At 47.1% G+C, this 144,179-nt stretch overlaps 1 long non-coding RNA gene across 1 annotated transcript; it reads left to right on the top strand.

The window, feature by feature from the left end:
* The first annotated feature begins 30,138 nt into the window (after nucleotides 1-30,138).
* LOC138580737 (uncharacterized) lies at nucleotides 30,139-114,254 on the top strand. The gene is made up of 3 exons (XR_011304341.1): nucleotides 30,139-30,232; nucleotides 45,135-45,239; nucleotides 114,141-114,254. It is a non-coding gene; the product is annotated as an uncharacterized lncRNA (long non-coding RNA).
* The last annotated feature ends 29,925 nt before the right edge of the window (nucleotides 114,255-144,179 follow it).

Consider the following 144,179-nt stretch of genomic DNA (forward strand, 5'->3'; position numbering starts at 1 on the left):
GTAATGAAAGAAGGCTTTAAGACCTTGCCCATAGCACAAACAACTCAATGGCAGGGACAAGCCCCACCAGAAGAACAAGTTATGGAAGCGCAGGGGTTGCTCAATGTTCCCCAACAGATGCATTGTGGCTGCAGGACAGCACTGAAAAACCAGTTATGCCCCTTGGATTACTTAACATAGCATTAGATCAACTACATTACCCAGCACATATAACACCAGAGAGTCTTGCAGCTCTGATATTGGAAGAGTGGTTTGAGCCCAACCTGATTGAGCATGGTGCTGCCTTCATCACAAATTGTTTAATCTGCCAGAAATGTACTGCAAGGCACACACTGCGAACATTGAGAGGAGCAATACCCCGTCCTACTGGACCCTTTCAGCATTTGCATATTGATTATGAAGATATGCTTCAAGTTTGTAATGGCTACAGATATATGCTAGTAGTTGTGTGTCCTTTCTCTTGATGGATCGAAGCCGGTCCATGCACACATCCTGATGCCACATGTGCTGTTAATTTCCTCATATGTGAGGTCTTCCCGAGGTGGGGAGTGTGTGAAGTCGTTCAGTATGACAATGGACCACATTTTGTAAACAAAGTATTTGAGCACATCACAATCCTATTGGGTATTAAGCACACATTCTTTTCTGCTCATCACTCTCAGGCAAATGGGATTTGTGAACATCTCAACAGCCTCCTCAAAGAACGCAGTGCTAAGCTAAAAGTGACCCTGAAAAAAGGATGGCTCCATTGCCACCCTCAGCCCTATTTGCATTACGCTATCAGCCCGGCTTAGACCATCACCTGACTCCTCACAAGCTGGTTAAAGGACGCTGTATGTATGTACCTCTAGCTCCTCCCACTCAAGTGCAAACTGATGCTTATACTGTTTCTAATGTGCTTGGTACTGAAATGCATGACTACTAGACCGCTATGACGGCGAGTGTTGCTTTTATGTATCAACAGCTTTGAGCCCAGCAGTGAAGGTCAAAGAAGAATGATGAAGACAGAGAACAAATTGTTCCTGAAACATTGTTAAAGCCCCCAGCATTGTACCGAGGTGATTTAATTTTAATAAAAAATGTCACCAAGCGCTGACACAGGCCATGCTTTGAGCGACCATACATTGTTGAGGTCTCCCCTCTGGCAGTGAGAGTTCAAGGAAGAAAAGCCTGGCTGCACGTTGGGGGGACCCCCATTGTCCAACTCCCTGAATGTGAAGGCGAAGAAGAGGTGACACGAATGCAAACTAGATCAGCTACCAGGAGCAGACAGCACCCAGTAGACTGAGATATATAATAAACTGATCTTTCCTAATGAGCAAACAAAAACAATTGAATGAACATTTCTCCTAAGATTCTTACCTGCACAAAATCAAAGGTAGCACTTTACAGGGAGAGAACTATGTAAACTAAATGCTACCCTTACAAACGCTACTGTTTATGATTTTTTCCTTAATAGTGGACACTTATCCTGCTTTAACAACAAGGAACGTAACTCTCACTGCTCTTCTAAGAAATCCAGAGACGTGCTTCATTCTTGAAAGAGTTCTTCTTGCTATAATTGTGCAGTTTTTCTTGTGGACACTAACATTTTGGAAATAATGCTTTTAGCTAAATTGTTCACATTTTGCAGCCTTTATTTTATTATTTTATTTGTACTACGAGAGTTGGTTCTCTAGAATGTAACCAAACCAATGTATAATAATGTAACTCCTATTACTATGATGGAGGAATTGACAATGGAAGAATTTTTTACAAGTACTAAGCAGATAAAGAGACACCACAAAAGAAATGTGATGGATGACTTCCTACACATTAATGCATATATGGCTGATTCTTCCCAAGTAACTAACAATTTATGATACCAGCACATGAGCCAGGTAGGAAGAGGGACATCTGGAGAGAGCTGCTATGTGTGTCCCTCGTTCCCTACACTATGAGTGCTTCCAGAGTTTTTGTAGCCACAGAAGTACCCGTAAAAAAGGCACACTGCCTGACACATCTTGCACTCTGTCTAACCAGAGTGCAATTCCAGGGACAGACTGGTTCACTAGTGCGGGTAAATAAAGCATAATCCCAGTGAGAAGATAATTATATACAAGTGATCAAATATATGATAAAACTTGAAACACTACACAAAGTAATAAAATATGGGCAACCTGGAATAATGAAGCAGGGTTTACACTAGAAGAAAATAAAATGCTGCAGTGCAATGACATGACAGGGAAGGAAATACCCAGATGTTGGGAACGAGGACAATTACAAATAAAGGGAACATTACTTACACCCAAGGGGTGGACCGATGGACTTGTAGTATGTAGGCCACTAGCACTGCTAGAACAATGAGAAGAGGCTGTAGTAAATGCAAATGCAGAATGTCTCGACCTGTGGGCCAACATTACAACGTCGGCGGTGGGTGGGGGGTAATGCAAATTATTCCCATGAAAAATGCCACCCTATGTTTCCAAAATAACGGTACAACCAGCGTTAGGAGAAATACTGGTGTAAACGCATCTTTTTTTTTTTTTAAACTTTGGTTTTTATTGGCATTTTGTAAAAATACGTACAGAAGAAAAAGAAAATAGGTGACCCCTTCCCCTTCCGGGCTCTTCCACCGCAGAGCGAGAGCCACTCTGCCCGCCCTCTGCATGGTTTCCCACATCCTTGGGTATCGGTATAGTTCTGTTTCCTCCGCGGGGAGGCCCAGTAACATCGTTAGGGGATTTAGTGGTAGGAGTTCCTCTGTTACTTCCGCTATCCAGCCCCTCACTGACTCCCAATAGGCCTGGACTTTCGGGCAATGCCACCACATGTGGCCCCTGGGGCCTAACTGTCCGCATCCTCTCGGGCACCTTGGCGACACCCCTGTGAACATCTTTGAGAGTTTTACCGGGTCTCTGTGCCACCCCTGTAGAATCTTGAAGTTGTGTTCCATGTCTGAGGTGAATAAGTTCCCATGGAATGCTATTTTAAATATTCTAGCCCAGGCGTCTTCTGAAATCTCCTCTCCTGCCAGATCATTCCAGAATGTGTGGAAGCTCCTTCTGCCCTGTAGATTGTATGTATTTAAAATTTTATACATGCTGGATACCGCACCCTTTCTTGAGGTTGCCGAGTCGAGGAACTTCTCAAAGGGGGTCAATTGTCTCCTCAGGTTCGGGCCCCATGTCTGGTCGCAGAGGATGCCCTTAAGGCGGAGGTACTCAAAGATTGGGAGCGACTCTTGTCCGAGAGCTTCCCTCATGTCCTCGTAGGTTAAGAATTCACCCTCTCTGAACATCTGCCCAGCCCATTCCATTCCCATGTCGGACCAGGCCTGGGAGTGCCGGAATCCCTTACTACCCAGATTGAGGGGGTGGCCCCAGAGAGAGGTCATCAGGGACGGCCATGTGGTAAGGTATGCAGACCGCGGGCCCTCCCTCCAGATGTCCCAGAGAACTCCCAAGGTCGGGTGCTTTTTCAGGTGTTTCGGGATCGATTTGCGGGGAGCCCACAGGAGGTCGCGGACCTTAAGAGGGTGGGCATCCATGTCTTCCAAGTACGACCAATATGTTCCCAGCCCTTCTTTCATGTGCTCCAGGAGGACGCGCAGCTGGGCAGCGCAGAAGTAAAGATGAAAGTCGGGCAACCCAAACCCCCCCTCTTCCCTCGGCAGGGTCAGAATGGACCTCCCCGTCCTTGGTGTCTTCCCCTGCCATACAAAATCCCAAACCGCTTTCTGTAGGTCTCTAAAGGTCTGTTCTGGGACGCTAGCTGGGAGCGCTGTGAAGAGGTACAGGAGCCGTGGCAAAACGTTCATCTTCACCGCAGTCATGCCGCCATACCAAGAAAGGATCATTTTCCCCCATCTCCTCAAGTCTGATGTGATCACTGCCATTATGGGGTCATAGTTCGAGCTGCCCAGTTTCGATATGTCCCTGGTGAGAAGTACGCCCAGGTAGCGCATGGCATTTTTCTCCACTGCTATCCCATGAAATCTCTCTGCAGGGTCGAGCTCAGGGTCCAGTGATCTCATTGGGAGCAAGACAGATTTCGTAGTATTAATTTTCAGGCCCGAGAAGCGCCCGAATGCAGACACCAGGGCCAGGAAGGGGGGGAGCGAAGAGCCCGGGTCCACCAGGTAGGCTAGAATGTCATCCGCAAACAGGGAAAGCTTAAATTCAACCTCACCCCTTTTGACTCCCTTGATGTCTGGGTGGGCTCTAATTGCTATGGCCAGTGCCTCCATCGTAAGGACATATAGCAGGGGGGAGAGTGGGCAGCCCTGTCTCGTCCCTCGGGTGAGGGGGAATGATCCGGACAGTCTCCCATTCACTTGGACCCGATCCGTGGGGGCTCTGTAGAGGGCAGATACCCAACTCTGGATATGGGCCCCGAAGCCCATTCTTTGGAGGAGGAGTTCCATGTATCTCCACTCGACCCTGTCGAAGGCTTTCTCCGAGTCTAGGGAGAGGACACATGCATCGAGCTCTGATTTTTGGGCAAAGTGGAGCAGGTCTATCGTTTTGCATATGTTGTCTGACCCTTGCCTCCCCCTGATGAAGCCCACCTGGTCCCCGTGTACCAGCTTCGACATAATCCCCTCCATCCGCGTCCCCACCACCTTGGCCAGGATCTTCACGTCAATGTTTAACAGTGATATGGGGCGGTAAGAGGAGCAGTCCGCGGGGTCCTTTCCTTCCTTGGGCAAAACTGCTATTATGGCCCCCATCATGGTTTCGGGGAGGATGCCCCCCTCCAGAACAGCGTTGAAAACCCTCACTAGGTATGGGGCCAGGGAGGAGCGAAATCGCTTGTAGAAGTAAACGGAGAAGCCGTCCTCCCCGGGGGAGGTTCCAACCTTCATCCCACTAATCACCTTGTCCACCTCATCCTCGGTGACCGGGCCCTCCAACCCCTCTGCCACTTCCCTCGATAGGGATGGGATCTGGATGGAATTCAAGAAGGCCTTTATCTGGGTTTCGTCCCCGTTATACTCTGACGTGTATAGTGCCTTGTAATATTGGCGAAAAGCCTCTCCGATGTGGGGAGAGTCGCATCCGGGGGATCCCTGGGAGTATCTCACCTCCTTCACCCATCTGCTCCTCTGGACCTCCCTCAACTTCCAGGCTAGGATCCTATCCGCTTTGTCCCCTTTCTCATAGTATTTTTGCTTGACCATCTGGAGGCTCCTCTCCGTTTTGTGTAGGAGGAGGTCCTTCAGCTGGAGCCTGTAGTCCTCCAGTGCGGCCACCCGGTCATGGTCCAAGACCAGACCCGAGGGGGGTCCTGGCTGGAGACGGGCTATCTTTTCCCGCAGGGCTTTCTCCTGGGCCTCTCTCTCTCGCTTCTTCTGGGCTCCTATTTTTATAAGGGTCCCTCGTAGGCTTGCCTTAAAGGCATCCCAGAGTGTGTGTGTACCCACCTCCCCGTTGTCGTTGAGTTCGAAGAACTCTGTTATGGCATCCAGGACTTCCTGGGCATGAGCCTCGTCTTTTAAGAGGGCGTCATTGCATCTCCAGCGTCCTCTGCGTTCACTACACCAACCCACCTCTAGGGTGACTCGGACCATGTCATGGTCTGACCAGGGGACTGGGTCTATCCTGTATCCTGTGGCATATGGGCGGAGGGTCTCGTCCACAAAGATATAATCTATTCTGGAGAATGATTTTTGGATGGGAGAGAAGTAAGTAAAGGAGGGGACCTCCGTTCTGGGCGTCGAGTATCCGCCAAGCCCAAGTCTTCATTCACCCTCTGAAAGTTGCGCCATAGCTTCGTCAACAGGTCTGGGGATTTGGGGGCCTACTCGCTTTCTATCAACAGTAGGGTCAAGGACCATGTTAAAATCCCCCCCCACCACCACTGGGCCTTGTGCAAACAGCTTGAGTCTGTCCCTTACTTCTTCCCAGAATTGGGCCTGACCTTCGTTCGGGCCGTATACTACTGCCAGGGTTAGGGGGGAGCCCTGTAAGGAGCCCCGTACCAACAGGTAGCGGCCCTCGGGGTCTTTCTGGATGGCCTCTTTCTCAAAGCCAACGTTCCTTGCTACCAGTATGGCCACCCCTCTTTTTTTAACCTTATAGGAGGCGTGAAAGACTTCTTCGATTCCCCCCCCTCGCAGTTTGGGCTCTTTCCCCCACGCCCAGTGTGTCTCTTGCAGGAAAAGCAGGTCCAGCTTCGCCCTCCTGAATTCCCTAGTTATCAGGGACCTTTTTGTGGGGGTATTCAGCCCCCGCACTTTAGGGTACCCACTCCCAGGGTCGGCCGGCCGTCAGCCATAGTCTGCGCTTCCCCCTCTATTGGTCAACTGCATCGCTTCATTGCTCGATTCCCGTTCCCTTTGTCGCTTCGCTCGGACACTTCTTAAACAAGACCCCAACTGAACCCCAAACCCCTTCCCTAACAAACAACCCCCAACTGCTTCGTTGCCCCCCTCCCCCCTCCCCGGCGTCCAGCCAGTCTGTTCCGCCATATCTGGCATTTTGGCCGGACCACCAGCCTGCCCGCCTCGGCCAGGTATACCTTACTTAGCTTGTTTTTGTGAGCCCCCCCCCTAATTTCGTACCCTTTTTTGTCATCCCCCTTTTACTTGCTTTTCAAGGGGACTCTGGATTCGGCTTGACTGCCATTGCTTCCGATTCCGGACCACCTCAACCTTCGGAGTCATTTCGCTCTCCTTCCTTCGCTGGGGAGGGCGTATTCATTTTTCTAAATTTCCTGGCCCCAGTCCTCCTTCTTCTGCCTGCCGGCAGGCCCTGGTCGTTCGCTCCGCCCGGGACAGGCCCCTTTGGTCCCCTCCGGGGAGTCGTTTCCATTACATAATCCTGTATAGCACTTTTGATATCTTCCTCCGTAATCAGCATCGACCGCTGGCCCATGTATTCAAAGGCAAGTGAAAAGGGATAGCCCCATCTGTATCTTACCCCCTTCTCTTTCAACAGTTGAGTAAGGGGGCGGCACATCCTGCGTTTGGCCAGAGTATATGCGGAGAGGTCTTGAAAAATTGAGACTTGAGAGTCATTGTACCTAATCTCCTGGGCTTTCCTGGCGGCCTCCAAGACCCTCGTTTTTTCTGAATAGTAGTGAAACCGGACCAGATCGATCGGGGGCCCCCCCACCCGTCCTCCCGCTCTATGCACCCGGTCAAAAATGAGTTATGTGGTCATTTCCTCTTCGAAGAGGAGGGCAATAATGTCTCGTACCACACGGGTGACCTCTCTCTCCGTCTCCCCCTCCACCTCGGGGACCCCGAAAAATCTGAAGTTGTTTCTCCGTTCCCTATTTTTCGAAATCATCAATTTGCCTCGACCTCTCCTCTTCCCTTTTTTCGAGGGCGGCTAGTCTCATGTTAATCTCTACCTCTTGGGTTGTTGATGTTGATTGGTATGCTTCAACCTGAAGAAGCCTGTCCTCGACCTTGTCCACCCGTTGATCCATTTTTTCAAATTTCTGTGCGATATCTGAGCGCATGTCCCTTATCTCCTGTAGAATTGAGGCGAAGCCCCTCTCCATTGCCACCGCAGAGGGTGTCGAGGCCTCCGGGTGACCCATTTCTCTGTCGCGGGGCGGACCTTTATCGTTGGGTCCCTCTTCCTGGTAGCGATATTGTTGCAGACTCTTTTGCCAGCTCATCTGGCGCACCCCGGGCCTCGCTGTTGGGTATGCCTGGGCTCTGGGGGGGTGCCGTGGGGTCTCCCCACAGGCCTGGCCCGTGCTGTGTTGGGGGGGCACCCACGTGGGGAGCCAACTGGAGCCTCCCCCTTCTCACTTGGGTAGGACTCTGCTACTCCTGGGCGGTTGCCTCCGGGCGGGCACACGCCCCGCCAGTCTCTGGCGGGGGCCTCACACCCTTGTGTCTGGCGCTGACAGGGGGCCTTCCTGGCTTCGCCCACTCTCTTGTTCCCCCCCCTCAGTGGGGGACGGGATTCAGCGTCAGCTGAAGGGTGGGAGGCGCCCCCCCGTGGGCGGGTTGTTGCACGGCCTCAAGGATCACCCCGTCCTGCGCCCAGATCTCCTCCCTGGGTTGGCGGTGTGGTGGTGGGGGGGATTCACAGCCCCGGCTTTCCTGCTGTGTGCGGGGCCTGGTCCAGGGGCTAAAATGGCATGGTGGGGGATGTGCGGGGGGCCGCCGGCCCGGCTCGGATCTGTGTGCCCCGCTCGCGGGGAGGGTCGGCGCCCCCGTCATGCAGATCGCCAGCGTGGGGGCGGGATGCCCGTTGCGAGGAGGGGGCTGCTCCCTCCCTCGCAGAGTTTCACCTGCGGCGGGCGGCCGCTCCCCTCCCGGCCCCGCAGCCTTTCCAGTCATTGGTGGCGTCTCGGCCGCCGATGCTGCTGAGCCGGTTCTCTGCTCTCCGGGGGTCCCCAGGCGCCGCTGTTTCTCTCGGGGGGTCCCTGGGGGATCACTGCCCTCGCGGGCTCCTTCGGTCACCTTGGAGGGGTTGCGGGGGGGGCTCAGTCCCCGTTGCTTCCCGGCCTCAGCTGGAGCTCAGGAATCAGGCAGCCATTGCCTGTGCGCCCCCTGGTGGCCTCCCGTAAACGCATCTTTGATGTACCAGGCATGAAGACAGGAACAGCAGTATTGATGGACCACTATTGTGCTTGTGGATCCACAGCCTACATGAAGTTGCCCCCAAATTCGGGAGGGTTATATTCCATGGTGCAATTAAACATACCGAATCTGGTAGCACCCCAAAGCAACATACAAGCTACCAACTTCCCTAAAATGGATACATATTTAAGGGAGAAGCGGTCCCTTACCCTCAAACGCCTTAAAATCAACAAATGCCTATTTTGACGTACCAGATGAGCACAAGTTATTCAGCATGGTTTAGTCATCTGCAAATGCACAATGGCTGCAAATAACGAGGTAGGAGCTGATGCAAACAATCAATACAAAAGTGAAAGTCTTTAATGCCATAAAGGAGGAATTAAGAGCCATCAGGCTTATGACCATCCAGAGCAGGTATGTCCTTGACTTAATAACGGCCATGGAGGGTGGTGTATGCGCACAAATAGGACCATGTTTCTGTACATACACACCTGCTAACCATGGAGAAAATGGGACCCTCACAGAGTCCATAACTCTGTTAACAGATCTACACACCAAAATAACAGAGGGGGTGGAAGACATGATAAATGATGATTGGTTCTCGTATCCATTTTCCTGGATCCCCTCCTGGCTAGCTAATGCATTCAAAATACATATAGCCATACTAGTTTTAGTATTGCTGAGATTCTGTACCCTGAGAATAGCAATAAGCCAATGTAAGAAGACTGCGAAAAAAGGCGGTAGGATTGAAAATAGTGCTAAACCTAGACAATAGAGTACACAAATACACACAAACCGATGACCTACCTCATATCCACGTAACAGAAAGTCCTATCGTCCCAACAGGGTCAAAATTATCTTTGTGATTTTAAATAAAAGTTTGTAACCCAAACTTTCCTCAGTTGTCTGTGTCTACTTTCTGATACCTTCAGCTACTGTAAAGGTGAGAAATGCTATGCACTAAGACAACCATACTTATGGCCTTATCCTGGATCAATACAAGAAGAGATGGACCTGATATAAGCGAAGAAGGTGGGAGCAAATGACCTAAATGCCAACTGACGCATGCAATAAACATGAAGCAGATATGCACTCACCATGAACAAACACGAACACTAGGTCAAACGTGCATTTAGACACAAAGAATATTGCTTGCACCATATAAACATAACGTAACATAACCAATGCACACACTGAAATGCAACACGAGTGATATACAAATATAGCTTGTTAAATGTAGGAATGCAACAGTAATATGTGACCATCTTGTATAAAATGGATGGCGCAGCAGCATTAGAGTGAATGGAAAGCCTTGAGGCTGCAGAGAGGTTCAACTTACTGAATTAGCTTTATTACAGTCTTCTCACACGTGACCTATAAATGGAAGACACTGGGCCTCATTACAAGTGTGCCAGTGTGGAAAAAGCGGTGCCAGTGGCACCGTACAAGCACCGTTTTCCAGACCAACACATTCAGAGTCAAAAGTGTAGAAACACTGTCACCGCAAAGTGACCCCCACAGTGCAGCCGCATCCATTAGCACCATAACCTTAAACAGCGGAATGAGTCGCCGGACGTCCCTGAATTACCGGCACAGCGGTAATATGAGCACATTCAGAGTACCGCCTACACGGAAACACCACCATAAAATGGCAGTGGCACCATGAGCACCACGCCCTACATACCGGCACTGCGGACCAGGCATTAAACAGTACCAGGTGAGCAGCAACCCAGGTAAAGTAAATTAGCCCAGCTGCACACCATTTAACACTGGGAATGTACATAAGGATCACACCCAACCCACCTCCCAACACAACCATGTTGGCAGTCGCTGTAGCTGCAATTTGGCTGGGGAACCTGCAATGAGCTAGTGAGGATGAAGCAGCATAGAGTCAGAGGAGGTGGCGTAGGCGCAGGAGGCGAATGAGGAACCAGTTGGCCATGCCTAACATCAATGTCCAGCAGGTAGCACCCCGCAGGCAGCCACCAATAGCATGCATCAGGGTCTTGCCCTGGAACCCTACCCAAGCCAAATCCACACCTTGTACCGGCTTGACAGGGAGACCATAATATCAGTAGTCACCCTCATTAATGACGACACCAGCAGCAGGATAAACATACAGACTGCAATTCTTCCCTTGCTGAAGGTAGTGTCGGTACTGCACTTCCTTGCAACTGGCACATACCAGCACACCGTGGGTGAGCTGCACGGGCTGTCACAACCCTGTTTTTCCAGGATTTTGTTTCAGGTACTGGATGCACTGCTGCATCATGTGGCAGACCACATTGCCCTGCCCCGACCCTCTGCCCAGGATAAACATACAGACTGCAATTCCACCCTTGCTGAAGGTAGTGTCAGTACTGCACTTCCTTGCAACCGGCACATACCAGCACACAGTGGGTGAGCTGCACAGGCTGTCACAGCCCTGTTTTTCCAGGATTTTGTTCCAGGTACTGGATGCACTGCTGCACCATGTGGCAGACCACATTGCCCTGCCCCGAACCCCTGCCCAGGTTAATGCCACCAAAGTGGCGTTCCATGCCTTTGCAGGCATGCCCAATTGCATAGGTGCATTAGATTGCACCCATGTGGAGTTCGTTTCCAGACATGCCATTGAGGCAGTTTATAGAAATCGCAAACAATACCACTCCCTCAACGTGGAGATGGTCTGTGATGCTGAACAACTCATCACCCATTGCTGTGCACATTTTCCAGGACCCACACATGAATCAATGGTCTTGCGGAACCCCACATTGCCAGGGTACATGGCACGTCACATCGGAGAGAGCACCTGGCTGTTGGGGGAGCAGAATGACCAATGCCTGACTTCTGTGTAGTCGGGGGGTACATAAGCACTCACCAGAGTGCTCCTGCTGTTGGGGGAGTAGAATGACCAATACCTGACCTCTGTGTAGTGGGGGGGTACATAGGCACTCACCAGAGTACACCAGGTTGTTGTGGGAGTAGAATGACCAATGCCTGACCTCTATGTAGTGGGGGGGTACATAGGCACTCATCAGAGTGCACCTAGATGTTGGGGGAGGTGAATGACCAATGCCTGACCTCTGTGTAGTGGGGGTGGGTACATAGGCACTCACCAAAGTGCACCTTGCTGTTGGGGGAGTAGAATGACCAATGCCTGACCTCTGTGTAGTGGGGGGTAAATAGGCACTCGCCAGGGTGCACCTGGATGTTGGGTGGAGTAGAATGACCATGGCATGACCTCTGTGTAGTGGGGGGTACATAGGCACTCCCCAGAGTGCACTCGGCTTACCGATGCATGAGGTCCATGACAGTTTTCCATGTGACAGGAATCCATGTTCGCGCTAATTTAAAATCACCCTACCCGTGGATTGGCACACTATACAATGGTATATATAATAAAGGAGATAGAGTAATAGGTCACAGGGAGCTAGGATCAGGTGACCAAGGGTGGTGCTCTTGGTACAGAAAATAAATTTTAATCATGGAACAATGGATAAAACAGTATTAAATAGATACATAAAAGTGAGGATTAATGCTTGCTAACACAAACAATGAGTCTAAAAACTAGTAACATAGGAAAACGTCAAAATCAAATAGATGAATTGGATAACAAAAATTAATCTTCAGTGTAACAATGCATTTCATTCATTCCATACAATTATTGACTTAAATAACAATCATCAAATCTGTGTTCGCTCTGTTTACATCCAGAGCAGAAGTGTCTCGACATGTTTCTGTTTGTGATAAGTTAATAAAGAACATTCATCAGGAGAAAGATTAAGGAGCGAAATCCTATTCAAAAACTCCAGAAGGAGAGGTAGAGGTCAAAGCAACCTGTAGAGTTAAAAGAGATAGGAGAGAGCTAGTTACTAACTACAAATCCAACTTGGTTTGTTAAATTGAACGTAAAACCTAACTACAAGTGTAAAAAATACCTTGGAGGGTTCTTGTGGGGGCAGACCGCTTTGTGAATAAGCTAGGACTTCTTAATAGGTTCTCAGTTCGTAAAACTGCAAAGAGAAGCAAAAACTAAGATTGTCTAACATGCTAAAACAAGTACCAAAAACATCTGTCATAAGGGCGGATTGTCGGTCACTCACCTGAAAGGTAAGAAAAGGTAACAAGATGGCCGCTGTGATGGAAATATCATGCGCGGAGTCTGAAATGTAGGCCACGCTATCACCAAGACACTATCTTGGACAAGAGGCAAAGTAGGGGGTAGCAATACCGACTTCACCTGTAGAAGTGGAAAATCACATATCTAGTTTTAGGCGGAAGTACTCTGAGCCACCTGCTGGAAAGAGGGTAAGACCTAAATACAGAGTGAAAACAGTAATAGTAACTCAACAATACCTCAAATTGGGCTTTAGGGTGGTACACCAAAATGCGCCCAAGACGTAGTAGGGAGGACTCTCTCGAGGGTGGGGGTAGATCCTTAATGTCAGCCTACTATGGTGAGAAAATAAGGGGGGGGGAAAGAGAGAGCAGTATCACTCGATCCATCTGTGTGCTTAAAATGAAAAAGAATGTAAAACGGAACAATGGAAGTACCATGCAGGAGGAAAGCTATCTTAATTTTAAGTGGAGGTCTCTGGTCGGTGCAAGGAAGACTGGAGGAACCCTCCGGTGGCTGTAGCGACAGCAGATCTTCGGGTCGGGGGAGATGAATACTTAAATAGACATCAACCAGTCTGTTACTGTGGTGGCGCCGTGTGGCGGCAAACAGCAGGTCGTACGATTAAATGCAATAAATGCTTAAAATAAACAAACGCCCATCAATCTAATGAGAATCTGCCTCAACCTGCTGTGATACAACTAAATGAACCACTCAGAGGGGCTTACCTATGGATAGGCATGTGAAAAATGTGGAAAATGCTGCCGCGCTTCGATTTCATGCCTTGCCGAACCGGTCTCGCTAAAGATGCAAGAACTGTGTGTATATAGATCACCATGACTACGCAAGCGGGGACCAGAGTCCTACGTCGATGGTAGTCGCGTGTCTGGGTGCCATGTTGAACTAGGGCCTATAGCCTGATGAGGGGCTGGAAAATGCACATTAAGAACCCCATAGGGGTACAACTTGCTGAAACCGATTAAGAGACAGCTAGAAGTTGAAAAAATAATAATGATGACCCACATCCGGTACTGTAAGAATGTATGTGTAGTCATTGTAAAAAGTAATGATAAGCATACCAATTACGACTTATCACACAGGGATGGTGCCCAACCGCCGGCAGCCACCAAGATCCGCCCGTGGGTGCGGAGGAACAAATGCACACATACAGTGATAATTGCTGTGAAAAAAGAGAGAGAGAGAGAGAGAGAGAGAGAGAGAGAGAAAGAGAGAGAGTGATAGTGAGAGTCCCTCGGGAAATGCCCCCACAGCTGGATGCCCATCTCTACAATGGTGACATGTACATGGGAGTATTGCCACAAGTGAGAAAGTAGCAGGTGCTCCCATGTGCACAATGCCTATTGTTCCCGCTGCGCACAGCAGTGTCTTGACTCTTGTGTGCTGCGGGTGCAGAACCCAGATTGTTAGCAATATACAAAACATGAGGCTCCTAGTAGGCAGACACACACCATTGTGTACATAGAAAGGAATAAGACATGTAGTAGCATTGAAGGCCATATCATGACAGCAGACTATTGAGTAGGCCAAACAGTCATAGTAGGAATGAGTGACCAAAGTTGTCAATACAGAAAAGTTGTTACAATCAAATTTAGCTAAATTCATTGGGTCATCTGTGGCATGTGCTATGTTGTGTGCCAACAGAATCATGAGAATGTGTACATGCCATCAACACCGACAACGAATTTCGACCACAAACATGCAATCACCTTTCTGTCACTCCCATGCAGGTGATGCCGGATACCCCCTCATGCCGTAGCTGATGCCACCCATTACAATACCACAGAACAGGCATGAGGAGGCCTACAACCAGGCACACATCCGTACACAGGGCATCATAGAAGAGACTTTTAGATTGCTCAAGGCCAGGTTCCGCTGCCTCAGCAGATTCGGCGGGGCACTAATGTATAGCCCCATAAAGGTTGGCAAAATAGTCCTGGCATGTCCCATGCTGCACAATATGTGTATTTGACGGAACATTGTACTTCCCCCGGACATGGACCCAGCAGATGAGGAGGAAGGGGATGACGACGAGGATGGGTTGGGAGTGTGAACCTGGTGGGATGCCATGGATGGCCAACATGCACGGGAAGCACTGATTCACAATTTTTTTGGAGCAATCCTCACAAGAACATGGAGCACATTTTCACCCGCGTAATTTGTGACGCTTTCATTAAATAATGAATACACACACAGAAGAATGTCCACTCTGTTGTGTCCTATTTCCATGGACATGTTTTGTTTGCAGTTGTTGAGTTGCTGTTAAGTCCTTCCTCTCTGTTCATGAAGGGCTGTGGCGTAGCCACGGAAAAAAGGAAGAGGCGGGGCTACCGCCTCCGACGCCAGTTCTGGCGCCGCGAATAAAGAAAGTGCATCGCAGTGCCCCGGCTCCCGCGTATTATTGATTGCCATAATTTCATGCCTGATTTAAATGGTCATAGCTTCCAAATGCCTAAGGAAGCTAACACTGGCGACGAGGACGACTAACCCACGCCCACCAGCAGACAGCCCCAGCGTCGCGTGTGGGCCGCGTAGCATCGCCACTGCCTCCGGCGTTGCTGCACATCGTCGGCCCGCCCACGCCCTCCCGCAGGGCACTCCAGCATCGCGAGGGGGCTGAAAAACAGCGCCGCTACCGCCGGCTCTGTAGACATCAGCTGGCAGATACAGTGTCACGTGGGGACCATCAAATAAAGCTGCTGCCTAGGCACGGCAGCCTTTTCAACCGGCCTGATTCAGCAGTGGCGGTGGAAGGGACCTCCCGCCACCTCGCATTCACACCAAGAGGGGACCTCTGCAGCCCAGCACCCAAGGGCCTCCTCCTGCTCATGGCGCCTCCATGCAGCCCAAGTCACCGCTAGCCCCTACGTTCAGTGGGCGAGGCCGTGCTGGTGCAAGAAGTGGCGTAGGACCCTCAACACACGCCACCCCAGTGAGTACAGTATCACAGCAGAGCAGCCCAGTCACATCCACCAACATGTCAACTGACAATATTGACAGTGGCCTACAGAGCCCCCAAGCCAGCTCCACTCCGAGGGCAGCCAGTCATGGAGAGGACACCTCCTCTGAATCTTTGCAGCTACAAGCAGTCCCTCACTTTGACATGACGGACACCAACAGCCTGGCACCCAGATGGGCTCGCTGGTTAAAGGAACTCCACATTTATATCGACGCCTCGGGCGTGCGAGAAGAACGCCGTTTGAGAGGCATTCTGCTTCACTCGCTGGGCCCTGTGGTGAGAGACATCGTGTTCGAAATGCCCGAGGACAACACTAACTCTTTTCTAGGCATAATTGACTCTTTAAATGCATATTTTGCACCCTTACGGAACGTCGACTACGAGAGACACGTGTTCCACACAACGACGCAAGACAAAGATGAAACCATGGACAACTTCATCATGAGGCTGAGGAAAAGAGCCAAGTACTGCGACTTTGACAAATATTCTACTGAAGAGGCCCTAAAATCTCAAGCCATAGCAGGGTGCGGCTCTCCTGACTTTCGCAGAAAATTGCTACAAAAGAGCAGGACACTAGAAGAGATCCTTCAAATTGCAAGAGCTGATGCTGCACTAACCCTACAAACGGAATCTCTAGGCAACATTTCCATCACGCAAAATGCCAAATCAGCCTCTCTCTGCCCCATCCGCACGCCTGTCAGCCCGTCGGACCAAAAGAAATGCTATCGATGTGGTTTCCGTTTTCCCCATGTAGGTCCATGCCCTGCGATTGGACATCAGTGTGACAAATGCGGGGGGGACAACCATTTCCAGTCCGTCTGCAAGAACATCAAATTCCTTCAAAACGCGGGAAGCAACAGAGAAGGCGGACGCTCTAGACGGGAAAGCCCGCGCAGAAACTCACATCGAGGCTCCACGCATGGAAGGAGGCGCTCTCACAGTTCATCCAAAGAACAAGCGCCCTCGTCGAGGAAGCGAGAAGAAAGGAGAGAGAGAGAAACGTCTACACACCGAGAGAGCAGACGCCACTCTCCACACCGCAGACCAAGACATAGGATCAGATACGTGGATGACTCGCCTCAGGACAGACAGATAATAAGGTCATCGTCATCCAGTGGAGAAAGAAAACGGGCATACGTACATGCCATTGGAAATGCCACAGCGACTGAATACAGTCCGACCCTACTACTCCAACTGAATGGCCAAGATCTAGAATTCCTGATAGACACAGGCGCCAATGTGAACGTCATCAATGACATAATATACAAATCGTTGGAAATCAAGAAAGACTTGAAGAAAGCCGACACGCTAATATACCCCTACGGATCTAACAGGCCGCTAGACTGTATCAGGATGTTCAACGCACGCTGCAGTTACAAGGAGCAGAGTCAGAAAGTAAAGATATATGTAATCAAAGGTGAAGTTCCGGGAGGAAGCATCCTGAGTTTCCGCACAGCGATACAAATGGGCCTCATCAGCATCATGTATCAGATCATGTCTGCATACACGTCCGGCGCCAAAGACATGATACAAAAGATATTCCCGTCACTCTTTAAAGGACTAGGGTGCTTAAAGGACAAACAAATCAAGCTGCACATTAATCAGCAAGTAAAACCCATCGCTCAACACTATCGGGGCATTCCCCTCAACATACAACGGCAAGTTGAAGATGAGATTCACGCACTACTCCAACAAGGCATAATCGAACCTGCGTCGGGCCCGACTCCATGGGTTTCACCAATAGTACCGGTACCCAAGAAAGATGGCACCTCCAAAATACGCATCTGCGTAGACATGCGTGCCCCAAATGTAGCCATTGAAAGAGAGCGACATCTGGCTCCACGCATGACTGACATGATACACCTTCTACATGGGGCCACCGTCTTTTCGAAGCTTGATCTAAACAAGGGCTACCACCAACTTGAACTTCACCCGTCTTCTCGATTCATAACCACCTTCTCAACCCATCTAGGACTCTTCAGATACAAGAGACTAAGCTTCGGTGTATCATCTGCAGCCGAGATCTTTCAGAATGAGATACATCAGATAATCAAGCACATCCCGCACTGTTTGAATTACAGCGATGACATTCTTATCTTCGGCACCTCCCAAGAAAGCCACGATGACACGCTACGAAGGGTCTGCATGGCGCTAGAAAACGCCAACCTCACGCTCAACCCGGAAAAGTGTGAGATCAACAAGACCACTCTGAAATTCTTTGGCCACATCTTTTCAAACAAGGGCATGCGCCCAGACCCTGAAAAAGTGCAAGCCCTGGTGGATGCCCCCACTCCCACCTCATCATCCGGCATACGATCATTTCTGGGCATGGCCAGTTATTGCACGAGGTACATTCAAGACTTTGCGTCTGTGAGCACCCCGCTAAGAGTCCTCACCGGGAAGGACCAGGTATTTGAGTGGACAACAGAATGCGAAGTGGCATTCCAGGAAATCAAAAGGCGCATATCCTCAGCATCATGCATGGCCTATTACGACCCTAACTATGACACGGAACTCACTGTGGACGCCAGTCCCGTAGGTTTGGGGGCCATTCTAGCTCAATCCAGACCGGGAGCGCCACCCAATGAACCCAAGCGCATAGTAGCCTACGCCAGTCGGAGTCTATCAAAGGCAGAGTGCGCATACTCGCAACCCGAAAAGGAGAGTCTCGCCGTTGTATGGGCGTGTGAGCACTACCACCTCTTCCTATATGGCCGCCCATTCACGGTCGTGACCGATCACCAAGCGCTAACAACGATATATGGCAAACCCACGGCCAAAATGCCACCCCGAATCGCCAGATGGGGTCTACGCTTACAGGAATATTCCTTCAAGATCATACATCGCCCGGGAAAAGAGAACAACCCAGCTGACTTTCTCTCCAGATACCCACTACCAGCTCAAGTAGAACGACAATCCATGAAAGCAAACCAATACCTTAACTTTCTAGTCAATAATGCACTCCCCAAGCACGTCTCCGTTGCTCGACTTGTGGAAGCCACATCTACAGACAAGATGATGCCCATCATAAAAGAGTGTCTGCGAACGGACCGGTGGCATGTCAAAGAACTGACCGAAACAGAACAGGCTCAACTCCGTGTTTTCAAACTGATACGACACACATTATCCGTGTCCCCGGAAGGTTTGCTGCTCAAAGAGAACCGAATTGTAATACCCTCCAGCCTGCAGAAACAAATACTGGACATAGCTCACGCCGGTCACCGCGGAATAGTGTCCACCAAGAGACAATTGAGAACAAAGGTCTGGTTCCCCAAACTGGACGAACAAGTAGAACAGATCCTAGGCAAGTGCCTCACCTGCCAAGCGGTGGGTCCCCGAACATTCCCGGCACCCCTACAACCGTCAGAGATGCCTCCGCAAGTGTGGGACCGAGTGGCTGTAGACATGTTTGGACCCCTGGCAAACGGGAAATACGTGCTGGTAATTGTAGATGAAATGTCACGATTCCCGGAGGTGCATCTCATTCACTCAACAAGTGCCCAAGCGGTCATACCCGCCCTGGACAAGACGTTTGCTGACTACGGTATTCCATCGATAGTTAAGTCAGACAATGGCCCCCCATTCAGTGGGCATGACTTCGCAATGTTCGCGGAACACCTTGGTTTCCAGCATAGAACAATCACACCGCTGTGGCCGCAAGCGAACGGAATGGCTGAAAAATTCATGAGCTCTCTCAAGAGAACCCTCCAAATATGTTCCATCACAAATCGGTCATTCATGCAGGCCATTTGCACCCTCCTACGTGAATACCGGAACACTCCACATAGCACCACAGGGGTGTGTCCGTCCACGTTAATGTTCGGGCGCATCATACGAACACAACTGCCCCACAATCCTCATGCCCGTCCGTCGCCAACGGCCATTGGTGACGCCATCAAAAGAGACACGCGGAGCAAAGAACTCACAAAGACCTACACTGATCGAAAGAGACAGGCCAAGCCTTGTCACATTCAAGTGGGCGACGTAGTGTTGGTGAGGCAAGAACAAAACACCAAAGACACTCCGGCATTCAGGCCTGAACCATTAAAAGTGACGCACGTAAATGGCTCCATGATAACAGCAGCCAGCCCCACAGGGACCATTACGAGAAACTCGTCATTTTTCAAGAACTTTGAGGGACACTCTGAACCGATCACTGACCACTCGATGACTGACCAGGAATCCTCAGAAGTGGAGTCAGAGTATCAGATCGAAGTGCGAGATGCGGACGACAGCGACAGCGACACACCAGTGCGGTGGGAGAAGACACCACAGAAAAGCCCATCCAAAAGGACTATTCGCCGACCCCCTCGGTGGATAGAAGAAATGTAAGAATGTGAGCTCCTCATTCAAGTGGGGGGGAGATGTTGTGTCCTATTTCCATGGACATGTTTTGTTTGCAGTTGTTGAGTTGCTGTTAAGTCCTTCTTCTCTGTTCATGAAGGGCTGTGGCGTAGCCACGGAAAAAAGGAAGAGGCGGGGCTACCGCCTTCCGACGCCAGTTCTGGCGCCGCGAATAAAGAAAGTGCATCGCAGTGCCCCGGCTCCCGCGTATTATTGATTGCCATAATTTCATGCCTGATTTAAATGGTCATAGCTTCCAAATGCCTAAGGAAGCTAACACACTCGTCATTTGGATGCCCAAACCAGTGTATTATGAACAAGACAAAAGAAATTGGGAGCAACAACAATACCCTCCCAAATGTACACGCCCACCTCCCAGGCCCAAACTACCTGTCCCAACTATGGAACCCCTCACCCCCTCCCAAACGTAGCCTCCCACCTCCCAGACCACAACTACCTTTTCCACCTATGGACCCCCCATCCCCTCCCAAACGTAGCCTCCCACCTCCCAAGCCCCAACTACCTTTTCCAACTATGGACCCCCCATCCCCTCCCAAACGTACCCTGCCACCTCCCAGGCCCCAACTACCTATCCCAACTATGCACCCCCCACCCCCTCCCAAAAGTACCCTCCCCCTCCCAGGCCCAAAATAGCAGCATGTCGAACAAGTGTCAATGAATCGGCACTACTTCCTGCCACACTTGCCGGCATGTTTGTCCCTCTGAGCTGAGCCAGACAGGCGCATTGACCTTCTCATGGGGCTGCCTGCCTGTGAGCTAGTAGGCGTGGTGCTGGTGGAGGGCACTGGGCTGCTTTGAGGCGGTAGGCGTGACTTGATGGCATGTACGGCCAGTGCCATTGTTTCAGCAATGTTAGATTGGACACTATTGCCCTTACGGACTCTCCGTGACATGAGGACAGTGGCTTAGGCCGAAAGCCCAATGGCACGGGCAACCCGGCGCCCAATAGCCTGGTTGCTCTCCCTCTGTAGCTGTGACTCCTCTAAGTGCTGCTGCACCAGTGAGGTGAGTGTGTCCTGGCGCGCATTGAGCTCCTGGAGTGATGGGTTGGGTGAGTGTATGGGACTTCTGGGGATCATGGGATTGAATGTGCCCAGTACATCCGGGGTGTGCTCGGTGTCCTCACTGCTGTCTCAGCCTGCCTCAACAGCCACATCACCAGCACTGCTGTCTGTGCCATGAGACTCAGTCTGGTGGGGTGGTGGAGCTGATTGGCCCAGTGGGAATGCACATGTGGCTGCGTGTGTCACGGGGCCAGCAGGTTGGACAGCCAGAGGGGCTGCCTGTGTCACGGGGGCAGCAGGTTAGACAGCCAGAAGGGCTGCCTGTGTCACGGGGGCAGCAGGGGTGTCGGCTGGCTCTGCGTGCTGTACCAATGCTGTTGTAACTGCCCTGATGACTGAGGTGTTTGCAGCAGAGGTTGAGGGACGTTCCTGCTTGACCGGCATCCATGCCAGATGATGTTCATGTGATGTGGGTAAACGAAAGGAGTGCTGTTAAGGGACTGACTGGATGAGTATTTTACAATTACATGCAACATGGTCATTGAGCTATATTGCATTGTGAGTGTAGGCATTGATGCATGGTATGTCTATCTCCTGCATGGGTTGCATTGAATGAACTGCAGGCACTGTGCAGACGGCACATGTGACACAGCTGTGCAGGGTATGATCACATGTACACCCACTTTGGGGTGTGGGTAGTTCCATACGTGTCTGCCTGTGTGCAGATATTAGGGATGTGTTGCAAAGGTTTGGGGGGGCCTGCCTGGAGTCGATGTGTGACCTGGTTGCCTGGCCTTTGTGTGTCAGTGCAGGTGAGGGCGTACCATTATTGTGATGTGCTGGCAGTGGCAGCACGGCAGACACACATGCAATACTTGTGACCAGGATGCACATTGTGACCTTCATGGGTTATGTTTCCTGATATCATTGTTTTTTGGGCCTGCTAAAGAGATGGTCTTCTGTGTTCGCATGTGCGCGTTAGGGCGGGGGTGCCTGGGTGCATGGCCTACACCGTAGCCATGCTGTACATGCAGCTGTATATGGGTGTCCCTGCATGGGTGTGTGTGCTGCAGTGTGCAGGTGACACTGTTCCTCATTATGGGTCCTATATTGACCATGCCAGTGCTACTGGCACCTTGCTACTGGAGCTATTACCAATGTACATATGCTGACTTAACAGTGCAACTGGGATGATGTACCTCCCGCGACCAGGACGTCAGGCGGCAGGATATTCTTGATTACCATTTCCCATTGAGTCCCATTTGGGTGGGTAGGCATGTGCAGTGTCAACATTGTTGACAGTGGCAATGATTACATGGCAACTCAGCATGCCACGACCACAGCACCTGCCACAGACAGCCATGTTGGCCACTGCAGTCCTGACATCCACTGTAATGGTCCATCTCATGTGCTTGCTGGACCTGTCACATGTGTGGCGGTCTACTTACACAAATCATAGTGTCACTTCACACACAGTCATGTGTGGTGCATTGTCATGTGATTGTGTATGGGTCATACATGGGGGTAGGGCATGTGACTTGCTTTGCATCTCAGTGAGGGGGGCATGGGAAGACTGGGTGTGATCGGGTGATGTGGACAGTGCTATGGGCATTTATGTGCATTGATGTTAGAGGGGGGCAGGATTTGCTTGAGTGAGCTTGATATGTGTACACTTTCTATACTCACTAGCCTCTGCAGGTGTCCCAGCTCCTGCCTCTGCTGCACCGACTCCCTAGATGCCCTCCAGATGCAGCACACTGCTGCACTTATCCTCCCATGGGAGCAGCTTCAGGGGTGAGGGTGGTCCGCCGCCTGTGGATGTGCATGTTCGCTGGTGTGCAGCCAGAAGGTTCCGCACCCTTAGCCGGAGGTCATCCCACAGCTTGTGGCAGTCTTTAACGCTCCGTGCTGTCACACCCACAGCTGTCACATTTGGGCTGCTTTTGCCCATATAGTCTTGAGCCAGAGCTGCATGCTGCGCCGCTGGTCTGCGGAGAACAGCTCCTCTGCATTGGCCACTATGTGCTCCACCAGCATGGTGAGCTCTGCCTCACAGAAGCGTGGCTTCCGCTGGCGGCTTTGGGAAATCCTTGATTTCATGTCCCTGTATGTGTAGGGCCACTCACTAAGGCTGGATAGCTTATGGAACAGGGAGATTGCAGTCGATTGCAATTTTTGTAATGGCCGCCGGCCTCTTTCCGGTTCCGGCGATCACGTTATTTCCGGTTCCGGTGTTTCCGGCTCCGCGTATGCGGTGCCGTTATGTCCAGCATGCATGAGGCGGATGCCCCGCCAACATTGATGACAGTACACCCGTCTACACCAGTGTTACCATGATGTTGGTGTCACTGGTTCCGCGGATAAGGGATGCGTGCAGCTAACAAGTTGTAATCCTACCTTGTTTCCGGCACCACACGTTGGTGGACCCGGTATGATCGCCATCACGGTAACACCAGATTTTTTACACCAGACTCGTAATGAGTCCCACTGCCCAATCATTAGCTCCATACACAGATATGCACCTGCCTTGACTCTGTACAAATTCCAAGAACAGAGACACAAGACATGGCCAAGTGCAATGCTAGATGCCCTAGCTCGTGTCCTAGGAAAAAAGGGATGGGGCCTCATTACAAGTCCGGCGGTATGCGTGCCGGTAAAACCGGCAGGCTGCTGCGTACTTGCAAGATTTTCCGGCACCTGATTTGTCGGATTTACCAGGGCATTACAGCCCGGCGGTCTGGGAAGTCAGGCGCTAGAAAAGGTAAATCCCCATTCCCATTGAGTCCTATCGGTCCTATCGGACTCAATGGGAATGGGGAGCATGGAAGCACTGGCACTGTGTGCAACAGGGCCTGTGCTTCCATGTAAGTCTGAGAGCGGGTGCTGTCCCGGCGGCCAGGTCAGGCCTGGCCGGCAGGACGGCAGCCGCTCGCAGACTCGGAGTGTGCCGGTACGGTAACAACGGTGCCGGTAGCCTTACCGGCACCGTTGTTACCAGACCAGCACACTCATAATGAGGCCCCTTGTGTCTTATTTAATGAGAAGTAGTTCCTGGGTTTTGTTCATGGTGCTGATGACCTGCCACGTGCTCAAGGTTGGTAAAACGTGCTGCCAACCAATCCAAACTCTCAATGTGATGCCGCCCTGTAACTTTTGCATTAGCCAATTACCTATTGCTAAGATAATGTACTTCTTACCTTGATCAATTTAGGGGTGGTCCAAGGTGGGGCCATCAGATATTTATGTCCAATGAAAAGTATAACCCCTATACATTGAATATTTAGACTATTCCCCTAACCAATCCCCCAACCCTTAGGTGTTTGTAACTAGATTGTGATATTAAGTGAGCTATAATGCATTTTCCATTTATAATTCATTGTTCTGTATTGAAACCTTAGACTTGTGCACTTACTGCTGTCCCTGCTTAGTGGATTGTTAATAAAGTAGGCTTTGCCATTTACTTTGACTATTTCCGTTATATGGGTGCAGGATTTCCCAGCCTGTCTGTTCCGCTTGCGCTGGGTTTTTCCGGTGGCCTTTTACATCGTCACTCACATTCGTCACACTCTAAGTCTCCTTCACACCAGTCGAGAGGCTTCCTTGACCTTTGGGTCTTGGATTCAAGGTCTTTTGGGACCTCTGGGTGCATCTGTTGGTCAGATCTTACTAATTGCGCTAGTCATAATTCTAAGTCTGTCCTGTCTGTCGATGGTTTGTAAGTGTATCTATTATCCATGGTAGGATGTGATGTTTGTTCCCCTGGAGATGTTTGTAATGAGAGTGGAGTGAAGGTCTCACAGGAGGGGACTGTAGGGGAAGGTTTGAAATTGAACATTTGTGTACCCCCTTTCACATTACTGCATTATAATATTGAAGAGATACTGCAAACTGGCATGTTTAAACAACTGTTTCTTGCTTATGATATGATATGGCATTTATAACGCGCCTATAGAAAAGTGTTTCAAGGCGCGACGAGGCAAGGGAGTGGAAACTGAGGGAGGACAAGGACACCAATCTTACTAGTCCTAGTGACATCGAGATTGTGCAAGTGCAGGAGAGCGGGGAGGGGAGAAGTGCGGCGGGGAGGAATGGGATGGGCAAGTGCAGGTCATGTAATCAATACAAGTAGTGCAGCCAACAAGTGGTACGTGTGAGTGTTAAAAGTGCAGACAGCAGTTGTCTAATAAGTGCAGGAAAAGGGACAGTAGAGTTATAGATAGAGACCACAAGTGCAGGGGATGCACGGAGGCAGTGCGGGTGTGCAACTGGACAGTCAGGATCCTGGGACGAGTTCAGGGGGTAGCCAGGTGGCCAGTGCAGTATCAGAACAGTAGATCAGCAGGGGAGAGGAAGAGAGAAGGCAGAAGTAAAGAGGAAGGTCTTGGGGTGCTTCCGGAACTGGAGTTGGGTTCTGCTCAAGTTTCAGAGAGGCAGGTAGGCTGCTCTAGAGGGAGGCACCAGCCAAAGAAAGAGATCTGCCCCCAACTCGTTGCTTGGAGAAGCAACTGACCCTCAAGGAGTTGGAGGTGGAGGAGCAAAGAGCTCGAGTAGGAAGATATTTCCAAAGAGAGAGTTGAAGGTTTTGCGATCCCAGGCCCCAGAAGGTCTTCTGGACAATGAAGAGAGTTTTGAACTTGATCCTTGCCGCCGCTGGGAGCCAATGTAGAGATCTCAGGGCTGGAGAGATATGATCCCTGGGCTTGAGGCTAAAGACAAGTCTTGCAGACCTGTTCTGGATGAGTTGTAGAGGACAGAGAGTACAGGCAGGTAGTATTAGAAAGAGGCTGTTGCAGTAGTTCAGCCTAGAGAGAACCGGAGCTCTGGAGACAGTGAGCTTCTGGGAAAGGTGAGGAAAGGAAGAATACCTCTGAGGAGGTGCAGCTGATAGTTTGACTTCTTAGAGACATCAGAGATCCGAGGAGAGAAGGAGAGTGTGGAGTCGAAGATAACCCAAAGGTTCTTAGCCTCACAGTTGGGAGCAGGACGATGGCCCAGAGTGGGAGGCCAGAGAGTGATAGGAAAGGAAGGTGCAGGTGACCCGATGAGGAGCATCTCTGTTTTACTGGCAATAAGGCAGAGATCATTGGTGGCACACCATTGCTGGATTAGACAGACAATCAGGGATGAGAAAGGGTGAAGAGGCATCAGAGGGGAGCCTGAAAGCAGGCTGTCTGATCTGCATAGCACTGAAAGTTGGATCAGAGTGCAGCTATGCAGTGGTTGAGAGGTGCCAGGTATTGGTTGAACAGCCAGGGAGAAAGATTAGACCCCTGGGGTACACCACAGGTATAGAGTGCGATAGGGGAGAGTAAGGACCCAAGTTCGACCTGGGAGGGTCGGTCAGAGAGGAAAGTGGTCAGCCAGGCCAGGGCCTGAACAGTGATACCCAGTTTATCATGGAGCAGGTTGAGCAGGATGGCATGGTTGACCGTATCAAAAGCAGAAGAGAGAGCGAGTAGGATGAGGACAGAGGGGTGGTTAGCATTAAGGTTAGAGAGAAGGTCTTCACGGATGTTCAGGAGAGCAGTTTCCATGCTTCTGGCCGCTCTGAAGCCAGACTGATGGTCATGGAGACAACCAACAGATTCAGTGTGAAGATTAAGCTGGGAGATGGCCAGCTTTTCCAAGAGTTTGCCCAGGAAAGGATTAATGGAGATCGGGTGATAGTTAGCCAGACAGGAGGGGTCGGCTGAGGGTTTCTTGAGAAGAGGGTGAAAAAGCAAGTGCTTCAGTGGGGAAGAAAAGGTTCCAGTGGGGAAAGAGTGGTTGAAGAAGTCTGTCAAGGCTGGAGCGAGGGTATCAATGTGGTCCTTGATGGTTTTGGATGAACAAGGAAGAACCTGTTTTGATGAGATTTTTATAGATCAGACCTGTCTAGAAACCTTGTCAGGGTTCAACAAAGGAAAGGAAGAGAAGGGAGGAGAGGTGGCCGCAGGAACGCCAGAGGTAGAGGAGGAAACGAGGAGAGGAAGAGAGAGTGGACAGGATGTCCTGGGTTTTAGAGATAAAATATGAAGCTAAGGCTGTGCAGAGGGCCTGGGAGGGTACAGGAGAGGTATACACTGCAGCAGTATTGGGCCTCCCCTTGCAGATTTTAAAGAGTTAATCCGAGTTGTTAGATGCTTCAGAGACGTGGGCTTGGATGTGAGCTCTCTTCTTAGTATGGAAAGAGAGTCAGTACTGCCTTTGGCGCAGGTGGCAGGTCAGTTTGTCAGAGGATGCAAAAGATGCAAGCCCTTTCCTCTCAGCCACCATGCACTTGCGTTTAAGGGTGACGCGGTCTGAGTCATACCAAGATTTGCACTTGGCTTTGCGCTTCTAGCGGATCCTCATGACTGTGGCAAGTACATCAAGAGTGTCAGAGATAGAAGAATGGAGGTTGGAAAGGGCTGCGGCAGGATACAAGTCAGCCAGCGGTACCGGAGGTGGAGAGAAAGTGGCGGCGAAAGCCTTAATAGACACACGCTTCATGGCTCGGATGACCGAGAAGGTAGGTGGCAGTGTAGGGGTTGACTCAACGTGGGGGGTATAGAGAGAGAGATGGAAGGCGAGGAGAAAGTGGTATCTCCAGGAGATATAAGTAGTGAGACGGTTAGAAAGGCAGAGGTCTGAGGAGATCAGAATAGCCAGAGCGTGCTCTGCAGAGTGAGTCGGGCCACAGGGAAGAATAGAGAGAGAATGGAGGTTGCAAAGGGCATGTCAGGATGTGAGTCAGCCAGCAGTGCTAGAGGGGGAGAGAAAGCGCATGACTTTGCGATAGAGGTTCTTCACCTCGTGTGTAGCTGTGCTCACCTTCACATTTCTCACTTCTGAGGTGTTTCCCTTTTGGCATAAGTGAGCATGTTTTAGGTTCCCACTTTCTTAGGAAAAGCGGAGTTAGCAGACGGAAGTCATCATACTGCAAGTGTTCTCGCCTGCCTCAGATCGCGTGTGAATCTAATGTATCACGTTATGTTGTCCTTCTTGATAACAGTCTAACATGCATAGTGGGGATTTGTGTCCTGCTTGCAACATTGTTTTAGTACAATTCCTTGCCCTGTCTGGACCACCCCTTCCATTGAAATGAATGTGTTCCTTTGGGTATCAGAGAACGTTGCACAGAGGGAGGGGGGGTTCTCACGTGTGTGAAGTTTGGTACTGTTGTTGGTTTTTTTTGTCCTGTTGTTCGCTTTCTACTAATAGATTGTTGACCAGTCAACCGGAATAGTCTGTGGTAATTTTTCCACAACACTTAGATAATAACTGTACTACTTGTAGAAGTGAAATGCTTAGCAATGCATGGGAACTTTGTCTAGGGGAGGCTCTTCTGGGCTAAACTAGTACTAGCAATGTTGAACCCTGGTGAGTTATTTCTCTCACAGTTGCTGAATCCAGTGGTCCTGGTGTCACAGCTCCCAACCTTTTTTGTCACCAAGGCGGGTGAAAACACCCGATTTTCTTTTTGGCGGGTGAGAGGCCCATAGAAGTGAATGGGCGCATGAGGGACTTGGCGGGTGATTCATCTGCTTTCAAGGCGGGTGACAGCCGCCAAAGGCGGGTGAGTTGAGAGCTATGCCTGGTGTCACTCTTCCTGTGGCAGGATCACATTTCCAGGTCCTTATGGAGGATTGTGGTATTCCATTGTGTTTGATTATTGTGCTGTGTTTTCTGGGATATCTCCCAATGGTTAATTCTCATGGTGCTTTTTAAATCTCTCCCATTCTGGGTCACATGAAGCATGGTATGTCTCGCTACGGTACTGTATTATCAAGGTTCCTGATATTTCTGCCTTGTGTCTCTAATTGTGCCTGATTGTTATTCCCATTACAATTCTTGTAGTGCCTGGTGTGTTTCCACCAAGGCTCGTTAGCGCGATGCCTGGTGTCTATCTCCATAGCAAATTCTCATGGTTTCTCTCCAGTTGATGCTTGTTTCCGAGATTTCTCAACATGGTCCCATTCTATAGTCCAGGGGTCTGCAATCTTTGGCTCTCCAGATGTTTCCCACGATATCTGGCTATTGGATATGCTGGCTAGGGATGATGGGAGTTGTAGTCCAAAACATCTGAAGAGCGAAAGGTTGCAGACCCCTGCTATAGTCCATTACTGATGCTAGCGTAACCTAGCGTCTCTCCGCCATGGCTGGTTCTCTTATTGTCTAGTGTATTTTTTAAAGGGCTAGCTCTAGTTGTAGACAGTGTCTCTTCGTGCTAATGGTTTTCAGCTGTGTCTGCTTCCCCGACTTGTCAATGCTTCTTGGTATGCCTGCCATTCTCCTCCTGTGGCTGATTTATATGGTATCTATTATCTCTGTCGTGGCTGGTCATAATGGCGTCTCATTCCTTGAGGCAGGCTGTAGCTGAAAATAAGGCAGGAGGCATTACAGCAAAGAGAAGTGGACAACTTTCACAAATAGTGATTCACAATTTTTCCTACAGTTTGAGTAACCTTGGTGCATTTTGGGTAACACATTTGGCGAATTGTGTATTTTAAATTACATTAGGTCATGGATCGTGAAACATACCAGCTGGACAGTGCACTAAGTCATCAAACTGGCCCAGATTCGGTCCACAAAATCTCCTGGCAATGGTTGGTGCTCTTAATGCCTGGTAATATCTCTTCTGCTTTGGCTTGATTTGATGGTGTCTGCTGTCCTCCTCCACTCCCTCCTCCGCACCAGCTGGCTTCTTATGATGGTCTCTCCCATAGCTGCTTCACGTGGCGTTTAGATGTGGTAGTACTGTCAGACATTTTGTCTCACTTGTTGTAGCTGGTTCTCTTGGTGTCTTCCCTCTGGCTGACTTTAACGGTTGGGTGTCTCTCTGTTGGTTCTGCTTCTTGAGGGAGTCTGGCGTCTGCCTCGCACCAGGGGTGTTGCTAGGTCTGGAAAAGACCCGGGGCTACCCTGATGTCGGAAATGTCGGGACTGGGGGCTAGCTAGCCTTTTGGGTGTAGCTCCCAAGATTCTATCCGGGGCTACAGCCAAAAGACCAGGGGCTATAGCCCCCTTAGCCCCCCCCCCCCTAGCAACGCCTCTGCCTCGCACCCTCAACCGCCTCTACCGTGGCTTCCGCTCTGACAGTGACAGGCGCGCGCATTTCATACTAGCACTCGAAGTTCCGGCCCTGCGGCGAGTGGGCATGCCATAAATGCAAAGGCAAGCAGATACTTCCGGGTCTCCTGGTCCCACCCTCGGGCCCAAAGAAAGCTGATCGTGGGGAAACTACTTTCGTGTAATGTCATTATTCAGTTGACCGCATCCCGCGGTTTCAGCTTCCGGTGGTAAGTGATGTTTTTCCTCTTTATCCTGAAACACGCCTGTTTGTACTTGATAAAACAATTTCCAGAATATGCTCCTCAGCAGATAGGTGGTTTGCAATCAACGAACGTGCATTTCACATTTTCGAAAGTTTATTTTCGTTTACACCGGCTTAAGATGTGTGGGGCCCCTTTGGAAATAATTTGAAGCCACAGCGCCCCACCCCCGTACCCCAACCGCCCCCCCTCATCGCTTTGTGGTTGAAAAACAATGCGTAAAATTATAATATACACCAAGGAATGAAGCAGGGAGTTAATGGGAGCAGATAGTTCACGGGACAGGCAGCCAGCAGGGTGCTGAAACAGTAAATGTCCAGGGGCTAATGTTGCGGAAACCATCAATAGTCAAAGTAAAGTCAAAGAGGTTTAGGTGACAGCCTGAGGGTATTGAAAAGACTGTCAAATGCGCTGTGAAAACCGAACATTTAATGATGTTGCTCTCTCAGCAAGTGGCTAATGTTGACGAAACTGGAGTAAAAAGGCAATGAGGGTGAGGTCGAGGTGACAGCCTGGGCAATGAGGGTGAGGTCGAGGTGACAGCCTGAGGGTACCTGCAAAGGTAGACTGTCAAATGTGTGCTGCCAAACGCACATTTAATGATGTTGCTATGCAAGTTTCTCAGCTGCTCAGGGGCTCCTCTGAGGCTCAGGGCCCGTTTCAACCGAAAAGTTTGAAAAGCTCTGATGCTGTCCCAGTTGCCGCTTTCACAGTTATTACGAGGTAGTTTGGTAGCATTATATAGCTGTTCATGCCTTAAAGTAGTTTTTCATATAGCCCTAGGTGTGGACAGGGATGAAGTCAGACTTTAGAACAAAGGTCCTTGGAAGCTGCTGCCGATTGGCTGATACACTTTGTCAAAATACCACATTTTTCTGACCATGGGAAAATACCAGGTTTTTCTGGAACTGATAGTGTCTTTCCTTGAAGAAAATGATGTAGTTTGTTCCACAGTAGAGCACTATAGGCTGCTGTAGAATTGTCTCAATGGTGAACTACTTTATGGGGTGGATCAGTAGATCTTTGGTCAAATTGAGTGCACTCTTTTTTTTTAGTACATGTAAAGTTTGGTGGTGATATTTCCACTCAACCACTTCTAGACTAGGCATAAAGCTCTTTATGCATCGTTGTAGTATCCTAATTGGTTATCATACCACGCATTTGCAGACTCTTCAGCATGTTCTGGCCCTTCCGAGCCACCATATCCTGCAAAGCGATACAAGAGATTATGGGGCATGCAGGCAAGAACGAGAGGAAGCAGTCTAGTGCGCCTCGCTTTCAACCCCGTCTCCTGCTGTCCAAGAACCAGTGCCTCATTTAAAAGTGTAAACTCAAAGGTTTTTATTGTTTAACCAATAAAGCAATGTTCAGCAAACCCTCTCTGTGCAGCTCATCTTTCAAATGTTGGCTTCTCCATGCTGTGAACTGGCAGGCCTATTCAAGTCAAGGTAAAGGAAGGAGATTGCTCTCGAAGGACAAAACTTCTATACAAGACTATGAGCTTCACATGAAAGTATTCAAGACTTCATCGTGGGACTGCAGAAGTTGGCCAATACTATTGTTTGTGGCCTTATGGCTGATCAACTAATTTGTGAGCTGTTAATACTTCACTGTACAAGTCACTAAAGTGCTGAAAGCTCTTCGGCTCATCAGAGGTCCCATGTTGGATGAACCCATCACCATTTCAAAAGGTTTAGAACAGTAGTACATTCAGTGAGTGGTGAAAGTCAAAGGAACAGATTTGATAGAAGAACGTGTAGTCCAAACCTCGCGAAGAGTCGTTAGCGTCCAGTACGTTGTGTTCATAATGGAGGATTCCACCAAAGGGAAGGATAAAACGCATAGGGGGCTTCAGATGCAGCAGTAATTCATGCTTGGCAGACAGTCACAAATATCCAGCCATATGTAATGACTGTGCTGTATGCAAAAATAGGTAACTTGGCGAAAATGTGCAAATCCACACAACTAGACGTATAGGCTTATACTGCATCACAGTCTCCAAGGCGCTTTTTTTTTAAATGACAGCACTCTCATGCATAAGCCCAACATCAATCCTCGTGCCTATGAATGTCAGAAATTACACATAGTTGGATACAGAATGCAAAATTAAAGGCTGATATGCGGTGAGAATGCCCTATGTTTCAAAAATTGGTCCCTCAATACTAGGCTGGCAAGACCAAGGTTCATTTGCATATACATGTAGACCACTGAAGAGATGATGCTGTACTTATAATGCACCAATAATTGTCTGACGAACTACTCATTAAGTATGCCACATTTTTCTGCCTGGAATTCGGATCAATGACCGGATAACTACAGGAAATCAAGCTACATGAGGGAGTGTGTGCTCTGTAACACAAAGTGGGTACCGATCCACTCACAACTAGGTAAGACTAACACACCCTTCCAGACACCATGGAGACAGAAGGCGTGAACGAGGCAGAATAGGTAATCGAATGAGGCAATTCCATAGTTCTTACTAAGAAACCTGACAGAAAATTGTTACAGCTATGTGTCGGCATATGCAGCAAACATCAGATTAGTACCCATTGCCTAACATAACAGACCCGATTGTACAATTATGTTAAGCCACATACTTTTCATAAATGGATCTCAGGAACTCATATCACCAGAAACTCCTCCATCCTGTGACCAAACCACTCACAGCATTTGTAACTCCTGAGAGCACCCAGGCTCACCTAAATGCCATTTGTGCTTTCATCAGCTGCATCTATTTTCCAATGGATGATGTCACACCTACTCCACAATCTCCCCCTCACCATATGCTTCCAGGATGATCTTTTGGTGGAGTCTTCCTAGTAGAGCAGGATCAAACCTTAGGTAAAGTTCCTAAAGAATGGACACACCTGGGCATTTCTCATCAGTGATCTGTAGAGAACATCTTTTCACAGGATGGCGTCACCCCAGAGATGAGCTTAGTGAATTTGTTTGAAGATGCCCTTAAGCCCTCAAGGAACAAACAGCTCCTCCTGTTCATGTGCATGACAGAGTACTAATCCAAACCTGTGCAAACATTTTCAGAGAAACATCTCCACTGAGAGCACTTCTACAGAAAAATAAAGTTTCATGTGATGTGACCAATGAAATGATGCTTTCAACAAAGTGGTTCTGCATGCATTCAACCATTCCATCCTCAGAAACGTACCATTCTAACGGTGGATGCCCGTGCATATAGAATGAGAGCGGTGCCCCTTCAGAAATCCAAGTATTCAAAGGTTGCAGTGCCATCCACTTGAAAATTCCTCTCAGCTTCAGAATCTAATTAATCCATCATAGAGAGAGAAATGTTGGCTTGTGCGTGTGCCACTGAATACTTTTCATGCATACGTTTTGGGCAGAGGATTCAGCCTCAGCACTGACCACAAGCCTTCAGTTGGCATCTTCCCTTTCGGGGGTATGACGAAAGCTACTTCTTGCCTAACCAGGTTTCTGGCAAAACGCCAAGAGTTTTTCACTTGACATTGAACACATTCCCCATTTACAAGAACTTGGAAGCAAACTTTCTCAGCTCCTGATGCCCCAGTGATCCCATTGACTGGAGTGGGGGAATGTGTGTCGTAGCGTGCATGAAAGATGCCACTCAGTTCACACTGGGAGTTATTTCAGAGGACCGGTGATCACAAGACTTTTAGTCAGATAAGATTATATGAGCTGTCACAGCCACCATTTGGGGATGGCCATCAGATTACTACCGAAAGCCTTAGCTGCAACCTTCTTGGACAATAGCGGCAGAACTTTTCTTACTTTCGAACATTCTCATGCAACACAACATGTTTATTTCTTGAGCAGTACTGCGCTCCACCCTGATCTCCTAGCACACAAGAGTCATTGGGCATGACCGTCACCAAACCCTGACTGAGGGAAAGGTTTTAGTCGCCAAGGATGGACTTTGAAGAAGATATTTAAGTAGGAAAGTGTGCCATTTGTAAGGAAAGGGACAAGGGATTACAGACACTGACACCTCCCATAAATAGTAGACATGGGAGATGATAGGAGTCGATTTCATCAGATCTTTCTCGGACCTTCACTTGGAACAGAAATATGCATTAGTAATTATAATTTTTCCTTTATAATGTGCTTAATACTTACAAGTGGTAAATAAGCAAGGGATCGGGATTCAAACCTGTGTTGCTGCATTATTTTGCTTCCAAGACAAACGCGTTGGCCCAGAGCTATTCCTCCTCACCAACACTAACATCAAAATGGTTATTGGTATACTTTCTACAAAAAATAACAACTGCATGCTGTCTCAGCATATTCAGGGATCTCTTTCAGAGTGGAGTGAATAGTATCCCAAATAGCGCCTTTCAGACTACAGAGTCTAATTCACTTCGAGTGCCATGGCCTCTTATCACAAACGGTATGGGATAAAGCACTGCAAGTCATCCGGATACCATCCTAGAAGGAACACTCAGATCGAAAGAAATAACATATACATCCTCAAAAACTGCAAACGAAGATTGATGATGCAACAGGAAGAAGTATGTGGCAGTAGCCAATCACAAAGTGATAGCACACACCACAATGGGGACCGGCTTGTTTCAGTATATGAGTCTTGTTTCAGTATATGAGTGGATTATTTTATTTATTTTTACATTTATAAAGCGCTCACACAGCCCGTGGGCATCGAGGCGCTGTTACAGGAATTGTTTTTTTTTCTTCTTAGTTGCGTAATTGTTTTTTTTTGTTGTCTTAGTTACGTATTTATAACGTGCTCAAACACCCAGTGGTTTCTAAGCACGGACCCGGGGATCGAACCTGTGTTGCTTCCGTGTCGTTTTGCTTCCAAGACGCGCACGCTGCCGCTGAGCTATCCTCCCGGGATGCTCTCACAACACAAAACATGGACCATATTGAAATCCCAGAGCAATGCACCCATCCACGACGCAATAAAAGCCAAAGTAGGAAACGTTCGAAAGGACAGAGAAACATGTTTTAACCAAAAACATGTCACTAATGCTTAGTCCCTGAAAGAAGGGGGTTGGGTGAAAATAAAACTGGCCACTTAAACAGCTTCAAAGTTTAGTGCACCATGGAAAGAAACACAAGTTTCTCAAAACACCGTTTGGAAAATGGCACATAAACGGCAGAGACATATATAAGAAAGGCAGAGATTTAAAAAAAAACAAAGTGAACAGAATCACGAATAAGTAATAAGAGGGGGAACTCTTCCAATTACAAGTCAAGACTACCGAACCCACTTTAAACCTGGAAACCAAGAACTCACACTCCTAAAAATAAAGCTGTATTCATAACAAACTGTATAAGAACAAGACTGGTCCTATGAAGATTAAAACACAAGCATTCAAGAGCTGCAGAACATCAAAGGAGAAAGAGAGGAATGAAGACCCTAAAACGATGGCACTGAAGCACTTCGCTCCATGAGAACTAATATAACCCCACATCATGTACAAGATTACAAACTTTATTCTGATCTTTGATGGCTGCCATCTACAGGGTTCTGAAAGCCCTGGCCTTTTTAGTTTTATTACATAAAATGATGTAATTAAAAACATTTTGTTTTCGAAAGATAGTTATGCAAAAAATTGACAAAAGAACAGAGACTCTCCGAATGGTGTGCTAACCCTCAATTGATTAAGGGGAATGAGACAAATGAGGTCTGCCACACCAAGCCGCCGAAGTCCTGCGACAAAAACAACAGGAGAACACGGCGGAACCAGAGCCGTGAAAGAAGCACGTCAGCTGATTCAGTAAGAACATCAAAGTTTTCAACTCGGAAAATAAGAACTTTGTCACCACATAACTCCGTTAGAGGGAACATATGGATTTCAAACCAAAGAACAAAACAAAGAGATGGACTGAAAAAGGAGCTGTATATCCCATACAGCCAAGATAAAGAGCCAACATACTATCAAGTTGGAGAAAATAGGAATTAAACATGATGACACTATCCTTAACAGGAAAAACGTCAGATCTGAAGATTCCTTTGATTACCAACGGAGAACGAAAGAAGACAAAAATCGAGAAGGTACGCCAAGGAGAACAGAAAAAAGAGAAGAGGTAACAAAAAACGTGAGTGGAAATCGGCGAGCCCGAAAAGATCCTGACAACGAGAAGTGGTCAAGATCCGCAGATCCCCAAGAAGTTGACCCTGGGAACGGGAAAGGATGGGAGAAGACGACCTTTCAAGACCCTTTGACGACTGGTCGAGTACCAAGAGGGCCATCGCCCAGGTTTAACAGTGACGTTCGAGTCGGAAGAAACCTTACCGAAACAGAACAACCGTATTAGGGATCAGGACGAAGGATCACAAATGAGTGAACACCAACAATGGACTTGGATCTTGAAAGCTCTGGTGAGTAAAACCAGAAGATAGCCATTCAGCGAGGCTACAACTTCCCAGGACCTCAGTCCGGAGGCTGTGAAACTGCCTGCAGTCCAACAACTAATAACCATGGGCTTCTGCAACACCAGAGGTTTTGGCCATCTCCTGACACCCAGTGATGTTAATTTGGGTGCCTTTTTCATCCTGTGTCTTCAGGAGACTTGGCTAACCAGAAAGCATTATCTGGATGGCTTCGAAACGTATTTGACATCGGTGCTAAAGGGCTTAAAGGGGCGCCCATTCTCGGGACTTCTGACAGCAATACGTTCCGGAAGTGAATTCCACTATGTAAAGCCTCTAACATCAAATCTCTTTTTTCAAGTGTCACTATTAAACTGAAGACAAGATAAACGTCAAGACAAGAGCGATCAAGGGGACGACCTGATACTAATTAATACGTACTGGAATCCCCTGGCCATAACAAATGAGAAATGTATGAAAATGGCTGAGAAAATCCTCGAAGAAGTCTGCACAGTCTGCCAACCAAAATTCATCATACTATGTGGCGACTTGAATGCTTCTTGTCTGAAACCAAATGGAAATAAGAAAAATCTCAAAAATATGCCTTTAACTATGGTGAGAGGATCCTTGTGGTCATCGCTGATGACTTCTCGCAACCTACGTAATCTTCATACTTTAACAGAAAAAGACATTGAACAGATACCAACGTGGGAGAGAAACGGACAAAGTGCTAACATAGATTACATATTCGTATCCAGAGAGCTTCTCCTTCAAATTAGCGAGTTCAAAACAATCAGAACCATCAACAGTGACCACAATCTCTCGAGGATTAGGTGGATAACAAGACAGGAGACAAGATCTTAAGATGATGGCAGAAGTTGAAGACTGTAGCGGTGGTACTCGCCTTCGATTAAGTGCAAAAGCAATTATAGAGGTACCTGAAAGCTATAATCAGATCAGGACTGCAAACACAGATAAAACAACCACAGGCTCCATCAAATACAAACCACTTTTATCCACCTACCAAACTAAGAAGAAAAACTGGAGCAATCACACATTAACATCTCATCAACGTGAATATGATAAACACCTGGTCGCAGAAAGGAAAAAACGTAGAAAGGCTAAAGTCCTGGCACAGAAAACGAACTCTCGAGAACATCAAGACCAGTCCATCGCAGAAGCAAAGCGATACAAAAACTGGCTGAGGTCTCAACAAGTAATTCTTTACCAGGCTGATGCTGCTGAAGTGCTGAAATCAGTGTGTGGTAGGAAGTCCAGAGCGTTCTGGACTTTATTTTAGTCGTTTGTAGTTGTTTTTATTAATCTATTGGAAAACAACATAGGAGAAAAAGCCTGGATTGAGCATTTTACCACACTGTTCCAAAAAGCAGAGGAAACCCTGGCAACTCACATGGAGAGCAGCGTTGCCGAATGGAGCGACTCTTGCGACATGGAAGAGATTAAGAACGAAACATCAGAATTGTACACCTCACGCGCTCTGGAGCCCGACGGAATCACCAATGCAGATTTAAAAGAAAATCCACAAGAATGGGCCTCTTTTATATATAGAGAGTCATCAGAAACTGCACTGAGACTAGATCTATTCCATCATCCTGGACAACATCAATTGTGGTCCCTATTTATAAGAGTGGACCCAGGGAAACAGCAAATAATTACTGTCCCATAGCCTTTTACTGGACGTTATTGGCAAGGTTTTTGGGTCTTTGATTTTGGACAACTTTCAATCTTGGGCCAGAGCATCTGGTAATGAAGACCCCTTTCAATCAGGGTTTGTTAAGGACGCGGGAACATCATCAAACATCCACCTCTTGAACATGCTAAAGGGAAAAATTCTGGATGGCAGGCAGCCCAAGGATTTTCTTGACTTTTGTTGACCTGGTTCAAGCATTCGTCCAGGTCAATCGGGAAATCCTGTGGGAAAAAACAATCAGAAAGAAAATGCCCTGACAACATCCTAGAGCCACTTAAATCTCCATCGAAATACATCAATGAGAGTACGTCTGAACAAGGGAGGTAGCTTGTCGAAAGAAATCCAAACAGCAAGAGGGGTTAAACAGGGGTGTCCCTTCGCACCTACCCTTTTCAATTCGTACCTATGGGATTTCAAAGACCAGGAACCTGTCTGTTTTCACTTTCCGTGGCAGCCATAGTAAACAAAGAAAATGTCTACCACACCTGTAGTCCCTCCTCCCTTTCCATGGCAGCCATTGAAGTACATTGAAAAAAAGTAAACAAAAAATGCCCGCCATGGGGGCGCTAGAGAGCCCGGCCAAGATGGCTGCAGGTCTCTCCAGCACCTGAATATATCCGGCCTTCTGTCTGGTGCATTTGTGCCCAATTTCGCTATCATGCTGCAGAAACCTGCTCTTTATTGCAGTGTGACTCAGCTACAACAATCCTGGGAAGATTTGGCGCCTAATTAACCTGATTTCAGCAGCTCCAGGGACTGCTAGTGGAGGCCCGCCGTCTGCCGTGCAGTGGAGGAGGGGCTGCCTCGTTGTGTGTGGAGAAGTTGCGTGGCCCTGGTGGGGCGCCCTCATCGCAGTGGTGTAGGAGGCTGAGCTTGGGTGGAGGATCCTGGTGGACGGCGACTCGTCCGGCTGTGGAGGAACCCCGGGCCGAGAGCAGCTGGAGCGGGCCGGGAGGGCGCCGGAGGTCCGCGTTTGGGAGGAGCCCGCCCGCAGGGAAGGCGACGTCCTGTGGTCTCGGACAGCGAGTGCAAGGTGAGGCGCCGGGGAAGTGTGGGGTCCTTCCCCTTCCTCCCCCGATCTAACTCGGAGTGCGGGGCGGCGGTCATTCGGATCTGCCCGCGCGTCATCATCTGACCGGCGCTGCTCCTGGCGTGTCTCCCGCTCCTGATGTGCCTCCCGAGCCGGCGGTGCACAGTGGAGCCACGATAAATCTGAAATAGACACGCCGCTGACTGTTGCGGAGGTCGGACTGTTGCAGGCTCTGGTGTCCTGGAACCGTGGTGGCGAGGAGCATTTGGAAGCATTAGGAAGCCTCACAAAGGAGACCGTGGGAAAGGCCCCGTAAACACATCTGCTGGACACAATGGAGTAGCCTACTAATTCTCCATAGACCCAAGAAATATCCTCATTGCACGCCGCACCCTGCGAGTGGCGGACCGAGGCGCAATTTCAGTGTGGACTGGGTGGCCCCGGTCATAGTGCTAACACCCCAGGACATGGAATGCACTGCCCATGCTGATAGATACGGCACTGCGGGTGGTGGTTAAGGACTGCGCGGCTCAGTCTTCGTGATACACGGAGCCAGGTGGCACACTTGCAAGTAGAGGAGGAGGGGAATAATACAGAACCCGGGTGCCATCACTCGGGCTGCGGCCACGCACCTGGGTCGGTGCCTGATTCCCCTTGGGTCCCTGGACACGCACGAATGCCACGCCGCGGAGCGGGGTCGCCTGGGTCGGAACCAAGTGGTTTATCAAGGCATCTGTGGTGACTAGCTATGTTCACACAGTTGCAGTCTGTAATACAGTCCCTGGATGGCAAGTTAGATACATTAACCTGCAAAGTGGACCACATGCAGGTTCGTTTGGACAGATATGGCGAGCGACTGGACTTGTCGGAAGGGAGAGTGTCGAGAATGGAGGATGAGATGGCCCCGGTCTCAGAGATGCGGCAGAGATGAAGAGGTCCCTGAGAGAGCTCAAGTAAAAGCAGGAAGACTTAGAATCTAGGTCAAGAAGAAATAATATCAGGATCGTTGGCTTATCAGAATCGGCTGACCAGAAGAACATGGAGACCCTGGTGGAGGGGATACTCCAGGAGGCCTTGGGAACCAAGGGGTTCTCCCCGCTGTGCATTGTCGAGCATGCACATAGGATACCAGGTGGACAGAGACCGATCCCCGGAGCACCACCCCGACCACTAATTGCTCGCCTGTTGAATTACAGGGATAGAGACACAGCGCTTCGGAAAGCCAGAGAGAAAGGGACGGTCACGTATAAGGGTGATGCAATCAAGTTCTTTCTGGATTTTTCGTACAATGTACAGGGGACCAGGAGGACATTTATCAACGTAAAAAAAAGGTTACGAAACAAGAACATAAAATACGCCATGCTATTCCCAGCTAAACTGAGGGTTGAACACAACGGGAGGTCTCTCTTCTTCCTGACCCTGGAGGAGGCGGCCTCCTTCCTTGATACACTGCCTAGATCCCTCAGACATGGAGGTAATAATGTCTAATGAGTTGCCTGGGAATACTTAGACTGGGCATCAGCGTGAAGTCAAGTACAATTTGAGCTCGAATCAGCAGGTCAGTGGCCAATAAACCTGCGAGGGTGCGGAGGTGGGTCGGGCTTGTAGCTGCACCTCGAGCGAGAGCACAGCACTAGTATGTTTGGGGCGAATTGGGAGCTGGAAAGTTGGGGTGTTCAGTGAGGAGGGGTGGGTATATCGAGGGGAGGGGATTGGGACAGGGGTATAAAAGGGGTTGGGCAGTTCACCGACAAGTTGGGGTGTTTGTTGGAGGGGGGGACGGGCTGCACAAAGGCACAAGCGACACAGACATCTGGTACGCGGAGAGGCGATTTAAGGATATACAGAGTGAAATAAGAATGGTAGAATCACAGGAGCTCTGGACCACTAGGCAAGTCCCGCCCAACTCTTTCCTTTATGGCAGCGCTTACATTTTTTACTTGGAATGTCAGGTGGCTAAATAGCCCGTCCAAAAGCCGGAAAGTCCTGCAGTACATGATATGCCATCAGGTTGGAGTGGCCTTCCTTCAGGAGACTCACCTGATGGCAGACACAGAGTCCAAATTTGGTGGTAGTTGGGGGTGCCACAGGTACTTCTCTTCTTATTCTTCCTATGCCAGGGGGGTCTGCATTCTAATTCATAGCGCAGTGGGATTGCATCAGGCCAGAGTCCTGAAGGATGGGGGGGGCAGGGTGTTGGTGGTACAGGGGATTATCCCAGGGAGGCTGTACACACTGGTCAGCTACTGTGGTCCCAATTTAGACACGATTGAGTCCTTGGAGTGGATTGAAAGGCAATTGGGCAGCATTCCCAAAGGTGAGATCTTGTCAGGGGGAGATTTCAATACCCAGCTAGATTTGAGTCGTGACCGAATGGGGGAATCCACGCCCCCAAGCAGCAGGAGTTCCAATAAACACCAAGGTATGCTCCAAGTGTGGGACATAGAGGACATTTGGATGGTGAGGAACTCTGCGGTGAGCCAATATACACATCATTCAGCTCCACATGGCTCGGCAGCAAGACTGGATTTCTTTTTAGTGTCTCGGTCAACTCTGGGCCAAGTCTCTGGCGTCCCACACTCTCGGAACATGCCCCCGCATTATTAGCCATCACTCTAACGGGTAGGACGAGACCTCCCTGGAGATTTAAGAGTACAGAGTTAACAGAGTGAACGGACGTGGTCTTTAAAGAATGAGGGATCGGTGAGCTCATTGGGCACTTTGTGGGAGGGGTTTAAATGCGTAATACACAGGGAGTGTATAGCTAAAGAAGCAAGGATACTGAAACACCTACAGAAAGAACTATCTGAAAAGGAGGCCACTATCCGCACCCTGCAGGAGGCCGCTCCCATCCCCACTCAAGCTCAACAGGCGGAAATTCTGCAGAAACTCGAGGAGTTTCACACCCTGGCACAGAGGGAGGTAAAATACTTATGGTACAGGATAGCCCCCCGACAGTATGGCGAGGGTCAGGTACCGGGTCGTTCACTCGCCAGAGCCACTAGAATGGACAGACAGGAAGGCAGGATAGTGGCGATAACTGATGGTAATGGGTTGGACCAGTTCGAAGATGCGAAAATTGTTCAAGAGTTCCATGATTTCTACAAACACTTATACTCTACCCAGACACGTGTGGCCCAGGCAGACATGGAGGCGTATCTGGATCAGGTTGGGCTGTACTGGAGCTCGGAGGAACAATGGGAGTGGCTGAATAGACCCTTACTGTTAGAAGATGTAGTTGGGGCAATTAAATCACTACCAGGAGGGAAGACCCCATGCCCGGACGGGTTCACAGCCGAATTTTATAAATGTTATATCGTCAAGCTGGCTCCTTATCTGCTGCGAGTATATCAGCAGGCAGTGGACGAAGGGAGACTCCCTGACTCCCTTAGAGAGGCGGTAGTGGTGGTACTGCTTAAACCTGGGAAACCAGGAAATGACTGCTTGTCTTACCGCCCGATATCGCTTCTTAATCTTGATAATAAAATATTAGCTAAAATCCTGGCAACCAGATTGGCGGCACTAATGCCGACAATGGTGAGGGCGGACCAGGCTGGATTTATTCCAGGCCGGTCGACGTCATTCAGGCTATGAAGGATGTTCGGGCTTATAGCTGCGTTACCCCAGGATGAGCCCGTAGTAGCTACCCCACTCGACGCCACTAAGGCGTTCGACTACATTGAGTGGGCATTCTTGTTTTCAGTCCTACGCAGACTGGGCCTGGGGGAACTGTTAATCTGCCTGATACGGTTGCTGTACAATGACCTGGTAGCCAAGGTGAGAATAAATGGGCAGACTGCAGAACTGATAACTCTATAGCGTGGCACTCGCCAGGGGTGCCCACTTTCCCCCTTGTTGTTCGCGCTGGCCATAGAGCCGTGGGCCGAGCGGGTGAGGCACATGTACACCGTTGTATCTGACTATACAACCATCGTGTGGTGATATCTTTATATGCGGACGATATGGTTCTGTTTGTACGGCACCTTGAAGTCAACCTTGACCCTATCATGGCAGATGTTCAGCTCTTTGGTGAACTTTCTGGTCTTCAAATAAATGATAGTAAATCAATAATATTCCCGTTAACAGAATCAGCCAGCCAGTTTCAGGATATTGGGGATTCCAGTGGGACCTGCTCCAAACCTGCTATTTAGGGATCACGATAGCTAGGGATGAAGGGGTGGTATACCAAAGCAACTACGTGAGAACACTACAGACAGCCAAATAGGCAATGTCCATATGGGGCTCCCTCCCCTTGAACCTTTATGGTAGGATTTCAACTGTCAAGATGGCCATTCTCCCCAGGCTTCTCCATGTATTCCTAAATACTCCAATAAAAGTACCCATGGGCTACTTCCGGGAGCTGCGATCAATAGTGACATAATTCATATGGGCTGTTAAGCGACCTAGGATCTCGTGGGACAAGCTCACTGCACCTGTGTGGGAGGGGGGTTTGGCCCTGCCAGATTTCGAGCTATATTACACAGTGGCGCAGGCTGGCTTTCTCCTATACTGGTACGGGACGAGTACTGAGCGGAGGCATGTTGAGGTGGAAAGATCGATTGCGTCCCTGGCGCTGCTGCGGTCCATTATTTCAACTGCCCCAAACCGATCACACTTAGCCAATAATATGGTGGACCTGACATGTAGGGCATAGACCCGGCTGGAGCGTAAAAAGAAAGGGGACACGCTATACTCGCCAGAACTCCTGATTATATAAATCCCTGACATCCCCTTGTCCAGTGAAACAAGATTTGTGACTCTGATGAAAAGGCTAGCGGTGGCAAAATTTGGGGACCTCTTTTCAAATTGGAAATTCATCTTGGTTGAACAATTGAGGGAGAAAGGGTCTCTATCAGCATTAGATGTGTTCACGTATTGTAGACTGCGGGTGACGCTACAGCAAATTTTCCCATCCTTTCCTGAACAACCTCAGGTCGCGGAGCTATTGGATAGAATGATAAGGGGGTAGCCAGGGCGCCGCATAACTTCTGCTATGTATACAATGGCCATGAGAAATAGGCCAACGACTAAGACATCACCACGGGAAGCCCGGGGAAAGACGCTAGGGAGGGACATATCGGAAGCAGTATGGGGGTATTGCTGTGAAATGATAAGGAAAGGGGCAACTTGCACGAGGTTCAAACTGGTCCACTTTAAGTTTTTACATCAATACTACTACTACCCGGCACAACTGAAGGGTTTCTACCCCCAGAACACCGGGAATCATAATAGATGCAGGCAGGCTGAGGCGGGGTACCTCCATGTAGCATGGGACTGCAAAGGTATTAAACAATTTTGGGGACAGGTCTACAAAGTAATTGGAGGAATTGTGGGAAGGGAGATTCCACCAGACCCCGTACAGGCCCTGTTGGGTTACACCAAGTCGATACCCAGAGACACTAGGAAACTGGTGGGGCTTCTCTTGATCCTGGCCAAGCGAAGGGTGGCGATTGGGTGGGGTGTGAAACGCTGCCCAACAGTTACCCAATGGTCCGCAGACATTTTGTACTGCAACTACATGAAGACCAGGTGGGGCAATATGTAGGGCAACAGGTGGGGGGAGAGACGGATGTTGGACGCATATACACTTTATTTGCTTAAGCAGTCCGATGATGCAGACTCTGAATCCTATGTGTCACCTGAGGTCTTCCAACAAACCTGAGGACGGAGATCGAGATCACTCTGAATTCGCTGCCCCACCCAGGGAGGAACCCAAATGCGGGTACTGAGCCCTCAGGTAATCGAGACCCCCTGAAAAGCATGTGCCTTCACTTCTTTTTTTTTTCTTCTTTTTTTGAAGGAGGAATTCGGTCCACGTTCTGCAGATTCCACATGGACCACTGAAAACCAAAACAAAAAAAGCAGCGTGATGGTCGTGCAAATGCGTGAGCAGGCTTACCGTCGGGTAAGGCTAAAAAACGAACAAATCTGTTTGTTTGTGAGCGTAAAGAAAACCTGCGCTGGGTACTAATGCTAAATCTGGCCATCTACCAGAATTTTATTTTGTTGTTGCCCCGAATTATACCCAAAACGAATTTCCAGTTTGCATTTGTTATTGCAAATGTGTGGTTTCTAAGACAGTTCTTATACTGCGTATTGGCCTGCTTAAGAAGTAGCTTTTTCTGTTTTGGTGTATTCAGGCGGTTGCGGGTAGTAACTGAGCATTTGCTACAATGAGCCTTTTTTACATGTTGAATTTCTACATCAAATATCTTATGGTTATGTGTAATCATTGCGACTTTGTTGGGTTCAAGATGTAATTGCTTTGCGCAAAAAATGCATTAGTAGAAAAAGGTCCCAATCATTCTGCCCCAACCATTATATAAGCAACTTCTCATTTTTACACACAAAATTACTGATGTTTAAAACGTTGTTGCTGGACCAAAGTATCCGATTCCTCTGGATATTGGTAGAAATAGAAGAATCAATATAAGAAATATTGCAAGAACAAAGTTTGTAGGACCAAGATAAAACACTGTGGTCACTAAGAGAGGTAAAAGTGATGGAATACCACTACAGGATTCCCTATAGGTCGGGTCCACAAAAACAAAATCCAGGCAGGAAAAGCTCTTCCCATTCGACCATTTGGGACTGAGCTTTTTAGTATTGTCATCTTTATAATTCAGAAATGAAAGATCAAATATTTGAAAGAGATTAACCCAATCAAGGGTCCTACACGTGGGGTGAAAATTAGTGGTTGGGTGATGACAGTAGGAGTCAAGGGGCTTCCGCCATCTGTCTTTGCCCTAACATATATATCACAAAATAGACAGTAGTTATTTTGTTAAAAAACTATTTATTCCTGGTTCTAAATCCCTAATGATAACTTTCTTGCCCTGTGTGTGAATATCTCATGCCCCCATAGTGTAGCACACCCGTGCCTAGTTGGCGATGATGTGCCGCCTACAAGGGGTGTAGAGATCCTTGCCCTCAACTCTCTCACTACTTTCCTCAATCTAGGTGATACGTGCACACTTCGTAGGGGTCGGTGTTTTTGTTTTTTTTATTGTTACCGCCTCCAGTCTGTGTGTCTTATAATTAAGAACTGCATTTTGGCCTGGTGGTCAAATCAACAGCAACTTTAAAAGCAATTTTCTATCAATCAGTGGGATGACTATGTACTAGTTTGATAGAATTAAAATGATGTGTTTTAGTTACTCGAGCCCTCTCCTCTAGCGTATGTAGGGTCTCGGAGTTGCGGTCATCGGCCTCTCAACTCTTAAAGTTAGTCAACCGGTTTCAGCGGTCCACATAAATAGCCACCTTTTTCAGGACGGAGAATCTTGTGTTCTCATTAACAATATGATTGCTTCAAATGTCTCCACATCTTGGAGGGTTTTAGGAGGTTCTTCAGGTTACCCCATGGGCATTTCTTGCTTACGTCCCGGTCCCTGTTGGGTTACAAAAATAGACAAAAGGGGATTGTAAGAAGGGAAATTCTTTATCGGTATTCAATGTGGGAAATACCATGCAAGTTGAGAATTGTTACCTGTGGAGGCACTTTCTATTCTCGGGTCGTTGCTGGGTACATCTTAACTCTCGGTGGCTTTCTGCATCAAAAACCTGTAAGAAGATGTTTTGGTATATCTTATCCTGTGCCAACTATTTTACAGATCGTGGCCAGTACTGTAATATACAGGTTGTTTTTTGTTATAATGTAATAAAATACCTGTGAGATAGGAGTTTCTCGTATCAGGCTCTGTGGGTACTGGGTCTAGGTGCTGGGTGCTCAATTTCGTCCAGTCCTCTTCATCACATGTAATGGGATATCTCTGTGGGGTAAAGACCAAGGTCAAAGCATTTAGTCCCTATGGTCTTAGGTACCAAGTGTGTAGATAACAGGCAATATTGGGCACAAGTCGAAAGCCCATATGGTTAAATAATTGCATTTTATACGTTGTGTGCTCTTTACACGGTGTATTTACAAAGTTTAGCTTAATGATGTTTACAAAAGCACAGACATGGTCATGTGCTGCTCGAGTGGTTCGAGTAGTGTGAAACTAGCTATGAGTGCCCCAACTGATACAAGTATGGCCTGGGGGGCGTTCTAGTTTCTTACCTGTGAGTGGTAGGTTTACTCTCTCAAAACCGGGCTGCCTGTGAAAAGGTCGCGCTAACGTCCACCAACTTGGAGCTCATTTTGATGACCAGTGGTCTTTCGTGTTCACGTGCAACAGACGGACTACAGGTTTTTTCAGGAATGATGGGAGTTGTAGTTGCCTGTGGAGTGCCATCTTAGTGCTCGTGTATGTCGGCCTTGGCCTTTTGCGGTCACCTGTGAACGGGGGACTACACGTGTTCCTCAGCTACACTGGGAATTGTATTTCACTGGGTGAATGAGCCGCACAAAGTCCCAAATTGTATTCAAAATTGTAATAGTCCTACGATAATGCACTGAAACAGATAGAGCCTTATGTAGCTAGATCGGGCTATTAATGACTGCAAGTGTATTTATGTAATTTATTTTTCTCAGAATACACACATGGGTGCCACTGCTGGATATGGATCTACTCTGTGCATATTGGGATATGTAGTCCACGGGACTCGAATGGAAAAATGTACCTACCAGACCATCTGATGTTCACTCTAATTGAATCATAAATAGGAAATGGCGACCTGCAGTGTACTGGTAGGTGCGCCAGTCTGTGAATGGCTAATTAATAGGGGGGGTTGGTGTCCCTTGATCTAATAGAGTGGCTGCTGATTTTCTTGACTGTGGCCAGTTGCGGTCACGTGTCGACGAGAAACTACAAATATTTCTCCACTGTGCTGGGAATAGTGGTTCTCTGTGTGGTTGAACCGCACATGATCCCAAAATGTATTCAAAGTTATACTAGTGTTGCATTAATGCACTAAAAAGGCGGAGCCTCATATAACTAACTAGGGCTGGTAGTAACTGCTAATGTTTTTGTATCGTTTGTTTTCCCTCTGAATTCTGAATATGGGTATGCCCAGTGCATGTTGAAATATGTAGTCCAATGCACTAGAAAAGGAAAAAGGGGGCCTGCCAGACCATCTAGTGATCTCTCTAATTGGATCATGGAAAAGCTTATGGCTGGTAATTGATGTAAAAGGCGACCTGCAGTGTGCTGGCAGGTACGCCAGTGCATTGCTGGCTAAATATTATATGGAATGAGTGTCCCTTGAGCTATTCAGGTAGCTGCTAATTCTCTTGTGTAAAAAACATCATTGCACAGCCAAAGTTTGCTAGCAAATTTCTTCATTCAAGCCGGTCTTGTGGCTTTGGAGTCTGAAAATCCACATTTGTTCTCTTTGTAATAGCAACGCTGCTATATTGCCTCCTCTTTTTGGTACCGTCACTTTCTCTAAAATAGTCCATGCTATTTCATTTTCTGAATGTCCCTTTCTCATATAGTGCTCCACTAGTGGGGCAGTGCATCGTTTTGTTCTGATGTTAGATCTGTGTTCACAGATACGGGTTTTGATTGTTCTTGTTGTCATACCGATATATCTCATATTGCATGGACAGAGAATTTGGTACAGCACATTAGTGGTGTTACAATTTGTGAAAGTCCTCTGTTCCCACGGGTATCTCCACCCGATATCTACTGTAGTGGTGCGTTTAGTTAGTCGACACACTGAGCAGTTTCCACAGGGGGCATGTCCCAACATTCTTGGTGTGTTCCAGAGAGTATTGGTCTCTGGAGGTTTTATTTCTTGATATGTGTGTATTAGGCTGTCCCTGAGGTTTTTCCTTCTTTTAATGGCGAAAATGGCACTGGTAGATTGTTGTCATCTACATTTAGTAGATACCAGGATTTTTTAATTTCTTTTTTGAGAAAGTTAACCACAGGTGAGTGGCTAAAGATTGCTGTAATGACATCAGGTCCCCTTTCTTTTTTTCTTTGTTGTGTAAGGGTCACTTCTCTGGGTATATTCCTTGCCCTTTTGCACGCCTGTCTTATGATTTTATTGGGATAATTCCTTTCTCTCAGGTTAGATGAAAGTGTTCTTGCCTGTACGTCATATTCCCTTTGGGTGGTGCAATTCCTCCTGAAGCGGAGGAATTGGCCGAATGGCAGGTTTTCTTTGAGGGTCCTTTGATGAAAATCCCCTTTTGTCTATTTTTATAACCCAACAGTGATCGGGACGTAAGCAAAAAATGCCTGTGGATAACCCGAAGAACCTCCCAAAACCCTCCAAGATGTGGAGACATTTGAAGCAATCATATTGTTAATGAGAACACAAGATTCTCCGTCCTGAAGAAGGCGGCTATTTATGTGGACCGCTGAAACTGGTTGACTAACTTTAAGAGTTGAGAGGCCGATGACCGCAACTCCGAGACCCTACATACGCTAGAGGAGAGGGCTCGAGTAACTAAAACACATCATTTTAATTCTATCAAACTAGTACATAGTCATCCCACTGATTGATAGAAAATTGCTTTTAAAGTTGCTGTTGTTTTGACCACCAGGCAAAAATGCAGTTCTTAATTATAAGACACACAGACTGGAGGCAGTAACAATAAAAAACAAATACACCGACCCCCACGAAGTGTGCACGTATCACCTAGATTGAGGAAAGTAGTGAGAGAGAAAATTAGTGGACCAACCCTGATCGAAAGCAGAATCATCTAATGAGGGAGCAATGATTGAAGCTAATTGTGGAGAGTTAAAGTCACCAGCCACTAGAAGACTACCATTTGGAAACATCTCAAACCATTAAGGCAATAAGCCTTTTTCTGGCGAAGTGTAGTCCCTTCTCCCTTTTCATGGTGGCCTGAAAAAAAAAAAAACAGGCAGCACGAGTTTGTTTGTGAGCGTAAAGAAAACCTGCGCTGAGTACTAATTAGCTATAATAATATTAATGGCGACCTGAACTGGTTTTGTAACTATTCCAAAAGGTGGATTGTATACATCTATAATCAACAGCGGAGGTACAGGAAAACCGGGAACAGTAAGAATTGTAGGCAAAATATATGGCGAGATAGGTGACTCAGAGTAGACTTTTAGGTCATAGGTTGTTCGTGCTCTTATTACTAGGCCTCCTACAGGGCGGCCACATTGTCCATGTCTCGCTGGCCAATGCAATATGACATAGCCATCAAGTATGAGATCTTTAGTAGTCCAAGTCTCTTGTAAGATGAAAACTCCACATGAGGCTATCAAGGCATTGCCCCGAGGATGGGCTAAGAATGCCACGAGCATTCCAACAAATCCATTTAAGCTCAGTTGCTGAATGCTGTCAATACCTATCCAAATTGAGATTGTCTGGAACCCAACGAGTAATCTCTCTTGCAGTTTTTAGAGGGGCCGTATGGATATTAAAGACAGCCCTTAGAATGGATTGTTCGGTGGCGTGATTCGATGCACTACTTTTGCTACACAAAGTTGGCTTAGTTGGCAGTACATCTGCCTGCACATCCACTTTGACTGTTTGTTTACGGCATCCAGTAAATTTAAATCCCAAATTGAAAAATGAGCCTATGCAGGTGCATTGGAGAGCCACTATTGCTGGGGAGGCACATTCAATCAGTGCCCAGTTAATAGCACTGTCAGCTCTGGGGATTTCAATAAGGGATATGTAATTAATGGCAATATATGTGAGACGCAGGATTTTACTCTACAGAGTTAGTGGTTGAGTGCGATTTGAGAAAACGGCTATCAACGCTGGGAGTAAGTTCTTCTAACGAAACCCATTTACCCACACGAAGAGGAGCTGCAGGTTCCCAATAGGTGCCTGGATTAAAAATACCATACAGCACTACGGAAAGAGCATTGGTAGAGGGGAAAAACATTCTTGGAGGTGACACCTCAAAGGCTTGCTGGTCAAAAGAGGCTGGTATCTGCGATGGTACATTAGAAGAAGCATAGGTATGAAACTGTGTGAGAGGGTCCTGCAATGATGGTGGGATAATCTCCTGATGTTTCTGGATGGTGTGCAATTGTGATGTATTCTGGGTTTTCTTTATAGCTGGTAGTTTGCTCAGGGCAGATCGGGTTGCTTTTGGGCCCTCCAATACTACTTGTCTGATAGAACCATCACCTTGTATCTTAGTTACGATAGTTTGGCCTGAGGTCAAGACAGGTACCTTTTGTACTATGGGGCCCAGCTTAGGCTTGACATTCCGATCTTGTCGGGAAGTAAGTCGACCATACTGGTTCTTCTTTTGTTGTTTTTCACATTGAATAACCGGGTGTCATGGATATCTCATTACATAATGCTTCCAAGGCATCATCTTCAGTCTCATCTATAATATTAACTACAGAAGTATTTTCCAAGGGAGGAGCCTCTCGCTGTCCATTAATGTTCTTTTGTTTAGTCAAAGTCAAAGCCTGGTTCTTTGCCTAAGACAGATCAGTAATATCCACCACTGATGATGAGTCCCATGTAATGCATTCTGCTGAAAGGTCAAGTTGATGAGTGGAAAAAGACTTTTAGGTTTTGTGGGTGACCGGGTTGGATATGTGCAGATCATCCCTGTTGTCAAGTATGATGTCCACCACTTTAGCTAAAATATGTTTCAGTTCACATTGTTCTACCGCCATGTTAGTACATAGTGTGAATAGCGCCTCTAGTTTGGCAGGTATAGAGTTAAAATGTGATGTAGAACAGGACTGTGCAACCTGGTAATGTATGGTATGGTAATGTTTATTTGTATAGCGCCTATATACAAGGCAAGTGTTTCAAAGCGCTTAAAGAGGGTGGGAACATGGGGAAAAAAACAACAGTTGTTCAGAGCCCTTGACATTTTGAGTGATAAGATTCTGCACAGGCGGAGTAAGTGCAAATAATACGGTTAACAGTTGAGGCACAGCAAATAAGTCTGACAACGATTCTGCAGTTTTTCAAGTGCAATTAGGAGTGAAGACGGGAATAGGGAGAATGATCTTCAGGCAAGATGCATTCTGATCGCGAAAGTGCATATACGGTTACAGGGCAGATGGAGTTGGAGGGGGACAAGTCCTGGGAGTAGAGTGGGTCCAAGTACAACCAGTTGGTGGAGACCGGGGTAAGTGCAGAGAGAGCAACTCTCTTGGGTCTTTGCTGGGAATCAAAAGAATAATTGTAGGAAAGAATGGATTCTGCCACCTCGCCCTCGTTGATGCTGCTAGATGAGCGTTCCAGATCTGGACTGCTAGAGCGATGCGTACCTATAATATAATTGTAACTATCGGATGAGGGGCCCAGGGATTTTCTCTTAAAATTAAAACAGAGATTAGGCAGTGAGACATTTTTGTCCAAATTGGTATCAGCACACAGATAACAACCAGGAGGACTTTCCTTAAACATTTTCTTTAGCTACAGTATACTCTTTCACATCTGCAGGTGCTGTTGTCACTGTCACGCTCACCTGATTCCCACGGAGGCGCAGGTCTGGCTTTGAGTGCTGATGCTTCTTCTATGGTGAAGCGCAGGACTCTGAAGATGGACTCACTGGCTCGCAGGAATATTCCTCTGTGCGTGAAAAGGGAGTATTACCTACTGACGGAATAATGCTCAAGCCTCCCACTCCCTTCCAGCCCTCCACGATACCCTTCCTCGATTCCCCGTGAAGTCTCACCTTAGGGTCTGGAAGGATGAGTTCTCCATCCTGCTTCTGATGCAGGGGCGCGTTGAAACCCAGTTACTTCACTGGATTGAGGTTTGATGGGAGTTCAAATAAGCTTGACTATTCAGGTAAGGCGCTGTAAGAGTTCTGTAGCAAGTTCAAAAGTTCAAGCCTTATAATAATGTTCATTGTCTTATTGCAGCAAGCGCTAATCGCTTATGTCTTTTTTCCCCTTAGGGGCCGGGGTTCGGAATGCCGGAGATATGGCGCCGACCCGAAGTGAAACGTGCAGTTCCAGTAAATGACAGGTAAGTTCTGGATGAGCTTTCGGGTAATGTCTTTGCATTCGCTCATTCAATGTCTTTGTCTTTTTTCCCCATACGGGCCGGGGTCCGGAATGCCAGAAGCGGCAGGACCCGAAATGAAATGGGAATGACCCAACAGGTAAGTCTTAGAAGGAAACTGAGCTTTTCCTATTCCCTTCCTTCTCTCACCTTGTGTTCTTGTCTTTTTCTCTCTAGGCTCTGGGAAGTGGCTGCGGATCCGGATGATCGCTGCTGAAGATGGAGGTGCCCAGGAAAGGTGAGTGAAATGCAGCGCTGCAGCGATCGAAGCGAAATGCTTTTAAAATGATGTCTTCCCTTTCAGGATCGTCGGTGTGAAGTCTCCGTGATGCAGCTTTAGCAGGTAAGGTCTTCTTTCTCTCCAATTCTCTCTTAGCAGGTGACCCAGGATGCTGACAGGCGTGGCTGAAGTCCAGATGCAGGAGCTGACACGGTGAGCGTCCAGCTGCGAGGAGCAGAACAACGCGAAGCGTGAGTTGCTGATCGGGCGTGGTTTAAATAGCTTTGGAAGAAGTTCCAGGTATGTATCCTTCCACCGATCAGGTATGTATCCTTCCCCGACCACACCCAGGGGAAAGTAGGTCCACAGGTAAAGTAGTTCCATTCAGGCCTCAAGAGGGCCTGGATGTAGCAGCATGGTCTGCATCAGGTAAGTGCACCTTAAAACACTTGAACACATGTCTAGCTTTATGAGCCTGGCGCCTAAGGCGCCAGGACAGGGGTCCAACATGAGCCTGGCGCCTAAGGCGCCAGGACTGTGTCCAAAGGGCCCCAGCTTGGGCCCGCTGGCACTTCCCTGGGGGAAATGATGCCTGCCTCTGGGGTTGCTGGGTCGGACCTGGCTCCTTGGAGGTAGGCATCATGACAGTACCCCCCCTCAAGGCCCCTCCCAAGGTTGTTCCCTCTGGGGGTTTTGGCTTGTTCTGAAATCTCCGGTGGAACCTTTGTATTAATCGAGGTGCGTGAACATGGTTACTAGGCTCCCACAATCTCTCCTGAGGTCCATATTCCTTCCAGTCAACAAGATAGAAGAGTTTGGACTTTAACACCTTGGAGTCTAAAATGTCTTTAACTTCGAATTCTAATTCCCCTTCAATTTGAACTGGGTCTGGAGGCTTGGACAGTCGGGTCCCTGGTTGTACTGGCTTCAAAAGTGATGCATGAAAAACTGGATGAATACGCATGTTAGACGGTAAATCCAGTTTAAAGGCTACGGGATTGATTATAGCCTTGATGGGATAAGGTCCTATGAATCTGGGATTGAAAGTTCGCGGGTCCTTGAGGGGTAAATGTTTCGTTGCTAGCCATACCTGATCTCCTACTTGGTAAGGAGGAGTTTTACTTCGGTGCAAATCAGCGTTTTCTTTATACTTTTTCTTGGCTTGCTGTAAATGAGTTGCAGCTTCTTTGAAGGCTTGGGTTATTGTGGAATGCAGATGATTTACTGCGGGCATTTCCAGGGTCAGAGGTGGATCTAGATCAGAGGTCCGAGGATGGTGACCATACAAAGTATAAAAAGGAGTTTGTCCGGTTCCAGAATGCACTGAATTGTTGTATGCATATTCTGCGATCCAAAGGATGTCTTTCCAATTTAACTCGGATTGGTGTAACATGCACCGAAGATATTGCTCGAGAGTCTGATTGGTTCTCTCGGTTTGTCCGTCGGTCTGGGGGTGGTGGCTGGTGGATAGCCGCACATCTATTTGTGCTAGTTGGCAACACTTCTTCCAAAAATGGGAGATAAATTGACTTCCACGATCCGAGACTAATATGGAAGGGAAACCATGTATGCGAACTATATTCTCCAGAAATTCCTTGGCCAAGGTGGAAGCTGAAGGCAAACCTTCTAAAGGGATAAAGTGGGCCATTTTGGAGAATAGATCCACAATTACAAGGATAGTGTTGTAACCAGCACAAGGAGGCAGGTCAGTTATAAAGTCCATTGACAAGGTGTGCCATGGTGCCGGTGGAATATCCAAGGGTTGAAGTAGGCCGGCTGGCCTTTTCTTTTGACCCTTGTTTTGGGCGCAAATTCCGCAAGACAAAACAAAAGACTTTATGTCTTTTCTCCAAGAAGGCCACCAGAAGTGGCGTTTGATTTTTTCCTCCATTTTAGCGATACCAGGGTGTCCTTCCATTAATGACTCATGATGATGGGCAATAACAAGTTCTTGCAATTCTTTACTAGGCAGAAACAACCGCTCCTGGAAGTAGGGCAAGTCATCCTTAACGGTGTAATGAGGACCCTTTTGACTCCATTCCAGTAAGGCTGAAGAGTCTAGAAGTTGTTTTACTTGCGTTTGGATGTCCTCAATAGTTTGCAATGAAGTTAGGCCTAAGATTCTTTGTTCTGGTATGATTGGCACAGGTTCTAAACTCGAATTGGGTTCTTCCATGCCAATCCGGGATAAGGCGTCCGCTTTACCATTCTTGCAGCCAGGGCGATAGGTAATTACAAAATCAAATTCCGCAAAGAATAGAGCCCCTCAGAGTTGTCGTGAAGATTGAGCCTTGGCCGTCTTTAAATACTGTAAATTTCTGTGGTCCGTAATTACGGTGATGGTGTGTCTTGCCCCGAGAAGGTAGTGACGCCAAGCCTTGAAAGCAGATTTAATAGCCAGTAACTCTTTGTCGGTAATTGCGTAGTTGATTTCAGGAGGAGAACATTTCCTGGACCAAAAGGCCACAGGGTGTAGTTGGTTAGTTTCTGGGTCTCTTTGTGACAGGACAGCTCCCATGGCCGAACTGGATGTGTCGGTTTCCACAATGTAAGGGAGATCTGGGTGCGGGTGCTTCGATATAAGTGCAGAGGTGAATTTGGTTTTCAGGTCCTGAAAGGCTTGTTCGGCCTCAAGAGTCCATTCAAAGCGTTTGTTTTTCTTTAGGAGAGCTGTGATGGGTTGGACTGTTCGGGAAAATTCCGGGATGAATCTTTGATAGAAATTGGCGAAGCCGAGCATGCTCTGAACTCCCTTCACCGAGCTAGGAGATGGCCATTTGAGGATGGCGTCCACCTTTCGCGAGTCCATTCGGACTCCTTGAGGTGTCAGGATAAATCTGAGAAACTCCACTTCTGTGGTATGAAAAACGCATTTTTCGAGATTTGTAAATAGTCTGTGCTGGCGCAATTTCTCAAGAACTGCCCTAACATGTTTTCTGTGATCGGATTCTGAAGAGGAGTACACCAGGATGTCGTCAATATAAACAATGACACAGACGTCGATAAGTTCCCGAAGAACATCATTCATAAAGTACTGAAAGGCGGCAGGTGCATTGCACAAACCGAAGGGCATCACCTGATATTCGAAGAGCCCAAATTTGGTGCGGAATGCAGTCTTCCACTCGTCGCCTTCTTTTATACGCACCAGGTGATAAGCTCCTCGGAGATCTAACTTGGTGTACACACAAGCGTCTTTCACCTGGTCGATAAGCTCAGGGATCAGGGGCAGAGGATAACGATTCTTAATTGTTATTTGATTTAGGGCGTGATAGTCTATACATGTTCTAAGGTCGCCCTCTTTTTTCGGCACGAAGAACAGAGCTGAGGAGACAGGAGACTTGGACGGGCGAATAAAACCATTGGCTAGGTACTGATCTAAATACTGACGCAAATGTAGGTTCTCAGGTTCCGTAAGAGCATAAATCCTACTACAAGGCAGTTGAGCATTGGGTACCAGATCGATTTGGCAATCGTAAGACCGATGGGGAGGTAACGTGTTAGCCTGTTCCTTCTGAAAAACGTCTTGGAATTCTTGGTATTCAGACGGTAGCTGTACAGGGGTGGAAGTTGCTGAGGCTAGACCCATAACTGGATTTCTAGGGTAACAAGTTGGTTCACAATCAGGAAAACCTATCTTCTTTGCTCGCCAGTCGATTCTGGGATTATGTGTTTCTAACCAAGGAATTCCAAGAATTACTTGAAATTGTGGGGCCTTGATCACATCAAACACGATTGCTTCCGGATGTCCATCCTGACCCACCAGTGTCATTTCAACAGTGGAATGCGTTACAGGCCCTGAGGCAATTTCGGTTCCATCTACTGTAGTAATGACATCTTGGCTTACTTTCGGGCGGAGAGGGAGCTTAATCCTGGAAGCCAATTCACAGTCTATGTAATTTCCAATAGCTCCACTGTCGATGTATGCTTTTATAGCATGCAACAGCTGAGGCTGTTTTGGGTCCACTAGCACCATTGGCATGACAAAATGCGAGGTCAAAGAGTTTGTTTTCAAGCTCGGCAAGCGGACCCCTACGCTTGTCGGGCTAGGTTGTTTCCCGAATCAGGTGTCAATAAATCGTTATCAGTGGCTCCAACCACCTTCTTCGGTGGTTTAACCGGACAATTTCGAAGAAAGTGACCGGAAGTCCCGCAATACAGGCAAAGTTGCATTTGCCGCCTTCTCTCTCGTTCCTTCTGTGTTAATGGTCCTTTAACACCGCCGATTTGCATAGGTTCGGATACGTCGGTACTCTTGGAGTTAGCGTGGGTTTTGATCGGTACTCGGGTTTCGTACTTGAACCGGTCTGCTTTTCTATTTTGAAGTCTGTGATCAAGTTGAACCACCAAGTCTATGTAGTCTGCGCAGACCTGGGGTGGATCTACTATCTGAGCTAGAACATCCTTAAGCTCTCCGCGCAGGCCTCGATGAAACAATGTGATCCTTTTGTTTTCTGGCCATCCAGTTTCCACAACCAGTCTATTAAAGGTGGCAAACTGATTACCTTGTCGTAAGGATAGCAGTTCGTTATCCAGGGCCTGTCCTTGAGAGTGTCGAGCAAACAATCTTTCCATGCTGGCCTGGAAACCCTGAAAATTCTGGAGAATGGGATCATCCTGATTTACCAATGGAATAGACCAATCGGCAGCACTGCCACTGAGGTAAGATAGTATAAAGGCTACCTTGGTCTGGTCGTTAGGGAAGGCCCCGGGTCTGCATAGAAAGTGTAAACGACATTGGTTCATGAAGACGGCATATTTCTTGGGATCCCCCGCAAAACGTTCAGGCAGGGCCAAAGGTATGTGTCCAGGTAGATTGATTTGTACCGGGTTATTCAAACCCATTGATGTGGAAGTATCTCCGGAATAAGGTAAAGGAGTGTGCCCTGCCTGGGCCTGCAATAACCTTTTGGCCAGGTCATCTGTTTTTTCCTTAGATAGGATCAGTTCTCTTTTGAGAGCGTTAGTCTCCTGGCGGGCTGAGTGCACTTCTGCCCGTAATTCCCCCAAAAGCTGGGCCAGCTGATCTGTCTCGGAAGTCTCCATAGCGCCCGGGTGGGAAATTATGGGTAGGCTTCGCGTTCTGTCACGCTCACCTGATTCCCACGGAGGCGCAGGCCTGGCTTCGAGTGCTGATGCTTCTTCTATGGTGAAGCGCAGGACTCTGAAAATGGACTCACTGGCTCGCAGGAATATTCCCCTGTGCGTGAAAAGGGAGTATTACCTACTGACGGAATAATGCTCAAGCCTCCCACTCCCTTCCAGCCCTCCACGATACCCTTCCTCGATTCTCTGTAAAGTCTCACCTTAGGGTCTGGAAGGATGAGTTCTCCATCCTGCTTCTGATGCAGGGGCGCGTTGAAACCCAGTTACTTCACTGGATTGAGGTTTGTCGGGAGTTCAAATAAGCTTGACTATTCAGGTAAGGCGCTGTAAGAGTTCTGTAGCAAGTTCAAAAGTTCAAGCCTTATAATAATGTTCATTGTCTTATTGCAGCAAGCGCTAATCGCTTATGTCTTTTTTCCCCTTAGGGGCCGGGGTTCGGAATGCCGGAGATATGGCGCCGACCCGAAGTGAAACGTGCAGTTCCAGTAAATGACAGGTAAGTTCTGGATGAGCGTTCGGGTAATGTCTTTGCATTCGCTCATTCAATGTCTTTGTCTTTTTTCCCCATAGGGGCCGGGGTCCGGAATGCCAGGAAGCAGCAGGACCCGAAATGAAATGGGAATGACCCAACAGGTAAGTCTTAGAAGGAAACTGAGCTTTTCCTATTCCCTTCCTTCTCTAACCTTGTGTTCTTGTCTTTTTCTCTCTAGGCTCTGGGAAGTGGCTGCGGATCCGGATGATCGCTGCTGAAGATGGAGGTGCCCAGGAAAGGTGAGTGAAATGCAGCGCTGCAGCGATCGAAGCGAAATGCTTTTAAAATGATGTCTTCCCTTTCAGGATCGTCGTTGTGAAGTCTCCGTGATGCAGCTTTAGCAGGTAAGGTCTTCTTTCTCTCCAATTCTCTCTTAGCAGGTGACCCAGGATGCTGACAGGCGTGGCTGAAGTCCAGATGCAGGAGCTGACACGGTGAGCGTCCAGCTGCGAGGAGCAGAACAACGCGAAGCGTGAGTTGCTGATCGGGCGTGGTTTAAATAGCTTTGGAAGAAGTTCCAGGTATGTATCCTTCCACCGATCAGGTATGTATCCTTCCCCGACCACACCCAGGGGAAAGTAGGTCCACAGGTAAAGTAGTTCCATTCAGGCCTCAAGAGGGCCTGGATGTAGCAGCATGGTCTGCATCAGGTAAGTGCACCTTAAAACACTTGAACACATGTCTAGCTTTATGAGCCTGGCGCCTAAGGTGCCAGGACAGGGGTCCAACATGAGCCTGGCGCCTAAGGCGCCAGGACTGTGTCCAAAGGGCCCCAGCTTGGGCCCGCTGGCACTTCCCTGGGGGAAATGATGCCTGCCTCTGGGGTTGATGGGTCGGACCTGGCTCCTTGGAGGTAGGCATCATGACAGTCACCTCATAAAAACCTATGATTTTGGGTTGAGACAGTGTGACAGTACCAATGGGTGTGCTTTTATTTTTAAGAACTGTCTTTCTTAGCACAGGGTATATCATTATCTCCATCCATATTTATTTTTTCAGGACTACGCACCCGTTTGCCCATTTTATGAGAGTTACTGCGGAGTCCGTTCCAAAGCAGGATTTTATTTTTCATATTCGTAGATGCCTGCGCCCAAAGCGGCACAGTATGCAAAGTCACAGGGGGTCATTACAAGGTTGGAGGTAATGGAAAAACAATGCCGGTAAGGGATTACCGGCACTGCATACCGCTACGGCTATTCCGACCCAACAAGCCGCTGTTAGCGCCACCGCTGATAGCGTGCTCCCCCGTACTGTCATGCGTGCAGGCACGTGGCCCTCGGGCCCGGCAATAGCGGGATGGCGCTAACAGGAGGACATCACAAGTCAGGCGGACATGCAAATACCAGCATCATGAAGGCGGTTATGAGGCGTACCGGGATGCCGGCAAAACCGGCATCGCAAACCACCCGCAAACAGCAATGTCCAGGTGCACACAATCAGCACAGGTGGTGGCAATGGAGTCTGGGCCAGCACAAAATGAGCACACCCACACACCACACCCCTCACCACACCAAAATGATTCCACTTGTAGTAGCAATACTCGGGCTGGAGGACATGCTTGCATTTCTACACCAGCAACAACAACAGTCTCACCTGTGCCACAGAGGAGACGCAGGAGGAGAAGGAGGGTGAGACAGACCCAGCAAGCCCCACCAGTGCAGCCAGTGGTACCACGCAGGCAGCCCCCAATACCTCGCATCAGAGCTAGTCCATCAACCTAACCCCTGAGCAGATCCACACCCTGTACCGTCTGGTCCGGGACACCATCACCACCATTGTGGACATGATACATGACGACATCGTCAGCCTGATTGAAATACGCACCACCATCTCACCTCTACTCAAGGTAGTGTCTGTGCTCCACTTCCTGCCCACAGGCACCTACCAGCACACAGTGGGGCACATGCATGGCATATCACAACCCTTATTTTCTCGCATGCTGAACCAAGTGCTGGATGCCCTCCTGAAGCACACAAGGGACTACATATCCCTACCACGGACTCCCCAGGAGATCTTTGACACAAAAGTTGGTTTCCATGCACTGGCAGGCATGCCAGATTGTATTGGTGCACTTGACTGCACCCATGTGGAATTCGTGGTCCCTCATGCAACAGAGGTGGTGTACCGCAATCGTAAACTATATCACTCAATCAATGTACAGATGTTATGTGACTCCAGCAAGATCATCACACATTGTTGTGCCCGATTTCCCGGATCAACTCATGACTCAATGGTTCTGCGCAACTCCACGCTACCACGCTACATGGAGCGACATGCAGGACGACGTGCCTGGCTGCGTGGTAAGGAGCATGACAGGCACATGGCAGTGAAATGGGGGGGAGAGATGCACACACCACCATGGTGTCATTGTTGTGGTGACAGCACAATGTGCACATCCCAAAACACTGTGCCCCAAAGCATCCCAAACTGAATCTGACTTCCAATTCCGATAGCAATTAAGTAAGCTGCACACCTATAACAACATGCTAAACTTAAAACCACCCCACATCCCACAACACGTGTACCACCCATCATCGGACCTCACACTCCGTAACACAATCCAGCAACATGCTGTGAGTATTCACAATGTAAATTTCTGCAGCAAATCACTACACAGGACAAGAATCCATGAGAGTGCACATAACAAAACCATCAAGGGAATCCACTGCTTGTCACAGGGCCACCACCACAGTAGTGCAGCATGTCACCATGGAAATAATCGGCGTTGAATGCCAAATAATGGAGAGACTACTGCCAACGATGCCAGTCAGAAATTCTTACAGAACACTACACATCACATATATATCACAAACACAGCAGTATTCGTCCACAATGCATGAGCAACATCAAGGCAGTGTACACTGTGTATCATCTTGAAGGTGCAATGCACACCATAAGACCATGGCACAGCACACATTGAGGGAATGAAAAATGTGTGCATACAACCAGGGACATGTGCATGTGACCAACAAATATCTGCAGGCATGTGTGATAAGTACAGCTGTCCATCATGAATCGACTAACACATACCTTATTTTGCTCCCATGCAGGTGATAGTGGATATCCCTTGAAGCCATGGCTCCTCACCCCTGTCCGAAACCCACAGAACAGGCACGAGGAGGACTACAATCGTTCCTGTATCCGTGTGGTCATGGAGCTGACCTTTGGCCTGTTGAAGGCACGTTTTCGCTGCCTTAGCCGGTCGGGTGGGGCCCTCCTCTACATGCATGAGAAGGTGGCCAAGATCATCATGGCATGTGTGATGCTGCACAACATGTGTATCCGACGGAACGTGCCCCTGCCCCCTGACATTGAACTGCAACCACCAGGTGATGATGAAGGGGATGAAGAAAATGTGGTCGCACACCATCGCGGTGCTGATGCACAGGAGGGAAATGCTGTGTGCCAGTCTGTGATTGGACAATATTTCTAAGACACATGGGTGCATAGGGTGAAATGAACGTGGGACAGAGGGCACTGGGTGTGGGGGTACATGTACACTATGCACTGTATAGCAATAAATGACACACATGCAATAAGTATTGTCCACTCAAGTATTTTGTCTGCCACATAACGTGTGTATTAAACTGTTAAAGTGCTCAAACCCTCCACCACAAACACACCCTCTCCCCCTCCTATTCCCCCCACAACTCCCCCACACACCCTCTCCCCTTCCCCATGCCCCCACAACTCCCCCACACACCCTCACCCCCCTCCCCATCCCCCACAACTCCCCCACACATGGTATCCAAGCAAATGCTGGAGGTGTCTGTGTCTATTGCCTTCATCAGGCTGCCCCATCTGCATTGGTCCACTCCCCAAACCTGGTGGCGTCATGTCCGATCGACGCAAGGTGCGCGCTGACCGGCGAAGGGGGCTGGTTTGAGTGGAGCTGCAAGATGATGCGGTACCCGCCTGTTCCAGTCTGGGGGCAGTACGCTCTGACTCCATGGAATCCGCTATGCGGGAAAGCACCTGCCTCAGAGCAGACACCTCCTTGCAGATCCGTGTGGTACTGGCCTCAATTGCCTGTCTCAGGGAGGCAGTGTTGACCCGCCCCTCCTGCCTTGCCTGGGCACTGTCGGACACAAACTGCCTGACAAGGGCAGTGAGCCCCTCCTGGCGCTGCACCGAATGTTCCATTAGCGGCACCCCACCCCAGACACCGGTGGAGGTGGATGCTGGGTGCTGCGTGTGTGAGATTTGCAGAGTCATATGGCAACTCCGTGGGGCTCATGCTCCCTTGGCCTGGCTCCCCTCCAGACAGCTCCTGTGTACTGTCATAGGTGGAGTACAAAGGTGTGACCTGGGGTTTTGGTGGGGGACTGGGTGTGACAGGTAAGTCAGAAGAGTCATCCTCCACAGGGACACACACGTGACCCTGGCTCTGTGCATCGTTGTCTGTCTGGGGTGCCGTGGCTGCCGCCTCCCCAGCAGAGCTGTTTGCAGCTGATTGGGCCCAATCGGCCACTGTCTCTTGTGCAGGGGCCACAGTTGTTGTGGGGACTGTAGCAGTGGCCCTTAGCGGCACCAGTGCCGTGGCATCCTGCGATTTCTGGGCCTTCTGTGCCTGTCGTGGCTTGGCTGGCCCTTTCGATGTCTTCCCCGCACCTGGGCCACTTCCGGGGAGTTGTTGCCTGTGCGGCCGAGTCCCGGGCCTAGCTGTCAGGATCAGAGCCTATGGGGGACCGAGAGAGGGACGGCATCAGTGATGGTTCTACATGCAACATGCATACATTGTTATTATTGCTGTTGTACACATTAGAGGGGATTAGCTATTGGAGTTTTGACTATCACGTTGCTTGCTATATGGGTGGAGCATGCAGGCATCCGTCAGGGTCACACATGTTGGAGCTGGCGTATGCTGTGTTACATGCATTTCTATTGTGGACTGCGTGCAGTGTGACTAATGCCGTTTTCATATTTGTGTGGTGTGTCTCAGATATGGCATTGCCATGCTGCATGCATGTGGATGTGTCAGTGCTGAGGACGGCAACTAGGCAGGGATGTGTCCATGTGTATGTAATGGGCCATGGATTGCTTCCTGGGACGGACAAATTGGTGGACTATCATCATACTTTGCATTACAGTGTTTTCTTAGGACACTCACCTCCATCCGCCGATGAGGTGGCTCCACGTTCCATCTCGCCAACACCTTCTATTGCCTCGATGCCAATAGTGCTGGCACAGATTTCCTCCCATCGTCTTAGCTTGATAGGGGAGCTGGGACCACCGCCAGTAGCCAGGCCCTGGCTCCGGTTGGCCGACATTATGTTCCTGACTATCAGGCGCAGGTCGTCCCACCATTTGCGCACGTGCTTGACTGTGCGGGGGAGGGGTGTTCCCTACAGCACTGACTTTTTGGGCAAGTTGCCAGATCTCCTTCTTCTTTACCTGTGCCTCTCTCTTGAGGTTGTTGGCAAACACAACCTCTGCATTATCTGCCAATGTCTCGGCAAGTATTGTCAACTCGTCCTCCATAAAGCGCTCTTTGCACTGCCGGGATGCGCCTTTTTTTATTGCCTTAGGCATGATGGTGATGGTCTTTTTCTGCAGTTGGAAATAGGCTCCAGGTCCTGTGTAGTGAGGATGGCAATGGATTGTATTTTTCAACATGGCCGCCGTGCTCTTTCCCGTTCCGACGCGATGACGCTACTTCCGGTTCCGCTTATTAGCTAATAGCGGTGCCCGCTAATGCCGTATCCATTGATGCCGGTCAAGTTATTTAGGGGAGAACGGTGACGGTAGTGCTGTATGCGCTTTCCATGATGCCGCTAAGAGGCTTTTTTGGGAGTTTAGCGGCATGCCGGTACCGTTGATACCGGCATGCCGCTACGCTTGTGTACGCAAACTCGTAATAGCCCACTATTAGCGGGCTCTTACCTACACGGACACAGTATTTGCTCCATGCCTGTATAAACTGTTTTTTACTTCCAACCTCGTAATGACCCGCACAGTGTCACTTACCCACTGAGGGGAACAAACCAGCCTCCTATATTAGTGGGTGATAATTTCTCTGTTAGTAAATCCGGCCCATCGAACAGGGTGTCCTGGAGTCAGGGTGTGCAAAAGACGGGAGGAATTAACCGCCCAGCCACAGCCTGTCCTAGAATGCTAACAGCCTGGTCGGACGAACCGCCCACGTCACACCCCAAACACCAGAAACACTCCCTCTCACTCCGCGAGATATGTGGTAGATGTAGGGACTGTAGGCTCTTCCTCTTAGCTGATGGATAGAAATAGAAGAACTATTGCGCTGCAGGTCGGGATCAACCTCACCAGTCTCTCCAGTTCAGAAACACCACCCCTCACACTGCTTCATAATACAATCCTGTGAAGAGTTTACAGATGTATCAATTTGTTCTATTTGACTTGTGATTAGTATGCCCCGACCCTGCTCTTTTATGTGCATTCTGCCGCTTGTAGCCTGACTTTTCTATGGAAAAGCAAAACTGCAAGTATCTGCATGCAAAAAACGAATGGTAGGATGCACCACTCGCTCCCCATAAGGCGGATTGTTGGATACTTTAGGTTATGTTATTGGGTTGTATACCAAACAGCTTCACACGCGCCGTCATTTTAATTGTGCTGTGCAAAATGATCTGCAAATAGTAAAGACAGCTCAAGATGCCCAATTTCACCCATGTGCAACCCACCCAATCCAGATTTTTTTCGATTTCCTGCAATTCTGCATTCAGAATGGCTTAAAAATAAAGTATAGTTCAAAGACATTGGACCACTCCCTCACCCACTCTGCTGAGGGACTGAACCCTGCCGATTCGAGAACCGCTCCTCTAACCTAGCCAAATTAATCGGCCAATAATAGAATCAGGGCAATTATCAATACAAGGCCCAAACCTTCTAACGCCATACACAAGGTCAGAAGGCCTTTGAAGCAGCCAAAATGTGACAGGAATCACTCTACTGGGCACCCAAATAAATGATACACTGAAAGGCAGTGAGTCCGTCAGACCTGCCTTAATGCCCAAACTGAAAATTTAAGCTGACTATACCCCATTTTTGAACCCAAGATTATCCAGCCTTCCTTTTAACAAGATAAGCTAACTGTCTGCAGCTCATATTGAGAAGGGTCGAAAAGACTGGTTTATGCGGAGAACTCACAAGGAGCACATTCTCAGCCCAAGAAGGATCAATCCTTGCACGTATGCAGTGACCCTGATGTATCCCCTCTACCCCCACGTAGAGTTAGACCTCTGTATTACATGCACCTGCATCCACTTTGTTTATACTTTCTCTTATAGCTAAACTGCATTTTAACATTAACTGATTACAAGACTGTTAATTACACTGTGCAGGGAACACACTGGCAGCCAGGCGTGTCTCAAATGAACAGCAGTATTACATAGCATAGAGCTCATAGCACACCTCCAGCATCACCTGTCCCACAAAACCAACGGGACTCTAGCAGTGTGAGCTTCCCCCTTCAAGCCCTGTCAGTGATAAAGAACCCAAGGAACGCAAGCTTCCTCCAGAAGGACATTCCTAGTGCGTTGTGGCCCATCACTGCCTTGCTGGACATATAGTGAATCAGGAGGGTAGGCTTTGCTCGAACAGCACCCTTTCAATGGCTACAGAACACCAGCAGTGCGACCGTCCTCCGGAAGTACGCTGTCAGTGCAATAGGACTTTAGCTGCGTGAGCTTCCCCCAGCTTCACAGCATCTCCAGAAGGGTGGTGCTCTTTCAATACTGTATTCTTTCAGCAGTGTGGGTGCCCTGCACAAGTACCCTCTCAGTGCTATAATATCTTAGAAGGACCTTGGCAATGATATAGGATTTCACTGAAAGGACCTTTTGACACGTGTAGCCCCTAGATCACTGACTGAGCATTGCCACATGAAGGAAGCCAGAAATATACTGGTATGTTGGTTGAGGGAAGAGGAGAGGGGTGGGGCCCCTTCCAAGTGCTTTTTCTGACTAAAATAAGGGCAAGCTGCTCACATTAGCATCACCAGAGAACAATACGGGTTCCAATTAGCCTAATGCAAACAGTGTAGGAAGCGTCTTCGACCTGTCCATGAAGTGCAGCTTGCAGGAGGTGAGGGGTGGTAGGGGATGAATAAGACAGTGCGAGATGAGATGTATGGGTTCTTGTGTGGCTGCTGAGTTGTTTTTTTTTTAGCAACTTCAATAAAAAAGCTATTCCCCCAGCAGTGGTCAACATGTAGTCAGTAGCCTACATCAAGGTAGGAATGTTTATGCTTTGTATATGCCCAAATTCCCAGTGACCCAGGAGGCCCAAAGGGAATTTTTCTGGTCTTTTGTGGTATTTAAAAAGTGGAATGAGATACATAAGTGTGTGCCTACAGCCGTTTATGTCTGTAGCTCACTGCACTAAGGCAAAGACTTCAGACATCTCTGTTTCACCTCATCATCACAGATATAAATCCTGGCAGGTCTACTCAGCCCTTCATCCTTCAGAAGTTGATTAAATGAGTCTCATTGAGTTGGTTAAAACACATCTGTTATCTCCTATATGCCCCACCAGGGCGAATGTGCACTGTATTATTACAGCTGTTATTTTTTATAAAGAGCATATTGAAACACTCTTATTAGGTACCAACAGCGAAGCTATTCTGCCTAATGTTATAAAGTGCTCTCTTCCCTTCCACTGGATGTGGAAAACCATTTTTCCATTGGAGTCAATGGTAAAATCAAACCTACCATATACAACTCTACCGAACTCTCTCAAGTCCACTCTTCGTAGAGCGAAAAGGGAATTCTACCTAACCCTCATTGACTCTCCCTCCAACCATCCTCGTTGGTTACAGGGCAGCTTAAACTCACTACTCACTCCTCCTACGTCTATGACAATCACCTCCACTCTTACAGCTAATGACCTAGCTGAATATCTTGCTGAAAACATTTCCAAAATTAGAGACTCTTTCCTGACCTTCCTCACACTCTGTCCGCCTACATTTTACACTCCGCCTACACTACCATCATCCTCTGTCTCCATCTCCCACTTTAGTCACAATAATACTGACAAAGTGCTATCTCTACTGATGATGGCTAACCCCTCTTGTGCCCCATCAGACCCTCTTGCTCCTCAGCTAGTCAAGCCTATGGCCCCTTTCGTGGCCTCTCACTTCGCTGAACTCTTCAACCTGTCCTTCGACTCTGCTGCTTTCCCTCTGTTTTCAAAACAGCCACAGTCATCCCTCTCCTAAAAAAGCAAGGGGCTGACTCGAACCTACCGGCTAACGTTCGCCCCGTGTCTCTCCTTCCGCACTACTCTAAAGTGCTCAAAAGGGTTGTGTTCAACTATCTTACCAATTTCTTAGACATGCGCAACCTTCGAGAGCCCCTGCAAGCAGGTTTCCACTCCTGTAACTCCGAGGAAATTGCTCCCATGAATGTGTCCAACTTCATCGCCTTTGCTAAGCACTCCAACCTATCCTCTATCCTAATTCTTTTTGACCTGCCTGCTGCCTTTGACACTGTCAATCACTCTGATCTCCTTAATACTCTCTTTTGTCTTGAGATTCGCGATCAAGCCCTTGCATGAATTGAATCCTACCTTGCACCTTGCCAAATCTGTCTCCTGGAGCAACAACACCTCTCACCTCACTCCTCTAACTGTCGGTGTTCCACAAGGCTCTGTCTTGTGTCCGCTCCTCTTTACAGTCTACACCTGTGACCTTGGGGGCCTAATCTCCTCCTTTGGGTTCTCGCACCAACTCTTCGTGGACGACATCCAAATCTTCTTCTCTTTTCTAGAAATCTCCTCTGATCTCTCAACATTTCCAACTGTCTCGCTGCCATTAAATATTGAATGGCTTCTCACTCTCTGATGTTAAACTCCACCAAAACAGAAGTGCTCTTCTTCCCTGCCAAAAGCTCTCTCTCATCTCTTCCTCTGCCTATCCAGTTCCCACTTGACATTCTCCTGTACTCCTCTTCAGCTAGAAATTTCTGCCTCATCTATGACCCTTCTCACACCTTCGCTACTTTCATCTTCAAAACTGGAACAGCAGTTTGACTCAACCTCTTAAATATTAGGAAAATCAGGCACCGCCTTCCTTTCAACACCACCAAGCATCTCTTAACCACCTGTGTCTTCTCTAAACTGGACTACTGCGCCAGCATCCTCTTTGGTCTCCCCAAATGTCCTCTCGACAAGATCATTAACTTCATTACAGGACTCTCTTAGAACTCCCTCACTTCACACCTACTTCCTTGTACCTTCAACAGGCTGGATGTCTGAATATGCAAAACAGGGCCAGATTTAAATGTCTTCTCCTGGTTCACAGATCTATCCACAGTAAGGAACCACTGTATCTATCCTCTAGCCAACTCTACAAGCCTTCTCGTAATCTCTGCTCTGCCTCCTCGAATACGTTTGTGGCTGCTCGCCCTCCCTGTGCTTCCTCTCACTTCTGCTCCTTCTCTCTTCTTACTCTGCTTGCATGGAATTCTCTTCTTCCAGACATCCGAGAAACAGTCCACACAGATTTGTTCAAAACCAAACCAAAAGACTACCTCCTCGCCTCTGAGTTACCCTCTCAACCTACCTCTCTTCTGCCTGATAGTTAACATGTTTCCATCGCCTCTAACCTGCCTCTGTCCCTCACTTCCTCTGCCTCCACTCTACTACTTCACCAATCATGGTCACATTGCGAGCACAGCTGACTGTACTACCTACCTGCACTTAAAAATGTCCAATGTTCATTGGCCTTAATCTATTTATTTCTACTTATGTATTGTCCCTGGTGACTGTTCTATTTACTCCTTTCATAACCTGTTCAGAATGTCCCACAAACTCACCACTTTATAAGAAGCTCACCTCTTCCCTCGAAATCTGATTTCTTATCTATTGTATGTTCTTTTTTTATCAAAAGAGCATTGTTACTCCTGTATATAAATAAATGAATACATAAATAAATAAATACATAAATAACATATAAATACCATTGACTCCTTTGAGCGGAGGAATTGCCTGGGCATTGCTGGAGGTGGGACTTAAGGAGCGAAGTGTCATCATCTTCCTTCACTGCTTCCTGCTGCTTCTTGGGATGAGAAAACAAAGGGAGGGGCCAGGTATGAGACCGGTCTTCACAATCAATAGGTATGTTTAAATGGGTGACTGTCTACGCATAGGACAGATCTCAATCATTAGCGGAGTTGGGGTGAATGTGTCTGTGTGTGCTTTCTTGGTGTGCACGTGGGGGAGGTAAGCTGAAGTGTCTGGTGTGTGCGTGTATGTGTTCATGGTGTGCACGCAGGGAAGAGGGGTGTGGGGATGAAGTGTCGAGCATGTGTAAGTGTGTGTTAGGGGTTGGGGTGTAATTCCACATAGTGTAAACACTGCAGTATTGGTAAATGCAACAAGTGCCCCTACATGAGGTGATGCTGGAATGTTGGGACAAAGTCATCAACAGTGTGTTCTTTCAAGGACAAATGGAGGCATTTTTGGGGTACCATTCACATGTGTTTTCTCACAGCGACAAAAACTGGCATGTTGGTGCAAAGTCGTCAAACTTGTCCTTACAGGTCCAATACTTGCATATTTGAGCAAAGCCATCGTACATGTTTTCTTGCGGTGGCAAATACTGGCATGTTTGAACAAAGCCATCACAACTGTGTTCTTTAAGGGCCAAAGGCAGGCATGTTGGGGCAAACCCATCACTGATGGGTTCCTACAGGGGAAAATACTGCCCTGTTAGTGCAAATCCATCAGTGGTGTGTTCTTCCCGGGCTAAACACTGGCATGTTGGGGAAAAGCCATCACTGGCGTGTTCTTATAGGGACAAATACTGGCATGTTAAAGCAAAACCATCACAGATGTCTTGTAACAGGGGCAAATTATTATGCTGGGGCAAAGCCATCTCGGATGTGTTTTAAACTGGTTCCAGTCTTTCCTTTCAGATAGACATAAAATGGTTAAGATGGGAGCTCCTCCCTTCCTGTGCGAAGTGGCGTCCCGCAGGGTTCAATTTTATCACCCATTCATTTCAATATGTACATGGAACCACTGTATGATCTAATACTGATTTAGGGCATCTACATCCATCAGTATGCAGATGATACAAAGTTGCATCTCCAAGTGTCCTCAGAAGGCAATGTCATTATACTACACCAATGTCTGCTGACACATTTGAGGTCTGGATGAAATCGGTACGCTTGAAATTCAATTATTGCAAAACCGAATTCTTCTGGTTTGGCACTAGGAACATCTAAGACACTGTCTCACCTTGTTTTCAGTCTCTGTTTCTTGGCAATTTACAATTTTTAAGTTTTTATCTGGATCCTGAGCTTTCTCTAAAAAGACACAAACTAAAAAGCGCAAACAGGCAACCTTCGATACTTCGTAAAATAAAGCCATTCCTACTATCAAGCTGTTTTCGCACTCTTATACAATCTCTGGTTCTTTCTCATGTGAATGCTTTATTTGTGGGGGACCATGGCGCTACCCTAAAACCCCTGTAAATAGCTTTCCACAGTGCTTTCCACAGTGTTGCCAAACTGATTGTTGGAGCCAGAAAATTTGACTCCATTTCTCCAATTTTGAGGCTCTTACATTGGCCCCTACTTACAGGCCTGGATTCTTTTATAATTAGGTTGCCTGACTTTTAAAGCTCTTATCTTTCCGCAAAACTGTGTATTTTAGGTTGAAATGAGAACTCCCAAAACAAAGATAAGCAAACACGTTTTATTCCAAAGGCAGAGAAAGTTCAAACAAACAAACAAAAACAAGCATTCTCTATTGCTGGCCCAATGTTTTGGAATTCCCTTCCAATTCACATTTGTAAGGCATTTAAGCAGTTGTTAAAAACTCACCTTTTTTCAAGAAATTAATACTGTTTTACTTTCAGGATTTTATTAGTTGTATTTTAAGTATTCCAGCACCTTTGCGCTTTTATTGATATTCTATGTTTTTTTATTTTATAGTGTCTTTTCCATTTTTTTATATGAACTTCTTTTTTATATGAACTTTGTATTTGTGTGAAATCGTTAGATTTTGTTATATTACTTGCCGGTAAGGTCCCTGTTTCGACCTCTGAACTTGTTGTATGTGAAATTGTTTTTCTTTTAACCCTGTACAGTGCTCCTTATATCACTTGTTGAGAAGGTTCATGCTTTATAAATAAAATGTAAATGTAAAAAAAATAAAATGTGTTCTTAAGAGGGCAAATACTGGCATGTTGGGGCAAACCCATCACTAGTTTGTCCTTACAGGGGCAAATATTGGCCTTTTAGGGCAAAGTCACAAGTATATGTTCTTACAGGGGCAAACACTAACGTGTTGGGTAGAAGCCAACACTGGTGTGTTCTTATGGGGGCAAATACCTGCATGTTGGGGAAACACCATCACAGTTATGTTCTAACAGGAGCAAATACTGCCATGCTGGGGTCAAGTCATCACAACTGAGTTTTTACTGGGGCAAGCACTGGCATGTTAGAGCACAGTCAAAAAGTGGGTCCTTAGAGGGCCAATACTGGCACGTTGGGTGCAAAGCCACCAACAGCGTGTTCTCAGAAGGTCAAATACTGACAATGACCCAAAATTCATAACAGTTCCACATAATAGCTCATACTTGCCTTTGCCCTTACGTACTATAGAAAGATGAATAAATGATTATAATGAGTTACTGTCAATACATTATTTGCAAATCACATTTAAGTCAAGGCTAAATCAGACAAACCACTGGCAATATGAAACCAAATATTAGTTCATGAAAATATTTGCCACCTCATGGTGGCATTGACACTTTGATTTTCAACATACATTGTAAAAACATTTACACTCAAAATGAGGCCTAAAATCAAGTACAATGTGTAAGGCCACCAGCCATCAATGCTGTCATTTGTTTGAGATGTCTGCCTCCTGCTTACGTCAAGATTAAAAGGATGCCTGTTAGAGTGTACAATGTTGCCAACTGCTATGTTCTAATACGATGCCATTGAAAAGTACAAAGAAATCTGCGTGTTCCAAACACATTGCAAATATGGTGAAAGTAACTTTTGGATTACCATCATTTTCTTTTTTTTCTTCTTTTTTTTCTTGGGTTTTTGAGTCATAACAGATAACAATATACTTAACAAAAGAAAAACAAGCAGGTTTAGACCACTTTCCTTGATTAACGCCCATGTTTTCCCTACCGCCGCCCCTCCCCCCATAACCAGATTAACCAGATAAGCTTAAAGGGCGCAGAGAGTCTTATAATATGTCTAATATTCTGAGATGTTGCGGGCAATATTGCTCAGTGTAGTCACTGTGAAGGAACTGCAAAATTGACACCCATTCAGTAGATAATTTGGGACTGTCCCCTTGAATTGCATGGATGACCCATTCCAGGACGGCAAAGTTCCATAGTTTGTTGTACCAGTCTCTTATCTGAGGTGGGTCTTTGGATTTCCATCTCTGCGCTACCACTAGAAGGGCCGCTAGTTGGATCAGATAGACCTATGCCTTCCTTTTGTGCTTAAGCCATAGATCATTGTCTGGTTCTGCCAGGCACAGTAGATGTTCTCCCGTCTGTCCCTTGCTTTGGAGCCCAAACATTAGGCGGATGTCAGTTTTAACCTGTTCCCAGTATGGTTGCAGTTTCGGACATGTCCCCCAGATGCGTAGCCAGTTGCCTTCCCCATCGCATTCCCTCCAGCAGGTATTCGCTGTGTTTGGGGTTATTTTGTGTAGTCTTCCTGGAACGTAAGTGCCATTGGAACGTAAGTTTGAGCCAGAATTCTCTTACTTTTAGGGATCTGATAATACAGGGGATGTCATTCCAATGTTTTGACCATTCTGCATCCGAGTGTGGTGTTCCCAGTGTTTTCTCGGTCCTCAGAGGTGGACCACCATTGGAACCTGGGGTATGTGCAGGGTATCCTAAAACCCCAATGTCTAGTCTTTGTACGAATTACAAGACAAGCTCTGACTGATTTGAGCTTGCCCTGCTTCTGTGTCCCAGCTCCGTGTTATGTTATTTGCATCAGCCACATAGTTCCTTCTCAGGGGCATCCAATGATTTTTCTTTGACTGTGGTGGGGTGGCCGGTAGGGGCTTTCAAGGTTTTTCTCTGATTTTGCTCCGATAGGGACCATTCCCATGGCCTGGGTCCCTGTGGGGCATGCGGACGTGACGAGATCGGGCTTGGTTGTGTGTCAGTTCACATAAATCGGGCCCCCTCTTCTAGTGATGTTACTCAATGCTGCTTACCATCCCAACTAAACAGGATGCTGAAAGGGAAGGACCACCTGTATGGTATTTTTGGGAGTTTTAAGTGGTCCAGGAATTCACGCATGTGCCTTCTTTTTTGGAGTGTCGTCTGTGAGAGATCCTGATAGAGTTGGATTTCTTTGCCACTGCAGATGATTGGCGCCGCCCTTCTGGCTCGTAGTAGAATCATCTCCTTTTGTAGGTAATTTGTCAGGGCCATAAGGGTGTCTCTGGGACATGCATCCGAGTCTTGGCGTTTGGGACACATTCTATGAACTCTGTCTATTGCAATGTCTAGGTCACCTTCTGCTTCCAGGAGATCTTTGAAGATGTTTGTCACCACCGTTTTCAGGTCCACGTCTGGACTGATTTCAGGAGGTTACTGATCCGGATGTTGGATTTCCGAGATCAATTTTCAAGGTCCTCCCACTGAAGTTCTATGTTGTTTGTAGCCCGTGCCAGCTGTTCCAATAGCTCGTCAGATTTTGAATTGTCCTGGGCTAGGCCATCTAGGGGTTCCTCATTCATATCCGTCCGTTCTTCCAGTGATGAGACATCCCATCTTATTTTGGATAATGCTGTCCTGAATTCTGTTGTAAACGTATTGAACTGTGTTTGGAGGAAGGCAGCTAGTTTCTCCTGGAAGTCCAGGAAGCAACGTTCCACATCTTCTTTTGATGCCACCATGTTGGAGTCTGGTGGATCAGGCGTAGTTTCCTGAGGTCTGTATCTCCCCACCGGATCAGAGCCAGCTGCTTTGGATTGGATTGGCGGCTACGGTTTTAAGCTGCATGAGTTTCTGCAGCGGTTTATATCCTTGGGGCCTGGCACTGGCTGCCTCCCCCAGTGGGGTAGTCTTTGCTTGTTTGAACACTGTGTGTGGTGTCGGCTTTTTCCACCCGAGGGAGGGGGTCAAGTACTGGCCGGTACGGGTGGGCGGCCCAATGGATGTTGGCCTTTAGGTCTTCTTTTCGTGGGGTGTCTTGCCTCCCTAAAGTTACTGAGCTTGTGTTAAGCTGCTGCTGTGGATTTATGCAGGGCCAGCCCGAATGGTGGCTTATATTGGGCTGCTCTTCACCATCGCTGATCATAGTGTGTCCTTTTACATTGCTTCTGTAAGGGTCCGCTTTAGTAGGGGTTCCCCCGGGGCCGACTTTTTCCCTGGGGCTTCTTATGAGAAGACTGCTGCTTGAATGCTAAAACACTACAGTGTGCCTCTCCTCGCCAAGCTCATGATGTGTCTCTGCCCACCCCATCCCCCATGGCTTCGTGCGGGCAGGTCGAGCAGGATAATAGAGGGCTCACTGCGGCGCGGTGCTTGTGGGCTGTGACCGCCCGCAAGGGCGCACTGCTTGAAGTCTGGGCGACGGAAAGATTCATCTGTGCCCAGCGTCCTTTGGTGTGTGGCCCCGCTGGGAGTCCGGGGTTGGGCCACCACCTTCGCAGCAGATGGAGTGCTCATTGAGCACCGGGGCCTGGTGTATGTGGGCCGGCGCGGCAGGTGTTTCTTCCGGTGGGGGGGTTTGGCTGTCTCCCCCTGTCGCTACCTCGGAGCTGCCCTCTTCCCCGTCTTCTTGCGGAGACCAGGTGTACTTGCTGCGTGGTGTGCTGGCGCCTATCTTGTTTCACGGGCTGCGGTTGCGGGACACGGGTTGCGCTCCGAGCAGCTTCTTTGGGGACCACTGGCGGGTCCTAGGTGGAGTGTGGCTATGTGGTAGCTGGGGCCGAGCTGTGTTTTTCTGAGGACAGAGCTTACCGTTTCACATCCTTAATGGGTGTCGGCCATCTTGGAATCCGGATTACCATAATTTTTAAGGGTGAATTTCAAATGAATGCAACAATGTAGATTGCATATTTTCTTTCAGCCATGGTGTAACATTTAAAAGGACAGGTCTGAGAACATGAACAAGAACTATGTTTCATCTATTAGAGTGCCTTTATTTCACAAGCCACAGAATTAAACTCTCAAAGAACTGGCTTATAGTTGTGAATATGCCTTGCAAGGAAAAAGTGTATCTACAGTTCAAATTTGTTAATTTTACTGATTAAGTTCCATATGTTTCATTTTAGTCAAAATGATCTGAAAAGTAGGATAAAACTGAAACCTCATTTAAAGTTTCATTTCTGCTTTGCCATGCATGAATGAAGGGGGGAATTCCTGAAACTGTTGAATAGAGAACCAGAAATTCTTTGTGTATTTAGATTTCGAGGCCTACCAAGCTTAGGAATGTACAATAATAACACATGGAAAGCACACACAAAGGGTTTCTTCGGTCCTGTTTGGGCCTGTCCAGAAGATTATTTCAAGTAATGTCATCCCAGATGCAATAATGTATTCCTGGGACCAGAACTTCAACACCCTTACCATAATTTGTCATGAGTCCAGGGATCTCTTAAAAACACAGGTCAACAGAAAAGTTATTGGTTAATGCGAACACAGAAGAAACCGGCATACTCATTAATAGCGTACAAAAGGGGGCGATGCTCCACCACTGCCACCTGTAAAATGTCTGCAACTTCATACTGAAAAACCAGATACTTTTACATTTGGGAAATCTCACAATAAAATGTGTAATCACTAAAGTCAGCTCTTCATTACAATGGAGGCCAGATTCACTTGAAATGTGGACAGTATGTTGATAGAAGTAATACTATCAGAATATGATATAAAAAATATACCTTGCCATGTTTTGAGTTAGTGAAAAATGGCAAAAACACGTATGCACGCCAAATTTGATCAGAATGTAATCCTTCAATGTATCTAAATGTGCGCACCGACTTGCAGAATCTTAAAATATTCGTTTTTTATTCATTTAGCATATTGTAATCAGGAATAACAGTATAAAAATGAAATAGGCTTTTCTCAGCCGGCGTGCTTTCCCTCCCACATTTGGGTCTGGGGAAACCACAACTCTGTCACAAAGCAGGGATGGAGTCATAAAGATATAGATTTCTATGCACAGAGGACCCCAACAAAAAGGGTTTGAGTAAGGAGAAAAAAGGTATTATAGAATATGGGGAGATGAGCATGGAGAGTTTAACCCAGGAGAGAAAGAAGCAGTCCATTGAGGGAAGGAGGCCAGGCCAGTCAAGGAGAAAAGGATGACCACTTTATGAGCGGTTGATTGCCACATAGTCACCTGAAGAGAGGGTTTGCTGAAGGAAAGATTTCAGGCAGACTGGGTCTCCCGCTGGGTCAAAATCGGATGCTTCATTAAAAACATAAATTAAACTTCTAACCCCCAAAATACCTATATAGATTGGGCAAGGTGGAATTTGGGAAGATAAAGATAATGGAACTGCTATTTGAAAATAGGGACACAGGTGCTAGAACCTCAATGCCATGTGTTCTCCCATCTATATTAGATACAAAGAGAGATGTTGTTCTCTAAAGCCTAATCTGCTTGTATTGTAACATTTCTTTTAAAAACGGAATGTAATTTGGTGCCACTTTAATGTGGAATTGTCTTTGTAAAGTTAAGTGCTATTTGAAATACACAAAAAGGTCTGGAAGCCCCTCTACCGAGAACGACACAGACAAATAACCTGTTCTATGGGAAGGTGGCCACACGGGAGGGTCTACAGCCATGTTTTAACTCAATGTACCTTTTACAGAGGAGACATTTCCATTTGCACATCGGTCTGGTCTCACCCACTTAGGCAGTCCACCACCGAAATGCTAGGCAATTCTCCTCTGAACACGTGTACCAACAGCAACCCCAGACACATGTTTTGGCCTAGTCGGGCCTCACAAGTGAGGTGAAGCTGTGCCTCTCTAAGCACAGTGAGCAAGGGACCCATGTCTAGATTACCCTGGGTAATATAGAGTGAAACCTCAGGTTCCCAAAAATTACAAAAGGTCTGAGAGCCCTTCTACCGTAAACAAACATGGCCAAATAACCATTTCTATGGAAAGGTGCCCACTTAGCAGGGTCAACGACCAAGTTTTAGCTCACTGTATCTTTTCACAGAGTAGAAATATCCATGTGCACATCAGTTTGGTCCCACCCAAGGCCAAAACACGTGTCTGGGGTTGCTGGTGGTATTCTGGTTCAGAGGAGAATTGCCTAGCATTTCAATGATGCACTGGCCTTGTAGGTGTGACCAGACCGATATGCAAATGGCTATTTTTCTTCTGTGAAGGGTGCATTGAGGTAAAACGTGGTTGTAGACCCTCCTGAGTGGAATAAATTCCATAGAACATGGTATTTGACCCATGTTCGTTCTCAGTAGAGGGGCTCCCACACTGCTATTTACTATTTGAAATATAACTAGTGGTTTAAGCCGGTATGAAGTCCTTTGGACCATAGTGTGAGCATGAAATACTATTGTCTGAGATATATCTTGCATTATTGTAGGCCATGGGTATTGATCAGTTGCTGGCACTATAAAATGAATATAAAGAACTAATGCTATTGAAGAAGAATTGTGCATTTTCTTTTTTTTTTACTCTGTACATTTTACAGGGGAATATATACACACAGACACACACACGCGCGCGCGCGCAACAAAGGTGTGCAGGCACACCACCTTGAATTTAAAACTGCCTATTTAGTTGTTTTTGCAATCACCCCTCCTCACCCAACATGGGAATGTGGGATTGGCATGCCACACATGCTTGAGCCAAGTCTATAAATAAGTAAAAACACCAAATATTTCCACAACACACAGTATTGTATAATGCAAGATGTCATTCCACACATAACATTTTCCATGGGAATGGCCATTGGTTTGACGTATGCCGAAAGCATATACTCCAATTCATTACAAAGGTATAATTCAAAGCAATACACCTTTTTCTGCAAGCATCATGCCACAACAAATGGACTTTGAGATTGTGCAAATCCGGTAGGTTTTGCGCAGTGCTGTCAATAAATGGGCTCTCCCAGACTCCATTGCAAATATCACATACCCTGTTAACTTGTCAGTGGTGGTTGCTCCCCTGGTTGAGCCCGGCTTTTGTAACTATAGGGCAGGATAACAGAGTTTGTGGCGAGAGATTAGACAAGCCTGGCGTTAACAGACATACTTTTTTTGTTTTGTTATTGCTATTTACGAACACAGTTTGAATGTTACCGTTTATGAACACTGATTTGCATTCTTATTCATTATATTGTTAACTGTCCTATATAAAGCGCTTTGGACAAAGGCACTATATAAAACACAATAAATACAAATACAAACATATGGCAAATTATCCTTTAACAATCTTTAAAATATTGAAAAAGGGGAAAAGGAAAACATTTATAATCATCGAATAGATTGTATCATATATTAAAATCACTAATTCACAAATTTTCTATAAAAAATGATTTAAAATAGTTGTGAGCAGAGTTGTTGGCAGTCTTAAGCATCTGCTGGAGTCTTTCTACCCTGTCAGTAGCATTGGAGGTGGTGCTACTAACACTGACCCATACCGCGGAGCGGCTGCAAAGTTGTGAGCAGAGTTGTTGGCAGTCTGCAGCAGTCTGCTTCAGGCAGAGGCCCGGGCCCCGGTAGCTGGAACCATGTCAACTACCCCCCAAGATTAGGAGCCCTACCGACTGCGAAGCCAAAGTGGCCAGCGCACCAGAAACGAAGACAGTGGCCAGGAGCATTGTAGTCCGCTGAAGCCAGCTCTATGATGAAAAAAAAATGTGGTGTTGCTTGAGAGCAAAGCCCAGCAGGAGAACTCTCCACTGCTATTATTAACTGTACAAGAGAAGGATTCCCCGTCATTTTTAAAAGGAAATCCTAAGTCCCCCTCTTCAGACAAAGAACTGACTTCAACTACATAATTGCAACCTGTGTTTCACGTCGAGGATTCCGACAATATGACCAGTGTGAATGTTGCATTGAAATCTAATCTGACGCTCAGCGCCTGTCTGCCATCACCCGCGCTAAAACCTCACCTGGACTTGGCTGGTGTGCCTGCACCTTCTGTTTCTTCGCTCGCGCGGAGGGCCACCGCCGTTTGCAGCACCCTGCTTGGAGGCGCGGGTGAGGTGGATGGTGTCGGGTGGCGGGGGGGCGGAGGACGATGAGGTGGAGCCTGAGTCGTGGAGAATCGGCAGAGTCTTTCTGGAGGGGGCCCCGACACAGGGTGCCCCTCGGGGGATCGAGCCGGCCAAGGCTCCTCCCCCACATATCTGTTAGCCGAGGCCACAGTGGAGGAGGAGTGTCCAGTGGCGGAGGGAGTGGTCGCCATAGAGCCAAGCATCCAGGACGCGCCTCTCTCCGGAGGGGCTGAGAGGAGGCAGAGCGACTCTCGACCGCCGGAATCAGACAAGGGTTCTGTGGCAAATCCAGGTCATCTGGATTAAAATCACAACACAATTGAAGTCCACCTTGTTACCATTAGGGAGGAGTTAACCAACCCTACAATCATACCAGGTGAAAAGATACCGCCATTTGACTACTCTGACTCAATGAAAGAGGAAGAGGCAGAGGCCTCAGACCTTGACGAAACGATGTCTGGAGTAGTAAAACCAGACTCTGAGCTGGCTAAAATTATGGGGCCTGCAGTACTAATCCCAAGCAATCCAAAAGGAGAGGAGGAAAAAAAAAAAAGAAGTGCGAATTGGAAACAGAGCCGGACTGCGGCCCAAAACTAAATGGCTGCTGAAACCTGCCCATGATCTAGGGAAAGAGTGGGCGAAGATAAACAGATTCGTGGGGAGCCGTGGATAGCAATACGACCAAAGAAGTTACCCAAAAGGATTTCCCTTTTGTAACACCAGAAAAACGAAAATTAAAGGTCAAAAACACAAACTTGACCCAAACTTGACCCAAACACCGGTAACTGTAAAAAAGAGGCTTTTATCAACTTCTTTTCCTCCAAGAACAATAAAATCAAACACACTGAAGGGAGGGAGGGGAGATATCGGATGCGTAGGTCTTGGAAAGTACTTTGGAAGAAACGGATTTTCACAAGCCGGCTCTAACCTTAAGACAATTGACACCAAAACAAAATCCGTACCTCATGGGCGTACCTAAAAGCACTACTGCGTCCGCTAAAAGATGGCACTTTGGTACTCCGTCCGCTGCGGCTCAACCAGGGCAACAACTCTGTTTGGGGTCCAGTCTGGCCTCTAAAGTTATACCGGACAATAAGACTCTAAAAACAAATGAGGACCCAACTAGGGAAAGGGAAGCAAGAGAAACTAGGAAACTAAATCCTAATGTGAAATCCACAAGAAACAGCGTTACAGTGGCCAAGTTAAAGGACACTGAGACTAATCCCCCACAAAGCGCTGGGAGAGCATGGCCGAATTAAAATTGAAGAATCCTCCCGACGCTGATAATACTGAGGATCTCGCACAGGAAAATGTTCGTAATGAGCAGGAAAAAACGATGGTTAACCAGGAATCGCAAACGCGGACACCAGTGATAAAATGACCAAAAAGGCTTAAAAGATCCAGCGATATCTCAGGAGAAGCTGATCACGACACTTCAAACAAAAGACCAACCTGTTTGTGATCATGTCGACTCTTACAATAGCCCATGCACCATTTAGCAAACTGTATGAATCCTTGAGTGATACGCTCAAAGATTATCTAACCATGGTGGCATTTATGCAAACAAGACTGACCTACCTGGAGGGATGTATACTGCCAAAGGAGAAAATAAAACCAACCTTAAAGGACAGCGAAGCACAAATCGAGGACCAGAAAGGTTTATTCTATCAAGAAGTACAGACTCAAATGGAACAAATCCCCCCTAAAACTTTCTTCTTCTTGGTGCAGCCAAACCAGAGCCACCAAGGAAATTTAACAACCACACCAGGAACGTCTGGAGCACAGATTCCAACTGCTCAACAAACTCAACCCATGAATTCACAAGTGCAAAAAGACCCCATCCGAATCTTGGATAAGACAAAGGGGAAACCCACTAACAAACAGGACCCTAAGACCGGCACAGCAGGTCGCAGTCAGAAAACCTATACTACGACCAAGACCCCTCTAACTCGTCTTGTGTAAATGGCTGTGCAATTCAAGAGTCAAATCCCTTTCTGCAAATAGAGCAAAGTAAATCGTATCACCAACCTGCCAAAACTAGTTCAAAGCCTTCTCAGAGAACCAAGGCTGCAACGGGGGCAAAACCTCAGATCCTAAAACAATCTGAAGTTACCTTTGGAAAGACTACAGTCCTTAAAGGTTCGATGAATCTTCAATCGCGGATTGTGGGGAAGCATATAAAAACAGTTGCAACGAACCACCTTCTCCAACGGAAAGCGAAATCATGGAGACCTTACTAGATTTGTCCCAATACTCCATTGAAGAATCAGAAACTCAATTAGCAGAGAAAACAATGGAGAAAGGAAAAACTGACCTGTTTCTCAAAAGCAGGCCAAGGGGAGAGGCAAAAAAAATCCCCCACACAAACTGTGAGCCGACAAGATTCTTCACCCTAGAAGAAAATAAAGATCTAACGATAGCTAAAAAAGAGGCTAAAAGGCTATCTGTTAAGAAACCCTCTATTAACTCCAAAACTGCCATGGAGGGCCATCCTTTAGGGGTCATACCAAGCAGGGGTCTATCAAAGGCGACAGCCAACATAAAACAAGGCCGGCAGGATGTGCAGGGCGAGCGGAAGGCGCCGAAGTGGAGATCGAAAGCCATAACACTTCGAGGGCTTGGAGGAGCTCACCATCTTTACAACCCCAGCGGATGGCAAAAGAAGAAAGGGACAGATATGCCACAAGATCTCGACTTATGGAGTCCCAAAGAACAACAAAAACGTGTTCTTTCCTTTTAGAACGTATGTTGAAAGAAGGAGACCATATCATCTTAAATAGGAAGACGATCATGGCTTTACTGCACCATATTGCAGCCCTAAGAACGCTTTCCTCAGATGACATCGAGATTGTCGGGTTCACGCAAGACAACTCTATGGACAGTGTATATTTGCACATTGAATCCTCCACGAAAAAAAAAAACAAATATGAGAGGCAAGAACCAAGTTACGTTCTCTGGGATCTGACCTAGTGGAAATTAACTACCAAAGCTCAGGCGGAAATCGGAGGCACACAAGTACAACACCACGATCTGGCTCATATTCACAAAGAATCAGGGTAGCCAGAAACTCGAAGAGCGGCAATCCCACTCGTATACGATCACCGGCTGCAAAAAAAAACAGATCTTTGGAAACTCACGAACTGTTGTCGAACAAATCGAGACCGAACCCAAATGGGAAAACTTCGGCCAATTCCCACTCACAAAGAGGCGGCAGTAGACATTCAAGAGAAAAACATAATAGCGAGAAGAGAAGAGACTAGGGCAGAACTAAGGTGACGGATCCTCGAAACAAAGCTAAAGAGCATGCGGCAAAGCATCACTCTACTAAATCAATCAGCAAAGATTCATTCGAGTCCGAACATGTCTCACCCGGCCCCCAGAAAAACTGGACTGTAACGATTGACCAGAGAATACAAAAAAGTACCTCTATGGAAACAAACAACAATCCACAGACAAATTTGAATGATAAAGACCAAACAATGATGGGCGTGGTTACCGGAAATCCTGGCAAACACCAAGCGATTTTAGCAACGAAAAAGTCAGTCATGCTCTAAAAACGAACCCCAGAAGAAGGTCATAAGACGTCTTTTTGACCATGTATCATTGGGTTCCTGGAACACGCATGGCTTTACACACCTAACATACACTTCAGACGTGAATCTGAGCTCATTTGACCTCCTGTGCCTTCAAGAGACGTGACTTACAAAAAAAAATCTATGGACGGCTGTGTTATTGCCTTTGCACTTGCAATCCAAGGCCCACTAGGAAGACCTCGAGCAGGTCTTCACACAGCCATTGGCACAGGTAGAAATTTTACCTTGGAAAAAACGCTTATAAACAATCCGCAAATACTAGCCGTGTTGATCTCCTGGATCTGTATATATCCACTAAGGAGCAAAGGTTATCGAAAAACTACCTGGTGATCAACACCTACTGGAATCCCAAAGAACAAAGTACCACCTGCTTCTTGGCCAAAATTGAAAACCTTTTGGATGACATCACACAAAATCACTTGTTAGACCACACAATCATATGTGGAGATTTGAATGTGTCAATAGGTTCTAACGAGAAAGCTCCAAGAAATTCAATTTACGCAGCCAGAATAACTACAAAAGAGCTCGGCAAGACCTACGCAAACATGACGGCTCGGGGAAAACTATGGGAAGCTACGATGGAAGCCAGAGACCTTCAAAACCTTCACTGCCAGGGGCGACTGAATGAACCCAAGATTCCGAACTGGGAACAAGGTGCTAGCTGGGCCACGCTGGATCACATATATTTCTCACGTGACCTAATGGCAAGGGTAACGTCTTTCAAAGTCATACGGACCCTCAATAGTGACCACAATATTCTAAGAGTAACATGGAAGACTGATAAGGCAACCTTCCCACTCCAACGTCCTCAAATCAAGCTGAACTTCGACGCAAACAAAGGAGGAACGTGGCTCCGATTGAAAGCCTTGGACATAATTGTGATTACAAAACAATATACGCACGCTAAAGAGAGGGCCGCAGAAATCTTGGGACAAATCAAACTCGACTATTGCCCATTGCTGGTCCCTTACCAGCAACCGACAGCAGTTCTCAAATCTTTGCAAAATCACACCCACGCTAACAATCCCATTCAAAAAGAAAAAAGAGCAGAAATGCATAAATCAATAAGGAAAGCCAAAAATGTGCCAACACAGTACAACATACATGAGGCTAACTTATTGACAAATAAATACAAAAATTGGCTTAAATCCTACAAAATCCAACTGTACCAAGACAATGCAGAAAATATGTTAAGAACTATCAGTGGGAAGCAGCCAAAAGACTTCTGGTCATTAATAACATCTGGGGGAAGGGTGACACAATAAATCTTACTTAGTAACGTTGATGAAAGAAACTGGATTGACTATTTCTCAAACTTGTTTGCCCCGCCATTTCCGCATCTCCCGAAGGTCGAACTGGAGGCGGTCAAATGGGACATCGAACAGGACACACTAAACATCGAGTCCAAAATTAATAAGCTGAAAGCTTCTAGAGCCCCAGGCCCAGACAGACTTACAAATGCGGAACTAAATGCAAATCACAAAGTTTGGGCGATACTAATAGCCGAAATATTGAAGACATGTGCTGATTCAAATACCATACCGGACTCATGGAGAACAGCAAACGTTGTCCCTACATACAAGAAAGGTGACAAGGGAGATCCAACCAACTATCGTCCGATTGCCCTCCTGGATTGAATTGGAAAATTATTCGGTTCATTTCTGCTAGACAAATTCACATCTTGGGCCTTAACTTCAGAAGGCCACGACCCATTCCAAGTGGTTTTCACTAAGAACCCGGGCACAAGAACAAACATTCGGCTCCTGATCAGTTTGAAGGCCATAGTCTTGGAAGGTTCACCCAGACTATTCTTGGCCTTTATCAACCTCTCCCAAGCTTTTGACAGAGTAAATAGAACTAAATTCTGGTCAAAATTGGTTGATTGGGAATGTCCGAAGTCGATCTTGGCTCCCATAAAAGAACTTTACACAGACAACTAAATGCGAGTCCGACGTAGAGGAGTGGGCCTTCTATCTAAGAACATACAAACTTTTAGGGAAGTGAAACAAGGGTACCCTTTAGCCCCTGCTCTTTACAACGCAGATACCGGAGATTACCAACATTTTGAAAAAATTGGTCAGAGCCTTTCCACTATCAGTGGGCAAGGAAAAAATAAGCAGACTTCTTTACGCAGATGATATCATCTTAGTTGATCAAACGGCTATATGCCTGCAAAGAAAATTGGACAACCTGCAAGAATATCTGCAAGCAAATGACTTAGAAATCAACGTTGGAAAAACCAAAGTGCTTATTCTAGAAAAAACAACTAACAAGAAAAAAATACCATCATGGCACTTAGCGAAAGACAGCCTGGAGATAGTCTCCTCGTTCAGATATCTCAGTGTCACTATCAGCAGAAGCCCACACGAATTACAGATGCTAGAAATACTCTGGACAAAAACCAAAAGCCTGACCAACCAGTCAATGGTGCTAGACAAAAAGTATGGCCGCTTTTCGCTCAAAGGCACGTTGACGTTCTACAAATCTAAAGTGGTCCCAGCGATCGTCTATGGAGCCGAGGCGATGCTGTCTATTCCTGCTGAAGTTTTGAAAAAACTGAAATGATTCGCCTGGAGGAAAATTCTGCACCTGACGTCATCAACGCTGGTTGCATGAATCAGGAGTGAATTAGGTCTTCTCTCTCTATGAGGCACGGTAGAGCTAAATGGCCTAATGCTATTTCGAAAAATCCAATGTCAAACTTGAAAATGCACGAGATGATCCAAGAAGAACAAAAAAAGGGCTCCAACAAAATGCTATGCCGCTGGTTTTGTAAAAATCTCACTCTTTTTAAGGAAATAGGCAGTACTGAGGAGGAGTTATATACCAACCCAACAAAATCGGCAAAGAAATGTAAAGAACTCGACTGGTGTAAAACCTTGGAGGAGGCAGCAATAAATAAGCTAACCAAACACCAAACGATTAAGGCTCAAAAGCTGAACAAACCAATACATTACCTGCTGAAATTTCCTAACAAAAGGACCCGATCAACCTTTTTGAGAGCAAGGTTAAAAACAAATGTAATTCTGGTAATTCGAGACAAAGCGAGGGAGAACACATGCCGCTTCTACCCTGAAACAAATGCAGCTGAATCCCTAAGACATCTGATCCTCGATTCCACTGGCTTGGCATCTGACAGAAAGACTTACCTAAGCCACTTGTTCTCAAGGTTTTGCGAATTGGACGAAGACTACTGGTGGTTCTACCAAATGAATGGGGTCAACCGGAGACCAGTAATTGCAGTGAGCAATTTTTTGGAGAGCCTGAATTTGGGAGCGTTGAGCCAGGGAAATCAACAAATAAGTAAATAAAAGATACTCTACACTTCACATTGAACAGCTATACTTATATAGTGCAATTCGTTTTTTTGAAGACGATTTTTCTTCTTTTCTTTTATTTTCCTGTAACATATGGAAGGAAGGAACTTGTAAAAACTGTTGAAATACAGTTAAAGCAAGAATATTATTATTTTTTTTTAAATTAAGCATAAAAAAGAGAAAAAAGGAAGCTGTATTATAAAAAATGTAATTATAAAACATTTTGAAAAACGAAAACGGACAAACTTCATTAAAATTGACATTTCACGCTTCAGTACATTCAATAATCTTCAGTCTTTTAATAAAACCAACCACAACTAAAACCATTGAAGAAGTCTGTCCAGCCAAGATGTCTGTTCAAAAGCAACCCTCGCCTGCTGGATATTCCATTTTAACAAACCTTTTGAAAACATTTCAGCATTTTCCTGCTAATGCAGGACAGTCACCAAATGTTTTAGATCTTCGAAGACTGGAGCTCCACAGAATCTACAATTTACCAGGTCATTTCAACATAGGCCACATTTTAACATAATTTCCTTAGTAACAAAAGATTCCAATGAAATTTTAGGAAGGATCTCCTTACAAAACTATTGGGATAGATTGACAAGTAAGGGGCAAGGGTTCGCCCGATTTCTTTGCCCTAAACAGACTTCCCAAATCACAGTATAATGAATCCGGAACCGGGCAAACAATGCTTCTAAAATTAGTTAGTAATCTCCATTTTACTCTATACAGTAGTGAATTAATGCCAAGCTCATACTGTATTGCAACAAGTGGTATTGGTTGTTGTATATTAAGAATGCTATGACAAAAGCTACCCTACAATGTTGACACATTTTCATATACCCAAAAGTAATGTACCCCAATCACGTATAAAATCTTGGGGAGAATCTTTCCTTCATAAAATGTTAACATTGTAAGTAAAGAGAATTTTCCAAAGCGAGCATCCGAACGTGCATCGTCTGATTGCCTAAAGCTAAAAGACGAGTACAAAGCCATTTTCTGATTTGCATTTTCTGAGTCTGCGAAACAATGGGAAAGCCTAAATAAATCCACTCTTTCTACAACTTCATTGTGAACAGACCAATTAAAAGTGCTTCAGTGCGTCTTTAGTACTTTTGTTTTAGTTGTATTAATCTTTAAATAATGGGAAATTGCCGATCCATTAAAAGCAGTTAAAATACGCGGAAGACCAATCTCAGTGCAATCAAAAATTACAAAGTCGTCAGCATAACTCAACCAAGTCACTTGTAGGTTTCCTAGCCTAGACAAGGCCAATACTACCTGTGTCAAAAAATCCCCAATATCGGACATATATAGGTTAAAAAGACAGAGGGTGAGAACACACCCCTGTCTAACACCTCTGAATGTAGGATTAGCTGATGAAAGATCTGCATCTATATTTCACATCACCTGCATCATTGTGTATTCATGCAATCCAGCAATTAGACACAATTAGCCCCTCTGGCAATCCCCACTCCCAAAGTTTTGTCCACAATAAATTACGATTTACTGCATCAAAGGCAGCAGACAGGTCAATGGTCACAATAAAGATGGAATTATATGTTTTAGTCCAAGCCAGAGACTGAACACAGTTCAGCATTAGAACATTCAGTGACATGCTCATTCTCCACCGATATCCTGTGCGCCACTTTTGAAGATGACCAATTTCCGCCTCCCACTTTTCAAAATGTTCTAATAACAGGGCAGCGAAAACCTTTCTATCGGTGTTGACTATAGATATCGTCCGATAGTTTGCTGGGTCAGTCCTAGGTCCTCTTTTGTAAATCAGAACTATATGTGCACCCTGCCATGATTCTGGAAATTGATAGCTTTTCAAAATGTGTTGAAAAAGAATGAGCAAAATTATCGACCACTCACTCGGAGCATTTAGGAAAATAATATTTGAAAGTTTATTAGGACCAGGTGCTTTTGAAGAGTTACGTTTATATATAATATATTCAATTGACTTTTGATTAACATGTAAGCTTCAAGAACCATCCTGCTTGGATTGCTGCTGAACAGACATACAACAGACCTACAAATATGTGGCTCTCGCGCCATGTTGTTAAGCATGTAGTTCTGGTCACCCTGTTGTTTCTGTGTAGATGTTCATGGCAGTGATGCAATAAACAGGACATGACTTCAGTGATATCGTTTAGCATACTGTGGGTGAGTAGGAGGCCTAAGCCGGTCAATCGGCACAGGAAGGAAAAAGGAAGCCCTCTTTGTGTGTTTTTTACAGACATTCTAATGAGGAGCGCAGTGAAAAGTCAGTCTACGCACAGAACCTATCCAAAACCAATAGTTTGAAGCTGGACGTCTGTTCAAGTAAGTTTCTAAAGTTATTTTATATGCACATCACATTTAAGGTTACGCTTATAAAGAAGTGCATGGGAAAATGAGGAGTTTCAAATCCTAACCAAGACTGAACTATATTTACAAATATATTTGTGTACGTTTCCATGGGATAAAAATAAGCCTCTTACCCTAAAGTGTAGTCCAAGTAGAGTGTGTGAAAAACACAGTCAAATCAGCCTAAATGTTGCAGGAATAGCATGCAATGACGAGTGTAGGACATACCCGTGTTTTTTGTGGGATCTATGATGCTTTGCTGAGGTTTTTTGCCAAATGGCAACATGGTCGATTTTTGTCTGCTGCATTTACCTCTTATTTTGTGTTACCACAGAAAGCAGGGGAGACCCCCAGCAATCCCTCTTCCACCCTACACCCCAACCTCTCTTAATATACCTTAGCGATACTTACCTTCTGTGGTAAAACAAAAGAGTTTACAAATTTGGCACAAATCCATTCGGGAAAGTTTGGCACCATTTGCCACCATGTGGCAAAAGTGTGGCATACTTTTTTGTGCACTATGGTTTCCAGCCTGATGTGGTGCTTTTGATATGCCCCGTTTATGTGATAGGCAATGTGTAGCCTTGGCATTTCTTTGACTTTGAGTAACTATCCGTATCTAGGCCGCCCTCACTCCATGACCACGTTTGGAAAACGTACAGATTCCAAAGGCGCAGAGGACACCATTCAACCCTGCGTTATTTGAGGAGCATTAGCTCAAGTCCTGAAGACACAGTTGAGGCAGGCCTGGAATGGGTCATAGAGCGCTGCCCGGAATGCTTGCCCAGCAGGTCAACTTGTGTCTGTTCCCTGGGCCAGTGTGGGCAGGTTTGATGACTTAGTACACTATGCAGCTTGTGGTTTGGATCAATTTTGCTTGGCTGTTGTGCTTATAAATACACATTTGACACAGAGTTCCCCTAAAATGCGTTCCAGACCCTACACGCAACAATCAGTTTGCTAAAAAAGACATTATTACACCAGCAGCATTATGGCGTTCAAAGGTCACTGGCACATTTGCAACACAGTCTAGACATAATATGCCTCATTACGAGTATGGTGTTAAGTGATAATATTGGAGGTAACTGAGTTACCACCAATTTTATCACTACACCAAATTATGAGTTTTGTTGTTGAGTGGAGGATTTACCTCCAGCAAAACCACAGAGTTAAATCTTCGCACTGAACGCGAAAAAATCTGCAGAATTACCTCTTGTAATACCACCGGTGGTAATTCTGCCAAAATTTCCCAATTGAGTCCTATGGACTCCAGAAAATGGGCATTTACGCCATCTACCACCACTTGTAATCCTGTGGTAAATCCACAGGACCAAGTGGTAACTGTAGATCCGTTTGGTGTTATTTCAGAGGATTTACCTCTGAAATACCTCCAAACTCGTAATGATGCCCAAAGAATATAAGGTCCAAATAGCGGTATATAAGAATACAGGAAAAATATGTGAATTAGGAGCCACAACAAATAATTGATTTAAAATAGTTTGAGGGCCTGATTAATGGAAAAGTGCGCATTTCTCCCGCAATTACCACGCGCCGAGAACGACACTGCACGAGCCTGCGTGCAGACTAAAAAATGTGTGCCCTGCGTATTCATGGAATGTACTATGCAAAGTAACCGTATTCGCAAGTCACACCTGGATTGACCCGACACGCCCCGCGCAAAGCATAAACAGCCAGAACAGCTACCTTTGCGTGAATACACGCACCCTTCAAACAGTGCGTGCGAGCCCCCGCATGCAGGCCTGCATCTCAGGAACCTGGTGCAGGGTCCCCCGTAACTGCTGCCGACACCCCTACAACATGCGTAGGAAAATTCTTAATTCAGGTTAAACTTGGAAAGGGAGGCCACCAGGGGACGCAGGCAAGATGGCTGCCTGAACCTCAAGCTCCCCGTAGAGCCCCGGGAAACAGGATTAAAACCATGCCTTAAAGGCCTATTAACCTCATTTGCCAGCATAATCTATGAAGTGGAACCAATGAGGAACACTCGAAAGCTGGTCTGGACTTTGGGGACGCCTTCGTTCTCCCGCTGACGGCTTGTGAACAGCGGCCCCCCTCCCCCCGGGAGCTCCGTGTCTCCGGACCGCGCGGAGGGAGGAGGGATCAGGCCCCCTGCCCGTGCCTGCCCGCATACCACACAGCGCAGTGCACTCCACCAAGGAGGAGACGGGCGGTGTACGGCCAACGCCATCGGGGGCTCACAGCAGAGGGGCCTTGCAGAGCACACCTCGGGGCACTCGGCGGCCCCGCTCTCCTGCCGGCGGCCTGGGACTCGCGGCCTTCCGCCTCCCCCTGGAACCTCGGGGGAGGTTTTGAGCCAGGAGCTTTGCACCACGTAGCCCCGCCGAAGGAGGAGAAGAGGAGAAGCCGGGCCCCCTGCCCATGCCCGCCGGAGCAACAAACAGCGCCTGACGTGCCATCGCGGACTTGAGCGGGCCCCGGGCAGTCCCCCCCGGTCGCGGGTGTCTGCCTCCCCGCCACACGGAGGGAGCAGTGTGCAATCGCCATTGTGGGGAATGCTGTGTAAACAGCAGTGAGCGGGACGCGGCTCCGGGCTCCTGGGGAGACGTACCCCCACCCGCCCGCCGGGTCCACCACTGAAGAAAAAACCTGGCCTGGGCCGACGCGGGAGCGTGCCCGGGCCCTACTCCAGAAGCCCACACCTTTGCATCCCACCATTGCCACGAGGTCACCGGGGGCCCTTCCTGTGCAACCCCCCTGGGGGGACCGGCACCCGGCGGTTGCAGCCCGCGAAAACATCGGAAGTAGGCTCAGGCGGACGCGGGAGTGCGCCTGGGCCCCCCCATCTCCTAGCCTGCCCGCCTGCCGTTGCTGAACCCTCGGGGAGGGGGTCCCCCAGCCTCAGATCTAAGCGGCGCGGCGTACAAGCTGCATCATACCGCGGGCGCAGCCCTATCCCGCTGTCGAGCAGAAACCGCCTCTGATGACCAACAGGTGAGAAAGGGCTCCCTTTAGGCTCCCAGCATCTACCCACAACCAAGACACAGACACTAAGGTCCCACCATACCGAAAGGGCACCAGGCCCGACCCACCCCTGGAAGCAAAATCGCCGTCCGAGGCCTCCCCGGATCACCAGGGAAGACTACCAGTGTGGGCCAGAGAACCTGGGCGGCTTAGGAATGGGTAGAGGGAGACTGCATTCCTGGCGATACTAAAGGGGTGCCCCACAAACCGCACTCGGACACGCCTATACGGTCCCACCACCTGGAAATAGCCCCAAGGACTTGGCACACACAGGGGGCCTAGCGACTCAGGACCCCAGGACCCTTCCAGAGGATACCCCACGAGGTCCCCGTAGCTTGAGGCGATCGACACCCCATGAGCTGGAGAGAAACTCTTGCAAAATACCAGTTTACCCCAGGACACCGCAAAATTGAGACTGGCCCTCCCACCGCACAGCCCCCGGACATGAACGCCATGCAGTGTAATATCCAAATGATTCTTGAGGAGATCAGAGGCATGAGGACGGACATGGGGGCCAAACTGGCTGACCTCACGGCCAAGGTCTCTACGCTAGAGGACAGAATGGAAGGGGTCGAATGCAATCAGGCGTCAACGGACCTCCTGGAAGCGCAAATGGAAACCAGGTTCCAGGAATTTCACCGCCGCGAAGAAGATCTCCGTCTAAAGGTTGACGATATGGAAAATCGGGAGAGGAGGAACAACCTGCGAATCTTTGGCCTTGAGGAGACAGAGGGAGAGACCCCGGTGGGATTGGAAAGTGAAGTTCAAGAAATCATTAGAATTGTCCTGGGGTCAGACTCAGGCGAAACCCTCCTACTCGACAGGGTCCATCGGGCCGGTGGTGGGGGCAGGGGCCCACGCTCGGTCCTGGCGAGGTTTCATTATTACAAGGACAAAGCTAGAGTGCTGGAGAGGGCGAGAACCTTACGTGACATTCAACATGGCAACTCCAGGGTGACGATATACCAGGACCACTCTGCCCTCACACTCCAGATGAGAAGAAAGTGCGGTCCCATCACCAGATGGCTACAGGAGAAGGGGATACGTTACCGTTGGGGGCACCCATTCTACCTGGCATTCGAATGGCAGAATGAGAGATACTAGCTGGTCACAGAGGCGGACATTCGTAGAGCCACGGAGGACCTCACGGGTGACATTGCAGGACCATCGGGAGATCGGACTGCGGCCGGCGGAGACAACATGATCACACAAATGACAATCAAGGCTTTTTTTTATGGCAAGGCCCAATTCACGCCCTTTTTGAGCCCGCAGCGTCCTGATGGACCTCGCTGAACGTTATGTGTTTTTCCCACACCTTATGGGGAGTTCATTGTTCAACTGGCTTAGGTCAGAGTTGAGATATTGTTTATACGGAGGTTGTTTCTTTGGTTCCATAGAAGTGTTGTTTGGCAACTCCCTACCATGAAGTGATAGGGGCCTATGGCCTCGCGCGACGGCACGCCCCGCGAGGGGCACGGGTGCCGACCATGTGCTAAGGTTTGGGGGTACATTGAATGGGGGGGCACCACCACCGGCTTTCTGCCACCAATCAGAAAGGGCCGCTATTAAATGGAGAAAGGCATGACTGAAGGCGTCATACCGAGAATTCCTTTTTCCCGGGGGCCGGGGCAGCGACCCTGGTAGTTTGTTTCCAGTTACAACCCCACCTGGGGAGTCGGCGGCGAACGCCCTACACAACGGGTAAGGGGGAGAAAGGGGGGGGGAAGGGGAGGGGGGATGGAGTTCTTTACAGGTTTAAAGGGGTGGAGAAAAACCAGCTCAAGCCACGGACACTTGTTTTGCAGCTGGCTCTGATTAGTGGACGCTCTGAGGTGTTTAAAGTGCACAAACTAAAAGACGATAATGTTTGAGGGAGGATAGGCACGCTGAACGTCAAGGGCCTCAACTACCAAAATAAGAGGTCCCTTACAAGCAATATGTTCCGCAAGCAACATCTAACAGTCCTCTTCCTACAGGAAACGCATTATAGGCAGGGAAGGGAGTCGAGAATTAAGGGGAAAGAGATTGGTTGCAACTACTGAACCTCACATAGGAGCTCCAAGAAGGAAGGGGTGGGTATTCTCCTGAGCAGGGCGTTCCGTCTCACGGGAGTAGAAACAAAGAGGGGTTTCGGGGGTCGATTCTTAGGTGTCAAGGGATTCTGCGAGGGAAAGCACGTCACTTTGGCCACCCTGTACGCCCCCAACTCAGGTCAAGTGCAGTTTCTTACTCAGATCTTTAACGCCATGGACGAATGGGCAGAGGGGGCCATGATACTGGGCGGGGACTTCAACCTCATAATGGACCCCCGTCTAGACTGGTGGTCTGCGAAGGGGGGGGGCACCCAAGTAAACTTCCAAAGACAATCTGGCCCTACAGAACCTCCTGAGCGAACATTACTGGGTGGACGTCTGGCGCAAAGCACATCCGGGCCAGGGCGGATACACCTTCTTCTCTCCCCCGCATTACACCTACACCAGAATTGACCTCCTGCTAATCTCGGAAGAGGGGAACGGGGTGGTTCAACAGCCGAAGGTGGAGGCCATAACATGGTCGGACCATGAACTACTCGTAGCCAACTGGTCATTGCCCGTCGCCCCAAGATCTCCCCGATGGCGATGCAACGATACGCTTCTCAGGGACCCCATATTTCGGGATTTCATGAGGCAAGAAATGATGGCCTACTTTGAGACGAATGACAATGGTGAGACTGACATGTCCATGGTATGGGAGGCCGTGAAAGCTACTTTTAGGGGTCTCCTCATAGCAGAGGGCTCGAGGCGTAAGCGGGAAAGGGGCCTGATTGAGGGCAAGCTCCGCACAGAATTGGGTGTTCTGCGGGCCAGACTGGGCCTCCCAGGGGTGGACCGAGGGGCTCTCCTGGAGGAGATGCAGGGCAAAAGACAAGAGCGCCAAACGGTCCTCATAGGGGAAGTTATTAAGAAAATGCGGTATACCAAGCAAAGATACTACGAACAGGGAGACAGGGTGGGGACTCTTCTGGCACAAAGAGCCCGGGGTTGTAGGGTTGAAAGGGGGGTCGCCCAGCTCAGGGACGGGGAGGGCGGTGTTCATGGGGGCCGGGAGGAAATAGCAGAGTGTTTTGCTGACTACTACAGCAAACTCTATTCCAGACAGGCAGGCGAATCATTGGAAGATATTCGCTCCTACCTGGCGGAACATCCTCTGCCTAAGCTGTCTGACGAGGAGCTGGGGGCTCTCGAGGGGGAGATATCAGAGGAGGAGGTGCAGGGCGCCATCAAGAGACTGAAAGCGGGAAAGGCACCTGGGGGAGACGGCTACACGGCCGACTTCTATAAACAGACCCAATCGGTCCTGCTGAAACCCCTGGCCAAATTGTTCAATCAGATCTGGAACCGAGATTCAATTCCACCGACGTTCCTGCAAGCCCTTATCACCGTCATACCCAAACCCGGTAAAGACCAGACAGAGGGCCTCATTACAACCCTGGCGTTAAGGGGTTAACGGTGCCGTAAAATGCTGCGGCGCCGTTAAACCCTTAATGCCAGATTCACAGTTTAACGCCTGCTTTTTGCAGGCGTTACAGTCCAACCCGCTAAGGGACCTTGGTGCTAATTACGGCACCGTAATTTACGGTGCCGTAATTAGCGCCTTCCCCATTCCCATTGAGCCCTATGGGCCAAAAATGGGAATGGGGAAGGGGCCATGGTGAATGGGGATTTACCGCCCCGCCAACCTTGGAATGGGGCGGTAAATCCACCATCCACCATGGTCCAACGCCAGGGTTGCAATGAGGCCCAGAACGTGGGTCCTATAGACCCATCTCGCTCCTAAACCTGGATGCCAAGATTTTCGCCAGAATCTTGGCCTCCAACCTCGAGGGCTGCCTTCCTCGCCTGATACACCCTGACCAGGTGGGATTCGTCCTAAACAGACAGGGCTCCAACAACTTGCGGAAGACACTCCATGTGCTTGCCTCAAGGGGGGACCGTGACGAGGGCGCACTCCTACTGGCCCTCGATGCAGAGAAAGCCTTCGACAGGGTCAGTTGGGCTTTCATGGGGGAGGTTTTGACATCTCTGGGGATGGGCCCAAAATGGCTTGGATGGATGTCCGCGCTTTACTCCTCCCCCTCCACTAGAGTGGTGGCAAACGGGACAGAGTCGAGAGTGTTCCCCCTCGAGCGCGGCACACGGCAGGGATGCCCTCTGTCCCCGCTGATTTATGCATTGGTGATGGAACCATGGGCGATTTCGGTCCGCAATGTTGCGGCCATCAGGGGAGTACAGATGGGAGACATGCAATGCAAAATCTGCCTCTTCGCGGACGATGCGCTACTCTATGTCACCAGACCGTCCCAAACAGTCCCCCGGTTGTTACAGGGCCTCTCGCGCTACGGAGAGCTATCGGGGTACAAAGTCAACCTTGATAAATCGGTGGCGTTTATAGGTGGGAACCTGTCGGACCCGGAGATGTCCTTTATGAATGGGCTCCCCTTTGGGCGGGGGGAGGAGGGATTCCGGTACTTGGGTGTACAGGTCACACGCGACCTTAAGGGGCTATACGCGGCCAACTCCCCCCCCCCCTTTGGTCTGCAATTAGAAGAGACATAGAGAGGTGGGGGGGGTTGGGACTCTTGGATGGCACACCTCAATCTTATAAAAATGGTTCTCCTCCCCAAGTTCTTGTTTCTCTTCCAAATGCTCCGGTACTGATCACCAAAACATTCTTTACGGAAACGAAGCGAGTCCTTCTCAACTTCCTCTGGGCGGGCAAAAAGCATAGGATCTCCTACGAGGTGTTGACCAGGCCGAAGGAAGATGGGGGGGTGGGATACCCCGACTTGGAGACATATCACAGAGCATCCCAGTTGAGGGTCTTGGTCGATCACTTCACCCCAAGTACGAAAAAAAAATGGGTGGACATGGATAATGGGCCCCTTGTGCCTGTCACAATAGAGGAATGGCTCTGGGTCTCAAGAAAGAAGATCCCCAGAAGTGTCCTGAACCACCCAATCTTAAAAGTGCTCTGGTCCCTGTGGAGGGAAGGAGCTTACTACCGTTGGCTTACAACCTGTCCCTCTCCGCTGAGTTGTATCTGGGCCCCCCCTTTCCTGGCCAAGATAGCAGAGCCAGCGGCATACCAGAAATGGTTTGAGGCAGGCCTCAGCAGGACTGGCCACCTTTGGGTGGGGGGTTCTTTTTTACCCTTGAAAGACCTAGAGGAGGCCCTGGGAATAGGTACCCTGTCCCCCTTTCGCTACCTCCAGCTTAAGGGAGTCCTTACCGAGCCATCTTGGGGTGACACCCTCAGGAGAGATCTCACAGATTTCGAAAAGCTCCTCCTATCCGCGAGGGGCTCTAAGGGGATAATATCTCGCCTTTATAAGCTTTTCCTGTTCTCTGTCTCCAGAGATCCTCCACCGGCACGCACACAATGGGGTAGGGACCTAGGGGAAGTAATTGATGATGATAGGTGGGCGGAAATGTGCAGGCGGGCCAATCGCTCCACGGCTTCCCTCCAATATCGCCATCAAGCCCTTAAGGTATTACATCAATGGCACTACCCCCCGCAGAGGATTGCTAGGATGAAGCCAGGATACGACCCACACTGCTGGAAGTGCAGGACTGAGAGGGGGGATTATATCCACATGTGGTGGGGATGCCCAGTGGTCCAAAACTACTGGGAAAGGGAACTGACCTGGATCAAGGGGGTGGATGGGGTTGAGCGGTCTTCCTGCCCCTGGCTCCTGGGGGATGGTCAGGAAGGCACGCAAGATCATATGCTGCAGCTCATGCTGGTGGCGGCCAGATGCTGCTTGGCGCAAAAATGGAAGAACCCCGGAATGCCGGGGGAAAAAGCGTGGGTGACCAAGGTGCGGCCCATCTATGACATGGAATTCCTCACACATCTACTTGATGAGTCCAAGGGCCTCATTCCAACCCAGGCGTTAAGGGGTTTACGGCGCCGTAAACGGCACCGACCCTTAACGCCTGATTACAAGGTCCCTTAGCGCCATGGTGAGTTTAACGCCTGCTTTTTGCAGGTGTTAAAATCCATGGCGCTAAGGGACCTTGGAGATAATTACGGCACCGTAATTTACGGTGGCGTAATTATCTCCTTCCCCACTCCCATTATGCCCTATGGGGCAAAAATGGGAATGGGGAAGGGTAAATGGGAAATGGGGATTTACCGCCCCACTCACCTTGGAATGGGGCGGTAAATCCGCCAACCACCATGGCGTAAACGTAGCTAATGCCATGGCGGTAAAGGTACGACCCAGGCGGTAACTTACCGCCTAGGTCGTAATGAGGCCCCAAGTACAATATAGAGGAAATCTGGCTACCCTTTTTTGACAAATATGGCCGACCAGTTTAATGTTTTGCACCTAAGCCGGGGGATTCCCCCAGGGGCGCTAAGCCATTGCCCACTGACCCGATTGCGAATCTCTCCCAGTTTGACCCATGACTTTGGCGTGCCAAGTGCACTTCGTGAAGACACTGTTATGCTCTCTAAGAACCCGTCAAACAAGAAACAAGCGACTAGTGAGAACTTGAACTGGAGGGGGGTGGGAGGAGGGATGGGGGTGGGGGGTGGTGTGTTACGATTGTTTTTTTGTTAATCTATGTTTAAACATGCTCTGTACTGTTGTAATACATGCACGAAACTTAATAAAACTTGATTTTCAAAAAACTTGGAAAATCTGCGTACAAACTCCGTAAACCGTTCCTGCACCCCACTACACTGCATACGTGCACCCCTAATTTAGATCGGAACCATGGTTGCGTACATGCACCCCTAAATCCAACATGCAAACCCACCTCTGTGCTGCGATACTTATGCGCAAGTATCTTTACGCCTGCCTTCAGGTGGTGTAGAGATCAACGGAATTTGCGTGCCCATTTCTGTGCTGAGAGGCTGCGTGGGTGGTTGCATGAATACCGTCCCATGGAACGTCTTCTTTTTCGCATGTTCTTCCCAATTTTCTGCGGTCCAACCCCTTCGCAGCCCTCTGCGCAGGACACGTCTACGCTCTGCGTGGTGTCTCGCGCAAGGCGCTCGACAGCTCGCAGAGACGTGCCAAGCCTGCGTGAACTCCACGTAAGTCCTGGAAGAGTCCTACGCATTCGATTCCATGAATCGACAAGTGGGATACGCAAGTTCCCTATTTCCTGCGCAAATATTTCCATGAATCGGGCCCTTAATGTTTTTATAATGCAAGTCCATAGAGACGGCATAATAATAGGCTTTAAAGGGTCCCAAAGGAAGCGTCTTTGAGGCTAGAAAAAAATGAAAACTTTAGGTGTCCTTCAGAGCTTTTTTCACAAGACAGTGGTTACTAGTCAGTCCATGTTGCTAATAATCATGGCTGTGTTTGGTCAGTGGAACAAAATAAGGTTAGGACTTGCCCTGGAGCTCAACATAATTCAATCAGAGCTGGTCATAGACATTGTCCGATGCAGGCTCCACAGCCCCCGAAAGGCCCAGAAGGGAGCATGCAGTTTAGGTGGCTGGCAGGAATGAAAAAGCTCCATGAGCTCCAAGGTGTCTCCAGACGGTGCCCCAGCACACGGTTGGTCTTTCCCAGTGATTCCCTTTGGGTGGCTTTCCTCACTAGGTCTGTCTGCTTCTATCACTCAGTGGTTTCAGTCTTATCTTTCCAACCATTCCTTCTCTGTATCCTAGTCTGGCATGCCGCCTCTGCCCAACATCTCCAATACGGCAATCCTCAATGTCTGTGCTGGGTCCTTTGCTCTTCTCTATCTATACCATTCCTCTATTTTCTATAATTGAATTATGTAATCTTTTCCCACATTTCTATGCTGACGATTCACAAATCTTTGTCTCCTTCTCAACAATTTCAGACTCTTTTCATGTCTCTGTGTCATCCTGTCTTTCTGCTGTCCTATCCTGGATGCATTCCCGCTTTCTTCTTCTTAATCCCTCGAAAACTGAGATACTCTACTTTCCACCTGTTTCTCCCCCTCCTCCTCAACCTCCTTCTGGTATTAGTTGTCCGCCCTCTCTTCTACCTTTCTCTGCTTCTGCCCACAATCTTGGGGTCACTTTTGACCCATCACTTTCTTTTTCTTCACATATATCTTTTACTACCCGCACTTGCTGCTTTTTTCTCTATAATATATGCAAAATTCACTATTTCCTTTCCTTCCACACTGGTAAACTCCTTATCAATTCCTCTATGTTTTCCCAACTTGACTGCTGTTCTAATACTCTTTGGTCCTCCCTCCTCCCACCTTACTCTTTTTTCTGTCTTTAATGCAGCTATTTGTCTCTTCTTTCTGCTTCCCCCTCTATCTTCTATTAGGTCATCTCTTAGTTCTTCCTATCTCCTCCCCTTCAACTCTCATTGATGGCCTTTCATCTTAAAGGTTAGATCAAAACGGATGGGACATCAATCTGGCTCTTCAGTGACCTCTCTCCAGAGGGCTTTCAAAGGTGCAGGGAACTAACAAGAACTTTGTGGTGTTGAAAGGTTAATGATTTGACATTACATTTACAGCTATATTTTGTTACTTTGAATAAGAACGGCATACCTTTGATTAACCTGGAGACGCTGGGCAATTCTTACGTCAATATGACATATTACCACCTGAAGAACATATTACCGCCTGCAGAAGTTGTCACACCATAATATCAAACCTAATGCTACTCAAATGAAGACCATTTCTCATCTCATGTGGAAAAGGGTGGCCTTTTGTCTTAGGCGATAGGAAAAGTGTTAGATTTCAGCAGGGACTTGCCCCGTCGTGTAACCGAGAAAGTCTTCCCTGCAATGTACCCCTCTAGCTTGGTCAGGTAAACAGACAAGCAGAGCGATTCATTGAATGAAAGACAGGATGCGAGATGAGACACAGGAAGCGCAGGCCTGGAACACGGGATACCTAAGATCCGCTGTTCAAATGCAATACAAGAGGCTATCAACAGACAGTTACAGCCACAGAGTACAACAAGGCTAACAAAAGATAGTATAGCCACACAGTACAATAATCAGAATAGGAAATTACCCACTGACCTGATACAAGACTGGCACACCACTGATAGACTGAAATATCCAGGTTGGCAGACTTCTCTGTTATTGACTCCTGTCAAGTTTGGTTAGAAGAAAAGTGTGGGAACTTGTTGAAGAAAGGAAAAGCAAGGTTAAATTAACCCCAGCTACCCCGACGGCACGAGGATGCCTAAATCACCTATTCCCGATGGCACGAGGATGCCTCTGGGTAGTGGCACATCATAAGGAAGTCTCTAGTCCGTGTGCCGTAACCTGTTTAGTCACGGAAGAAACTTTGCAGCAGGAGCAGGTATCCAAGTTGCTCCCGTACCACCTATGAACGTCGGGGTCCAATTCCAATCCGGGTCGAGGAGGTGCGTGGTGAAGCAAATACCATAAACAAGGTCCAAAAGCAATCCGTAATGGTTTCTGAAGTCGGCAGGTTGCGGGCAGCGAAAGAGCCAGACGTGTCCAATAACAATCCAAAATGAGTTCCGTAGTCGACGGGTTGTAGGCAGCAGTAGAACAAGACGTGTCCGATAACACTCCGTGAGGCAGGCCAGATCATAGAAGGATCAAAACACTGGATAGGAAATGGAGGCAAAGTCACAGAAGGGGACTGGGAACGGGTACGATGGGAAAACAAGGAAACAAGGATGTCCGAGGAATCAAAAGCGAGGTACAGCTATCTAATCGAAATTCAGAAGCACCGGAACAGAAAATGGGAGGTGTTTAAATCAAATGATCAAGTGACTACGTTCTAATCGAGCCTGTCACGTGACGGCAAACAGGTCACCAGCGTTGCCATGCCAACTTCCAGGCGCCTGGCTGAGACCTGATTGTCGAACGCAGGATTCTTTGTTTTGTGCACACAGGAACGTCATGGAGACGGTATATAAACCGAGTGGGACAACCCCTACCTGTCATGACGTGGGAGCAGAGCCTGACAAAAAGTGGTATGCTAAGAGATTCATGAAAGTGTAAGGAATCCTGAGTGAGACTCGGGCACAAGGTCATTGTGTTAATTGCTATAAACCTTTATTAACAGAAAAGAATGTTGGGGAAAGACCTACCTCGCCCTATCAGTATGAGGGGTTTCCCTGCCTCAACGAAATTTAAGGATGTCAATGTCAGATTGTCCAAAAGCAAAAGAGTTCTCCATCCTGTGTCCGAACTCCTAACTTGACCCTTACATTCTAAGCATACGATAATGTGAAAAAGGGGTATAGTCTCTCAACTGGTTGAAGGTGGTTCCTGCCACAGTTCCAATACAAAGTTCCAAAAGTGTGTAAAAAGAAACAAAATAATCAAAGTTGCACAAGTCTCAGGAGGGGGATTCTGCCCCTGAGTTTCTCAGCCTTTGAATGATATAGTTCTCCAATCAAGGGTGTTGTATTCCACAAACTCAAGGGACTCTCTGTCGCTTCTTGATTACACAATCTACTCACGTTTCTTGCTCGGGGGCTATGCTTCCCTTCCCCTAGAGTTTCCACAATCTTAAGAGGTCACTCTCCCTCTTTTCAAATCTTACAGTATGTTCACAATTATGGTGTACTCTCCTGCCAGGCTTTCACAACCTTCACTTTGTACTTTCACCTTTCTCCTATTCCTGGTATATTCTCCTGCCAGGGTTTGTTTGAATATTTGCACCATACAGGTATGAGTCTTCCCTCGTATTCTCACACTTCTCCCGTGCCTGGTATACTCTCTTGCCAAGGCTTTACCAGTAGGTTGCACTAAAAGGGTATGAGTCTTCCCTTGTGCCTTTACAATGTTCACTTTGTATTTCAGTGCAGGTCCCAGACACACAACCTTGTTGCCTCGTGTGCTCTCCTGCCAGGGCTTTTACAAAATACACTTTTGGGTGTGGGTCCCAGACTCGCCACAGGTTGCCTGGTATACTTGCCTGCCAGGTCTTCTTCAATATATGTCTGTTTCGCTCAATTATCTTTGGGGTCTTCAAACCCTCTTCACTGGTTTCCCTTTCTAATACTTTCAGCGTTCCCGTTCCCTTGCTTGTGCTCACTTTCACACCTCTTCTGTGTGCTGCACAGTCTATGCTACCAAGCGCCCCGGTGTCCGACTTCCCTTGATTGGGCTCACCTGTCTCTTATGGCGGCTTTGGCGTTCTCTGCAGTCCTCGCTTCCTTCGCCAAGGAGCTTCATCTTGCTGACGGCATTCTGTCAGCTCACACTGACCTCCTTCTCGCAGCCTCTCCTGCTGCAGGCTCTCGGATAGCGTACCTTTTTTCTAGCCTCTTGCGACAGCACCGACAGCCTCTGGCCTGCTCTCTTCTCCTACTGTCATCTGCTTCTTTCCCGACCCACGCTGGGTAAAGTGGATCTGCTTCTCCTCGATCTCCATCTTCTTTGTGGTGCTGGGCTTTTGAATGTCATGGCACCTATCGGATACTTCCAATTACTAGAGCGCGTCTCTAGTTCAGTGCTTTGCATTACTCCCGCAAACTTTCTCATCTCAGTCTTTCCATAAGGAGAATAGAAGAAAGCCTCATAGTCAATACTGAGTAGGGAAACAGGTTCTATGTCACAATATGCAATACAGGTTGGGAGATTTCAAGAGTGAGTTCCCTAGCCTGAGTGGAAAGAGGGATACCAGGTTCTTGCCAGTGAGTCTCCTTCCATCCCATGAAGGTTGTCTACCCCCATATGATGCTCCCTCAGGCAGCCACCCCCAGGGTTGGGATCAAGTAGCGGCTGCCCTTCCCTGGCCACATGGGAAGAGAACTTCCCCAGAGAGGGAGTGATGACGTCTCTGGATTCACCACAAAAGACACCAATCATGGTAATCCTGCCCACTCTCCAATGAAACAATTTATTTATGTATTTATTGTGCATTTGTAAGGCGCTTATACATCAAGTAAATTGTGTTTCAAAGCACTCACAGAGCAACAGGGAGGGGACATGGGGATGAAGAACAAATACTACAGTGAAAGATAGAGGCAGACATAGTAGGCCGTGTGAGCATTCGGCACATGCAAGTGCAGGGAGAGAGGGGGATCAGGGAGTGGGGGGGTAAGTGCTCAGTGTATCAAGAGCTACGGAGTGAGCAGCTGTAAGTACCTAGGTGGAGTGGTCAGCCGCAAATAAATAAATTGAGGCCTGTGGTGACATAGGCCAGTGTGTACCAAAAGTGGTGGGTGGAGGCTGTAGGCGATTGGGTGCGGTAGGACACATAAGGGCCCTGGTCACATATCTCAGCAACTGTGGGATTTAACAGAGGAGGGAGAAAGGAAAGGAGGAGGTGAAGAGGAGAGTCTTGAGGAGCTTCCAGAATTTGAGGAGATCCGGCTCAAGACGAAGAGGAAGAAGGAGGCTATTCCATACGAGGGAGCCATCTGAGGAAAGAGATTGGCCACCAGCTCACTGTTTAGCGACGCGCTTAACACACCGAGAGTTGGTGCCGGAGGAACATAAAGATCTGAAGTTAGAGTATGGACCCCGGCCTCAGGCAGCCGTGTGGATGATGGAGAGGGATTTGAAGTTGATCCTTGCAGCAGCCAGGAGTGAGTGGAGAGTTTTTAGTGCTGGAGAGATGCAGTCCCTGGGCTTAAGGCCAAGGATAAGTCTTGCAGCCCTATTCTGGATGGTTACATGTCCTTATAACGAATAAAAAATAACTAACAACAATTATATTGAAACATTTATTTTTTCAATTAGATTTTTATTAGCGTTTCTTAAACAAAGTATACTAGAGAAAATAAACTTGCCCCAGAACTCTTCCCCTCTGCATCCCCTCCAATGAGCCTTGGACGCCTCTCGATATATTTTTGCCAGTTTACATGGTGTGAGGTGCCACTGGTACATCACTTTTGCCTACATTTCTTGAATTTGCAGTGAGTATGTCAATTTGGGAGTATGTACCCACAGCTCTTGCCATTGGTCCCTGCTTATTTCCAGATCGACCTCCCTTTCCCAGTTGCCCATGAACTTCCTTTCCCCTGGACCCTCCCCTTCCTTGAGGTGTCTGTAGATCCCCCCCTACTCCAACTAGGTGTCTATCCCATGTATTGGTTGAAATGTACCTCTCAAATGGGGTCAACTGTCTGGTAGCTGCTTTATTTGTGTTAGGATGCTGGGCCCAGTGCCTTCCCTCCTCCCCTATTCCAAAGTCGATCTTGCATTGGAGGAAGGATTTCACCTCCTCCCCGTCATAGAGGTCCCTTAACACTGACATCCCCCTTCTTGCTATTTGCTGAATCCTGGCATGACCCTCCCTGGCATGAATTGCGGATTCTTGAAGATCGGGGTAAAAGGCGATGGAAAAGTGGTGATTCTAGATCCCTTTACTGCTTCATACCATGTGTGCTCTACCAAGGCCTCAATGTCACTGCAATACATATTATGGGGCCTATACTCCTGTGGAAGCCACAATACCTTTTCCAACTCAATGCCCATCCCTCCATTTTCCCCCCTATCATCTTTTGCCCAGTCTCTGAACACCCTGATCTGTGCCGCTCCATAGTATGCTAGCGGGTCTGGTTCCCCCATTCCTCCTTTGCTCCTAAGTTGCTGCATTAGCTTGCGTGATATTCTTGTTTTATTCTGTTCCCAAATGTAAGCCTGTGTATATCTGCATAATTTTCTAAAGAAGGAGGTTGGGACCTTAACAGGGATAGCCATAAACGCATACAATAGTTTCGGTAAGATTCCCATCTTTAAGGCATTAATCCTACCCATCCAGGATATAGTTAAGGGGCCCCATCTATGAAGCATCTTCTGGATTTTCTCCAGTCGGGGGGGTAGTTAGCCTCAGATAACTGATCGATGGATTTCGTTATGTTTATACCTAGGTAGCGTATTTTATGGGGAGACCACGAATACACTGAGCCAGCTTTCCACACCCTTTCCTTTTCCGGTGGTGTTTGTAGACTCAGCACCTCCGATTTGTTCTTATTTGTCTTCAACCCCGATACCTGCTCAAACTCTGCCATGGCCTTGTCTACTGCTTCCAGTGACTCTTGTGGGTCTGTTAGGGTGAGCAGAATGTCGTCTGCGAATGCTGCCACTTTGTGGATCTTTCCGCCAAATGGGACCCCTTCGATATCTTGTGTAGTTCTAATCGTGTTCAGGAACGGTTCTAAATGAAGGGCATATAATAACAGCGACAGTGGGCATCCTTGTTTCGTGCCCCTCAACACTGCTACCGGGTCCGAGAGTTCCCCATTAATTAGTAGGCCTAGCAACTGGTTTTTGTTGTTTGCTTCTATTTTGGACATCAACCCCTCGCAAAAACCCATTTTACGCATCGTACAGAAAAGGAACCCCCACTCCAGCCGGTCGAATGCCTTTTCCGCATCCAGCGTGACCACTAGGGCCGTGGTATGTGCTTTATTATTTTTTTCTATGATATGGGCAATTTTCCTGGTGTTATCATGTGTTTGCCTTCCCCGAATGAATCCCGATTGGTCGGCGTCCACTAGCCCTGGGAGGAGAGGTTCTAGTCTATTCGCTAAAATCTTGGTGTACATTTTAGCGTCTAGATTAGTTAGAGCATTTAGCCTGTACGAGCCGCATGCCGTGAGGTCCTTCCCTTTCTTGGGCAATAGCACTCATTTTGCCTCCTCTATTGACTGTGTTATCCCTCCCCTAATCCCAAAAGTATTAAACAGAGCTACCAGTCGCAGGGCCAAGATGCCCCTTAATGATTTATAGAAGTCAGACGTAAAACCTTCGGTCCCTGGAGCTTTGTTAGATGGGAGTGCAACAATTGCCCTGTGCACCTCTTCTCGGGATAGCTCCTTCTCTAATTCCTCCATCTCTAGGGCCGTTATTTCTCGCAAATTGCATTTGACTAGATACTCTGCTGGGGGTTTCTCGTCTGGGTCATCATTCTGGTACACTCCCCCATAGTATTTCTCAAATTCCCTCTTAATTGATTGGAGGTCCGATCTTTCTTCCCCCTCTGCCATCTTTATTTTTAAGATAGTTTGTTCTTTTTCCTCCCGCCTAAGCAATCTAGCCAGGAGTCTATCAACTCTATTAGCCTTAATGTAATACTTCTGTTTGAGGTGTATGAGGGCCCTCTCAGCTCTAGTGGATTGTAGCATTTCCAGCTGGCCATTGACCGCCCTATATTCTTTTCTAGTCTCCCCTGATGGTTTGATCGCCGTTTCCCGCATGATTATTTTCAGCCTGTTCCCGAGGTCTTCTTCAGCCTTCCTGACCTCTCTGTCCCTTCTCGCCTTTATCACTGTTATTTTCCCTCTAATGGTGGCTTTAAAGGCATCCCAGATTATGGACGGGTCTACCTCCTGTGATTCATTCTCCTGAAAGTATTGTTCTATCGCTTCCCGCAGCTCACTCCTCAGGATTTCGTCCTTGAATATGTGTGCTGGGTACCTCTATCTCCACAGCCCCGCTACCTGTTTATGTTGCGTGAATGTGAGTGTAATTGGGGCATGGTGCAAGAAGGTGATAGCTCCCATCTCCACTTCCGTCACTCTACCCAACAGGGGGAGTGATACCCATACACAATCTATTCTTGATGCCATTCTATGCACGTAGGAATAGAAAGTGTATCCCCTAGAGTCCCCTTTCGTTTCCCTCCACGAGTCCCCTAATGACAAGGATTCCATCTTTTCCTGCAGCTCCTTCGATTGTCTATTGAAGGAGCTCACTACTCTAGCCCTTCTGCCCCTCGCTGGGTCCCACGCTAAGTTGAAATCCCCTGTGAGAATTATGTTCCCCTTGGCGAACACCTCTACTTTATGCAGCGCTGTTTGTATAAAGTGATCCTCTCCGGTATTGGGCACGTAGATTGATGTAAGTGTTCCCCCCCTCCTTGAAGAATGATTACTATGAACATGCCTATTGCGTCTTTTCGTGTACCCATAACTTTCAGGTCTAGATTGTTTTTTAGGGCTCTGAGAGCACCCCCCTTCTTTCAGGGTTATTTGTTTGTTGAATACGGCTGTACCCTTTTATTCTTATTTTATGTGTGTCCTTCTCTTGTATATGTGTCTCCTGTAGAGCTATTATATCTGGCTTCTCCCTTGCTTAACATCTCCAGCTTTTTCCTTTTTATTGGGGAATTGAGCCCTTTGACATTTAGGGATATCATTTTTAGCTTCCTATCCTTTGCTATCGGTTACCTGTGTTTTGTTTGACCTCCTTCGCTTGCGGCCCATTACTTCCTCCCTGACCTGGATCCCCACAGGCCCCCCTTCCTCTGCCCCCCCCTCACCGGGTTGGTTCAACCGGCCTGTAGCCCCCTGAACCTCCTCCTCGGGTGTTGAGAACCATTCTCCACCCAGTCTCCCACCCTAGCGGATCATCCTTGACCCATGTGGTGATCCAATCATCCCCCCGCCCCTCCCCCCACCGCTCATATACGTTTTTCTTGTCCCCTCCCAGGGCTCTCTTACTGTGTCTTCGAATCATAGTTGTTTGTCAGTTGGGGCTTCTGGTCAGGGGCTCCAATTCCAATGGTGAGTCTTTCGTGGGGGAGGCCCCTGTCGGGCCCCTCTTTTTCATTGCCTTTTTCTTTGACCCCTGTATTGACCACTCCCACGCCTTCATTTTCGGGAGCTCCCTCCCTGTGTCTTGTGTCTTTTGCTGTGTCTGGTCGGCATCTATTCCCAGTATCTCAGCTCCCTCTTCTATGGTGGTGATCCTTCTCTTCCTTTTGTCGACTTCAAACAGGAGGCCAAATGGTAAGGTCCATTTATACCTGATGCCTCGTTTAGTTAGCTCTTGCACAACCGGGCGAATTTGTCTTCTCTTGGTGAGGGTGATTTGTGATAGTTCCTGATATAGCTCTATCGTGGCCCCATTAAAGTTACGGTTATCTGACATTCTTGTAGCCAACAGAACCGTCTCCTTTTGTGAATATTTGTGCATTGCCACTAGTACGTCCCTCAGCCTTGATCCTGGTTCGTTCCTCTTGGGTCCCACTCTGTGAACCCTGTCCACCAGTATGTCCTCAGGGTCTGAAATTTCACTGATAATTGCAAATATTTGTTTCACCCTCTGTCGCAGCTCAGGATCCCCAATGACTCAGGAATTGCCTTGATCCTTATGTTCGCCCTTCTCAACCCATTCTCAAGGTCTTCAGTCTAGATCTCCAGGTTATGTGTGGCCCTGGCCAGGTGTTCCATCAAGTCTTTTACCTTATGAGCATCGTCCACCAATTCCTGCAATGCGGTTTCATTAGTGTCCACTCTCGCTTCCAGTGACACAAAATCGCTCTTTACTTCCTTTAGCTCCCCTGTCAGTTCCTCCTTCATTTCATCCAGTTGAGTTTGCATCACACTTGCCATACGGTCCCCGAAGTTTTGAAAGCACTGTTCCATGAATAGCTTTGTGACTCCTCTTTCCTCTTGTTCTTCCCCTTGGGGGAGTCTCTTCCTCACTCCTGTATGCCCCTGCTTCATTGTCGGGATGGGGTCCCTCCTTTCTTCTCCACATCTTTTGCAGCACCCCTTCAGGGTTCTTCTTGTGTCCCTTTGGGCTGGCTGGTGGTACCTTTGTCATTTTTTTTACATTTTTACATACTCCCCTCTTCTCAGGCTTGTCCGGCCGATGATATTGCACTACTCTGCGCGTTCTGTGTTATACTTTCTGGCTCACTTGGTATGTCAGTGTGGCTTTGTTTTATATTGCCCTGGATTTTCTCCTCAGGGGGGCCCACTCTATATTGATTGCCCTTGCCTCTTGTGGTTGTTGATGTATTCACCACTCTCCCCATCCCCTGTCTCTTATTTTCGAGGCCCCAGGCTTCCTCTGTCTTCCAGCTGTAGGGCTCCCCCTCTGTCCTCCGGTCTTCTGGCAGTCTAAGGGGCTCGTGAGATTTTTGCTGTGCCTTGGGATTGATCCTTACAATGTTCTCCCCCAAGGGGGTCTGCTTATTCCCCAGTGAGGCCCCTCTTGTGAGGCTCTGAGGGTATCCTTATGTGGGTCTTGGTGGATTGGTGCGATCCGTGTGCCCCCTCTGGGACCTCCTTTGGCCTCCCTTTGGTGTCCACTTAGCTTTCACTGTGTGGAGCCTTTTAAAACTAGGGGGAGAGGCAGGCTTCAATTTGACCACTTACTGTGTTGGTGCTGGTTCCTCACAGCTGACCCTCTCACCGCTTATACTCTGTATTCCGTGGTGCTTTCGGGGGTTTGCTTCTTCTCTGTGCTGCTTCTGGTCCTGATACTCTGCCTCCTCTCCGTTACCCACTGCTCTTCGCTCCCCCAGCTGGGTGTCCTCTCTGCCCCCGGTCTTCAATGATGTGCTGCTGGGTTTCTTCCCTTGGCTCTGACCCATTCCGCTCCTCCTCAGCTCTACCTGCCTCACCCGAACCGGAGATGGCTTCAGCTGCAGGTCTGGTGGAACTTCTCCCTCACCTCGCCTCCACTGGTCCCTCTTAGTGGCTCCTGCTACTCATCTAGTTGAGCCTTCTCAATGCCTCCCCCTGGTTCCGCTCGGGCGCCGGCTCCTGTTCTTCTATCGCCACGGGTGGGTCCTCATTCTCCTTCTCCGGCTCCCGACCCGGTAACTGCTGCTCCTCTGTATCGCTGTTCCGGATCAGACCACCCAGTGACTTCTTCTTCTCCTCCTCGGAGGCCGTGAGCTCTGCTGTCCGCCCCGCCTGCCCCTCAATGGAGTGCACTTTTCTCCCCAGCTTGGGGTCGCCCTTTTGCACGGATTACAATGAACCTCTCCTCCAGCTCGCAACGCTCCGTGTGGCCTGAGAGGCAGTCACTTTCTCCCTAGCTTGTGGTCGCTGAGGTTGCTTCGTTGCACGGATGACAGCGCGCATCTCCTTTGGCCCGCAACGCTCCTAGTGGCCTGAGAGGCAGTCACTTTCTCCCCAATTGGGTTGCTTCGTTGCATGGATGACAGCGCACATCTCCTCTGGCCCGCAACGCTCCTAGTGGCCTGAGAGGCAGTCACTTTCTCCCCAGCTGGGGTCGCTTCGTTGCGCGGATGACAGCGCACCTCTCCTTTGGCCCCACAACAATCCTCGTAGCCTGTTAGGGAGAATTCTCAAAAATGTGCTAATTCCCTCTACCTTAGAGACCCCCAGCAACTTTGCTGGATTTTGATAACTTGATTTTTTTTAACCTGAAGAGAGTGTGAGCCTTTCTCCCACTCTCTCATGTATTTTTGTGTGAATTTTACATCTGTGTTTCTTTCTGGTTATGGAGTCTAACAAACTCCATAGGCATCATCTTTTATAATTGTGTCACCCAGCACCTTCAGTGCAGTGGCAAAGGGAAATCTTTTAGATTTCCCAATGTTAAAATACCTTCTCTGGGATAAACTACTGTTTCCCAGAGCAGTAGAGTGAAATTGACTCTACTTAGCATTGTACTTGCTAGACCCAGCACACCCTATCTTACAATAGAGTGCTGGAGGGGTTACTTAGTATCTCCTATGTTTAAATGCTCATGTAACATCTTCTATGTTACCCTTTCCTCAATAGACTGGCTGGTGTCAGTGGTTTTGTTTTGAACTACCAAGGTTTGCATTTACCGCAACTCTTTGCGGACCCGGTAACGTTAACTGCAGGAGCCATTTTTTTCAAAATTACGTCTAGCCATAGTTGTTAAAATGGTGCCCGTCTTATTTTTTCTCCAGGTCTTTATAGAAAGGTCCTTCTAGAGTGTTTCTCTGTGCGCCAAACCAGGTTTGGTCTCTTTGTTCATTCGCCTTTGGCGGGCTTCAGGAGTGAAACCCGCCTCTGGCTCCAGAGTGTTTGGGGTAGGCAGGAAGTGAGGGAGGTGCCCGAAACTCCCTGTACTTAGTCTCCCAGGAGACCCAAATGCACTCTGTGACGATTGGTTGGCTGACTGTCTGGAAAGGACAGCCACCCTGCTGGGTGAGTGGCAGCTAGGCTGGAATGAATGGGAGAGAACTGAATAAAAGGCGAGTCTCTTGGCTTGGAAGGCAGAGTCGACGACTGGACGAAGGAACCGAAGAAGAGCTTGAAGAGGACGGCTTCTGCAACTCCTGGACCGTTGGTTTGCCGGTGAAGCCCTGCTGCACGTCCGAATCGCCAAGTTTGCATCGACAGAGAAGCCCTGCAAGGACGACTTCTCCCTTTGAGTTGGTGGGACCAATCAACTCCCAAGTAAGCCACATGGACACCCATCTCAGAGCTGGTTGAATTTCTTCAGAGTTGCTGCAGGAAACGGTAGAGCCAGGGAGAGGGACACCAGATTGTGTGTGTTGCTTGTAAGCTGGCCTAAAGCTTTTGGAAGATCCTCCGTACTCAATGAAACGGATGAGTAAGCCTGAACCCCCTCAGTTGAGTGCAGGACCTCAGATGTGAGGAAAGTCCACCTTGACAGCCTGGAACTTATTGCTATTTACTGTACAGCAAGGAGCTGAAAAGCGAAACAGCCACTGAAAGTAAAGTTTGCCGGTTGCCAGCTTTGACAGTGCCAGTACAGTGCAGGAGTAGGGATGTAACAGTATTACGGTATACCGTTAAAGATACCGTGAACCAATTAATCGAACAATAATAACCGTCACATTGTTTATACCGGTATACCGTTCATACCGTTAAGTGTGCTTTTCAATCTGATTTGGAAAGGCTGCAGTAAGCAAGTGCTGCGCAGTCTTGGTCTTGCACTGTTGGATGTGCCGTCTGCCAAGTAGTTTCAGTTTGAGCAGTTTTTAATGCCATTCCATAAACCACACGTGCCTGACATAAAATCAGTATGTTAGCAATAGGAAGAATAAATACGGTGCCAAGAAGGAAAAGGGTTTGCTTTTTTTTGTTGTTTACATTTTTTTTTAAAGCGCTCACCCAGCCTGCGGGCTTCGAGGCGCTGTTAAAGAAATTGTTTTTGTTTATTTAGTTGCGTAATTGTTTTTGTCTTAGTTGCGTATTTATAACGTGCTTAAACACCCAGAGGTTTCTAAGCGCGGACCCGGGGATCGAACCTGTGTTGCTTCGTGTCGTCTTGCTTACAATGCACGCACGCTGCCGCTGAGCTATCCTCCCAAGACTTTGGGTTGGCGGACTTGGGGTTTATATATTTATAATGGATAAGGTTTTCTAAACATATGACAATGGGGGATTTCCCTGGTTCTATCATTGGATTTACATATAATAAGTCACACTGCGAAATTTACTCATCTCTGTGGGTATTCCCTGCTGTCATACCAAAGGGTAACATGTCCGTGATTACTGAACACCTTTTGGCCCGGAAGTAAACTAAAGGCTGTAACGTAAAGAGAGAGTGCGTGTGCATGTGCATGTGTGTGTGTATGCGCACAAGCATATACTACCATCAGACTCCATTGATCTGTGGCATGCAGGTTATCAAGATGGCAACATGTTCATCTTCACCAGTAGCCAGTGGGGGAGCTAAAAGCCTAAATGACCACTTAAGAAAAGCTATTCAGTTTGCTTTGCCAGTGGCAGCAGGGCTCCCCCCCACCTCCTCCTTTCCACACGTGTGTTTGTGTTTGGTGGAAGCAAGGGGTGGCATTTCAGTGGAAAGCATGTTGAAAAGCCCAAATCTGGCCCTGGGTGCCTGGTTTTGTTTGTGATGATAAATCTGACAATTTATGACCTTTTAGAAAATATTTGTTAAGATTAGTTAACTCCACCTGCTATACCGCGATAACCATGATATACCGTCATTTGGCAAGAAGGTTATTGTACCATCATAAAATTAATACTGTGACACCCCTATGCAGGAGTCCCCCGATGTCCTCCCTCTTGTCCCCACGACTGAGGCCCAGGAACAGTGAGAACCGCAGAGCTGTACAGGAACAGAAGTCTTCAGCTGCATCTTTTTCTTCTTTACTAAGGTACTGTAAACTAGCCTAAGAAAACTTACCTCTTACTGTGGAAGTGCTTGTAACTTCTGCAACTCACAAGCCTAATCAGCTTGTGGCCCTCCATTTGGTTCTTCTTTTTATTTTTTATTTTTTTATTTTTTGTGGAATAAAATGTTTGTATTTGGGGGACACAGCCTGTGTTGGATGATAAGATTTCTCTTTCAAAATGGGCAAAAGCCATTGGCTATCATGAAATGGAATATCAGAGTAGCTAAAGATTAACGGAAAGCTAGACAAATAGTAGAATATACTAAGCATCATCTGGTACATGTGTTATTGTTGCATGCATACTCACAGTAGGGTAAACATTGTACCTGCGTAAAGTGAACACAGATAATCTTTTATATTGTGGGGTCTGAAGAGTTAGCAATTTTTGTACACAAATTTGTTAAGTTTAAACATCAAACAATACAACAGGAGGACCTGTTGCTTCTGGTTATTGTGAAGTTTGGAGGCATTGGACTGGCTGGTGCTCCAAATCCTGATGATCTAGATGCCGGCTATACCGATATCTAGATCATATTATATAGGCAGGAGCCTTTAATGCGAGAAATTGATCTTCAGCTTGACATATATACAATCATGGTTCTGTCTCTCCATGGAACAACTTTGATATGGTGAAATATTGCACAACAATTACCGCTTACAGATGCTTGGGACCATTTATGACCCGTACAGCAGAGAATGCACATTCTATTCTTCTATGCATGATGCGCTTTCACACATCAACCATATAATGGTTCTTCTTTTTCCATTTACTTATCTGAAGTGCTGGATCCTATACAAAGACTTTGGCCTATTGACTTTGGCTTAGCCTACTGAATTGAATGACTCTTCTAAGTGCTATCTGAAAGTATCTGCCCTACTTAGGAACATTTGTAAATTTCTTGTGTTCTAATAACTTTTGCCTTTTCCTTAATTGTTAAGAATATTATGAATGCCAACAGTAAGAAATTACTGTCCCCATCACCCTTGTTACTGAAGTCACCTGTGGGTGTAGGTTGTGTCTGTGGGCCATCCCAAAAGGGTTTTGTCTGATTCAGAAATTCAGAGTGTACAGTATTGAAGTGTATTTGAGTGTTACTGTTTAAATTGCTCCCTTCTGAAGAAGGCTTTATAACTGACTGATAAATACATTATTAATTGTTTATTCAAGAAACCTTGAGTGTAAGAGTTTATTTGAATACCTGTAACTGTGAATCTTTGTGTAACTCCACTACAGCTCACATTTCCCCTCTTGAGATAAGCCTGGCTGCTCAACCTGCTACCAAAAGTGTGTAGTACAAGCTTATACCAAAGGTTGGGTTGCCTATACCTGTAGTCATAGTTGTTTGTAGTGTTTCCAGAAGGTACTGCATACAAACTTTGCCTAACACTGGTGGCAGGTGGTGAGGAAATATTGTAGAGTTGTTACATTCAGAGTTTGCTTTACTTTTGTTCAAATAGTAACCTTCACAAGGCTAAGCTCCACTAGAAAAGCAATTGTAACATGCCAGATATGGATAACTTCAGACAGGAAGCCCTGATCATTTTGACAGTAGAGTAACTGAAATAAATGTGTAAAGTCAGGTCTCTCCCTATTAAAGGAAAGACAAATGAACGAATTGCAAGATTGTTAGAAACTCAAAGTTTGAGTAGTAGGCCTATCACACCTAATAACCCAGGAAATGTGGAAAATGATGAGGATGATGATGAGTCAGAGTTTAACTCTAATGTTATTGAAGAATCAGAAGAGTCAGAGGAGTCTCAGGATGTGAGCCCCTCTTTACCTCAACAGGCCCTTGTGCCTCAACCTTTAGCCACAGGGACTCTACCAGCCACAGGGACTCTACCAGGTCCAGTACTGAGTCCAGAATGTGTCTCTCTTGAAAAATGAGACTTCAGTTAAAATTTTAAAAGATTATAAATCCAAGCTGAAGCCAAACATCATGATCGCAAACTAAGGGAAATGGAATTACAACATGTTCTTGAAATGAAGAAATTGTCTCTTGAAAATGTTTCTATCCCAGAGTCTTCTAGGTCTTCCAGTCCTAAGAGACCTCGCATGCCTAAGAAAGCAGTGAGTATGTATGAGGTGAAACTTGATATTTTGGATTGGTTGGCTACTTTTGAATATAACTATGGAATTCAGGGTTTCACATGGAATCAGTTGATTCCTTGGCTTTTGTCTCGGCCCCCCCAGGTTGCAACTGATGCTGATATGGAGACGGGGGAACTTGAAAGATTGGAGTATGAAAATGTGAAGCTAGCTTTGATAGCTAGATTTGGGAAAACTCCTTCTCAGTACCTTAAGAGGTTTATGACCCTCAGATAGTCTGATGGTACCCCTTGGGCTACCTGCGTGTGTGAATGTTTGAAAAACTTATATGGTTGGCTTAAGGGTCACAGGGTGAACTCTTTTGAAGGAATGAGAAATCTGTTTTTGTTGGAATCTATTTTTGATTCCTGCTCTCCTGAGCTGAGAAAGCATCTGGCTGACTCTGAAGAGATTGATCCCAAGAAGCTCGCAAAGGCTGCTGACTAGTGGGTTGCCACCAGGGCTACTCACAAGGATTCTGGGGCCACTCATAAAAAGGATGAGGGGAAGCAGCAAAAGAAAGATGACAAAGAGAATTTTAAAACCTCCAATCCAATAGAGTGCCACAAACAGAAAAAGGGTAAGCCACATGGGAAATCAGGTCTGTCTAGTGAAACATCTGGTGCCAAACCAGAGGGAGGTCAGCAGAAGCCACCATTTGTCAAAACATTTGGAAAATGTTATGCGTGTGGGTCTACTGACCCTGTGAAAGGGGATCCCAGATGTAAGGGTAAACCTTCAGGGGTCCACACTGCCTCCTTAGCCTTCATCCCTCAGGGAGAAGTACATATGGCAAGTGGAAACCTTCAACTATTGGTTGAAGACCCAATTGGAGTCTCTGCCAGTGTTTCTTTAGTGTCCCTGGGTCTGTGGGAACAGCAGAATATAGATGTGTATAACTCTATTCCAGATAACACAAACGAATACTACAAGGACAGTGTACTTGTAAATGGTCAGGAGACACTGGGACCATCATCACAGTGGTAGATGAACACTTTGTCAAACCTGAGGATGTTGCTAAGGCACCCAAAGGTCCCACTAAGCTTGTTGGAGGCCCTATCCATATGGTTCCAATACTACCAGCTCTCATCCAGTGAAACATCATGACTGTAAGAATACCTGTTAGTGTACAAAGTGAAGTGCCTGGGAGAGTCCTGTTGGGGAATGACTTAAAAACTCTTGGAGTTGTATCAAGCACCCCCACGCCTTCCAGTAAAAAGAAGCAAGAGCAGACAAGAAGAAAGAGACAAAGGGGAAACCCAAGGTCTCAGGAAACAAGAAAGATAGCACTCCTGTGCATCTAACAAGGACATCCCCGAGAGGACAGGCAAAGTCACACCTGCGACTACTCCCCCAGCTGAGGCTGAGTGTGAGAACCAACCAGGAGAGGTTGATTTAGCTGCGGAACATTCAGAGCTGGAAGAAGACCTTACCCCTGTTGGAGATCTGGATCCTAAAGACCTCCCTGAGCTGCAGTTTTTACTTGCAGAAGGTGGCCCCTGTAGGGAAGAATTCAGCAGAGGTCAAAGAGAGTGTCCTACTCTTGAAGGATTTTGCCAACAGGCAGCTTCCCACCTGGAAGGGCAAGAGCCAGGGAAGCACAGGTTGTACTGGGAGGATGGCCTTCTCTACAGTGAACCTACTGATCTACCGCAGGAGACTACAGGAGACTTGTAGTGCCCCAGGAGGTGAGACATCAGTTCCTACAGTTAGCTCATGAAATTCCTTTAGCTGGTCACTTAAGTTTTAAGAAGACCAAGGAAAGGATTTCTCTGTATTTCTACTGGACTAAGTTGAGGTTTGATGTAGATAAGTTCTGTAGGTGCTGTCACACTTGTCAGACGTCTGGCAAGTGTGGAGCCAAGAATGTGGCACCCTTGGTGCCCCTCCCAGTGGTGAGAGTTCCTTTTGAGAGGGTAGGAATCAACATTGTTGGTCCCTTAGGCCCTCCTACTTCTTCAGGCAACCGATTTATATTGGTTGTGGTAGACCATGCTACCAGGTATCCTGAAGCTATACCTATGAGGACTGTTACTGTTCAGGCAGTTGCTAAGGGCCTACTTGGAATTCTTACCAGAGTAGGTTTTCCTAAGGAGGTTATCTCTGACAGGGGATCACATTTTATGTCCCACTACATGCAGGCCATGTGGAAAAACTGTGGAGTGACCTACAAGTTCTCAACTGCCTACCATCCCCAGACGAATGGGTTGGTAGAAAGGTTTAATAGAACTATGAAGAGCATGATAGGTGCTTTAGAAGAACCCATTAGAAGAAAGTGGGACCTTCTACTGCCATGCCTTCTCTTTGCTTATAGAGAAGTCCCTCAGGGAGGGGTTGGATTCAGTCCATTTGAGCTTCTCTATGCTCATCCGGTTAGAGGTTCATTGGCCCTAATCAAAGACGGATTGGAGAGTGCTCCTTCCTACAAGCCAATGAGATTCACTGACTGTGTTAGGTCTTCGAAGGAGAATGACACAAATGATGACAGAAGCTTGAAAAAACGTGAAAGCCTGCCAGGCTCTGGTGAAGCATTGGCATGACCAGAAGGCCAACATGGTTGAGTTTACTCAAGCTAGTTCTTGTTGTGGTGTCTACAAGGCAGAGGGCCTTGCAGGACAAATGGATTGGACCCTTCAAGGTTGTGGGAAAACTTGGAGAGGTCAATTATTTGGTGGACTTTAGGCAATCCTAAGGAGGTCGATAGGGTCTTTTACACCAACCGACTAAAGGCCTATGTCTCTAGACCAGACCTGGGAGCTTTGCTTCTAGCTTCTGATCCGGAGGAGGAGGAGGAGAGTGAGCCTCTACCTGACCTCCTCAGGGGACAACCTTTAGACAGAAAGATAGGAGTTAATTTCTCTTCTGATCTCACACTGGAACAGGAGGAGTGCAAAGCTCTGTTAAATCAGCTTGCCCCTCTGTTTTCACTATCATCAGGCTTGACCCCTTAGGGTCAGCATGTGATCCTCGCTGGTGACTGTTTAGCTGTTAAAAGCATAGGTTACAGAATGTCAGACCATGTAAGAACCCACATAAAGGAAGAGGTCAACAAGATGCTTGATCTCGGGGTAATAGAGCCATATACAAGTTCTTGGTCTAGACCAGTTGTGCTAGTACCAAAGGCAGGATCCAAGGAGTTAAGATTCTGTGTGGACCATAGAACCCTTAATGCAGTCACCCAGACTGATGCCCATCCTTTACCTAGGACAGATGAACTGTTGAACATGCTCGGTTCAGCCAAATACCTCAGTACATTTGACCTAACATCAGGCTATTGACAAATATCCCTGACAGTCTATGCCAAGGAGAAAACTGCATTTTCGACCCCTGCAGGCCTCTATCAGTTTATGGTTGTGCCTTTTGGATTATAAAATGCACCTGCTACATTCCAGAGGATGGTGAATCATGTTCTGAATGAGATGGAGGACTTCTGCATGGCACCCTTGGATGACATTGCAGTGTTCAGCCCTACTTGGAAAGAGCATATTGACCACTTGGGATATGTATCGCAGGCTCTTGAGCAGGCCAATCTGACCATAAAGGCGAGTAAATGTCAAATTGGTCATAGTAAAGTGGTCTACCTTGGACATGAGGTAGGACGAGGTGAAATAAGGCCATTGCCTAGCAAGGTACAGACTGTACAAGACTGGGCCACCCCCACTACTCAAACCCAGGTGAGAGCCTTTCTAGGTCTCACAGGGTACTATAGGAACTTAATAGAGGACTATAGGACCATAGTTTCTCCCTTAAATGTGATCTCCTCACCCAAATTCCCCAAAAGGTCAGGTGGAATGAGGAGTGCACTAAGGCATTTGAAGGATTTAAGAAAGCTCTTTGTCAAGCTCCAGTGTTAAGAGCTCCTGACTACAGCCAATCCTTCATTGTACAGACAGATGCTTCCAATACAGGTATAGGTGCAGTTCTGAGTCAGCTGGATGTGAAAGGCAGGTAACACGCAATCGGCTTCATCAGTAGGAAGTTGAAGGAATCTGATACAAGGTGGGCAACCATAGAAAGAAAATGTTTTGCCATTGTCTGGTCTTTGAAGAAGTTTAGAGCACACTTGTATGGATATACTTTTGTGATTCAAACAGACCACCAGCCCTTGAGATGCTTAATGCATATGAAGGGGAGAATCCTAAATTGTTAAGATGGTCAATCAGCCTACAGGGGTTTGATTTTACCATTGAACACAGATCAGGGTGTAATCACCAAAATGCTGATGGTCTATCCAGGAAGTATGACCGACTGGAGTAAGGATATTCATCCAGGGGTGGATTAAATCCTCCTGTCCCTTAGTCTGGGGGGGTAAGTGTTAGGGAGAATTCTCAAAAAATTTGCTAATTCCCCTACCTTTGAGACCCCCAGTAACGTTGCTGTATTTTGAGGACTTGATTTTATTAACCTGAAGAGAGTGTGAGCCTTTTTCCCACTCTCTCATGTATGTTTTTTTTTTTGAACAATTTTTATTATTTTAAACAAACAACACTCCAAACATTACAACCATTTAGGACTTTCGTGATCAATATTAAAAACATTACATTATAAAATGCTCTCTTCCGTCCTCCCACCTCCCTCCCCATTAACTCGAGCCATCATATCCGTGCCATCCACCTGAGCATCTTCAGGTGTCACATTTATCGTCAACTCATCCAAGTCTACTGTTTTGTGTATGGCCTGGTGGGGGTTTACCATCGATGTCACCAATTGTCTCCAGGCTATCAGGGGACCCACCTCTTCTTCCCCACCTCTAGTGACTGCTTCATACCAGGCTGCCGTTTCTGCCTCAGCCCATTTCAGGAGGTCTGCCCACCACATCTCTACTCTAGGCCGGTGGGCCGCTTTCCAGCACATTGCGATTCTGTGCTTGGCCAAGATATAGGCCAGGTCCTTCATCTTGCTAATATGCTTTAGATTACGTGGCCTAGGAAAGCTCCCAAGCATACATGCCCAAGCAGACCCCACATCAAGCGCCACCCCACTGCTGGCCATTCTTGTTTTCAGTTCTACCCAGAATCTATTCACTTCGGGGCAAGCCCAGAACATATGCAGCAACCCAGCCTCCTCCTCCCCGCACCTCAGGCATTTTTGTATGGCAGAGCCACCAAACCTGGCTATTCTACCGGGGGTCAAATATGTTCTGTGGGTGACATATAGTTGGATCTGCTGGAGAATCGAATTCTGGGACACTTTCTTGTGGTACCTTTGGGCTCTATCCCATTGTCCATCCGACATGGGATCCCCCACCTCCTCCTCCCAGTCATGCCTCAGTTGAATCAGCTCCTTCCCCGCCTTCATGCTCAGTAGCTTGTATATCCGAGATATTTCGTGCCCGCCCTCCGAGACATCGTACATCATTTCTATGGTGGCATCAGGTTCTTCTGCAAGTACTGTTTCGGGCCATCTTTCCCTCACCCGTTTCATATTCATGGAGTAAGTAATATATTGCCCATTATGCACCCCGGTCTCCTCAATAAATCTCTGAAATCCTAATGCCTCCTCCTCCTGCCATATATCTCAAGGGTGGCCTGGCCCACCGGTTCCCAGTATCTGCGGACTCCTTTAATCAGTTGTGAGTCTCCCCCACATAACACCACCAACGGGACCTGCTGAGAGAACGGGTCCGGGTCACCTACAGTTCGCCATGCTCTATGCCAGACCTCCCAGCCCAGCACCAACAGTCTCCCCATCTCTGCCACTTTCGCTTTGTGCAGCCACACTCTCTTTTAGGAAGTATGGGGCAGACTCACCCTGCAGAAGCCTGGCTTCCGCAGATTAATCTTCGGACAACCACCTAGCCACATATAGCAGCTGTCCCGCCAAGTAATACAATTCAAAGTTCGGCAGGTTTATACCCCCCTTGTCACACGGGTTTTGTAATTTCCAGAGGGCCAACCTGTTCCTAGATTTGTGCCATATGAAGCCCCTGCACAGGCCATGAAGTCTGACAAAGAAACGTTTAGGGATCAAGTACGGGACATTTACAAAAAAGTGTAGCAGTCTGGGCAAAACCACCATCTTGAGCAAAGCTGTTCTTCCCATCATGGCGAGGGGCAATCTGGACCAAAACACCATGCTATTTTTGATACCCTCAGCTGCTTTCTCCGTGTTGTATTTGTGCTCTACCTCTATATTGTGGTATATGTTTATGCCTAGGTATCGAAACGTCTCGGTCTGCCAGGGTATCTGCAGAATGGGCAGTCTTTCTAGTGGAATATTCTTGTATCTCCCCAGGGGGAACACGCTGGACTTCCCTGGGTTCACTGATATTTACGAGAGGGTGGCGTAGCGTTCCATCACCTCCAACACATATTGCAGGTTCTCTTCCGGGAAGCGCAGGTAGAGAAGCATGTCATCGGCATACAGTGATATCAAGTGTGTGCTTCCTGCGTACGGATCCCCACCTCACCGTATTGCTGCCTAAGGCAAATTGCCAACGGCTCCAACGCAAGAATATATAACATGGGCGACCAGGGGCATCCCTGTCTGGTCCCCCTACTGAGTCGCCATTTAGCTGAGATTATGGCGCCGGTTTTTACCCTTGCAATCGGGGAGCTGTATAACATCTTGACACATCTCATGTACCCCGGCCCTATCCCGAACCCTTTCAGGGTCGCCATAAATTATGACCACCTCACTGAGTCGAAGGCTTTGACCGCGTCCAGCGACACAATGGACAACTCACCCAGGTCTTTCTCTGTTTGATCTATAATATGATGTAGCCTCCTGTGATTGTCTGTGATGTTTATGCCGGGGACATAGCATGTTTGGTCCGGGTGTATCAATTTGCCAATAACTTGCTTAAGCCTGTTGGCAAGCACCGCTGTCAGTATTTTGCTATCTTGATTGAGCATCGATAAGGGCCTGTAGGACCCACAGTCCTCTTTCGGCTTGCCCTGTTTCAAGAGCGGGATGATCACCGCTTCTCGAAGGGATTCTGGCAACTCCCCCTGTTCGTAAGCCTCAGTGAGCATGGCCAGCAGCGGCTGGAGTAACTCCTGCCTGTACACTTTATAGAATTCACTGGGTAACCCGGCCGACCTGTCAAACTAGAAATTATATCGTGCCTCCTATTGCTATGAATATATGTATATTGGCCTACGCCAAGCTGCTAACAAGCTGCTTATAAACTACATGTGAATAAACTCGCATTGCAAGGTCCTGACCTTAGAAACCATGTAAACTGTCATTCTGGGTCAAGCCGCCATTTTAGGTTTTCTTGCTCTATAAAGTCACCATGTGAGCTAAAATGGTAGCCTATGTTATTTAGAACAGAACTCGATTGTCATGACCTCTGTACAGCTAATGTATAACTTGCCTGCAGGCCACTTGTTAGGGTCATGAGCTGAGACCTTGTCCTTCTGCTGACCTGTGTGTAATGGATTACCTGTATCACCGAAACTGATCTATAATTGAATGAGAACACCTGCTTAACTATATTGTATAAATTAAGTCCTGCATTGTAATGTTAGGCCTAGAGCATACATTATTACCATTTCTTCTTGTTAATGTATAAACCTAAGATGAACTAGATTTGACCTGGCAAGGGACCCTAGAGCAGTAACTTATTTATGGAATGGTTAACCTGAAGAAAGGCTGGACAACAGGCTGGAGAAATGTATAAAAGCCTGACTGTGTCAATGAATATTTGCACTCACTGAGCACACCGAACCACGCCGGAGTTCGCTGTGTTGTACTGAGGGTCGATAGCTATCTGAATTTTGTTCTGTTCTTTTGTAACTGGATTCAGTATGAAATAAAGTGCTTTGTATGTTCCTTTGTAACCTGTGTTTGGTGTGTTTCCTTTTTGGTTACCCTGCCTCATATTATTTCCTTGTTTTCACAGTTGGCGCCCAGAATAGGGACCCTCAAGATTGATGCCGGATTATTGAAGGTTGACGCACGCTATCGGACCGGGATCGGACGGTGTGACATAACGGGCCCGACTGAACGAGACGCGACACCTCAACAGCGCTGCACGATCCGTTCCCTGGACGATAGCTGTGTGGTCTGAGACGGCATCTTGATGAGGGTCAATTTTTTGAGGCGGGCAGATTTGCCGAAATCACCATACACAAGGTAAAATTCGTTAGGTAAGTCCTTTGTAAACCGATCAGTCCTCCTTGATTTGGTCAGGTGAGTCGTTACCCGACTCTTAATTCAACCCTGACAATTTGAATTTGGCGCATTGTATCTGCAGACACAATTATTGACCAGGTAACACCGAGTATTTGAGAAATGCCTGGGAAATTGTCTAGCTGCTTTAGGGCATTATTCCGCAGCGATAGACAATCTTTGGAATTTAGCCATCCGGCACCACAGGAGGGTTCACCGGCATGTACTATGTACTGTAAGCATGGCATTGGAAGTGTAGTATTTAATAAGATTTGGCACAGACAAACCAGACATGCCTCTGAACTTCAGTGGCCAGTCAATGGTAGTTTTGAGATCCCTCGTATTGAATATTTAGTCTTGTTAAAAAAGAAGGCCAGACCTGCAGCATTTGATGTTTTGCAAAATTGGAAAAGAGAAGCGTTGCAGCAGCTTAAAAGTAGGGAAAAACATGCGCGCTGTCATAAAACAAACGCTGAAAAGGCGTTGTTATATGATCAGGACAAACAGTCTGAGTCGGTTAGGAATATGGACAGGGCTTTCTCACTCGGTATTCAGAAAATCTATCCTTCTAAAGATCTTCATGTTTCTGATGAGTTTATCGACAAATTGTTAAATGAACGAAGGCCTGGTGCCTCTGCACCACCTCCGTATGTTCCTCTTCCTCCTGCTGTTATTCCTGCTCTTCCTGCTCAACCTGTTGTTCCTATTCCTCCGGTTGTTGTTCCTCCACCTGCTCCTCTGCCTCTTCCCATTGCACCAGTAATAGTACCTCCATTGAATTTGCCTGCACCCTCACTCCCAAGTAGTTCTGTACCGCTTGTAGTTGATCAGGGTGCGGGGTCGAGGATTGTTACTCGTAATACTGTTCCTACAGAAAAGAAACAGGATTTGTTTGCATGGGCTAAGCATTGTATGGAGAGAGATGATCGAGCTAATGTTCTTGCCACACTTTCTAATATGGATAATTTTCCTGAGAAAAATGTTTTCATTGAAGGTTTAGGGATTCATTTATGTGTAATGTGGGGTAAATTAAATAATGCAGACCTCCCACAAGGGTTGAGGGACCTGAATACTTTAGCGTTTTCAAGAGACACTGTGGAGAAGGTACATGAGCATGTTGGGAGGATATTTGAGTATAGAAAGGAGTTGGAAAGGTTACGGAATGAGGATGACGAAGAAGAAAGTATGTATGTACAGAAACGATTTCTTCCGTGTCGTAAATCGGCATCTGAGGAGGCGCGAATTTGTACAAAAGATGCGATTAGATGGATTTCAGACATATCGATAACTCCAGTTGAGGTATATGACACATACAGTCAATATACGCTAGAAATGCAGAGGAAAGTGATACAGGTAATGGTAGAGTACCTGCAGGATGAATGTTTAAAGAGAAAGGTTAGTTGTCCCACAGAGTTATTGAGCATTTATAAGAGAGCTTTTTCACTTGACACTTCTTCAACTGCTTTAGCGCTCGATTTAGCTCTGTTGCTTGGTAAGCGTTCGGAGTTGCCTACATCTCAGTTGCCTATGAGAGAGGTTCCTCCGACATTTGTCCCAAAGGTTGAGATTCCTGCTAATGCTGCAGCAGGTACACCTGCTGTGGACATTCCTGCACATTATGTATCGCAGTTTGTTCACGTCCCGTTTTCACGACAGGAAGTGAATACTATTAGACAAACTATCCCTGACATTAGGAAAAATCCGACAGGGTTCTATAAAGAGATAGAGTCTGTTTTGCAGTCCTCAGTGTTCACCTTAGGCGACATTAATTTGTTATTCCCTGTACTCCTGCCCGTAGATTTGTGGAAACAGGTTAGAACTATAGACGATGTACCAGGGTTAGGAGATACGTGGGTTAACATAATTAGGCTTCACGGAGAAAGGCCAGCTGGTGAGAGACCACCTCAGGTGATACTGACTTTGCCTGACAGAATCATTGCAAAACTGAAAACTATAATTCCCGAAAAGAGAATTATTTGGGACAAGCTTACGGCCTGTATCCAAGGAAAATCTGAGGGTGGTGCAGATAACCAATGATGTTTAGATCCAGAAACGCCCTCACCATATCCTGCATAGTCTTCCGACAAGCCTTGGGTCTTTGACAGAGTCATAGTCTGACCTACTACTGGAGGGGTTTCGATATGGTGAACAAAAGTTTGGGCCTGGCCAGGCCAATCTACAAATATGTTGTGACAGTGCTATAGGTAAATCCGTAGATCTTGGGTTTGGTCTGGAATCCTGTCCTTAGGTATTAACTTGTTTAATGATGCAAAGATGTTCTCCCTTTCCTCAGTCTCCAGGTGCACCATCAGGCTTGGTTGTTCTGGCTTCTGCCGGCAAGCCTTGTAAATTGGTATAATCCATCAGAGAAAGAACAGGTATTATTTTCCTTGTCACTTGGGGCAAAGGAGACTTGCTGATACTCTTTTGGGAGGTCCAGGGTATAAATTTACTTGGCCTTTCCCACTGTTTCAACAAGCTCATTGATTTGTGGCATAGGGTATACATAAATTGTGGAGATGAAATGACCTTGTTGGAAGTTTATACAAAAGTTATTTTAAGAATACATCAGGGAACTGAACTGCCAGGTGTCCAAGGTCTTGCTGTTGCGGACTCCCCAGGTTTTCTGCGATTCATGTAGAATAACCTTGGGAGCATATAACAGTGGTGAAGCCCTGAGCTGGAAGATTTGGGGGCTTCCACTCTTCGCGTTGATTTACATGATAAACTTAGCCTGTCTTTTTCCGGGTGGGCAATTGTACTTGGTAATTGCGCCAAGTAAAATGTCTCACCTGCGCTGTGTACCTGTATTTTGTGCAGGACTTCTCTCGGATGGTTCCATGCTGGAGTCTTGTCACGAGCAATCCTTATGATTAAACCCCCAAATCCCCTCCAGGCCACCAATAATAAGAAAAGGTTCACAAAAGGGGAAACCTAAGGCCGAGGTGTAAGCACAACTGTCAAACTAGAAATTATATTGTGCCTCCTATTGCTATGAATATATGTATATTGGCCTACGCCAAACTGCTGACAAGCTGCTTATAAACTACATGTGAATAAACCAGCATTGCAAGGTCCTGACCTCAGAAACCATGTAAACTGTAATTTTGGGTCAAGCCGCCATTTTAGGTTTTCTTGCTCTATAAAGTCACCATGTGAGCTAAAATGGTAGCCTATGTTATTCAGAACAGAACTCGATTGTCATGACCTCTGTACAGCTAATGTATAACTTGCCTGCAGGCCACTTGTTAGGGTCATGAGCTGAGACCTTGTCCTTCTGCTGACCTGTGTGCAATGGATTACCTGTATCACCGAAACTGATCTATAATTGAATGAGAACACCTGCTTAACTACATTGTATAAATTAAGTCCCGCATTGTAATGTTAGGCCTAGAGCATACATTATTACCATTTCTTCTTGTTAATGTATAAACCTAAGATGAATTAGATTTGACCTGGCAAGGGACCCTAGAGCAGTAACTTATTTATGGAATGGTTAACCTGAAGAAAGGCTGGACAACAGGCTGGAGAAATGTATAAAAGCCTGACTGTTTCAATGAATATTTGCACTCACTGAGCACACCGAACCACGCCGGAGTTCGCTGTGTTGTACTGAGGGTCGATAGCTATCTGAATTTTGTTCTGTTCTTTTGTAACTGGATTCAGTATAAAATAAAGTGCTTTGTATGTTCCTTTGTAACCTGTGTTTGGTGTGTTTCCTTTTTGGTTATCCTGCCTCATATTATTTCCTTGTTTTCACAGACCCAGGCGCTTTACACGTGGGCAGGTGCTGGATCACTGTCTCCAGTTCGTCTGAGGTGATTGGGGCCTCTAAGTCTGCTCGTTCCAGGTCGTCCAAGGTGGGCAGACCTATATCCTCTAGGGTTTCCAGCATTTCTTGACCCATGTCTCCACATGCGTCCTCATACAAGCGTTTGTAATATCTGAGGAACTCTTCATTAACAACCTCCTGGGTATTGCGGATCTGGCCTTCCGCGTCCCTGAATTCTCTAATCACCGGTCGGGGTGTCTCATTTTTGTATAACCAGGCCAGCAGTCTGCCCGGTTGGTCTCCACCCGCATGTTGCCTTGCGACGTACTTTTTATAATTCAGTTTACATAACCTATCCCAGAGCTTGCTGCTAGCCTGTTGCAACTCCCTCGTCTTTGCACCGTCTTCCTGAGTGGTCCCTCCCCTACGCATCAGTTTTCTGCAACTCTCTTTCTATACCCCCTTGGAGCCCCTTGGATTTTGATATGGCTACCCCACGCACCACTACCTTGAATGCCTCTCATACTGTTTACATTGATTGCACGATGCCTGTATTAATGTCAAAATATTCCGTGATGGCCTCCCTTAGGTCCTCTCGGAATCCTGGGTCCTGTAGGGCTTCAGCTCTGAGCCTCCACGTCGGGATACGCGCCCTGGGGGGATGGTGCCGCCACTCCAAGACCAAAGGTGAATGGTCCGAAAGCACCCTAGCTTTATATTCTGTGCCCACCATTTCTCCTGCTATCTCGGCGGCAGCGAACATGTAATCCAGCCTAGTATGCAGGTCATGCGGCGCTGCGTAGTGCGAGTATTGCCTGTCTGTTGGGTGCAACCGTCTCCACACATCCTCCAGTTTGAGGTCTGTCAACAGTGCCCCCAACGCTTTGGCTGCTGGAGTTGGTTTTACCAGCTTGCTATCTGACCTGTCCATCCCGGGGTTCAAGGTGCAATTAAAATCGCCTCCCCACAATATCGCGCCACCTAACAGGGGGCTAATTTTACTATATAAAGACCTAAAGTAAGCTGCGGAATCATGGTTAGGGGCATATAAGTTTATGATGTTCACTTCTCGGTTCTCCAAGACTCCCTCCACCACCACCATTCTACCTTCTGGGTCTGTCGTCGACCGGAGCAGCTGAAACCGCACATGCGGTGCCACCCATATGACAACCCCTCTTGCATATGCTGAGCATGTGGCTCCCGTGACACTTCCCTTCCATTTTCTCCTAACCACCTCCAGTTTCTCTTTGCTGAGGTGGGTTTCTTGTACTAAGGCTATATCAATCCTCAACCTCTTCAGATACATCATTACTTTATTATGTTTTAGGTAACTATTGAGGCCCCGCACGTTCCAGGTCACAACTCTGAGGTTACCCGACGCCATTGACTTGATGTCCAACCTCTCCCCTCCGCTTCCCATGTATTTCCCGATGACTCGGAATCTGGCTCATTTTCTTCCCAACCGCACCAACTTCCCCATCCCACCCTTCCCCAACCATACCCCACTGCACACACCTCTTTCCCTCCCCCTCCCCACCCAGCCCCAACAAATGCCCAGCTCCATCCCTGGATCTCAGGCCCACCGCGTCTGGTCCCTCCTCGGAGCACCGAGGGGTAGGTCCCAGCGGGGTGTCACCGGACTTCTAGTGACCTAACTCAGCTTAATGCTATGGGGGTTCAAGGGTTGTCTCCCGGGAGCTCCCGCTTATATGATTAGGCTTATTCAGTTCAAACGGATCTTGCAAGCATGTAATTTCCAAGCAACACATCCCCTATAAACCTTGTCTAATGCTGTGTTCTAATCCCAGTTTCTTGTGCTATGTCACCCTGGGTGCCAAAGCCGCATATTACTTATCTTCTTCAGCTCCTGTCTGGATACCCGACTCCTGGGGGCGACTCTGCATGTCCAGCCACCCCATGGCATCCTCTGGGGTTTCAAAAAACAAAGTTTTGTTCCTATGAAACACCTTCAGTTTGGCCGGGTAAAGCAGCATATACTTGTGGCCTGTTTCCTGCAATCTTCTTTTCACCGCTCCAAAGTTCATTCAACTGCGCTGCACCTGCAAGGTGTAGTCTGGGTATGCGGTTATTTTCGCTGGCCCCCTTACGATCGTTCCACCTTTCTGGAAAAATTCAAGTTTTTTTTCTCGATCTCGGTAATTCAGGATCTTCGCAATCACTGGTATGGGAGGAGTCCCAGGCGGCGGCTTCCTCGTCAGAGCCCTGTGCACCCTCTCGACAGCAAACCCCTGGGTCAGTGCCCCTCCAGTTATTTCCTGCAGTAACATCGTTTCTACGTATTCCTTAGGATTAGGCCCTTCAATTCCTTCTGGCAATCCAATGATGCGGATGTTATTACGTCTGGCGCGTCCTTCTGCTTCTTCCGCTCTGCTTTCGAGGTTGCCCGCCCGCTGCACTAGGACATGAAGTTCTGATTTGTGGGCGGCGCAATCCGCCGTGTTCGGCAAATCTCCTTTTCCAGGTCCCCGGTGCGCTCCGCTAGTGTTCTCACGTCTTGTCTAAGGAGGTTTACCTCCTCCTGGACCGCACCGACCTAAAGATCCAGTGCCACCATCAGTTCATTCATGGCCAGCCCCAATTTAATCTCCCAGGCAACTTTCAGGGCCGCAATCGCAGCTAGCACCTCCTGGATTGTGCCCGGAGCCTCTGCAGTCCCGGTGGTAGTTTTGTCCTTACTCCTGGCCCCTTCTGCACCTGGCGATGTCTTGGCATAGTCATCTAGCGTGGGCTGCTTGCTCTTCGGTTTTACAGTTTTGTTAGCCATCGTGCTGCACCAACTAGGTGTGTGCCAGCCCTGCCACTTCTCGCTTGAAGGACTGCATAGTGTCGGGCTGTTCCTGGTGTATAGGGCCCCCTTCGACTGTAGTGGGGGTATGTGCCGACTGCCTGCTGCGCTCCTGGAATGGCCTGTGTCCGCCCACGTACCAGATCTAGCTCAATGTTATTCCACAGGCCTATGCTGTGTTTCTCTCAGACACTGGTAATCGGGTGCGTTCGCTGGTTCCCCACTCTACCGGTGAGCACAGTGCAAGCCACCTCACTGCACCGTGCTCAATGGCGGCGACGCCGCCAGGGGTGATTCACTACCACGCCCCGCCGTGTCCTGCAAATGGCATAGACAGGGACCTCCTGCCACTCCTGTCCCCTTCAGCCGGGTCCTTATGTTGTTCGCGGGCTGGGCTCCACACATCACATGAAGCCACAGCGGGCTCATTCGCGGCTTCATCCACCTCTGTGCGCGGCAACGACACTGCGGTCAGTTTATGGCCCTTTGTCTGCAGTCTGCCATTTTGCCAGTCTTCTGATCTCGGGTGCCCAGCTTTCTCCCCGTGGCCGTGGCTTCTCTTGCTTGCAGCTGTTCGACCTCACGCTGCGCTCAAAGTGTGCACCAGACCTTCATATGTCCCTGGGTGTGCTGCCAGCATGCTTTTTCGCCCAGAATCTTTGTTTTCTTCAAGGATCGGTGGCGGATCTGTGGGAGCTCCCAAAGAGCACGTCCCTTCACGTAGCCATCAAGCCACGCCCCTCCTCTCTCATGTATGTTTGTGTGAATTTTACCTCTGTGTTTCTTTCTGGTTATGGAGTCAAACTCCATAGGCATCATCTTTTACAATTGTGTCACCCAGCACCTTCAGTGCAGTGGCACAGGGAAGTCTTTTAGATTTCCCAAGGTTTAAATCCCTTCTCTGGGATAAACTACTGTTTCCCAGAGCAGTAGAGTGAAATTGACTCTACTTAGCATTGTACTTGCTAGCCGCAGCACACCCTATTTTACAATAAATAGAGTGCTGGAGGAGTTACTTAGTATAGCCTGTGTCTAAATGCTCATGTCACATCTTCTATGTTACCCTTTCCTCAATTGACTGGCTGGTGGCAGTGGTTTCATTTTGAACTACCAAGGTTTGCATTTACCCCGACCGTTCGGGGACCAGGTAACGTTAACTGCGGGAGCCATCTTTTTCAAAATGGCGTCTAGTCATAGTTGTTGAAATGGTGCCCGGTCTTCTTTTTTCACCAGGTTTGTTCTCTTTGTTCATTCGCCTTTGGCGGGCTTTGGGAGTGAAACCCGCCTCTGGGTGCAGAGTGTCTGGGGTAGGCAGGAAGTGAGGGAGGTCCCCGAAACTCCCTGTACTTTTTCTCGTAGGAGACCTGAATGCACGCCTGCTGCAAGTCCGAATCGCCAAGTTTGCATCGACAGAGAAGCCCTGCAAGGACGACTTCTCTCTTTGAGTTGGTGGGACCAATCAACTCCCAAGTAAGCCACCAGGACACCCATCTCAGAGCTGGTTGAATTTCCTCAGAGTTGCTGCAGGAAACTGTAGAGCCAGGCAGATGGACACCAGATTGTGTGCGTTGCTTGTAAGCTGGCCTAAAGCTTTTGGAAGATCCTCCCGACTCCCATGAAGCAGGACTGACTAAGGCTGACCCCCCTCAGTTGAGTGTGGGTCCTCAGATGTGAGGAAAGTCCACCTTGACAGCCAGAAACTGCGCTTATTGCTATTTGCTGTACCCAAGGAGCTGAAACCCGAAACAGCCACTGAAAGTAAAGTTTGCTGGTTGCCAGCTCTGACGATGCCAGTACAGTGCAGGAGTCCCCCGACGTCCTCCCTCTTGTCCCCACGACTGAGGCCCAGGAACAGTGAGATCAACAGAGTTGTACAGGAACAGAAGTCTTCAGCTGCATCTTTTTCTTCTTTATTAAGGCACTGTAAACTAGTCTAAGAGAACTTACCACTTACTGTGGAAGTGCTTGTAACTTCTGCAACTCACAAGCCTAATTAGCTTGTGGCCCTCCATTTGGTTCTTCTTTTTATCAAAGACTCCTTAGAACTTGTGCAAAGACTTTTCCATTTACTTACCTGAAGTCCTGCATCCTATACAAAGACTTTGGCCTATTGACTTTGGCTTAGCCTATTGAATTGAATGACTCTTCAAAGTGCTATCTGAAAGTATCTGCCCTGCTTAGGAACATTTGTAAATTTCTTTTGTTCTAATAACTTTTGCCTTTTACTTACTTTTAAAGAATATTCTCAATGCCATTAGTAAGATATTAATAGCCCCAGCACCTTTGTTACTGAAGTCACCTGTGGGTGTAGGTTGTGCCTGTGGGCCATCCCAAAAGGGTCTTGTCTGATTCAGAAATTCACAGTGTACAGTATTGAAGTGTATTTGAGTATTACTGTTTAAATTGCTCCCTTCTAAAGAAGGATTTATAACTGACTGATAAATAAATTATTGTTTGTGCAAGAAACCTTGAGTGTAAGAGTTTATTTGAATACCTGTAACTGTGAATCATTGTGTAACTCCACTACAGCTCACATTTCCCCTCTTGAGATAAGCCTGGCTGCTCAACACGCTACCAAAACTGTGTAGTACAAGCTTATACCAAAGGTTGGGTTGCCTATACCTGTAGTCATAGTTGTTTGTAGTGTTCCCAGAGGGTACTGAAACAAACTTTGCCTAACACGGCCTGAGAGGCAGTTGACCCTGTGGCTACTATCTCGATGGCGCTGTCTGCCTCGGTCTCTCAGCGGAGGTTCGCCGCTGTTAGCTTCCCCAACGATCTCCGGCAGGGTCCCAGAGGACCGCTCCTCTCGCTTGCCTGTAGTTTTGCTAAGACTGTGCCCGGGGAGTGGGTTTTAGCCGTGGTTTCCTCCTTTTGATGGCAGGGTTGTGTGGAGCACCGTAATCAAAGTGTTTGCACCCCGGCGGCCATCTTGGATCTTATTGAAACATTTTTAACAGAAAAAAATAAAAATAAAAATAATTTGGTGGAGTCCACCCCAAACCTTTTGTTTCCCTTAGTTCATGATTCCACCACAAGCCTCCCCACCCATTTCAACCCCTTACCCCCATTCCCCATTTATATATATTTTTTAAAATCGCTACTTTGTTCGTTATAAATGATTAGATACAATTGTCGTTTGTTATTTTCTATTAGTTATAATCACTGCATTACATTCTGGATTAGCTGTAGGGGTCGTAGAGAAGAAGAGGGCAGAGTAAGGAAAAGGCTTTTCCAGTAGTCTAGCCTAGAGAGAACCAGAGCTTTAGAGACATGAGCTTCTGGGGAAAAGTGAGGAAAGGAAGAATTCCTTTGAGTAGGTGGAATTGAAAGTAGGACTTCTTGGCAAGATACTGAATGTGAGGGATGATGGAAAGAGAGGAGTCGGAAATGACTCCAAGGTTTCTGGCTTCAGAAGAAGTAGAAGGGAGAGAGCCCATAGAAGATGACCAAAGAGAGGCACAGATAGAGGGAGCAGGTGTCCCAATAAGAAGGATCTCAGCCTTGCTTGCGTTGAGGACTGTATGGCAGATAGGCAGCCAGGAGTGATGAAGGAAGTAAGAAAAGGATCAGTGGGAAGTTTGAAGAAGAGTTGTGTGTCATCTGCATAACACTGGAAGTTTGAAGAGAAGGTGGAAATGAGGTGTGCAACCAGAGCAAGGTAGGTGATAAAGAGTCAGGGAGAGAGGTTGGATCCCTGGTTGACACCGCAGGTGGAGATAGAGGTGGGGGAGGAGAAGGAGCCCAGAATAACCTCTGACGAACGGTTACTGATGAAGGAGGTCAGCCAGTCCAGTGCCCGCTCTGAGATACCAAGGGTATCATGGAGTTGTTTTATGATGGAGTGGTTGACCGTATCAAATGCAGAGGAGAGATCAAGTAGAATGAGGACAGCTGGAGAGTTGGAATCAAGAGATGCAAGCCTTGCCTTTGTCCCAGGGCGGCGCAAGCGGCCTCACGCAAAAGCTGGCAAAAAAGGAGTACATTGGTAAATACACGCATATTGTAAAATACCTGCTTCATTTTACTGCTAATTTGATCATAAAATGAAAAAGGTTTGGTTGCTTTGTTTCTTCAAATTACTCTTTATTACTAGTTTGTTGCTAACCACATAGGTGACCTATCTCTGTTTAGTATGTTTTGAGCGATGCGACTCAGATCTAATTTTCTCCCCCCGACTGATAGCCTTTAAACGACCTTCATTGTAATACAAGTGCTTACAATGCAGATTCTTTTTCCTGCACCAGTCTTCACTTATAGGTGTACATTCTTGTTCTTGTTGCGTCCTTTCTTTGGGCCACATTGTTTGAGATATATTGTACTTGCTCTTGTTTCTTCTTTTTACATTCTCTTAGATGCTTTTCTCACTAAAATTGGTTTGTTTGAGTCCTATGCAGGAAGTGGTATTTATGTAGTCCGGGTTTTCTGTCATGCCGGATCAGCCAACTTGGGGCTTTGTGCCATAATACTGGGTTATCAACCCTACATATTGATGACATTAAAGATGCTTAATATTAGAGGCACAGACTAATGAATTGCTTAAGGGATAAGCAAACTGGCATTGCATTTATTCTGGAGGCAAACTTGGATACCTCAAAATCAATTAAACTGAGCAAAGACTGGATTGCACAAGATTTTCACTCCCTATATGTTAGGAAAAGAGGAGTTTCAATCCTTATAGCCAGGTTTATCCCATTTATTCTCATAATATGCATCTGACGCCAAGGGGAGATACCTTATCATGTAAGAAACTGTATATGAACACCCAATCATCCTCAAAATTGTGTATGGTCTCTTCGGAGGATAATTCAAGTTTTTTCTCGTATCTGTTTGAAACCTGTGCACCAGCTACTACGAATTAATCTTTATGGGAGGTGATTTTAATGTATTTTGCTGAAATACTGATACTACCCTCACTTTCGCTCCAACAACTTTATAGGGGTACAAACACCTTAAGGGATTTGTTGGGGCTGATTTGTTTTATTGATGTATGCAGGACTCTTTGGCCTGAGAGAAAGGCTATACATTTTATTCTTGCCTCACAACAGCTGTGCACGCCTAGCTTTGTGGTTCATTTGATCGCATACACTTCATGTTAATTTAGAATGTAAAATCCTACACTTGCATTTTTCTGATCAAGCTCCTGCATTAATCAGAGTGGATATCTCACAAGAATGTGTATTTTGTTTCTTTAAAATGCCCACCTGGCCCAAAGGCATTAAGGAAACTTCCACTGTGGTAATTAAAACGGACAGTTTTTGAATATCCGGATACTGTTGACTCTCTCCTGGAAAGAGATTAAGGGTTTTGCAATGGTAATTGTTTTGTAAATTTTAACACATAGATGTTGGGGTGCCTTCGAGAAAGGACAAGAAAATGTAATGGCTGAAACTGGGTAGATGGAGCGTGCATATAAAGTCTTGTTCGATTCTGTCCTGCTTAAGTCGCTTTCTAAGTTAAGAAGTACTTTAAAATATATTTAAACAGTTTGAGTGAAGAAATATTTCTCTAAGCAAGTGCAAACCTTCTTTTAGCAAGTTGATAGGCCACTGGGGTTAGAGGCATATAGCCTGAAGTGTCAACAGCAGGCCAGAGCTACCAAGTTAATAAGAAAATGCAAAGGATGAGCTGATTCTGAGTGGTCCAGACATAAATTATTGTTTTTTTGCTTTCTATTCAGATCTTCTTGGACCTTCTCAAATGATTAATTCATTCTCATGTCCTTCCTAGATGATGTTGATCTAATACTGTCTTAGATCTTCTTAATTGTTTTTTTTTTAGACAAATGTATTTGGTTTATAAAACCTTCACAAAAATAGAAACTTAAACTGAAACATTATACGTTATACATTAACTTATTTCATTTAAGGTGAATATGTTTACAATTTCATGGTTTTTCCTTTAAAACCAAACCACCCATACGAACCTTCAGTACATTTACAACTTGCGTAACATACATAATTTACTCCTCATTGCAAACTTTCATTAAAAATGCCAACACTCTTAACTTTAGGGCCGTTGAGTCCCCATGTAACAGGGATAACCAAAACAAGTACCTCGGTACCCATTCCAGGTTGCCAACAAAAGACCTAAAGTATTATAATCTCATGTTCTGGAGAACTGGGCACATAAGCAGTAAATGAAACAAAGATTCCACCTCCAAGTCAATCTGACAATGCCTACAGACACCCTTAATTTTTCCCGATTTATTGTGAATCGACAGAATTTCATTGGTTTTCACTACATTAAAGCGAAAGCGCATAATGTTATTTCTAACCGCTTTACTTTTCCATGGACCCATGCAATTTTTGAGGTGACACTGCTTGGCTATATAGTTGAAAACCACCAGATTCCTGTCGATTGACAGCCCAATCATTGCCAATTATCATATTTTTCACTATCATAGGGTTCGACAAATTATCCAGAACCAATAAACCATCTGTACGAAGATCATTCATGAAGCCTTCTTCAGTAGCATCGTTCCCCAACAAACTATACAAATTCCCCTTTGGACTTTTCACACTTCCTCAGAAGGGACAATCTCTTCCATTAAATCATGCTGGCCATTGATTTAAGTCCCAATTCATATCTTATAATTTGTAATGGAACACATTTAGGCAAGTGAAATAGCATTGATCTCCAAATCAGGCTTCCAAAAGTCTTCCACTCTGGAAAAAAAACATTTTGGAAAAAACTCTTAAGCTGTAGCAAAGCAAAGGCAGCACCTTCTTTCTATCAAAGTCCCGGCAGGGGGTCATTGAGAACTTTCCAAATTTCCTGTCTATATGCCTCAATTGCCTGGCCAGCCTAACCGCTTTAACTCTTAATTATGATAGAAGATCTTAGTGTAATTCGCCAAAATTGGGTAACCTAGGTACTGCATGTTGTTTTTAACTCGAAGGACATTATTTTCCCATTTCCAGCAGAACGTATTTCTTTTTAACAGGCCCCCTTTCGACAATTTCAATATACCAGTTTTTGCAGGATGAATTTCTAGGCCATGAGCCGCCATGTACTGTCCAAACCATTAATCATCCTCTGTAGACCAATAGGAGTGCAGTCTACTAAAACAAAATCATCTGCATATGCTGATCAACTAATTTTAAGGTTCCCAATTTTAGGAGAAATAAAGGATGCGTGATTAAGTTTCCTTCCAGCATCAGTCACATACAGATTAAATAATGTAGGAGCCAGTTTGCAGCCTTTACGTAGGCCATTATATGTTGGAAAGCTCCTAGACATCAGGGCTTCCGAGTTAATCTGACTTGCATTTGCGGAAAATCTATGTAAGTGAATAAGGATACTCAAGAGAACCTTAGGGATACCAACCTCCTCCAGTTTCCTCCACAGGGTGTGTCTATTGACCGTGTCAAACGCCATGGACAAGTCTATTGACGCCACATAAAACGGAGGGGAGTCAGAATGCCACAAGAGCCTCTGTAGACAACTAAGCAGCAGGCCCTCATAAATTCTCATAAGTTTTTTGGACAAAATCTAACTCTAATTTTGGCTACTGACATGGAGTTCATCTAGTTAGCTAGGTTTGTTGTGTTTATTGTTTACAATTTCTTAACCAGATTGGATAACCATATGTATTTTATGTTATTTTATGTTGTCCGTGCCTTCATGCCTGCGGGCCCATAGAGCGCATTATAAATGTAATGTAAAGTCCCCCACAATCGGATCCCATTTGTCTTCTGAATCTCATTTGATGATAATCTAATATTTTATTATGGGCACACCATACCTCTATGTGATCTAATAAAAGGCCTGCAAAAAGTTTGGAGTCTACATCCAGGATGACGATAGGTCTATAATTTAAAGGAGGCAATCTAGAGCCTTTCTTAAAAATAGGTATAACGTGAGAAATTTGCCACGAGACAGGAATCATTTAAGGTTCACAATGTCAGAGAACTGTATATGTAGAATTGTGGCCCAAAGATTCAAATTTTGTTTCAATAATATATCTGTTAGATTATTGGGGCCATCGGCTTTTGATGACTTGGAATTCTTAATGATCCTAATGATATTATTAATAGAGATATCTACATTCCATTCATATCCAATGACGTCAGTCACTTATCCCACAAACCCCAGATTCGTATAGATGTTCTGGAAATGGAGCAGCCATTCCTTCTCTGCAATGGGATTGGTTACCAGCTGTCGTTGTTTCACCTCAATCTGGTTGATTAATTCCCAGAAGCTTCTTGAGTTATTATCTTTTAAAAAGGCCATCATCCTTTCCCCATTTTTTTGGTATAGTACAAAGTTATGATACTTAAGCCAATTCTTATAGAATTGGTTTAGCTTGCGCACCTGCTCCTTTGATGACTCACTCAGTCTTGATTCTTTATGGATCTTTCTAATTGCTTTAAGCAATTCCGCTTTTCGTTCTTTCACATTTGGATCATACACATGGGTACATTGGTCTAACATTCCCATACACCTCTTTTTGAGAGACTTTAGCTTAATCATATGTTTCTCCAAATGTGATGGAAAATAAGACAACAAATAATTGATCAACTTCTCTTCCATTGATGTCGACATAAAATCTACCATCATAGTATTGTTGAATTTTTCTGTCTTATCTGCAGTCCACTTAACTCTATTTCCCCTCACATTCATATCTTTCAAAACTGGAGCAGGCTTTTCCTCCTTTAAGACCCACCACAATTGCAGACATAACTGGGAGTGATCACTGTGCTGCGTGGACCTTATCCCAAAATTTGTTATTCTAGAGAACAATTGATGTGACAGAAAGACATAGTCAATGACAGAGTATACCCCCTAGCAGACCACGTAGGGGTACCATCATCGATTTAAATAGAGGCCCCAGCTGTCTTTAAAATTCAACAATTGCACACCGTGAGCAATTTTCCATTTTTTTAAAAATTATTTATTTTGATTTTAACAGGTACAAATAATTTGTAGAAATACAAAGAAATGAGTAAAATAAAACACATTTATAATCATCACAATATTACATTTCAGCCTTGTCAGCATAATAATATGTACAATATTTATCTATACTTCCCTACATTTAGACGAAAAGACAGAACAAAAGACAGGATAACAAAAAAATTAATAAATAAATAAATAAATAAAACCCTTACCACTGGCATTACCAGACCTATTGAAACAACTCAAGAATCCTGACCATCATTATGCAATACATTACCATACAAATCAAGGAAAGATTTCCACTAAGACCAATAGTTCTCTTCCTTGTCTTGCTAACTCAAATTCAGATAACACAATCACATCATTAATCCACTCTTCCACTATTGTTTTTTTCCTGGATTTCCACGCCTTCAAGATCTGTTTTATCGCTAGTACTAAAACCTTATCTATCCATACTCCATACAAGCAAGCTTTCAACCATCGCCCACTCTTCGCCAACAACAAAACTTGAAATGGCTTTCTCGGGAATGAGATTGACAAAGTAATGTCCAACTTATCCAATACTTCACGCCAAAAGGTCAACACTCTTGGACAATACCATAGCATATGGACTAATGTCCCCCTTTCACTTCCACATCCCCAACACACATCATCTGTTACTAAACTCAAAGCCAACATCCGTACCGGAGTCCAATATAACCTCCCCAAAACCTTCTGATGAATAAGCCGCAACTTAAGGTCCATCTTGCTGCTGTATCCAACCCTCCATACATATTCCCAAGCATCATCATCAATGATACAATCCAAATCTAATTCCCATTTCTCCTTCAATTTGTCGCAAGACTCCTTTACCGCATCTCATTCCTTCATAAGTTTTAAATATGTAGACACATTACTTATCGATGAGCTAAACATATTCCAACCCGCCGGTTCCTTCTCTAATGGCATAGACAACATATTGAATACTTGAATTAACAGACTTTCTAATTCCTTATGTCTATTCAGCTCTCTTCCACTTAAATGGAACACTGTTTGAAGCTCTTCAAAGCACAGCAAGCGCCCATCTCGCAATAAATCATTCAATGAAAACACACCTTTTGAGACCCAACTTCTCCAATAGAGAAATCTGTTCCCTATCTGCAAAGCCAGATTATACCAAATGGACGACTTAAGATTCATAAAAACATTTCCATTAAAATTAAGCATCCACCACGACATTAAGTCTTTAGTCACCCTAATAGTCGGTAATTTAGTAGACCCTTTAGGCAATTTTCCCATTGAAAAGACATTCCATAAAGGAAATGGTAATAAAGCTTCCTTTTCTATAGTTATCCAGACTGGTTCCGTCCCCCCTCCTTCATTCGCATATAAGGCTGCTTTTTTCAAAATAAAGCCCCTATAATACCTCTCAAAATCCGAATATCCAAACCCCCCCTTTTGCATCCCGTTTTATATGGGTCACAATATTCGTATTCATCGTGAGATACTCAGGCATAGTTATTCACCTCTCTACAATCAGCGTTTAGATCTCCCGCTAATAGGATCCTTCCTCCCGGACAATTTGATACCCAGTCTTCAATTAATGTACTTAGGGTTTCCACAGCAGTATCTAAATATTTCCCTGGATTCCAGTAGATGTTTATTAAAAGTAAGGATGATATACCTGGTACATTGTGTATTTTTATGGCAGTTGCCAGACGTATTCCTGGATCCTCCATTCCCCAATTTTTGTGAAATTGTTCCCCTCTCTAATAGCAATAGCCAGGCCCCCCATAGGACGTGCCCTTAGCCCTAGGCTTGGCGGTAGGCTTTTTTTTAGCTCATAGACATCAAGTATTAAATCGTTTTTTGCCCATCTCTCTTGTAAAATAATTAAGTCGAAACTTTTCAAGTCCTTGCATAAACCATAGTTGGATAGTAATTGTCTATGGCCTCTCACATTCCATGATACAAAATAGAGGCTCAAGTTCACTCTGAAGTAGCTCTCTCAGGGTCTTTAGCTCAGCGATCGAGTCCCTCAATGAAAGTGCTAACCAAAGCCAATTCGGACCCTCTATTGAAGGCACTCCTTGCTCTTGACTCTCACCCCTTTCCATAATCTCGTTCCCTTCTCTTTTTGTTTCCGTATTGGACCTATTCCTCCCTGCCTGATACAGGTTAGTCTCTTCGCTATAGATAGTTATATCATAAACATATTTCTGGAGGTTGCTCGACTCATTGACAAGTATAGATCGCACCAATGGTGAAGGGATTACCAATTTCACATAGTCGTACCTGCGTGGATGAATAAAGGCTACAAGATTAATGTCAGTAGACAAAATCAAATGGAGAGCCGGTATTTCCTCAAAAAGAGCTAAGATACACGATCTGTGTCAGGAGTCTGGCCCTCCTTCATCAAACAAATAATTTAAGATCACACTTGGCACTTCTGGAAAAATGTGTTCTCTTAACCTGGGTGGATAGTCCCTTATATCCTTTCGGTCCTTTGATCCCTGCCATGTTTTTCCCTCAACACGCCTAGTATAGGCGTTCTTTGCATGAATCTGCTCCATCCCTTCCGTATCTACTAGTGAGTTAAACTGCTGTTGTATGAGTGGTGGTGTATGATTTCTATGAGGAAAGCATACCCATGTGTCCTCCCTCTCAATCTTTTCAGGGCCAACTGTCGTACACCCTTTATCCAAGATGTTGTGAACCATATTTTGAATGGATTGTGTCCTCATCTTTGACATGTAGTGTCCAGCTTCGGCTGCTTCGGAACTTTTTTGGCAGAGAGCGCCGTTCGTCGATAGCATTGAGTCAGTGTCCCTTGAAGGCCTCCGTAGAGGGTGACGTCATTGGATGTTATAAGTAGCACGCACGGCGCCGTTGCCTCAGTTCTGTTTTTCACCAAACGTGTTTGCTTCGGGAAACTCGGCGCGCCTCGTACTTCGAAAATATTTGCTAGTCAAAGTTTTTGCTATGTCCTCATCTTCAACACTGACGACTCCTCGGTCTGGATTCAAGAAATGCCAGGACTGCGGCTCCAAGATGTCTATCATGGACCCGCATCGAGTCTGCCTGTGGTGCCTTGGCGAGGGCCATGACACAGATACCTGCTCCAAGTGTCAGTCTATGACCGGGAAGGCCTTGAGGTAACGAAAGGGGAAGCTCAAGGTAGGCAAGGTGTCCAAGCCCCATAGATCCCGACCTGCTGGGCCTTCGACCGATGAGTCGAGAGGTGACTCTCCTCAAAGGAAGAAGGCCAAGTGCTCAAGGTCACGGAGTGGTTCCTGCCACTCGTTGTCCTTGTTGAAGCGTTCGAGACGAAGGCACCGTCGGTCGCCTTCCTCGTCGTCTTCTTGAGGCGACACCCCTGAGAGGGTGAAATGCCCGTCCAAGATTTTTGATAAACAGGACAAAAGCTCCAGGGAGCGTTCTTGGCCGGAAACTCACGCACCCTCGAGCCCGGGTAAAGGGCGTGATCCACATCAGGAGCCCTTAAGGTCCAGTTCGTACAAGGTTTCTAAGGATCAATCGAGACGTGGAGAGAGGTCAAGGTCTTCGATGCCAGCAAAACCCTCCAAACCCTCGAAGCCCGCAAATCCATCAACGCCACGCCAGTCGAGAGTGCCTATCGGGTCTTCCACCCGGGTCAGACCGTCGATGTCGCCGACACTGACACCATTGGTGCTATCTGCGCCAGTTTTCCCGGCACAGTTACCTGTGACTGTGGAACCTCGGAAAAAGGCGGTTAATAAGTCTAAGTCGATGACTGTGCAGCCTCTGGGTACTACATCTGACAAAAGGTGTACCCCTCTACCCAAAAAGGATTTTTTAAAGTCCCTCACTTCTATCTTTGAGGCGGAGGAACGTTCGGATGAGGAGGATGCCCCTTTTGGTCTCCAGTTTGGGACCCCTAATGTACCTCAATGCCTCATTTCAGAGGAGAGTAGGATGCAGAATCTCTGAGTCCTTGCATAATGCTAGTGGTATACTTCTCCTGAGCTGGAGTTCGGCAAACCCGACCCAGGGGAGCATGCCGACTTCTCTTACAGCCAACTTATGTCAAGAGTTGTAGAATATCTGGGTTGGTCTAAGCCTCATGTGCATTATGACAGGATGATCTTACAGACATTTTGGACATAATGCTCATGAGGCTTAGACCAACCTGATGATCTTACAGACATTTTGGACAAGGGTCCACCTACAGATCCAGTTTTACCATTCCATGTGGCTCAGCAA

This window comes from Ambystoma mexicanum, chromosome 3p (genome assembly GCF_040938575.1).
Source record: "Ambystoma mexicanum isolate Mex_15411 chromosome 3p, UKY_AmexF1_1, whole genome shotgun sequence".
Classification (NCBI taxonomy): Eukaryota; Metazoa; Chordata; class Amphibia; order Caudata; family Ambystomatidae; genus Ambystoma; species Ambystoma mexicanum.